Source organism: Dipteris shenzhenensis, chromosome 31 (assembly GCF_047967505.1).
Source record: "Dipteris shenzhenensis isolate YYH24624 ecotype China chromosome 31, Dip_SZ_1.0, whole genome shotgun sequence".
Lineage (NCBI taxonomy): Eukaryota > Viridiplantae > Streptophyta > Polypodiopsida > Gleicheniales > Dipteridaceae > Dipteris > Dipteris shenzhenensis.
In genome coordinates, this window is record NC_141626.1 from 24,823,422 (window position 1) to 24,967,600 (window position 144,179).

At 43.5% G+C, this 144,179-nt stretch overlaps 1 protein-coding gene across 1 annotated transcript; it reads left to right on the top strand.

Moving 5' to 3' along the window:
- Positions 1-29,106: 29,106 nt before the first annotated feature.
- On the top strand, positions 29,107-119,868 carry ADA2B (ADA2 2B). Its single transcript, XM_087369968.1, has 13 exons — positions 29,107-29,261; positions 38,537-38,592; positions 38,739-38,911; positions 56,420-56,485; positions 56,725-56,850; positions 56,971-57,046; positions 57,550-57,625; positions 67,110-67,165; positions 92,777-92,905; positions 93,365-93,599; positions 107,801-108,020; positions 118,631-118,966; positions 119,262-119,868. The coding sequence occupies exons 1-13, from the start codon at positions 29,218-29,220 to the stop codon at positions 119,514-119,516; spliced, it is 1,848 nt and encodes a 615-aa protein (XP_087226094.1). The 5' UTR covers positions 29,107-29,217; the 3' UTR covers positions 119,517-119,868.
- Positions 119,869-144,179: the final 24,311 nt, after the last annotated feature.

Below are 144,179 nucleotides of genomic sequence, written 5' to 3' on the forward strand. Positions count from 1 at the left end.
CACCCTCCCACTCCTGGGGAGTTATACATGATGGGTACTACAAACACACCCCAGGAGTCCGCAGTACAGACTCCAAACCACCCCAATCCCACACCAGCTAAGATTACCCCAGTGGAGTTGAGATAGACCAACCGGCTACAGAGCCGAGCCCCTTCTCCCCCCTATGGTCAGGAGGTCCTTATGCCTCATAGAGCCACTAGTGTACTCCCGTGCCATCGAGAGTCGCTTCTCCAGCTACAAGTGGCTAACGTACTCTCGTGTAGTCGAGAGTCGCTTCTCCAGCTACGAGTGGCTAGGATACTAGCACGACACGACAGGGCAGCAAGCGTAGTAGCAAGGAGAGCGGTGGGGGATGCATGGCACAGTGCTTTGGGGGGGGGTAATGGTGGAGGCGGGGATGATTCAGATGATGTAGATGTGACAGAGGGTGATGGTACGATCTTCTATGACATCACTCAGACAAGATGCATCTTGATGAATGCATGGGGGAAGGACATCATGGCCTTCATGCACTCTATAATTGCTAACAACTATAGAGATTGCTTTATTCACTACAAAGACCATCCAAAAAAGATAGCTGATGAGACCCTCGTTGATGTTCACTCTAGGTATCCCAATCCCCCCAATGTTTAGTTCACATATAAATGGGCCAAGTCAAAGATTGTTAGGATACTTGGCAAGGAAGAGTAGGAAGGGTTGCTTATGCTATGCTAACTCAGGAGATGTAGACGAGTAAGCACACTCACATCCCTATAGGTCTCCACTTGGTCATGAGACCTAGTACCAGTCAGGTCCCTTGCTCTCTCCCACTCGCTCTACTACTCCTCGCTCCATAAGCACTTGCAGTAACACCCCTTGCTCTAGCTCTGCCACTCCCATACTCCTCCTTTCCCACATGAGGACCTATCCTATGAAATCATGGTGGCTGGAGAGATAATAGAAAATAAAAAGGGCTCAACAGTGATGGCCACCATGAGGAGGTTGATGAGCCACCACTTCAAGAGTGGCATAGCTACTAATTGACCATACCGAGATGACCAAAAGAAGCAGGCAGTCATTGATGAATTGAAAAGACGATACCCTAACCCCCCAAATTAGGAGTTCAATGAGAATTGCATGCAAGAGCACATGGGTTTGGTCTTGAAGCATCGTAGGTCCACCTTCCGTACTTCCATCGCAAAGGGGAAGGCTAAACCCAGCTAAGTAGACAAAGTACACTGGAAGTTTTTCAAGAAGTGGTATAGGGACCATCTCAAAAAGTTTGAGGGTTAGAGGAGGGCCACGAGGAGATGGCTAGACTTCGTAGGTACTTCACACTTTGGTGCAGGCAGATGGTTGCCATTCAAGGCAACAGTTGTAAGTCTACTTCTTTTCATTTGATTTATTATTCTATTTTTTTATTACATATTACATGTGCTTTATCTAACTCTCGTAAATTGGGCCCACAACAAGCTACGATGGGTTGCCTTTCCATAGACACAGAGACGAGATGCACGTTTTGCATAGGAACAAAGCCGTGGTTTATTGAGATGGAGGCCATGGGAGCGACGGTCAATTGGGCTGAGGTGGCTACTCGCACGGTATAAGTATACTCCTACTTGTAATCTCACTTTTTAAATTGTTTTATTCTTTAAGTTCCAATCTAATTTCCAATTAATATGGTTTCACTCTTAGAGTGCAACCTCGAACATCCCATCAGTGGAGGTGAGTAGTGATGACGAGGGATTAGGCTTACATGGCTCCAACAAGGGCCAGGGATCAGGCGTAGCTCACGAGGGCCAGGGGTCAGACAGTGCGACCATGACAAGGACGAGGATGACGATTTGGATGAGCAATAGTAGTAGTAACTGTATTAGTAGTAGTTTGTATATACTTCGGCATGTATATGCTTCTGTATGTCGGCTCATTTGAGCGATTTTGTATCACCCTTTCTGAAAGGGTTATTTTGTAACAAACAATGTTGTATATCTTTGGCATGTATATGCTTTTGTCGCTCATCTCGTTTGAGCGATTTTGTATCACCCCTTTCACAAGGGAAATTTTGTAACAAATAACATTCTTTTGTATTACTAAAACAAAAACATTAGTGGGGCAAAACAGGGCCTACTATGGCCCTGTTTAGCCCCACTATTTTTTTTTAAGCTTTTGTTAATCATCGCTATATAGCGATGTTTATCAGTGTCGCTATATAGGGACACTTACTGTGAGATCTAGAGGTACCCCTCATATAAGGCTTCACCTACTTGACTATTCAAACAAATCCATTAGACTTTGCACCGGTGTTGGGGTAGTGGGAGTTTCTCGACAATTAAGAGATAAAGTATAGTCAAGTGGAAAAAGGTGAAAAAGAACATATTGCCAAGTTATAAGTGATGGTTCCAACATTGCACAAAATAGACGTTAAAGTCTCTTCATCTAAATAGATGAATAGACTTTAACCACACAATCTCCCATAAGTAGTAAGGCTACTTAGCCCCATCTCAGTAGTGTTGGTGCAACCATACCTCAATTGAGGAATCAAGAAACGCCAGCATCTACATCATGTAGAACTAGAATTAGTAGTGGGGCATCAAACCATGTCAAAAAAAACTTTTTAGTGTAAAAAAGGTTGGTATTTCCGTCGAAAAATGGCTTGTGCCTTGTAGTGAAACGAAAATTTCTTTTTCTCTTTTTTCCTTTCTTTTGTTTATTGGTGGTTGTGATTTGTGGTTGTGATATTGAGATTGTAGCAAAGGCAATAGGTTGTATGATAATTGCACGTAATTTGTACACTTTGTTTATTATTACTTGCATTTTGTGTTGTATGTTTAGAGAATCTTTTAGGAATAAAGTAGAAATCTCTCTAGTTGGAAGGGTAGGATTTTGCACCACAAGTTGTTGTAGAAGCAAGTCATCATTAGAAGACCATACATTATATGCACGCTTTTCATACAAATGAATCAATGGACTAATTGTGCAAGGATAGAGTGACTCATTTAGGAGCAATGTGTATGTATTTTTCCTCTTGTTCTTGCCAATTGTAATTTTTTTAGAGAGCTTTACTCCATTGTAGATGAATATTTGAGAATGTTTTAAACATTGTGTGGAAACGTTGAAGAATGTCCACTACTAATGCACGAGATGTCGTTGAATTAAGTAATTAATGAATTTCGTATGCTCTCAATTGTCAATCCAATTTCTTTTTGGATTGAAGCAAACATGATCCATGGTGTTTTTTATGTTTCCCCCTTCGACATAATGTTTTCAAACATGGTTTGAAGAAGTTGTTCATATGTAAAATTAGGGAAGAAATGTAAGACACACATGAGAATGTTTGTATTAAATGGATTAAAAAGAGTGAATGTTGGATTCATTGCTAAGTGCTTGTGTTGGAGGAGTTTTGTCACATTCATTTTGAGATTTTTAAAATGACTTGAATATATAAGAGGCTCAAATTTGCTACAAGTGTAAGTATAGAAAAATTAAAGACAAAATAGTAAGAAGCATAGGAAAGTACAACTAATATTTCAATACAATGCAAAGTACATCAAGCATTTGGTTCAAATGCAATTACAAATCCAGAGCTATTTATGGTAAAGCTCCCACTAGGCTTAGTAGTTTTGAGTTTGCTTCATGCCATTATCAAGTCTTGCTCGTACAATTGGATGAATGGAAAAGACAAGGCAAGAATAATGTCGACATATGGCCCTCTAATGTGGACAAGCACTAGCTCACCTCCACATTGTATGATGTCTCCTGTGAGGGAAGGAACTTGTTCAATGTTTTGAGGACCCTGGAGGAGTAGCAAAAAGGTCAAAGCGGATCTCTGCTAACATGTAGTCCTCCACAAGCCTCACAAACATGCTTGATCAAGTCGGTGCATTAACTTTTGTAAAGTGTAGAATGCCAAACACCTGCAATAGGACAAACTTGTGAGCTTCAATTGTGAGTATATTTCATGAGGTGGTAAGGCCAAGGTATCCACCTTCGTTCCATATCCTAATCGTGAAGCTTGGCTGACAAATACTGCTTTCAAGTCATCCTTTGTTGGACCATCTAGAACTTCAGCTAAAATAGTGAAGTCAAAAACACAAACGATACCCTTTGCCTTCAAAAATGAGACATTTTCGAGAACATACATAACCACCCCTTCTTCATTGAATTCTTGGATAAGTTGAGTAAGAGTTGGCTTTCTCTCATTTACAAAGGACAATTGCAATAGACATGCACAAAGTACAAGGAAGTAAAATAAGACAATGTTGACATCAAAAATAAATAAGTAAGTGAAATGAATTGTTGGACTAACTCACTGCAGCTCTATCTTCATCTCGAGGCCCATCTACTACGATAATTTGATCACCCATGCCCTCCTCACTCGCAACTTTAATTATAACAATAGCAATTGTGCCCATAATATTTGACATGGAATATTTGTTGAAGTTCATCATCTCTAATCCCATGGGACATAAGTGCACAATGAATGATTGAGGAATGATAAGGCAACAAGCAAAGGTTGCCATCAAATGGCTCGCCTCTAATGATGCATGTAGTTGCATCAAGTAGCAAGGAGAATTTTTAAGTTCCACCTTCTATTATTCCTCTTAGCACAACGCTTGCCCCCTCTATCCTATAAAACTCTCCAACTTGTAAGAAATTCACAAATTGGTGAATGTAGGCATTTTGGATGAGCAATGTAACCGTGTGGCTCCAACATTTGTCAGTGAGATCTCCTTTCAAATAAGTGGGATAATTAGGATTAATGACTTTTTAGGTGCCATACTTGCATAAAAGCTTTCCTTCGAAAACAAATCTATGGGGTGCACAATCAGATAATTGAGTGATGCTTAAAGAAATCAAGGAATTGCCTCCATCCAGGAAATTTTCTTTTGATGGAATGATTGCTTTTGTAATTGATGGATTGTATGGCAAGGGGACAAAGTTGGTAGCCTCATTACATGCTTTGTAAAAATTTACTTCATCGTTCTCTTCTTTGCATATAAGTTCTTTATTGGCTGTAAATACAATTATGCGTAAAAATGAGATTTTGAACTAACAAAGTACATTTTTAAAACTTATGATACAAATAACTTTACTTTAATGTAAATTTCCATGTATGGATTTTTTTAAACCTAATTACAATACTAATGAAGAAATATAACTACTTTGTTTTTTTTTTGCTTTTTAAACTTTTATCAAAAGAAGCACAATTATAATTACACAAACATAACTAGTAACAATGCTAATTCTTATTCTAATGATCATAATACATCAACAATTTCCAATATAAAGCAAAACAAAATTTCATAATACCATAGAAAATATCAAAAATATTTCATATAACATAAGTTTATAAGCAAACACATAACAACACTTATAAAGGAAGTAAGGAAATTAGAAATCAAATGTTTCTCAATCACAGTTGATGTTTATAACATCATTAAGATTTATTTTAGTTGTGAGTGCCTTCACCTCCAATTGCCTCTCATATTTTACTTTAGATTTTTGATGGACATGAGTGGTGATTATGGATCTAAAACAAACATACTCTGGGTAGTCTCATACTAGTTTTTTCACTGTTAAAAAAGAAAAACAAAACTAATTAAAGAACAATATAAATTGAAATCTTAAGACAAAAAATAAACATAATCTTATACCTTGAGCATATGCTTCTTGAGCAACTTCCTGAAATGGATGCTTCAAATAGCATCGTTGATTTTTCTTGATGGGCGAATGCTTGAACAATTTATTTGTAGGGGGTTTGCTTGGAGAAGCATAAATTGAAGGCATTAACTTTGGAGTGGGTGGTGACATGCCCTTATCCATATAAGAGCATGTTGAAGCTATCGGATGGCCTAACCAAAAAAAAGGAAATTTTAATTTTTTCAAGTGTCGCAATTATGCTTTCTAAATGTTAATTTTGAATTGCAAAAGTAAAAAATAGGCAGAGATTTTATTGTCTTAAAATGTTATGAATAGTATCAATAAAATGGAAATCGTAATATGCAGGCAAGTCTACTCAAAAATTTTGACTAAATGGTTTCCCTATTGACACCTTAAGTCTTGTAGGGAGCAAGGTCATTCACATAAATGGGAAGAACATATAGGCCTACAATATGAGTTTTGCAATTATTGACAAAAAATACAGACAGAGGATAAATATATGACGATGCACTTGCAAATGCGAATACGCCTGCACAAGGGCTGAAATTGTTGAGGAATCAGGATGGGGCTGCAAGTCAATTTTGGTTAGATGAGAGGAGTATGTCCAAGCAGGATAAAAGCGAGCTTGCAGCAAGGCAGTCTATAGACAAGTAATGGGAAGATGCAGAGTGTTGGGGAGTGGGAGCAAGGATTTCATATTCACGTAATCACATGAATTTTCTTGTGATTACATGTCATGATGACGTATTTCACACATTCACGGTTACAATCATGGCTTTGCGCTATTAGGTGGTCTTGACCTAGAAATCGGATACATACCGGTAGTAACAATAATACTACCAGGGGTATCTAGCTACCGGCGGTAGTGGTAATAGTACCATCGATAAAATGACACATTATTACCAACGGTGACTATGGCCATATTGGTGGTACTTTTATTACTGCCAGTGGTTAAAGTATAATTGCCGGTAGTAGTAGTACAATCGATGGTATCCATAATTTTACCACCAGTGGTAGAACTTCTATCGGCAGTTACATTTCAACTACCAAGATGGTAGTACTACCGCTCGAAGATATATGCTAACCGCCAGTGTCATTGTCCACTAACAATGGATTGAGAAGAGGTAAAAATCCTCCTCTCTCCATCTCTTGGCCGAGGGGCCTGGTCCTGGAAGTGTTTCCTGGTCCCGCGTCCTGAATAGGATGGGGGGCTAGTTGGGACCACAACCTAGTACTAGGTTTCCTTGGCCCTCCACGTAAAGGGGGGGGGAGTTTTGCAAATTTTTTACGAAATTATATTGCATTTCTTGCATGCATGCATTGAAATGAATTTTTTTACGAAATTATCTTGCATGCAAGCATTTAAAGCAAATTTTTTACGAAATTATCTTGCATTTCATGCATGCATGCATTGAAAGAATCATTTCTTACATGCGTGCACACTGCATTTCATGTAATTAAAACATTTGCATTGAAATCATTTGCATGAGTGCATTGAAATCATTTGCATGCATGCATTGAAATCATCTACATTTGCATTTCACGCATGCATAGGGTGGGGGTTATTGTTAGATGCATGCCTGCTCACTATTGTGTGGCAACTGCAGCAGCTATTTGCTAGTGTCATGCGAGAAAGCTTTCCGCACACACATAGCAAGATCTAATTGCAAGCATGGCCTCAACCACTAGCACTAAGCGAAAAGTAGGGGAAGAGCTAAGTAAGGGTGAGCAAGAGAGTGATGCGGAGCATTCGCGATGCCTTTTTTATTAGGGTGTGCAACATGGAGGAGAGTGAGACGGAATCAACCGTATCTAGTTTAGAGGGAGTTAGCACTATGAAGAGGAGGATTCTTGGTGATGCTAAGACCATCAGTTTGCAGTCTGAAGGTCAGGATGACCTTGCAAGCTGGGTGCAATGGGAGGCAGATGCCATGCTTTGGGTTGATAGCTTTATTGGGAATGTAGAGACCCACTTCAATGAAGCATGCAATGCAGACCCTACTCTTGCACAAGAGTTTGATGTCTTCAAATTGACACAATGGATGAGTGTATGGGCCAAGCACAAGAGTAAGGTCATTGCATCAGATCGCCATGTCATAGTGGCTCAGAGCTGGGAAAAGAAGGCTATAGCAGCTTATGGGCGAGCTACCTCCTTGGCTGCATGAGAAGAGCAGCCAGCCTCTACACCCTCTCAACCATTGAGAGGTGATGAGGTTCAAAGGGCACAACACCTAGCTAGTAACATAGACAGTGTCATTCTTGGCCTATGTCACAGAGAGGGAGATCCATGTAGGCGAGAAAATCAGCTCAGGATCCTATGGCACTATTTTTAAAGTGCGGTTGGTAGGAGCTGCAGGGTTGCCATATCACTTGGAATATGCCAAAAAGAAGTACAAGGGCAATATTGGGACACATACACGAGAAGCAAGGAGAGAACAAGTCATGCAGATTTTACACCCAGTCCTTGTACGTGTGATTGTAGCAACTCGAGAAGAGCCACTATGGACCATCACACCTTACTTTAATAGCAGTAGCTTGTTGTAGCTTCTTCAGATTCTACCAATGGACCAGGGCAGGTTCACACACTACTTCCACCATGTTCTAAGAGAAGGAGCAAATCTGATGGCCACAACAAGCAAGGAAGTCCCATCTACATTGGAGAAGGAAGATATTGCTCAGATCAATGTCTTTTGTGAGAGTCTCCTCCATATCATCTATGCACTTGTGGATGGTTTGGCAAGCTGAATGCAAGAAGGTGGATGCACACAGACTTGCACCCAGGCAACATCTTATTGGATTTTGTTGGAAAGTCTAGATGCCGAGTGGGCATCATAGATTGGGGGATGGCCATGGACTTCTCGAAGAGTCAAAATGCATTCGAGCATATGAAGAAGCAGTCTTTGGAGATAGATGCTGACTTTGCTAAGAGAGTTCATAGGAAAGAGGAAGAGCATGGGTGAAAAAAGTGGCTTACACCCAAGCTACAAGAAGTAGCCTTAAGAGGAAGATATACATGCCATGCAGATACCTATGCATTGGGATGGATCATTGTTGAGATGATTCAATTTTTTAAAGATGCCTGGGGTTACCTTGAGAATGATCAAAAAATGCCTCCCTCTCATGTTGTTAATGACATTAAACATCATGTGCATGAACAAATGATGCATCGCATTGCTGATCACAGAAAGCCGCCTGCAGAGACCAGTGATTTGTTAAAGAGAGTGGAATGTGAGGGAGAATTGGCTATGAGGCCTATGGAAGAGATGTCTCTTGCCCTTAGGCTTGCAACATATGCCACATTTTTTGCCTTTTAATATTTTTGAGACACCATGTGTCTCTCAAACTTATTGTAATAAACTTCTTGTTCAAAAATAAAATTATTGGCCTTGAAAGCATTTATAAGTCAAAAATCATCTTGATTATATCACATCCAAGCTCATCACTTTTAATATTTTTAGACATCAAGGTCGGGGTAGAGCACCCAATGAAAAGTGATGATCTTCTATATATGTCACTATGAACAAGTACGTACCTTTAGGTAACTCCTTCACCTTGTGAAGACATGATATTGAGTAAGTCTTACCACTTGATATGTGGTAGTGTACATACTCTTACAAAGTAGCATTCAAACATGTTCAATTCAAAATATATCATAAATGCATCATGAGCATTTACCAAAACTGTCAAACCATAGGACAATGCTCAAAAGATAAGACTGAAAAATGCCTCATATCACTTCCAATGGTCAAACATCCAAATTCCCAAAGATAAATGAGATAATAATGAAACTTTCTAGCACTTGACCATCTTCAATGGTTCATATTAGAAGCAAATATCACTGTTACCCCTCTCATTCCCCTCTCCCTCCCTTCTCCCCTCTCTTCCCTTCCCTCATAGAATCACTTGCATACAATCCAGTAGACACAGGTGACACAAGTGGATGGTTTATGCATACAAAGCTCCCACAAGGATTTGTTCAAAGTAGAGGCTTTGATGGCATTCCCCCAAGATCCCCATGACACGTGAGTTACCACCGGAGACTACACATTTTTGGCACAACTACCAAAGAGTTTGAGGTATGCTTTTATATTGCACAAGCTTTCTATTGTTATCCACCCATTGCACAATTCTTCTAGCTTATCTAAAGGTGTTGTTAGTGGATTATAGGCTGGTTTGGAAGGTGTTGTTACTGGAGTATAGGCTAGTTTGGAAGGAGAGAGGTGTGATTTTGGAGTAGGAAAGGTAGAAGTTACCATTTCTATCCATAGAGTGTTTTTTGCTCATTTGAGCTTGTTTTTTTATGTTTTTTGTTGACACGTTGTAAAAGTAGCTAGTAGGGATGATTGCTAAGGTGTGTATAGTGGAGCACATTTCCCTTGCAAACACTAAAAAATGAGTTTGGATCAGTGTAAGTTGACACAAGAGTGTATTTCCAGCTCCAATGTTCAAAAATCTTGCTTTTAAGTGGTTGTTTTTTGTGTTTTTTTAAATTTAAGTGGGTGGAATAGGTAGTGTAACTTCCCTTTGTGCTCAAAAATCTTGAACAAAAACTTTAAAATTATCAAAGAGCACCAAAAACCAATGGGTGATGATTGTGCCAAACTGGGAGTCGCTGCTATAAAATTAATGCGACGACTTAGTTAGTCTCTGGTATATAACACAACGACTAACACGTGGACTTCCAGTTGGCCACCCACCCCCACCTACCTCACTTAACACCACGTGGTAGTTAATGTACTCACAACTATCACTTTAGAGTTCAACACCCACTTTAATGCTAATACAACGATTGGTAACTCGCCACTTTATTGCTAACACAGTGACTTGTGACCCATTGCTATAACCACCCACTATTGTAATCTTGATTGTTGCTGCTATAATCAATTGCTACTATAATTATTAGTCATTGCTTTATTAGTCGTTGCTTTATTCACCTATTGCATTATTTGTTGCTATAATCTGTCGTGCAAGACAGCTCACAAGAAATAACAAGAAGACTCAGTACAAGAGAATGAGAAGAAGAGAAATCTTCTATTCCAATTCTTGAAAGTACACAATGAAGACCAAAGTCAAACTTGTTAGATATCAATGCTCCACTCTTATGTAACTACGTGGGAACTAGCTAACTCTACTTGTAAGCCCCCCATATGAGGAGAAGGCATTTGAGTAGCTCGGTTATCTAGTAGGTCTTGGTTTGGACACCAGATGGGGGCCATGTGTGGCCTGATGGCTAGACGGCTTTAGATAGAGTTGGCACAGTGCCAACTAGGCTACATGCAAGTGCAAGAAGGCATCCCGTGACTATCTGTACTGAGGGTAGACGGAGCATTTCCCAGGGCAGCCCACTCTCATGTTGCGGGGCCCATTTGGAGCCCTAGATGATCCCAGATGGCTCTATTCTGCACCATGGTTTTAACATGTGGTCGGTGGCCTATTTCAGGACCGACCTCCAATTGGCCATTTTGGGCGGACTGGGTCGGTCTCCCAATTGGGTCTAAACCGACTACAACTGGTGGCTACATCAGAGCAAGCCTGTGAAGCCCATAATCATCACTGGCTATAGCAACCCTGATTCCTTAGCATCCAGCCTCCGCCTCTACTGTTTCCAGCATGCCATCGAAGCTTCTCACACAGGAGCACACGGTTGGGAGGCAGTGCCATCTATTGTATCAGTTTTACAGTAATCAAATTTTTTATTCTCCATACTATCAACTTTTCTCTCTTGCATACGAGATCTTGTTATCTGTTGAGCATAGACATTGTATTGTTTTCTTACATGGTATTAGAGCTTGGGATCTAGCAAGAAGATTTGGTAATGTGTTTCTATTTGCGAGCAGATTGTGAGAGATGGCCCAACCCGCAAGACTGCGAATCCCACTGTTCGGCGAAAGCGAAAAGTTGGATGGCTCTAACTATCCACTCTGGAAGTTCAAGATAAAGACCATCCTAAGCACATACGAGCTTTGGGATACTGCTACTGGGGTGGACATGAAGCCCAATTTCGAGACTGAATCCGGCCAATGCAGCACAATAGATAGTACCAACTGCGGATGAGATTCTCGCGTGGACAAGAAGAAATGCAGATGCACTGTGTTCTATTGTCTATAGTGTAAGTGATTCTATCATGGTGTTAATTCAACATGTCACCACAGTGGAGGAGGCATGGATGGTCTTGAAAAATCAGTAGGAGACTAGAATCAGACACGGATTCAGAATCTAGAGACTTAACTCATGAACGAGAAATTGTCTGAGTCTGAAATGGCAGAGAAGTTCATCACTAGGGTGAAGAATCTGCGCGATCAGATGACTGCGATTGGCATCACCATCACCAGTGAGAATCTAGCACAAAGGTGCATACGGATTCTTCCACCAAAGTATGACGGTCTTGTTATGGTGCTAAATACGTAGAATAGAAATCCGCCCCTCAACTTTGAGGATTTCAACGCAATGCTTCTGGAGGAGGAGATGCGTCAAAAGATGAGGACTAGAGAAGATTCGGCTTTCTAGGCTAGATCAAAGAAAGGTAAGGGTAAGGACTCTGGTAACCCATCTTCTTCTGATGATAAAAAGAGAAAGAAGAAGATCAAATGCTTCTATTGCAACAAGGCAGCGCACAAGCAGAATGAGTGCTGAAAGAAGATTGCAGATGAGAAGAACGGAGTAAAGAAAGAGTCCAACAACATCACGCAGGCAGTACTAGTAGAGTTGTTCGTAGCAATTGAGGAGATTTTTACCTACAGATAAACCTTGGATTATTGACAGTGGTGCATCGTACCACATGACCAGTCAGAAGGATTGGTATACCTCTCTACATCCAGTAGGGAATGACATCCTAGTAGCAGTCGGCAATGATGCAAAATGTCCAGCAAAAGGAAAAGGTACGATTGCTCTCAAGTCAGATGGAGTTGTAAAACAGTTGTCCGAAGTTCTTTATGTGCTAGATATCAAGAGGAACTTGTTGTCCGTTTTTGTGATCACGGATCCGGGACCTTAAAGTTCAATTTGATAAGAATGGCACACAGATTTTGGATCTTCAAGGGAGGGTCATTGGTAAAGATACACGGCACAACAACATCTATGAACTCTTAGCTTTCAGTGCTCGAGCTGATGTGAGTAGCACTAAGCTATGGCATGAGAGGTTTGGTCATCTAAACCTTAGTTCTTTAAAGGAGATGCATAAAAGTGGAATGATTGCAGACCTACCAGAAATTACAAATCTGCCCGACATATGTGAAGCTTGCATGATGGGCAAGCAGCATTGACAGCCCTTTCCTAAAGAGGCCAGTAGGGCAAAGCTCCTCTAGAGCTCATTCACATGGACCTCTGCGGAAAGATGGAGATGGAAGCTTTGGGTGGTCCCTACTACTTCATGATGCTGATCGACGACTACAATAGAAGGATATGGATATACTTCCTGAAGACTAAAGATGAGGCTTTTAGTAAGTTCAAAGAATGACATGTAATGGTCGAGAAAGAAACGGGGAGGAAGGTGAAGAAGTTGATATCAGACAGAGGTGGTGAGTTCACATCAAGTGAATTCGAAAGTTACTGCAAAAGTCACGGGATTAAGAGGCAGAAACCCCCCCCACATACACCACAGCAAAATGGAGTAGCAGAGCGCAAGATGCGCGTCATCTGTGAAATGGGCAAGAGTATGATGAAAGAGAAAGATTTTCCAAAGACTTTCTGGGTTGAAGCATGTAACATGGCAGTTTACATTCTAAATCGTAGCTACACGAAGGCTATGAATGGGATGACTCCACTGCAGGCCTTTTCTGGTAAGAAACCTTCAGCTACACATTTCAGAGTTTTTGGATGTGACTATTTTGTGCATGTCCCTGATGCTAATAGGACCATATGGGAACTGAAGAGCCGGAAATGTATTTTCTTGGGCTATAGTGAAGAGGCGAAGGGTTACCATCTCTATAACCCTGTTACCAAGAAGGTAATAGTAAGTCGCGATGTGGTCTTCTCAGAACAGCCGCATCAATTGGAGGAGGATGCTTCCTTCCCAACCAACCAGGACCAAGATATCCATCCAGTACAAGCATAACAGCAAACCGAACTCCCCCAACGGTGCTTGGGAGGATTCAAGATAAAGAAGAGGAAGAAGAGCCTGTAGAACCACAATGGCAACAGCCATTCCCGAAGTGGGTAAAGTAGCTTTTGGACGGCAGACAACATCCTACCATTGAGGAGGAACCATCCGAACACCACTAGTCCAAGAGATTAGAGGAGCAAAGAAGGGCACAAGAACACTTAATCAACTACGCTTTGATGACAGAGGTGATCCGTGCTAAAGAATCCAAGTGTCTTAAAGAGGCACAGGGTAATGATAGGTGGATGGAGGCTATGCAGTCGGAGTATGGCTCCATAATGAAGAACAACACTTGGGACCTTGTGGATCGACTACCAAAACGCAAGGTAATTGGCACCAAGTGGGTGTACAAGACCAAGTACAAGTCCGACGGCACGTTGGATAAGTACAAGGCTGGGCTTGTGGCAAAAGGATTTGCACAAGTACATGGTTTTGATTATCAGGATACCTTTGCTCCCACTGCTCGACTAACCACAATTTGCAGTGTTTTGGCTTTAGCAGCACAGGGAAGTTGGCCCGTGTTTCAGATGGATGTAAAATCTGCCTTTCTGAATGGCGATCTCAAGGAGGAGGTATACATGGAACAACCACCAAGTTTTGTGATCCCCGGCTCTCAGAAGGTAAAGTCTGTAAACTGAAGAAGGCACTTTACAGGCTGAAACAAGCCCCACGAGCGTGGTACCAGTGGATTGATGCCTACTTTCTATAAAACGGGTTCAGGAGGAGCCCATCTGATGCAAATTTGTATATCTACACAGAAGGAGGCAGGTGTATGATCGTGGTACTTTGAACAGTACTATGTAGCAGATTGTCTCCGACTATTGTAATTTAGGACGGAATTTTCTATTGGAGACTAGTCATAAATGTTGTACTATAATTTGCAATAACAATGTGAGTATGTAAGCTAATTCTCACTTTGACACTATGACAAAAGGGACTAAATAGAAATGGATTACTCTCACCTAGATTGTGTTAAAGGGCAATATCTTGTTATTGTATTTGATTTACTTTACCATTGGAAATCGATCCAATAATGTAGTAGGATAGATTTTTGATAGATTTTTGTATCCATTGTAAGAAACCAAAAGTCTTCTAACTAATGGGTATACTTATAAGAGTGCATGCATCGATTACGTGAGCCAACAGGACCTCTCAACCTGTAGCTACCACTTTATAAGGTGCACATGTAGTGCATTGTAGAGCGTGCTCTATTCTCTGCATATACCACCCCTTGCGACTCCTTTTGCCAGTTATTCCTAACGCACTTTCTACTTTCAAATCTCACAACAAGTCAAAATTACTTTGTATGCATTTTATGCTAGAGGGAGTCTCTCAGCATATGCCGAGATAAAACCTTTGTAGAGCTCCCATGCAGTCAGGAAAACCATTGTCTACTACTTTGCTCAGGTTTCTTCGACTCTCTGCCTCAACGCTATTTAACTCTACATGAACGGATTGAGCTTTTGGCTGAGATACTAGAGGAAGCCATAGCGTGGGGAATTCTGAATTGTCGGGAAACATGGTGAGACTCAGAAGGAGCCAACTTCCTATACATGTCTTTGCCTCCTTGGCAAGACTCTATCCTCTCGATCGGGCTATAGTTGATAACATAGGAGATCCCTTTGAAATGGATCGGAACCCACAGGTTCTTGTCAGTGTTTACGAGGTAGCTGCCCTTTGTATCAAAACCCATACGCAGGTTCCAGACTTATTATTCTCCTATGAAATAGTTATACTTTGGATGCTAGGAGTACCTTGCTTTCCTACTCTCTGCCCAGTACACCTTTTCCAATGTGGTGGTAGAAGAAGAAACATTGAGCGCCAAGCAGCTTGTTCCAAGTTTGAACGCTATAGTCATCATCTGGCTCTGTATTTTGGCAATATATGTATCCATTCTCTAGCTCACAACCCACATCTAAATGCATGTTGTGTGCACAAGGATCATTATGCTATTTATAGATTGGATTATAACAAGTTTATGATCGTGGATTCTAGTTATCTCTCCAATAACAATGGGATGGGACAGTCTTGACGAAGTCTACTTTGCATATGGGGAATAATTATGCAAAGAAGCACTTACATAGCAGGGGTACAACACCCAGTCTACACAAGGAGCATATGGTAGATGTTGCTCCATGTACAGGAACATTACAAACATTGATCCTCATTCCTCGAACATGATTAACTGCTACGAGGGAATAGTTGAGATATGTAGGACTGGTTAAAGCTTCCCCATTGTACCTTGTATGTTTTAGAGAGACTTTAATATATGGTTTCAATAGAAATGGCAGTTTGTCTTGTAGGGTTATTTTGACATTTGCTGTACTTTGGCACTTTGGGATGACTCTATGTGAAACCTAATGGTTGGATTATGTATCTGCTTATTACTGTCACATTTTACTAACTCACAAGCTATGCATTACGATGGATTCTTATTAATTAAGAACTATGGACATGACAAGCTATGCATTATACTATAGGTTGTTGATTTCATAAATCATACACTAATCTCTCCACTTTATGATGTTTTAAATTCTTTTGATGGAAATTTACATTTGATTGGAGGTTCATTTTAGACTAAATAAAAATAGATTACTCTCACTTGGATTGTGTTAAAGGGTAATAACTTATGATTGTAATTGATAAACTTTACCAATGGAAATTGATCCAGTAGGGTAGTAGGGTAGATTTTTTATAGTTCGAACACACACACACACACACGTTCTACCCCCCTCTCCCTTTTTGAACCCTAGCTCAACCCTAGCTCCCTTATATTCCCATCTTACCCCCCTCACTTTTTTTTTTAATTCAATTGTTTAAATTTAAATTTAATTTTATTTAATTTTTAATTTTTATCTAATCTTTTAATTGTTATTTTTTGCTTTCATTAAACTCCACTTTCCTTGAGTAGTAATTTTTTCCTTATCCCGTTCAATTTTATTTTTTAAATTTACCTTCCTATTAAATTCCCTCTTTTCCAAATTTCCCATTTCCCCCTATTTTTCCCATTGTCCCTAATTTTTTATATTTTTTCCTAAATTCCTAGCTTTTTTCTAAATATTTCCTTTTTCCTTGAATTTTTTCTTATTTTAGCCTAATTTCATTACAATTATTTTTTCTTTTTTCTCATTTAATTTCTTTTCTAATTTCCTCTACTTTTTATTAATACTTCTCCTTTCTCAAAATTTTACCAAATTTCCTTAAGTTTTTCCTTTTATTTCCTATTTTCCCTAAGTATTTCCTAAATTTTCCTAATTTAATTATTCCCCTATTTATTTCCTAATTATTTCCTATTTCTCCCTCATTTTTTCTAATGTTTTCTAAAACTTTTCCTAAGTATTCCCCTATTTTTCCTATTCCCCCTCTCCTAAAACTTTAATTTTATTCCCCTGTATTATTTTTCGTAAATTTATTCTTTGTTTTTTAAAAAACCCCTTTAACTTTTTCTTTTACTTTGCTCCTTTTATTTCATATTAAATTCTTTTTCCTAAATTTTCCAATAATTATTTTTATAAACCTATTCTATTTGTTCTATTTTGCCTATTCCCTACCCGTCGCCGCCACACATACTAGCCGACTTTCCCCCCACTCCTCGATATCTACATGACCTCATCATTACATGGTGTCTACTACCCCAATTTTCTCGGGCCTCACCCTCCTCTCCTACTCGACCCTCCCAACTTCTCTCACCTCTCCCTATTTAAACCCCCTCTACCAAATACCCCCTCACTTACGCTAAGTTTGCCCGCTACCTAGTGCCCAATGCCCATGTAGCCTTTACTCACACGTGCATTCCTTTCCCCTCTTAGTCCCTGAAATTGCTGCTGCAGTGCTAGCCCACGCCTTACCTCGTTTTGTGCAACCTCCTACGGACAGCCTTTTCCCTCGCAATACGCTCCCATGTTGGATGACAATATAGGTGGTGCCGCTTTGACCATGTGGAGCTCTATTGCTCGTATTGCTCTTCAACCCCCATGGCCCTCGAATTACATTGACGCGCTCCTCTTGTTCCGCTCTACATGACGAGTCGGCGACCATGGCCTCATAGGTTCAAAGACCCCCTCCCCCCTCCCTTTTGCTTCCTTCATTTATTAGACCCCCTCCCTTTTTATAAGTCTTAATTATTAGACCCCCTCTCCCCTCCCTTTTTATATGTCTTAATTATTAGACCGCCCTTCCCTTTTTCTCCCTTTCATTGGTTAGCGACTTAATTAATAAAAACTCTTTTATGCTATTTCCCCTTCTTTTCATTTTATCAGTATTTTCTCTAATTTAAATCCTTTTTTCCCTAGCTTTTTTGGAAAAAAACCTTTCTTCTAACCCTCTTTCTCTGTATAACTATGTCATCTTCTCTCTCTATATATTTTCTTCCCCTCTCTAATCTATAGACGTTTTTCTCCTTTACAATTACAACTCTCAAACTCCTTGGTACCTATCCCTTTCCTAGTTGATGTATTCACTTTCTACTGCACCTTAGCATCCCTACTCCTAATGTGTACCTTATTATTTTGATACTTTTCACCAACCTTTTCTCTTCGTACCTTTTTTCTTAGGTTCTGTCTATTTAACTTTTTTTCCTAATGTTTAACTTTTTTTCTAACATTTAACTTTAAGCCTTCTTTTAAAGATTATGCTTTTTTGCATTTACGCTCATTACTCCCAGATAGTTAATCCCTTCCTAAAGGTTTGTTTCAATTTCTACCTTAACCTAGTACTCCTTCGTATTTCCTGCACCCTTCTCCATGTTTAACTATATTCCCTTATCTCTTTCTACATTTTTGCTCCCTCTCTAACCATAATGCTCCTCTACAAATGCACTCATTTACTCCATATATATGAAACTCTCACCCTCCTCAACATATATGTACTTCTAATTCTCAAAATCCCCTTCTCCCCCCAAAAACCAATTTGCCCCTTACTTATTCCCCTAAGTAAATGTTTCCCACCCTCCACTTTCTTGTTATTTGTAGCCAAGCACTCTTATAAAACCCATCTTTTACACTTCAATTTTTTATATAATGCTGGTTAAGTTTATGGCTAAGCTTCTAATTTATTGTGACCCCGATAACAAGGGAGGAGGGTTTATGACACCTGTCTTACCAATTTAAGTTAATCTGGTTCTTATCATGTTTTCTTGTTGGATGGTGGCAGGTATGAAGATTCTCCTCTTCAACCCATCTTTTACACTTCAATTTTTTATATAATGCTGGTTAAGTTTATGGCTAGGCTTCTAATTTATTGTGACCCCGATAACAAGGGAGGAGGGTTTATGACACCTGTCTTACCAATTTAAGTTAATCTGGTTCTTATCATGTTTTCTTGTTGGATGGTGGCAGGTATGAAGATTCTCCTCTTCAGTAAATAAGATGCTTGTTAGACTTCACCGACATTATTTTTGTTTACACTTTTGTACCCACTTTTGGTTTATGAACAAACATATAATAAATAAATTTTTATCCACTCTTATCTGAGCTTCATGTGCCATGTTGTTTTTTATTTCACACGCACACACACACGTACGCACACACACACACATAGAAACTTGTTTGGTTGATGAGAGGAGACTTGTCGTGAACAAATCTATGTGATATAAATATTTGTTATTCCTTAAATAACCATGGACTACTAGTAGCTAGCCTTAGTGTTAGGGGAGACCTTAGAGGGTGAGGCTATCAGCCTAAGGTAGAAGGCCATAGCAATGACATTAACAAAACCAATGGGAGTAGAGGTCTAAGGGGGAAAAGCATCCAAGCTATATTTAGCCATGGCTAGGCTATGTAATGGCTTGAGGACTTAGGCCATGGGAATTCATTGATTAGTATCAAGATAGTGGATCTTGGCCTTTTCCCCCCCCCTGTATTTTGATAGTTGATCTTGGTCAATTGTATGGCAAGCCAACAAGCTAGTTAAATTACCGCTTATGGTGGGGGCATCCCATGGTATGGGATTTAGATGTCTATTAGATTAGGATTATGCCACGTCCCTTACTTGTGACCTCTATATGCTTGGGTGTGGGTGGTGAGTTCTAGATGGTGATTCATGTAAATCAAGTTTTAGTCTTTATAAACTAACCTTGAGCAAGGTGGGGAAGAGAGGAAGGGAAGGAATTGAAGCTAGAGGGGAGGAAAGGGAAGGACAAGGTGGAGGGATTGAAGCAGAAAGTAGTTGAGTGGGAAAGGAGGCAGATTGGACAAGCAAGAGGAAGGTAACATGGGAAGGGAGTATAAGGTACTCGAAGAGAGAGGAAAAAGGATGAGTGATGGCTTAGCTTTGGGAGGTTAGCAAGAGGGTGGCAAGCTTAGGAAGATTAGATACCTGGAAGAGAGAGGAGGAAGGATGAGTGACAGGTAAGCTTTGGGAGGTTTTCTTAGTGAAATGAGGAGTTGGAATACCAACTGACATTGTATCGGTCACCTTTATCTCCACCCTTGTCTCAAATAATAATGAATGGCTTGGATCGATTGTTTGTGTTTATTTTTAGAGTCAATGGAGGGATGACATGCCCTTGACCTGTTACATTTAGGCTCAAGATGCATAGCCATGGGAACCCATGATAGTGCATGTGGCCACATCTCAGTTTTGATAAGTCATTGCTTCATGTGGCATGTGTGAATGCTTTAAAAAAAGGTGTTGTGGCTGTTAGATATCAATGCTCCACTCTCATGTAACTACGCAGGAACCAGCTAACTCTACTTATAAGCCCCCCATATGAGAAGAAGGCATTTGAGTAGCTCGGTTATCCGGTAGGTCCTGGTTTGGACACCAGATGGGGGCCATGTGTGGCCTGATGGCTGGACGGCTTCATATAGAGTTGGCACACCACCAACTTGGCTACATGCAAGTGCGGGAAGGCATCCCTTGACTGACCGCACTAAGGGTAGATGGAGCATTCCCCGAGGCAGCCCACTCTCGGGTTACGGGGCCCGATTGGAGCCTCAGATGATCTCGGATGGCTGTGGGCCGAACGGAGACTGTAGGTTAGTTACTCTGTTTTACGCACTGGTTCTTTCATATGGTCGGTGGCCTATTTTGGGACCGAACCCCAGTCGACCGTTTTGGGCAGACTGGGTCGACCACCCAATTGAGCCTGACCGACTACGACTGGTGGCTATATAAGAGCAAGCCCGTGAAGCCCATTTCATCACTGGCTACAGCAACCCTGATTCCTTAGCATCCAGCCTCCGTCTTCTACTGTTTTTGGCACACCATCAAAGCTTCTTTCACAGGAGCGCACGGTTGGGAGGCAGCGCCATCTATTGTATCAATTCTACAGTAATCAAATTTTTGATTCTCCATACTATCTTGTTTTCTCTCTTGCGTACGAGATCCTGTTATCTATTGAGCACATACGTTGTATTTTTTTCTTACATGGTATCAGAGCCTGGACTCTAGCAAGAAGATTTGGTAGTGTGTTTCTGTTTGCAAGTAGATTGTGAGAGATGGCCCAACCCGCAAGACTGCGAATCCCACCGTTCGACGAAAGCGGAAAGTTGGACGGCTCTAACTATCCTCTTTGGAAGTTCAAGATAAAGACCATCCTAAGCGCATATGAGCTTTGGGACACTGCTACTGGGGTGGACGTGAAGAAATGCAGATGCGCTGTGTTCTATTGTCTGCAATGTTAGTGATTCCGTCATGGCGTTAATTCAACATGTCACCATAGCAGAGGAGGCAAGGATGGTCTTGAAAAATCAGTACGAGACCACGAATCAGACACAGATTCAAAATCTGGAGACACAACTTGCGAACGAGAAGTCGTCTGAGTCTGAAGCGGCAGAGAAGTTCATCACCAGGGTGAAGAATCTGCATGATTAGATAACTGTGATTGGCATCACCATCACCAGCGAGAATCTAGCACGAAGGTGCATACGGATTCTCCCACTAAAGTACGACAGTCTTGTTATGGCGTTGAATACGCAGAACAGAAATCCGCCCCTCAACTTTGAGGATTTCAGTGCAATACTTCTGGAGGAGGAGATGCGTCAAAAGACGAGGACTGGAGAAGATTCGGCTTTCTGGACTGGATCAAAGAAAGGTAAGGGTAAGGACTCTGGTAACCCATCTTCTTCTGATGATAAAAAGAGAAAGAAGAAGATCAAGTGCTTCTATTGCAACAAGGCAGGGCACAAGCAGAATGAGTGCCGAAAGAAGATTGCAGATGAGAAGAACAGAGTCAAGAAAGAGTCCAGCAACAACAGGCAAGCAATACCAATAGAGCTGTTCATAGCAATTGAGGAGATTTGCACGGAGGCAGTTCATGTACCCGCAGATGAACCTTGGATCATTGATAGTGGTGCATCGCGCCACATGACCAGTTGGAAGGATTGGTATACCTCTCTACAGCCGGTAGGGAATGACATCATGGTAGCAGTCGGCAATGATGCAAAATGTCTAGCAAAAGGAAAAGGTACGATTGCTCTCAAGTCAGATGGAGTTGTAAAACAGTTGTCCGATGTTCTTTATGTGCCAGATATCAAAAGGAACTTGTTGTCCGTTTCTGTGATCACGGATCGGGACCTCAAAGTTCAATTCGATAAGAATGGTGCACAGATCCTGGATCTTCAAGGAAAGGTCGTTGGTAAAGGTACACAGCGCAACAACATTTACGAACTCTCAGCTTTCAGTGCTCGAGCGGATGTGAAGAACACTAAGCTGTGGCATGAGAGGTTTGGTCATCTAAACCTTAGTTCTTTGAAGGAGATGTATAAAAGTGGAATGATTGCAGACCTACTAGAAATTTCAGATCTGCCCGATGTATGTGAAGCTTGCATGATGGGCAAGCAGCATCGGCAGCCCTTTCCTAAAGAGGCCAGCAGGGCAAAGGCTCCTCTAGAGCTCGTTCACATGGACCTCTGCGGAAAGATGGAGACGGAAGCTTTGGGTGGTTCCTACTACTTCATGACACTGATCGACGACTACAGTAGAAGAATATGGATATACTTCCTGAAGACGAAAGATGAGGCTTTCAGTAGGTTCAAGGAATGGCATGTAATGGTCGAGAAAGAATCAGGGAGGAAGGTGAAGAGACAGAGGTGGAGAGTTCACATCGACTGAATTCGAAAGTTACTGCAAAAGTCACGGAATCAAGAGGCAGAAACCCCCGCCACATACATCACAGCAAAATGGAGTAGCAGAACGCAAGATGCGCGTCATCTGCAAAATGGGTCGGAGTATGATGAAAGGGAAAGATTTGCCAAAGATTTTCTGGGCTAAAGCATGTAACACTGCAGTTTACATTCTCAATCGTAGCTACATGAAGGCTGTGAATGGGATGACTCCACTCCAGGCCTTTTCTGGTAAGAAACCTTCAGCTGCACATTTCAGAGTTTTTGGATGTGACTGTTTTGTGCATGTCCCTGATGCTACTAGGACCAAATGGGAACCGAAGAGCCGGAGCTGTATTTTCTTAGGCTACACTGAAGAGGCGAAGGGTTACCGTCTCTATAACCCTGTTACCAAGAAGGTAATTGTAAGTCGCGATGTGGTCTTCTCAAAACAGCCGCATCAATTGGAGGAGGATGCTTCCTTCCCAGACAACCAGGACTAGGATATCCATCCAGTACCGCCACCAACAGCAGAACGAACTCCCCCAATGGTGCTTGGGAGGATTCAAGACAAAGAAGATGAAGAAGAGCCTGTAGAACCACAATGGCAATGGCCATTCCCGAAGTGGGTAAAGTAGCTTTTGGACGGCGGAGAACCTCCAGCCATTGAGGAGGAACCATCTAAACACCGCCGATCCAAGAGATTAGAGGAGCAAAGAAGGGCGTAGGTACACTTGGTCAACTATGCTTTGATGACAGAAGTGATCTGTGCTGATGAACCCAAGTGTCTTGAAGAGGCATAGGGTGATGATAGGTGGATGGAGGCTATGCAGTCGGAGTATGGCTCCATAATGAAGAACAACACTTGGGACCTTATGGATCGACCACCAAAACGCAAGGTAATCGAAACCAAGTGGGTGTACAAGACCAAGTACAAGTCCGACGGCACGTTGGATAAGTACAAGGCTCGGCTCGTGGCAAAAGGATTTGCACAGGTACATGGTTTTGATTATCAAGATACATTTGCTCCCACAGCTCGATTAACCACAATTCGCAGTGTTTTGGCTTTAGCTGCCCAAGGAAGTTGGCCCGTGTTTCAGATGGATGTGAAATCCACCTTTCTAAATGGAGATCTCAAGGAGGAGGTATACGTGGAACAAACACCAGGTTTTGAGATCCCCGGTTCAGATGGTAAAGTCTGCAAACTAAAGAAGGCACTTTACGGGCTGAAACAGGCCCCACGAGCATGGTACCAGTGAATTGATGCCTACTTTTTGCAAAACGGGTTCAGGAGGAGCCCATTTGATGCAAATTTGTATATCTTCAGAGAAGGAGGCAGGTGTATGATCATGGTCCTTTATGTGGACGACCTTGTCATAACAGGGAACCATGAAGAGAAGATCTCGCAGACGAAGCATTTGCTAGGAAGAGAGTTTGAAATGACAGACCTCGGACTGATGAATTTTTGTTTGGGGATTGAAGTTTGGCAGGAGCCGAAACAGATCTTCATTTCATAGCTGAAGTATGCTGGAGAGATACTAAAGGCATTTGGCATGGCTGAGTGCAAGACAGTTGGTACCCCTATGGAGGTTGACGTGAAGCTCTCAAGCAAGGATTCATCACCACTGGTGGATGAAGCGCAGTACAAAAGACTTGTGGGTAGCTTGATCTACTTGTGCAACACACGGGCGGACATCAGCTTTGTGATTGGTGTACTAAGCAGGTTTTCCAATAAGCCTCGGGAGAACCATTGGAGGGTAGGGATGCGGGTGCTGAAATACATCAAAGGCACACTTGATTATGGCATCACCTATACCAAGGGCAACATCTTGACCGGATTCTGTGACTCGGATTGGGCAGGAGACATGGACAGCAGGAGATCAGTGACAGGGTACTATTTCTCACTTGGATCTGGAGTTGTGTCATGGGTCAGTAAGAAGCAACCCACAATTGCTCTTTCTTCTACCGAGGCCGAGTACAAATCTGCATGCTTTGCTTCTTGCAAGGCAGTGTGGTTGAGGAGGATTTTGGGGGACATGGGTGCCATGCAGAACAAGCCTACGCAGTTATCATGTGACAATCAGAGTTGCATGGCGATTGCAAAGAACCTGGTGTTCCACGCTCGCACAAAACACATTGAGATTCAATATCACTTTGTACGCGAGCTGATCATGGATGGAGAGGTCGACTTGGTGTACTGTCCGACTACAGAGAATGCTGCGGACATCTTCACGAAGGCTCTTGGAAGAGACTTGCTAGAGAGGCATCTTCATCGACTTGGCATTGGGCCGAAAAAGTAAGTTCACTTGCGGGTGGGGGGTGTTAGATATCAATGCACCACTCTCGTGTAACTACGCGGGAACCAGCTAACTCTACTTGTAGGCCCCCCATATGAGGAGAAGGCATTTGAGTAGCTTGGTTATCCGGTAGGTCTTGGTTTGGACACTAGATGGGGGCCATGTGTGGCCTGATGGTTGGATGGCTTCAGATAGAGTTGGCACACCACCAACTAAGCTACATGCAAGTGTGGGAAGGCATCCCTTGACTGATCGCACTGAGGGTAGATGGAGCATTTCCAGGGGCAGCCCACTCTCAAGTTGCGGGGCCCGTTTGGAGCCTCAGATGATCCCGGATGGCTGTGGGCCGAACGATGTCCGTAGGAACCCCAGTCGACCGTTTTGGGCGGACTGGGTCGGCCACCCGATTGAGCCTAACCGACTACGACTGGTGGCTATATAAGAGCAAGCCCGTGAAGCCCATTTCATCACTGGCTACAGCAACCCTGATTCCTTAGCATCCAGCCTCCGTCTTCTACTGTTTCTGGCATGCCATCGAAGCTTCTTTCACAGGAGCGCACGGTTGGGAGGCAGTGCCATCTATTGTATCAGTTCTACAGTAATCAAATTTTTGATTCTCCATACTATCTTGTTTTCTCTCTTGCGTACGAGATCCTATTATCTGTTGAGCACAGATGTTGTATTATTTTCGTACAATGGCTGCCAAAAAATTGTGTTAGAATAGGCACCCTCGTGGTTTCAATACCTTTCCTCTATTATACATTTGCAATAAGAATAGCCTCGCAGATGGATTCATCTTTTGGGCTATGTCCATGCTTAACCCTATGGGAGGCTCATCATGAATTAGAGCATTAACCCATGAAAACCTATGCCCGAGAATAGATACTTTCTGTGAGAATACTACAGACTCCTTGGAGCTATAATAGTCAATGTTTTATATGGATTCTTTGGCAGGGAGACAAAGGTTCATAGAGAAATTTCAATCATTGATAGAAATTTGGCCCTATTTGTACACTTAATGTGCACAAAATTTGTGATGCTTGGTGAAATGATAGGGAAGTTTAAGGAAATTAGAGGAAACACCATATTTTATAAAGAACTGAAGCATCCTACTTGTTGGAATATGGCCCAACCCCCTTGTGTCGTGTGAAGAATATGAAGGGCTTTGGGCTCTGGATGACAAGTGTCATTGGACTAATCCCATAAGCAATATGGTATTCTTGAGTTCCTTGGATATAATAAGGGTCATAACCCCTATCCCTTGTCATGCGGGCCTTTTTGGGAGTGGGAGAGGGCATGCATGGCTATGGAGTGAGGGTGTGGGACCCCTCGTACCTGGTGCAGACACGTGGTGCTCTACGGCCCTACACTACTAGCCTCCTTAGATTGCATGAGGGTGCATGCTTTGATAAAGGGCCTTGAGAACTCCTTTCCTATTTACAAAATAGTAAGTGGTGGGAGCCACTGCATGACATTTTCAAATATCTTTACCCAATGCCATAGTAAAGGGAGGTCGCCATGAAAGTAAGAAGTAAAGTGATGGAAATTGTCCATGTCAGATTTCAACACTTGATGTCGATAACCAAGGGTCATATTTTAAAACATGTCATTTGGGTGCTATTAAATGAGATTATGACCTTGTGTCGACCCTTGCTTATGACTTTTGCATAAGATGGGGTGAGCTAACCATGCCTAATTGTAAGGTAGGCTAAGGGTGGCACCCCTGTCACCCTAGTACACACATCATTAGGTAGATAGTCCGAATAGGTTTGTGCTCTTGCAATGTAAGTGTCACAACTTGCAACGCTTGTGCTAAGTCAATTCAGTTTCTTAGTTTGACATTACACTATGTCAAGCCTATGGGTAAGGTAGGAAAGGGGCCATTGAAGTTGAGAGAGAGGCCATAAGAGATCTTGCTTGGATGCTAGTGACGATTTTCTTGTAATCCAATACTTTAATTACCATCATTAACAATTTGGCTTGTTTTGTTTTGGAAGGCAATGCACCTTTGGTTTTGCTTGTGTGGGAAGCTGTCAAAGTGGGTGGTGATGAACCCAACCCACCCGCATTGTGGTTGGGAAATAGAGGTGGTTAAGCATTTGTTTTGGTCGTGCCTTGGTGTTTGGTTGAAGGTGGAAGCTGCACCGATGAGGCAATATGGGTTGATGTTTCGGTTTTATATCACATCAAGGTTTAGGATGATCTTGATGGGGGATCTCCCATTGTCTTTAGTCTCTTGTTGGCCAATAGGGACCCCTAGTTGGTGAAAAACACCATTATAAGGGGGGGGGAGAGAGTGGTGGATTGAGGGCCAATTAACCTAAGCTTATTGGTGCCCGAATTAAGGTGGTGAGCAGAGTAGTTTCTAGAACAGAGTGAGGCAGCAAGTCCCTAAAAAAGGGGAGAAGGAGAAGAAGGCAAAATTTCAGCCCACGGAAGCCAGCTTTCTCAACTTCCCCTCTTCACATCTCCTCGCCATGGTCTTCTCCCTCCTCTTCGCACTTCTCAAGGCCTCTGTCTTGTGCAAGTCTGAGAGCTAATTTGCTTGATAGTGTAAGGTTGTGCTTTTGCTAGTCTTAAGCATTAGCATCAACATCACTATCAATTCCAAAGCGCAACAAAATCATGCAAGAAGAAAAACCGGAAAAGTAGCAAGCACTCCACACGGTAGACACACTCTCTTGCGTTGTGTGGCTCACTTAAAGGATCCACACTGATTGCATCCGAGTTGAAGAACAACTCTCTTATTGTTTACTCGCTTCTTGCTCCGCCTCTTCGCTTCTGTCGACATTTTGTTTGTGTGTTGATCCAATGCCAATCCAAAATGCGTAGTTGATTAGATCTCAAAATTACAAACCCGATGCAAAAAATTTGATGCAAATCAAATGCTCGAGCACAAAGATTTGATTTTTTCATATTAGTGGCCATATATGTGAGCGATGGTGGGGTTGGCAGTGTGGAGTGTTCGTAACCATAAAGTTTTCATGGTATTTTGTGGTGGTGGATTGGTCGAGCGAGAAATTGTGGTTGGTGTTTGTGTTTTTCTTCAAAATTTTGTAGCTATGCTGATGAGAAATGATGATCTGGTGGGGAATTACCTAATGGATGGGGGGACTTATCTCCTTAACCTGCACGCCCTGGGCTATTGCCTGCTCTTCAGCCAATTTTTGTCAGGGGTCTTGACCCCCTCATTTTGATGCAATTAATAAAAGCTGACAATTTGCCCCCCCAAACAAAAAAACACTTTGGTTTGCCATCAACTTCAAAGCATTTCCACTTTCCACCCACATATATCGCAGTCTGGACTTATTTCCTAGAAAAACTATTTGCTAAAGCAGAAACTTCACATAGGTCATCACCCAACTCTTTCTTTTTTCTATATCATTGGTAAACCAAGTCACCTAATAGGTCACCCTGATGGGAAAAATATCAAACATTGTTGTTGTCATGCCACAAAACCGATGTTAACTTGAGCATTTCCCTCCATATACTATTGTGGGGTGCATTATCCGCATCTAATGATGCATGGTTGTGTGCGGATGCATGTCTTCCCATGGCGTTGAGGGGCCTGAGGATAATTAGCTCAAGCAAGGGGTTTAGAGAGGGTGATTCCTAGAGGGGGAGAAGGGGAGTTTAATTTCAAGGGACAAGATGTTCATTGTTTTATTTGTAAAACCTGGTATATATATGAAATTTGGGAAATTTTAAGATCCAATCTTTAGGATTGCCCTTAAAAAAAGTTAAAAAGGTGATAAAATAAATGTAATAACCTACCCCCAACCCCATCCCACTTTGCTCACCACGCGCTCACTCACTAGGGGATGCTGCACTTGGATCGGCCTATAATCTACCAGGGTCGAACACATGCACACCCCCAAAACACTTGACCACGAGGCGAGGACACCACACGCCTTTCATATTAAGAGGTTAAAAAACGAATGGGGAAAGGGTTGGAGTCTCAAGACGTGGCAAAGGTTGTGGTTTGACTGCATGACGTGGCAAGGGCAAATGCTGACTAGTAGGGGACACGTCAGCAAGTTTTTCACAATTGATGTTTTCGTAGACTTCTGGGGACCTCTACACCCCCGTGTGTTGGAATTCTTCTGCTCCAAGGATCCTTATTTCGAATTTCGCACTCATGGGTCGCTATCGCGCTCCCGCCGCAGCTTCAGAAGATAACAGGTATCAGTTTTCTGTTTTCTCCGTTTCTAGCTTCGATTCTGCGCGTTTTTTAAGATGTAGAACAGGCAATCGTAAGCCTTTTGTCCTCCTATCTTATATATTGCCTCTTCAAGTTTAGTTCTTTAGTGTAAGTCTTAAGTAGATTGAATAAATTTACGTATTTACTATTATAGCTGGTGCATCTTAAAAATGCTGTGAATTTTCTTGCAAAAAAAAATTGCTGTGAATTTTGTTTGGGCATTGCTGCTCTCGAAAAAACGTAGGGAACTAGCTGGCTCAGTATGTTCTCACAAGCATACAGTCGTCCGCTATATTTATTTGAACTTAGGAAAGGATCAGAGTGCTGAGAGTCTGTGTCAGAGTGCCAATAAATGCACGAGCTGCAAACTTTTCTATCTAATTACCCCTGGATCATCTGCTTGATTTCTTCACAGACAAGATTCACACCGACGAGTCTCAGAGAGATTTAAAAACCATAGCCTGGTTTAGAGAAGCATAAGTTTACACTCTATACCAGGACCTGTTAGCTATGGTGAGGACTAGTCTGCTATGTTGAGGACTATTTGCAGCAGGGTAATACAGTGCCAATGAATGGCCTAGAATATTGTATTCTTCACAGACAAGATTCACACCGACGAGTCTCAGGGAGATTTAAAAACCATAGCCTGGTTTAGAGAAGCATAAGTTTACACTCTATACCAGGACCTGTTAGCTATGGTGAGGACTATTTGCAGCAGGGTAATACAGTGCCAATGAATGGCCTAGAATATTGTATTCTCTTCGTGCCCCTTTTTTGTCTATTCTGAGCTGCTGTCTCTGCCCCTTATACAAAAGGGCCACCTAAGTCCACTCAAGCTCACTGAGGGAGGGAGTGCAGGGGAAAACTTAGTCTTCCACTGATCAGACTTCATTGCAAAGGCATGCGGCACTTGAGACTTCATTGTAAAGGCATGTGGCACTTGGTACACGACAGTTGTGATGGTTGGTGATGAGGTCTTCATAGAGGCTGACGGAGGCAACTGCTGAAAAGGCCATTCCATCGAGGCCCAATTGCAATACAGCAGACAATGCAGTTGCAAACTGCAGGTGTGTGGGACTTTGTGGGAGCTTATGTGTATGAGGTTTTGACCTTTATTTGAGGAAGATACGTTCACATAGGAGTTTCTTGACCTAACCTTAGTTATTCTGGGACTTACCACATATGGCTGCTCCACATAGATCCCAGGATTCCACTCGGAAACTCTGAATCTGCATCTAGCTGTCTAGAGAACCAAGCTCTTGATGAGCTCACCCCCGGATTAAACCCTGTGTCATCAGAGGTCGCTAGAGTATTCTCCTCTGCTAGTAGTCCCCACTGTTTGTCGAGGTCTTCAACCTGCATTCTTGAGTCTGAGAACACCAGGAGAAACAACATGCCAAAAAACAATCCACTGAATTCAACAATAAAGTATTGAGAGAATACACACCTTGGGTTTATTTTTCCACCTTTGTCGGAGTCCTCCAACTCTTGTGGGATCATGACTAGCTGTCTAGCCTACGTTGAGACTTGGTCTTGATGTTGCCTCCAGCATAAGTCCATCCACTGCATTGCATCTGTGTGACTCTGAACTCATAGTACAGCCTTTGTTTCATGCCTCCAATCTATGTGTCCTGCCTCATTATCTCTAATGGTAACGCCTGCAACTTCTTGAGTCCTGGTAATTGAGAAAGAAGAAAGAAAGATGCATTAACGTCTTCGAAAGGCCTTGCGGGCCTTTGTCTCTATTAACATCTTTGAAAGGCCTCACGGGCCTATGAGACAAAGTACAAAATCAAAAGTGACACATGCTCATACAAGCCACAAGGGGCTGAGGCAAAGGGCGAGTACTATGCTAGACTAAAATCAGAGATACAAAACATGTAAACTCCAACTCTAAAACTAGTGACTAGTAGCTAGACTCAGTCTCAGATAAGGAGTCAGCAGGCATATCTAGGTGCCATGGTGGCCCTCTCGTGAGCTGCAAAGATGTCTCATATCAGTGTCTGTCTGGTTGTCTCGCACTGTGGTGGAGGGTGTGGTCTCCGAGCTCTTTGTATCCGGTGGGCCATATCAATAGTAACACCTCTAATTGGGCGGTCTCCTCCCAATAGAACTGTAAGAGGCTGAAGATCCATCATGCATGCTCTAGTCCATCACCGCATCATGGGTGGCTCGTCGTCATCTCATTTCACTAGTCCATACGGCTCTCATGTCGTCGATCTCCTCCTCCTCTATCTCGACATGTCAAGGAGTAGACTTAAATGTGTAGAAGTCTGTGACGTGTTGTTGAGCTCGATCCACCACAATCCCCTGCTCAGTAGCTCTCTCTTGCTCTGTGATCTGACGCAGATGACGTCTCATCTCCATCGGGTAGAGACTAATGTAGACCTGGTCTTGGAAGTGGATCAATCTGGAGAGAGGCCCAAATCCAAGCCCCTCTTGGAAAAGGCAGTGGTAGCGTCCTCGGATCTCATAGTAAACGGGGCAGATACATAATAAGTGCTCCTCTGTCTCTACCTCACCTATTGTGCATAATCTGCAGATCCGCTGTTTAGGTGTGCGTGCAGCTTTTCCTGCCTCAATCCTCAGTTGATGGGATGAGACTCGCATCTGCCCAATGGCAATCCTAAGGGCATGTGAGACTCGCGTGTCCTCCAAATACTAGGGCCTGATGATCACTCCGCCCTCTGACACTCTCCAGAAGTGGTCGCAATAGAATCTGGTCTGGGTGGGGAAATCCTGGTCCCCTCCCCATGTCCGCGGACCGCAACATATAGAGCTGAAGCAGGTCTAACTGTATGATACGGTTGATCTCATCCTGCAGGACAAGAGGATCATGAACATCTAAGCTATACTGGAAGGGGGGGAGACGATTCATCTGAATGCCATGTCTGTCAAATTGTTTTGAGATGCGTGCATACCAGGCCATGCTGGCATCACTCTCAGCCAGTCGCATAGATGACTCTAGTGCCACTCTCAATAGCCTCTCTCTAGGTAAGGCCCAGACCCGTGGACATAGGTAAGTGCCTAGAAGATGGCATCGATCTTGAGCGGTGTCATGGTGGCGAACTCTGCCTGTAAGATTTGGCGAGGGATTGAGGGCTTGCTCCAAATCATCCTGGATCGCATGGTCATTCGTAGTCTCTCAAAGCGTCGCCACTCAATCACACTGTCAAATCACATCTCCAGAAGGGTGCCATGTACATGGTTGTAGGCCTTACTAATGTGCTTAGTAATGTGTCGAATAGCCATCCCTTTTTTGGGGGGTCCTAAAATGCACTTGAAAACACTGTCGCTCCAGTCGGGCCAAGCTTCCTGCCCTCGTGTAAGGTGTGCTCTGGCTGCATGAATCATCATGAAGACTGGTCCTGTAAAGATTGCCCCTAGATATGTGTAAGGCGGTACAATCTCCATTGGCTCTCCTCTGTAGGTGAAGCTATGTCGATGAAGTGCTGGTTGGGAGGTATTGAAGATCATAACCTTGGTTTTACCAAGGTTAACTGCCAGACCCCTCTCTCTAAAGAACACCTCCAGTGCTCTAGGTGTTTCTGTAACCTTGCTGCTGAAGAGGATAGGAGGACTATATCATCTGCATACAATCAGCCAGCCACAATCCTTGCCGCCCAGGCGGTCAATGAAGGTCGTGATCTCATCAATATATAGCCCAAATAAAGTTGGTGAGAGGGGGCATCCCTGCTTCACCCCCTCGTACTCTTGATCCAGTCTAACAGGCCTCCAGGGGCATGTACTCTGTCTCTGACTGACTCATACATGCTAATCACCCCCCATATTATAACAGCTGGGATCTACATCTCCTATAGTCGTCTGATCATGCGAGCTCGTGGAACGGTATCAAAGGCCTTCTGAAAGTCTACAAAACATGCGTAGACTTTCTAGGATCGCGAGCGTGCCTCCTCAATGATTACCCGTAAGGTGAAAATATGATCCAAAAAGGAGTGCTGTCTCCTAAAACGAGCCTGCCCCAATGCTATCTGCCCATGCATCTCTGTGTAGGAGCTGATCTCTCTCTTTAGTACCGATCCATAGATCTTGGCCAGCGTGTGACCAATCATGAGAGTGCGATAATTCCCTATGTCCATGGATCTCTTGCTTTGTGTATCGGCACAATACTAGTGGTACTCCAAGCAGAAGGGAAGCCATGACATACAACATGATTGAACATTTGTGCTAAGATTGGGGCAGCCAAGACCTCCTCTCTGTGTGCAAAATGCTTAGTCCGTAAGCCCTCACGGTCCTACGCTCTTTAATTATGGAGCCAACGTAATGCAGCTCTCACGTTTTGTGGGGTGAAGAAGATGCAGGTGGTGGGCCAAGGAAGAGCGGACGTGTCAAAGTGGGGACATCGTAGGGGATGTTGTATAGGTGTGCCACACCTCTGGATCTGCAATAGGGATAGGTGGTTTCCTCTGTGATAAAAGCCCCCATGCAAAAGTGGGTCCGCTCCACGAAACGATTGGATCATCTGATCATCTCATCCATCCTATGTGAGAGGAAAGCTCGCCTCTTACGCCACGCCAAGCGTCATGAGATCTGGTGTGCCTCAGATCTTGTCAAGTGTTCCAATACCTACTTTCGTATAAGGTGAGATCTCATCTTCCGGCACTCATCATCATACAAAGAATTATGTGGCATCTTCCCAACTGGGGAGCGAGCTGTAGATTTGGTCGTGGGGAAGGATCTAGTGGTAGCATCATGTATAGCAGATACCAATGCATCTGAAGCCAGGACGAGGTTTGCATCATCTCTCAGGGGAGTCGCTAGCCTGCGAGACAAGTGGCACATATAAATTGGATCCAGAGCATGATCAAAGTGCACCCGAACGTGGGTGGGAGTTAGGTATATTTTTAGCTATATCGGGCAATGTAGTCAGAATGGTGAAAGACAGGTATGGGTGATTGGCGCCAAGGGGCAGAGGCGGGTTTATGAAGTCTTGTACTCGTGTCACAAAGGTTGGGGGACACATCAAGTAATCCACAGTGCTGCTGCCCCCTCCATGTGGGAAAGATGTAAGTCCTCAAGACCTCGGCCATCACTAGAGACCAAGTCATGTATAGCCCCCATATCTTATAAATGTCTCCCATATCCTGTTACATGTGACGCATCCTCTGAGTGTCTATCTTGAACTTTGCTGGGTCTACCTCTGGCACTTAGAGGGATCTGACTCAAAGTCAAGCAGCTCTACTTGTATATTTCCCGTACACTCATTGAAATCACCAAGGAGGAGTATGTCTCTTTGCCGGGAAAACTCCACAATGTGTCTCATAAGTGCTATGACCATCTGTAGTAACCTCACGTGCATAGGATGATGTGTCTGGAGCGAAGTAGCACACTGAGATAAAGAGCGGCGGTGTGTAAGGTGTGGAATCGTACCCACATGTGTCTTGCATGCTCCTCCCTTCGTATCACAACTATAAGTGGCCTCAGATGCAATTTAAACAAGCTCTCGTATCCCATGGTCCCTTCTCGTCTCCTGCCTAAAGGCTGATTCCCAGGTATATCCTGTGATTGTGGGTAATCCTCTTCAGGATTCTCATGTGTTTCAGTGTAGAATATCATCTCCCTACCATTGTAGGTCTCTGAGAACCCCCCTGGATCTGCTGACCATAGGGTGCCGTTACAGTTCCATATTCTATTTTCAGCTCATGCTGTCCTCTCACCCCATGGCCTAGGGCACCTTCATGCACTATCTCCACCTGCACCCTCTTCTTTGTCTTTCCTTTCACGGATTATAACTTTACCATCCCTATAGACAGCCCATTTGCCCTCCTCTCTGGTTGCCATAGCACATATCATTCCTTCCTTCCGATGTTCCTGCTTCAATAATGTAAGATCATCATCAAGGTATATCTTAGCCCCTTTCAAGGTGGCTCTCATGCTCATAAAAGTGGATCCATCCATGGCAGTCTTGAACTTGTATTAGAGTGGCCTCGTGGGTACATCATCCCTTCCTACTCGCCATGCAGCCTCAAAGGTGAGATTGATGCTGATCTTAGTCATGAGCGCCTTTGCATCCACCATCGGGGTATCACCCACTGCCAAGCCTCTTACTAGCACATTAAGGGTTACTAGCACATCAAGGGCTTTATTACTTCGTCTTTTTTCCTCTTCTAATGCATCAGAAATGAAAGCGTTCTTCGGGGCTGCTGCACCTTTTTTGACCTCGCTTGCTCGCCCTGCATATTAGCTTGAATTACAGCCGTCTCCTTCCTGAAGGTTTCATTTGCAGATTTCAGCTCTTCCAATGCTTTCTGTGTTTTCTCTTCTTCTAGTGCCTTGAGGGAGTTGACCTACTCCTTGATGGTATTCAGCTCCTCATTGAGAGGTGGCTGGAATTCACCCTCCTCTGGTTGCATGCATGCTTTTAGTGCTTCATTCTCAGCCTTGAGTGTAGCAACTTGATCTTCTAAATACTTTATAAGTGAGGCATATTGGCTGGCTTTTTCTTCAATCATTCGCCTGCATTTGTTTCAGCTTTGCATTTCCTCCTTCCATTTGTTGAAATCCTTCTGCATAGAGTCTCTTACCTTGTGCATAGTCCCATCTCCCTTGGTTTCTTCGACCCTTTTCTGTAGTGACTCAATCCTGACATCTTGTATCTTGATGATATCCTTAGCTGCTGCCCCAATGGCACTATATTTTTGTTGCTTTCCCCTACATGTCTTCTTATCCGGTGAGTTATCCATTTTCCAAATTTCCAAATCTGAATCCCCCAATTATAAATGTTGTATATGAGAAAACCCTGCTGAAAATGAATCTGAAGCTGAAGCTCGATAGACCTCATTGGACTTACATTTTGAGAGAGCTCTATCTTGCAATAAATTTCTGCTCTGGCTGTCTTGATTTAACCAGCTTCACTGTATCCCCCTTGGGCAAGTTGAGCCTCCAAGTTGACGGTGAGTTTTCCCTTTGAGATTATGGGCTGAGAAATAGAGGCGGAGCAGGTGGGTGGGGTGATGAACGACGTGGCGGGAATATGAGGGTGTGGCAACGGGCTGCTGAAGGCATTGTGAGCTACAGAGAGCGTGGCGGGTGTTTGGAGGTGTGGCGGCTGCTGAGAGCGGGGCTATAGGCAGGTAGCTGTAGGCAGCCTTCACAGGTGGAGGCAGGGGCTTATGTAGCCCCTTGTATTTATGGGGTGTGGGGAGCAGCCCTGCATTGATGCAAGGAGAGACGAGTGATGCCCATGACGCTTGACACAGAGGCGGAGACCCCTGCAAGGCCTTGACAGCAAGGAGCGACTCTGGCTGTCCACCTTACGAAGAAACTTTGGATCTGTAGGATCCTTGGATCACTTCTGTGTGTCTGACATGAACATGGTCAATCGATCAAACGATGTACACGAATCATATGGCAATGCTTCTACCAAAACTGTCTCCAAGGAGATGCAGACCACTTGTTACCAGTGTGTAGCTGCCCTCTTCCTCCGTTGCTTTTGCTCTCCTCCAAGCTTCTCCTTGTCACCATAGCTGGGCTGAATCGCAGCCATGGCTACCACCACTGCTACAGAGACCCTTCCCTTCCTCGAGCTCCGATCTAAGGCTATATTACTGCCCAGCAGATCGAAGATGACCTAGAGAGGGCAAGGCTACACACCTTTGAAGAGATGGGGGCTATGTTTGTGCAGGAGGAGGTTAGAGACAAGGCGTTGGTGCAGGAGGAGGTTAGAGAGAAGGTGTTCGATTGAGATGTGGATGAAGTCAAGGCCCTAGTTGCTTTGGGAAAGGGTAAGCCACAAAGGCAATCCCGTGGCACTATCTTCCCATAGCATCCACTGAGTTTGAAATGCATGATCTTGGTTTCTTACATTAATCTTGTTCCAAACCTTCCATGCCATTAGGAGGCTCCAAATCTCACCTTCCACAACAGGTAGTTGCTTTTGTCGAAATTCGCTCCCTCCATGTAGCCATGGATCTGAAGGAATTGGAAGTAATAAACTGAAATGACACAATGCCCTGCAATCAAATTTGACAATGGCACACCTGACTGAATCAGAGTCTCCTTCCTTCTTGCAAAGGGCCTTCCTTTCTTCAGTTGTCGGAGTAGATCCTTTGGGCTCAGATACCATGTCAGAGACACAAGGTTAGCACACATTAGCACCACACCCGCAGCAGGAACCATGGGTTCACACTACTCTAAGATCTCCCACATAGCTTAATGAAGACACGTAAAAGTCTTGAGACGAACTCTGCAATGTTGGCAGAATATGCTCCACAATATATGGACATGGCTGATAGCAAAGGTAAGCGTCAAACTCCACATGGACAGGCTGGGGCTTGACCTCACTACAGCCAAAAGTGCTGTACCAATAGAGTTCCAACTGAGCACCAAGCGTGGACAAAGGTCCAGCTCCTACAACTACTCTGCTCCCTCTCCTTGCCGCATGCCCCTTGAGGGCTTCAGTGGCTGAATGGTGGATGGAATGAATGAGGCAAACGGTCCCAGGGTGGGTTGCGTGCCCCCTCCCCTCCCAGCAATAAATAAACACAAATCTGACCGACTGGCCCTACAGGGCCAACCAGGCCTCTAAAAGGGGTGACCAGCTGAATGGGCAAACCCTTATATATGAGCCGACTCCTGGCCGCATAAGCCGGCCTTCCTGCTCCCCGAGGCCAACCTGGAAATTGCCGCCTGACCCCAGTCGGCTCTTCCACCCCTGGTCAATATTTAAGCCCTTACATCTAGGAGACAAGGCTGGGCTGTATTGCTGCCCATTTGAAAGCGAAGCTGTGACAGATCTGCTGCCCACATAGCAGCTTGTGATCCTGCACATATGGCAGCCAACATGCCACCCAAGCGCATAGCATGGCATTCTATGCTTGCAAGGGAGAAATGCTAACTTTAAGCCTCTAGCATGGCATTCTACGCATGCAAGGGAGAAATGCCAACTTTTGATGGAAAATGATTGTCCAACAGTTTGCATTCTTCGTAGGAGTTAATTGATATCATCCTTAGAAGCACCAATGTTCAGCTCCTCCCCTTCTCACAGCCATGGTAGTTGCAGCTGGCTTAAAAAGGTTCTCTGCGTAGGTGACTTGTATTGTGTTTTTGGGAATATCCATGTACCTATCGAGAGAAGGAATCTGTTGGATCTCCTTTACTTTGTGCAATAGGGGAGTATTGGCCATGCTGATGTGCAGTTTTGTTCCAGAATGTTCATACACGATTTTCTGTTTCGTTAGTTTTACAAGGGCTTTCTGGTAAATAAGGATCACAGAGATTTGTTTGTCCTAATTAGGTCGAAAAGGCGACGTCTTGCACTGGGTGGAGACAACTTGGAGGCTGGGGCAACAGGTCAGTTACTTCAGAGATATCCTGATCGCATGAGCTTAAGAAAATGCTATCAGTAGGGGAGAGAAAATAGTCTGCGCTTGCTTATTCTCTTGTTAAAGCTGTGGCTCTGTTTTGTATTACAACTGCTTAGGAATTGATACTTACAGGTAGTCAAGATGGGAAAAAAGCATTGTATCACTGCAACTATTGCAACAAGGATATTTCTAGCACCATTCGTATCAAATGTGCCAAATGTACAGATTTTGATCTATGCTTGGAGTGCTTCTCTGTTGGGGCAGAAGTTACTCCTCACAAATCCAATCACTCTTACAGAGTAATTGTAAGTTGAGTTTTGCCTGAAGAGAATTGGTACAGATAATCCTTCTTTAGGAGGGTGAAGTCATGAACCTTTTGTTATCTTCTGTACCTTCATTCAATTTGTCTTCTATTTTGATCTGATACGTTTTTGCACTGACTAGCTTGTGCTCAATTTCATGAAATATGTTCATTGGTTGGATGTAGTAGTATATCATTCAAGAAGACTGTTCTGCTGGCCTGCTTTGTAGTGTGCCATCTTTTGCTTATGTTGTCTTAAAGATATACTTGAGCTTCCTTTTTTTTTTGAAGACATCATCTTTTAAACTTTATCGCAATACACAATCTCTGTCTAAATAGACATAGAGCAATTTTAGTTTTCTAGATGGATACATTCTACTTATTTAGTGATTTTCTTGCTAAGTGATGCTATTCTTAGAGTTGCGTAAACTGTAGCACTTCAACAAGCATTTGGAACAAGAAAGACTTGTAAACATTACTTTATGATTTCTATTTGTGTGTTCAATGAGACAATGAGACATTTGATTGTGCCGTTTTTCAATAATGCCCTCACTTAGCAGAACATTTAGTGTTTCCATCTTAGGGCTTAGCTAGGTCTAGGTCATAGTCTAGGTTAGGAGGCCCAAAGGGGCCCCAAAAGGCTGACCAGGAAGACCCAGGGCAAGCAGGAAAGGCAGCCTGCAAAGGCTGCCCAAAAAGTCCCCTGGCAAATGAGCCAGGGGAGGCTATTTATAGGCTGGAACCAAGCCAACCAGTCTGTAAATCAGCCGACTGAGTCAGCTGTTTACAGCTTGCTGGTTGGCCCAGCCAGCCCTAGAAAAGAGGCCCTTGGCTGCCGTCTTTCCTCATTCAGAAGCCCTCCAATCTTCAGCACTTCCTCAGCCATCCTTCAGCCCTCGAGGCAGCCTCTGTGCCTTCCATCTTCTGGCCCTGATCAGCCTCAGTTCCTTGGCCATCAGTCAGCCATCTGTGGGAGAAGTACATGCGCAGGGTGTTGGACCAGCAAATGGAGTAAGGTTTGGGTAACTGCTTGAGCAGCTCTTTACATATTTCTTTACAATTTTGCACAGCTCACTTCTCAGCTCTATATTTCAGTCATCTCTTAGCTCTCTTTAGAATCTATTACTCCTAGCTTTCACTCTCTCACTCATGTAGTAACCCTACATCCCGGTGGACAGCACAAGCCTCTTCCTTGCCTTGTAGAAGTGCCTACATTGTTAGTGGGGACAGCATCAAGGTCTCGGTATTGGTCGGCGTTGCCTCTTAGGTCTTTGGGTTTGCAATACGTGTACACAGTGTACTCTTCAGAAGCGCTTTCTGTGCTCTCTTTAAGAGCGCTATTCGTATTTCTCAGTTCTTCAAGTATAAAGCAAATTCTCCCCTTATTGGGGGAGGGGGCCCTCAGTGGGTACAAGGACCCAATCGGTTGTCGACTCCATTCTCTCTCTACCCTTATCTCCTTTCTCTCTCTATGGTGCATAACACTAATTCCTCGCTAAATGTTTAAAGAAGGTCTTGCTGTGATTACACGATCATATTACCGTTGCATGTTACATTGGTATCAGAGCTTAGGTCTATATCTAGCTTGATTACCGCGAGTGTATGGTTGTGTTGAGATCTAGAAAGGACACACAATCAAGCGCCATGGAAGGGCCGGGAGAAGAAGTCAACATTGAAGACTATGAAGAGGAGAAAGACTACCAAAAAGATACGCTTCCGCCGAGTACTCAAGAAGTGATGGCAAATTTTTTGGAGCAAAATTGGGTCCTCCTATAGCAACTCGAAGAACATTCATCCCAACTAGAAGAAAGCAAAAGATAGCTGGACCATACAAAACAATGTGTGGAGGAAAAAGAAGCAAAAAAGCCGTTGGAAGAAAGACGAACCATAGATTTTGAAAAATTGCTGTTAGTGATGCGTGAGGTATGCAGGAATGAGGAGGCACTACGACGTGCAGAGCTCGCCCAGGCAAAGAGGCAACAAAAGCTAGATTGAGAGGTGATGCTTCTCCAACACAAATAGATGTTAGCCACTATACAGGCAAGTTTGAGTGCAGCAGCAGTCACCGCCATAGCCTCGTCATCGACAAAGGTAACACCACCCACCCGGTCCACTCCAAAATTTGTCTAATTTTGTTAAGTATGATGGTAGGTGTGAACATTCAGCTATTCTTCAATTCATTCATCAGTTCGTAGCTCATTTTTCGTTAGCGCGGATTCAAGATGAGCAAAGACAAAGTCCACCTAGCAGTCCCTGGCAACATTGGGCTAGTAAGTATACAAACCCAACAACTTTCGAATTTCGTTTGGGCAATGTTTGTTACCGACTTCAAAGCCCGTTTTCTACCGTGACAGTATATGCTTAACTTGGAGGATGAGTGTTCTCGTCTCTCCCTAAATGATTTGCTTGTGTTGACGTACAATAATAAGGTATTCACTCTGGTGCAACAGTTGGGCATGTCGGAGAGCGATAAGATGAAGCAATTCGTTCGAGGATTTGACACTAACATCCGTTTTACCATCTAGAACTTCGACCCGCCCGATTACGAGTGGGCGCTGACTCTTGCCTAGAATCAAGAGATGATGCTGAACGAGGGAAAGCTCAAGCAGGTCCAGAAGGATTCCAAAGCCCTGCAACAGTCAAACAACATAGCGGGTAAGGATCAACAGAAGGACAACCAGTACCAAAAGAAAGACAGCCAGGCTTCTGGTCAAAAGGAGTTCAAGCCAAAGATTACTCCAGATGAGAAGGCTACAACGGCGTTACGGGAGGCTATCTATAGCCCGATGAACAGGAGCGGTACCACCAAGAACATCACTGCTTTCATTGCCACCACATCGCTGGGTATTGCAAGAAGGACTATCCTAAGTGGCTTGCTGAAAAGGCTGTGAAAGCACCTAATTCCGTCGCCAATATACTGGCTCTTCGAGCCCTGCCACCAGCCTCAGCTATAAATGTCGTCTTCCCTGCTTTGAACGTCGTTCCCACGGTGGTCTTTCAAGGTAAGGAGGGCAACCTCTCAGACCAAAAGAAGGCGCTCATTCGAGCGTATGACGGGGAGTTTAGAAGATGCAATCTCCCCTCAGCTTGCCAAGATAGTGGGGTGCACTTTGGTGCCTCACGAGCTTGCAGTGGATGGGTTCACACCTGGCTTGCACACACATATCACTCATAAGGCCATCCATTTTATGTTTTCAGTTCAGAAGGCCATTTTTACGCGGGATTTCATTCTGACACCTTTGATAGGGTGCGATCCTTGGGATTCAGTGGTTCCACGAGCATGTACCGATGCCTGATTGGCGGTAGGACACCTTCACTTTTGTGGAAGGTTTATCGGAGCTCGTCGTGATATGCGGTGATCAGAGCATACCAGGGATTCCGTTGATATCCCATATTCAAGCAGGTTGTGCCGTCCGCAAGGGTGCCATGTGTGCACTTGTTTATGTTTAGTGTCAGATCACTGTAATTCAAGCTGCTCCTTCGATGGGGCACGTGGTGGATCTACTCCAAGAGTTCCAAGACATCATGCTTCAAGATGATTCGCCATCCCAGCTACCTTCCAACAGATCGGAAGACCATCGCATCGATTTGATTTTGGACTCCACACCTCCAAGTAAATTTCCTTACCGACTCTCCAAGTCTATTGAAGGGGAGTTAGAGCAGCAGTGGTCTTAGTTATTGCGCGCAGGGTTTATTAGACCGTCATATTCGCCTTTCGGTGCACCCATTCTATTTGTGGCAAAGAAGGATAAGTCCACACGATTATGTGTACACTACAAAGCACTCAACAAGCTTACAGTAAGTAACAAGTTCCCTATGCTCCGCATTGAGTATATCTTGGAAAGACTCAATGGTGCAATTTTTGTTCTCAAAAATCGATCTCAAGAGTGGCTACCTCCAAGTCTGGATTTTTGAAGTTGACATCCCAAAGACGGCTTTCCGGACAGAGCGAGCTCATTACGAGTTCTTCGTCATGCCATTTGGTCTGAAGAATGCACCACCGACGTTTAACAAGATGATGTCTCGAGTATTTGTAGATTATATTGGGAAGTGCCTGCTCATCTTTCTCGATGATATCCTTATCTTTTCCGCTATAGCAGAGGAGCATATTAAGGATGTGGGATATGTCCTACAGTTGTTGCGTGAGAACCAGCTATACCTCAACGCAAAGAAAGTGAGTTTGGGTTGCTGGAAATTCAGTATCTGGGATACATAATTAGTGCTCAAGGGATTCGGTAAGATCCAAAGAAGATTCAAGCTATCACCAGTTGGACTGTCCCCACGACGGCTCAAGAGATCCGATCCTTTGTGGGTTTGTGTCAAGCCTACAGCTCGCATATGGATGCATTCTCGACATACGCAGTCCCTCTTACATATTTACTAAAGGGATTAAAGACACACAGACATAAAATTCAAGTTACAGGCAAAGCTTTGCAGGTCTTCCATGACTTACAACGGTGGCCACAATAGCACCAGTTATGAAGATCGCCTCTTGGGGTGATCCATTTCTGGTAATTGTAGACACTAGCAATGTCACCATTAGGGCAGTTTTACAACAAGAGGATAGGCCCGCGGCATATTACAACAGAAAGCTCAACGATACCAAAAAGAACTACTTAGTTTACGATAGAGAGCTACTCGGTGTCATCTAGGCATTAAAACATTGGAAGCCTTTCCTCTACGGACGGACTTTCATGGTCAAGACAGATCACCAAGCCCTTAAGTGTGTTCAGACAATGCCTAGTTCACAATGGAGTGATCGGCAACAATGGTGGAGCAAGATATTCCAGCAGTTTGGGGAAATGATCGACGAACGCTCTCAGTCAGAAAGGCTCAATCCAGACCGTTGAGAAGGCTACTGTGCTTGAAATGTGGGGAAAGGATCTTGATAGTATGAAGACACAATACGTGGATTCAGCAAAGTTTGGCACCAAGTTCTAGTTAGCCATGAATCTTGCTCTGGGCCCTTACTCAGTAGAGGATGGTTGGCTTTTCTATAAGAAAAAATTATGTGTACTTAAAGACAAATGGCAGTTACTTCTTCATGATGCCCATGACGCCCTCACCGGTGGCCATCGGGGTATCAATGGTACTTTGGAGAAGTTAGAGCGCTATTTCTATTGGCCAAAGATGCGGAAGGACGTATATGGCTATGTTCAGAATTGTCAGATATGCCAAAAGGTTAAGGCTTTCCACAAGAAAGCGGTTGGCTTACTTATGCCATTGCCAATACCTGACGGTCCTTTCCACGACATAGGTATGGACTTCGTCGGACCACTTCCAGCATCCGTAGATACGCGTAACACTCAACGTCTTACTATTGTTTGTCGCATTAGTAAATATTGTATGCTTATTCCGTATGCTTATTCCTTGCAAACAGACGGCCAGCGCTGAAGATGTAGCTTGTTTGTTCATAAAGTATTACTATCCCATTGGAGGGTTGCCAAGGACCATCACATCTGATAGGGACTCCAAATTAATGTCAAATTTTTAGCGAGCCTTGTTTGATAATTTTGGTACTAAGCTGCAGATGTTTAGCGCTTTCCATCCGCAATCAAATGGAAAATAATGGTATGGCGTTTGATATTTAAAAATCATATTGTCATGATGCTCATGGAAAGTGGGAGCAGTTTCTTCCGCTTGTGCAGGCCATTTTGAACGATACATATTTCTCAAGCATTGGTCACACACCCTATGAAGCGGCGTTTGGCGACAGTTTACATCACTCCTCACCTGGATGGTGTCTCCATCTCTTGAACCCAACAAAACCACCAAATCGATGGTAGAGATTACGAAGTCCGTGAAAACCCGCATCGCGAAAGCTCAAGCATCGTACACACCCCAGGCTAACAAGTCCAAACGAGATGTCCAGTATAAAGAGGGTCAATGGGTGTATTTACGAATTATCAAGCAAAGATTGAAATAGGTGGGCAAGCGATGCCCTAAGCTATCTTTTAGGAGCTTTGGACGATTCCCTATCGTTCAAAAGATCAATGATGTCTCAATGAAGTTACGTCTCCCGGAGAGTTGGACTATGCACAATGTGTTCCATGTAGCTTGGTTGAAGCCGTATTTTGGACCTCCTCTTACCGAGATTTCCGACAAGCAGCAAGTTTTGCAGCTAGAGCAGATCCTTCTTTATTAATTCAAGCATGGGCCAGGTTGCAGGATCCGCGAGTTTTACACCAAGTTCCAAGATTGAGGTACCCATGAAGCAGTGTGGTTGGACGAAGATTTTTTCCAAGAGTTTCCACAAATTTTGGCGGATTACTTGGAAGCAATGAACCTACCGCCGAGTTAAGCAGGAGGAAATGCCACATGCACCTCTGCACTTGGGTGCAATGTGACACATTGGCTACATCGACAAGAGCATAATAGTTTCCTAATAGGAGATTTTGTCGGATGCTGTGACCCCTTTGTGAGCCCTTGTCTAGGGAGAGTGAGGCACAAGCTACGTAAGTCAGTTTCTAAGCCTTAGGTCAAGTCAGATAGTCAATCTTGTTCACTGGTACCCACTGGAGAACAGTAGGTTAGTGTTTCCATCTTAGGGTTTAGTTAGGTCTAGGTCATAGCCTAGGTTAGAAGCCCCAGAGGGCCCCCCAAAGGCTGGCCAGGAAGACCCAGGGCAAACAGGAAAGACAGCCTGCAAGGCTGCCCAAAAAGTCCCCTGGCAAATGAGCTAGGGGGGGTTTATTTATAGGCTCGACCCAAGTCAACCAGCCGTATAAAAGGGGCCCTTGGCTGCCCTCTTTCATTCAAAAGATTTCCAATCTTCAGCACTTCCTCAGCCATGCTTCACCCTCGGAGCAGCTTGTGTGCCTTCCATCTTCTGGCCCTGATCAGCCTCAGCTCCTTGGTCATCAGTCAGTTATCTGTGGGAGAAGTACATGCAGCCCTTCAGCAGGGTGTTGGAGCAGCAAACGGAGCAAGGTTTGGGTAACTGTTGCAGCAGCTCTTTACAGCTTTCTTTACAGTTTTGCACAGCTCACTTCTCAGCTCTATATTTCAGTCATCTCTCAGCTCTCTTTAGAACCTATTACTCCTAGCTTTCACTCTCTCACTCACGCAGTAACCCTGCATCCCGGTGGACAGCATAAGCCTCCTCCTTGCCTTGCAAAAGTGCCCTACATTGTTAGTGGGGACAGCATCAAGGTCTAGGTATTGGTTGGCATTGCCTCTCAGGTGTTTGGGTCTGCAATACGTGTACACAGTGTACTCTTCAGAAGCACGTTTCCGTGCTCTCTTGAAGAGTGTTATTTGTATATCTCAGTTCTGCTAGTATAAAGCAAATTCCCCCCTGATTGGGAGAGGGGGCCCTTAGTGGGTACAGGGACTAAATCATTTGTCGACCCCATTCTCTCATCTCCTTTCTCTCTCTATGGTGCATAACACTAATTCCTCGCTAAAGGGTTAAAGGAGGTTGGCTGTTATTACACGATCAGATTACCGTTGCATGTTACAGAGGCGTTGCCATATATAGACCTATAGCCAAACATCATGGATTTCTCGAGCTGCGGGGACTTCAATGCTAGGACTGCAGATCGTCCAGTTTCGGTCATTGACTTTTAGCATGACTTGATCATATAGCCTGAAATTTATGTAGGTGGAGCAGGTATTTCTTGAGTTTCTACCTCATACAAGCTCGCTTTCATAGATATGGGCAGATGCATGACTTCATTATCTACAATGGTCTAGAGAGATGCATGACCTGATTATCTACAATGGTCTAGAGAGATGGCCTTCTTCTGGCAGGCTCACTTGTTTTCTGCATGGAAGAGGTTGCTGCGTAGTTGACTACCTCATGGGATCCCTTGCCTTGGCCTCTCACATCACAGATTTCTACATCCCACTGCCCCAACCTAGAGCCGACCATACCTACTTGCTTTTTAGCTAGTGCATCCCACTTTTTGCATCCCACTTTTGTCACTGAGCACATTCCACTACACATATACCACCTATCAGGAGATTCACTTTGATAAAAAATTAGCTTTTGCATACATTGCCGCCTCTTTGCTATGCTTGTTGATATTGATGATACCCTTCTACTAGAGTATAGAAGCGCTCTGATCATTTGCGCTCTCTAGTCCCACACCACTAGATCCACAAGCACGCCATCCATTAGATCAGTCCCCTTCAATAGAAGGTGCCTGCTCAGGTCGGCAAAGAGGAGCTACCAACAGTCGGCAGCAGTCAGGTTGTACTCGGCTAGAAGTTAGGAGGATGCACTTGGTCAAGCCGGCGGATTCAGACTTGTATAGGGTGCCCATCCAAGGAGTTCCACTCGTCCTTTGAGTGCCTAGCTTGCAGATCATTGTGGAGCAGTGAAGAGCAGTCAGAGCTTCTTTAGAGATTTTTTTTAAATTTTAAAGAAAGGACTTCTATCAAGTATGAAAGAAACTCCGAGAGCAAAGGTCAAGGGAGAAGTACATCATGTGAGGCATGAAAAACCCTATACTCTAATAGGGAAAAATCAAACTCCTGTAAAAAAGCTCGAGAAAATCCAAGGTTGAGGCTGAAAGTGCCACTTGAACCCTGTGGGGGACTTTGAGAAGAACGAGAGCCTCTCCACTCCTTGAAGAAAACAGTCCTTCTGGTGGAGGCTGCCCTTGTCCCTGCATGCTCCCGACACTTCCTAGAGAGTGTCATTCCAGCAGTTCAGAAATTACCTTGCAGGAGCAGAAGTCCCTGACTTTTGCAGCAGACCTACACCTGTAGGAGAGTACAATGACTTCTTAAATGGGAGCTTTGTCTGCAGTACACATCAGCACATATGTTGCAGAAGTGCTGAGCCTTGAGCAGCTATTGAAGCCCACTTGGTGGCATGTGGCAGAAGGGGAGGAGTTACCTTCAGAGGGTGCAGCAAATAGAGCCTTATTTTGGTACCTTATCTCAGGTATTTTCTAGATGTGTTGGTACATGGCTTTTTACCTATATATCTATTCTGTCTCGGCTGTACATCTGAGTTCTCTTTCAGTTCTGAGGTGCCCTCTTTACTTTCAAGTAAGCGCATATATTTGCTGTGTTCTATTAAGCATCTTGTGATCTCAGGGTGAATCTTCTATTGTGTAGGAGAGTTGGCCTTTAGCGAGCAACCTCCCTCTATTTTTCTACATGGTATCAGAGCCAAAGTATAATCTCGAAATAGCCTTGCTTGTGACTAAAAGCCCATGAGATTGGAGATCAGGAAACTTCTCCAAACTAGAGTGTGGAGTCCTTGCTGCGGAGGAAGGAGCTCTCACATCAAGGTGTGTTTTTGTGGCTTGTAGCTAGTGCAGATTAGGTCAAAAGACTTCAAGTCATCTACACCCTGCCATGGGTTCCAACTCACTCATTCCAAGTTCCGATGAACCTGGGAAGTTGTACGGAACCATCTATCCTATATGGAAATTGAAGGTTCGTAGCCATCTATAGTGCCAGGGCGATGTAGGAGGTGACATAAGGCATGGAGCTCAAACTTGTTGACATGCTGGACTCCTCAGGGAAGATTACAATTCTGGCAGATTCAGATAAAGTGAAGGAGTGGAACTTTGACGGATTGAGCTCCCGAGCTTGATAACTGTTACCACAACTGTCGCTAACGGAAGGTAATTCACTTGTCCTTTGTTTAGAAGGTCCTTACATTCCTCCTTATACTTACAAATGCTTGTTGTCGGACATCGGATTGACCATAACGGCTCGCATCATTCGATCCTAGTTGAAGGATCAAAAACTAGGGTGAAATCAGCCGTCCCTCCATCATTACGAGTGTTCCTACTGCATACAGAGAAGTTGAGGAATGAGTCGCTCTTTCCGTGATCATCGGGTAAATAGGGATACACAGCTTGTGGGACTATCAATGCTTTGTCTATTGCTCTCTGGAATGGGAACGGGACCATATGGTCCTCACCAAACAACTTAACCTAGACTTTCCAAGGGAATATCTCGTAGCTAAGACACACAAGAGCCTTGACAGAGGGCTACCCATACTACATGGTAACACGTGGTAGTCCACCTGCCAATCGGAGACTCATAGTTAATTCCAAATATCAAAGTTAAGTGGAACGATAAGTTTGAGAAAGACTCAACTTGGGAGTCAGTTGCTAGTTTGAGAAAGACTCAACTTGGGAGTCAATTGGAACGATAAGTTTGAGAAAGACTCAACTTGGGAGTCAATTGCTAGCTTGCAAACAACTTTCCCAATTTCGTTTAAGAGTAAATGCTTGAAGAACCTTGATGCTAATTCTTGAATTAGTTGACTCAATCTCGCAGTGTTAGGGGGCCTTGGGATTAAGGGAAGTAGGCTACCATGGGTGTCGAGGACATGGGCAATAATAAAGGGCCCGTTGGCTATGTTTAGCAAAGGACGCTTCTTATGGAGTGGGATGCTCTATTGTGAAGTCATTCAGTGTGATGCCATTGGATGGTTTGGACTGGATTGAGAGCCTAGACTCCTGCCATCTACATGGTGCATCACGAAATGATGTGCCGAATGTTTCTTGGTAAAAGGTTCTAGTGGTATGGGATGCTAGAGATATAGGCATGGGCTTGTAGGACTCTTATCTCTAGCTCGTGTGCTTGGGGGTGGCTAGGAGGTGAGTCATGTGCTGATCATCTTACTTATTGTTTTGTTGATTGCTATTTTAAACTGTATTGAGCGTTAGATCCTAGAGGGGACGCTCCAATTGGCATTAGAGCAACATTGGTGGAGTTTTAACCGAGATTGGACCTATCCTTTATGATTCCTTGAGAGAGCTATGTAGGATTGATAATCATTTTGGTCAGTATCGGCAGCAGGTCCAGATAGGCAGCTCCACATAGATAGACCAAGACTCGAGGATTATACCACCTAAACATGCAGGTGGTCAATGCTACTACAAGAACTCATAAGTTTATTAAAGTCTGCTAAAGACCGATGGGTCTATGAGACTAAAGAAAAACCTGATACAGTGAGCAAAAGGGTGGAGCTACTAAGCGAGCATCCAAACCCATGCTAGAAAAATGTGTAGACATAGTCAGTGATATCATAGTACATGTCCACCAAAAACCTAAGCAACCATCTTGGCATCATCATCTTCATGTGGAGACACAGTCTGATCCAATAGAATACAATAGGCATATAGAACATGAAGGTTTACCCACGGCGGACTAGGCAGTGCAGGCAAGAAGTGAGTAATGGATCGTTGTTTGCTATTTGGATGAGTAACCTGTCGTGTCCTCCTGGCTGCTACTCGGCGTCTGATGAGCGCCATTGTAACCTCGGTCGGTTTCATCCTAGGCGTGAAGAGAGAGGAGATGTCAGTGAGTGATCTGTGCATCTGTCCTTTGCCTGGTGTGTCGCGTCTCGGTCTCAGGGTCTGTGCCTCTCCTGCTAACCGTGACAACAACCTGCTCTGCCTGGAAGAACTCTGAGATCGTACTCTGGGATGGGCCGGGCATGGTCGTCTGCTCCTGTCTCCTTGATCTGATGAGACGATCTCTATGCCGGACCGCCTTGTGAATAAAAGCTGCTTGGCATCTCTGGTCTGGGTATAGGAGGAGTCTGGAGAGGGCCTCGAACCCGTCTCTGAAAAGGCAATGGTATCGTCCAACGAATCTCATAGTAGACTGGGCAACGGCAGCAAGGGTCTTGTCAACATGGGATTTTTCAGCCAATAAGGCCACATTTGTGGCCTCTAGGCTGTCTATTTTTTCAATTAGCATGAGACATATTTTGTTGAGCATGTGAGCACTTCAGTGGTACCTTTGTGGGCTGTCCCATTCGAGAGGGCTATCAGAGCAGATTCCAAGGCTTGTTTTCCCCAAATGTCCTCCACACACCCTCGTGTAGGCATAGTGCAAAGTAGAAAAACCCTTGCAGAGAAATAGTGATCTTACATTCTTGCACAGGATCCCTCCTCTTTTCCCCTTGATTCTGGGCCTTTCTTGATGTTGGTGTGTTGCAGGTCGCCTGTGGCTGATGCAGAGCTGTGGAGCTAGGCCATGAGGGCCTGTTGGAGCCTCGAGTAGGGCCAATGGGCTGCGGGGATACCCAGCACTAGCCCAAGGCTAGCAGCAGGCTTGAGGGCAGCTGAGCAGCAGGCGCAGCTGCTCGCCACTGCTGGGACAGCTGGCGCAGCTGCTCGTGGCCTAAGGCAGCAGCTCAGCTGCTGTATGGCCAAGCCTAGAGGCCTGCGGCAGGCCTAGAGTCCGGCCCACATGAAAGCAGCTGGTGCGGCAGCAGCGACAGCAGGGGAGATGACGGGCAGCAGAGGATGGCGGATAGGGGAGATGACAGGCAGCTGAGGATGGCGGACAGCAAAGGAGGTGCAACAGCAGGGGGGGGGTTTTGGGTGCGACAGCAGGGAGGGTTGCGGCGCGACAACAGAGAGGGCTGAGGGAGGGGGAGGGGCTAGGGAGGCAGAGGGGCTGAGAGGCTAGGGAGGTGGAGGGGCTAGGGAGGCGGAGGGGCTGAGGGGCTAGGGAGGCGGAGGGGCGGAGGGGCTAAGGAGGCGGAGAGGCTAGAGAGGCTAGAGAGAGAGAGAGAGAGAGAGAGAGAGAGAGATTACTCTCTTCGAGAGGCCTTGCAGGCCTATGAGACAAAGTACAATCAAAAGAGTGACTCATACAAGCCCCTATGGGCTGAGGCAAAGGGTGCGATAAGGCCCTTACTGGATGCTATGCTAATAATATCAGAAACTCAAATACACAAAAATAGTGCTAAAAAAAATACATATGCAGGTGCCATGGTGGCTCTCCGTTGGGATGCGAAATATCTTGTATCTGTGTCATCTCTCGCTGTGGTGGGGGGAGTGGTTTCCGTGATCTCTGTATCCGGAGTGCCAGATCAAGAGTGACACCTCGACTTGGATGGTCCCTCTTTGAGGAGGGCTGAGACGAAGTACATACCCAAAAAGGGTAGCCATTACATCTATGAGTGACAGAGAGTCGAGGAGTGTACAAGGCATGTCAGCTCGAGATTATTATTGTCCATTACTATATTCTACTTCTATCATGAAGTGGCCTTCATTGCATCATTTTAAGACTCTGAGTCTTTGGGTCTAGATTTGAAGTCTCTGATTAGCAGTATCCCATCTCGGTAAACAACCCACGTTCCTTACTTTCGAGCTTCTTTACTTTAGTCAATTCTGTGTTTCTTGTCTTGCGCTGAGTCAGGGTGAGCTCCTCTGAAATCCACGTCCTGGTAGCTCTCAGCTTGTTAGTTTGTTTGAGAACCTTGCTCCTTGCTGTCTTGTCCTGAAATGCTACTTTTGCTGGTGCCCCCTTTTGGAGGACATAAGCTGTCTTTCCTGAATTTGGGGGATTGTCTTCTTGAGATGGTCAATCTTTGTTTCCGTGCTTCCATCTCCCACAGTCCAACCTTCGGGCAGCCCTCCTATGCGTAGAACACGATTATTAGCAGCCCTAGTTTTTTGCACTTTTACCTCCTCGTAGGCATCACATTTATTAATCTTGTTATTCACAGTTGCTGTGAATTCGTGCTTCGTAGATTTGAGCTGGGCGGTAACTATTTCCTATACCTTAGTCACACATTGTGGTACAGTTGCTGTTTTGTGGAAAATCAAGACTATACATTAGCTTTGTAATGCCATTCTAACAATAGGTTTAGAAGGCAATACTTCTTCAGCACATAACACGTGTCTGTCAGAAGTAGGAGGGAGCAGATTTGTGCAGCTAAGTCACCCTGGAATAGGCTTCAATCAACCTAGGACCTTGCAGAACTGCTGTGACACGTGGCGCCTGTGTACGGGTTGCTGCAGACAGCTGTATGGAAGCTTTTGAGGCTTGCGCTGATCAGGAGCAGGTCCCGATTCCGGTGGAACTGGAGGGGCAGCAGAGGCGACTGTTTGGCAGAGGCTTTGGCCAGGATTGGGCAGGAAAAGATCCCGATTAGGGCAGTACAACAGCCTGGTCCAGTGGCTGTGTGCCATGGGGCAAGGCTGAACCAGCAGAGCAGTCAAAGGGCTGCATGTGGGGCTGAACCCACAGACCAGCAGGTCGGCTCACAGACTGGGTGAGTCGGCCAGTCTGGTCAGTCATTTTTGGGGGCCTTCTACATAGTCATGTCAGAATGATGAGTGCTAAGTGCTACATAGTCATGTCAGAATGATGATCGCTTACACAACACTAACATCCTCATCATCAGAGCGTCGAGGGGGATGAGGTAGTGAGGGCATAAAGTCAGAGATAGAGTGTTGGCGGCTGCCCGCGGACTTGGTCTTATGTCGTCTCCTGGCCGTAGCTCTGCGTCTGACAAGGGCTATAGTGACCCTTGTCGGTGGAGCTCCAACTCTGGACAGAGAAGAAATATATCCAAGTGTAACCTGTGCATCAACCCTCTGTCTGAGATGTCGTGTCGTTGGCTCTGTGTCACGATCATGGCGGGGCCTCGTGGTGTGGGAGCCCGCATGGTCTTGCTTGAAAAACTTAGTGTGATCGAGCTCTGAGAAGAGGCTATCAAGGAGGTCTGCTCCTGTCTCCCTGATCGAAGTAGATGCTCGCAATGCCTGACTGCCTTGTGAATGAAGGCGGCTAAGCATCTTTGGTCTGGAAAGGAGAGAAAGCGGGACAATATCCTAGAACTGTCTCTGAAGAGGCAATAGAAGCGTCCTCGGATCTCATAATGTACTGGGCATCTGAAAATGAAATGCTTCTCTAACTCAATCTCGTGGATGTCACATAATGTGCATATGCGCTTCCCTAGGCAAACCCTTAGCCTTGCCACTCTCGATGTGAAGTTGACCAGAAACTGCCCAATAGAGATCCTCAGTAAGTGGGGTAGGTGGATTTGCGTATATCCTGTGGGTCGATAAAACCCTGCGCTGTGATACATAAACAATGATCCCTGTAGAAGATGAGCTTCACTGGAAGCTCGCTTGGTCCCAACTAGGTCCTGAATGTGTGTAGCTGCAAAAGATCCTCACGAATGACCTGGTTGACCTCGTGAGATAGGAGAGGGAAAAAAGGCGCGTCAATGCTATATTGGAAGGGGGGGGAGTCTATCCATGTGGAGTCCTAGTCACTCAAACCATCTCTGTCTGTGTGCAAACCGGCATCTCTGATCACCTGCAGCAGTTGATAGTGCCATAGAGCGGGACAATACTAGCCACGGTAATGTGTTGCACCTAGAAGTGCAATCTCCGTACCCCCTGACCCGATATAGGTAGGTGATAACCTGAAATGTTGCATCAAGCTGTAGTGGAGATGACCCAAACTTAGCCAGAATGATTTGGTGAGGAACCGTGCGCTTACTGTGAATCATCCGTGAAAGCATGAGAACCTGTAGGTGCTCCACTCGAGCCCACTCTATATTTGACAGATCCGGCCCCCAACTAGGGCTGCCATACATCCCCGCTGGGCGGACTAAGGAGTCAAAGAGCAAGTCCTTGGTCTGCGGGAAGCACTGCCTCTCTAAGCTGGCCAATGAAGCATATCCTTTGCTCAGCCGGGCCTACATCGCCGGTCTCATAGTAAAGATAGGTCCAAAGAAGAGAACCCCTAGATATGTATATGACGAAACAACCTCAACCGGCGACCTGTCGAAAGTTGAATTGCTCCCGATGCATAGCAGCTTGGGATGTGTTGAAGATCATGCCCTTGGTTTTACCAAGGTTGACCTTCAAATCATGGGAATCGCAAAAGAATTGTAGTGCATCTAGGTGTCTTTGGAGACCCTCTGTTGAGGAAGATAAGAGTGCCACGTCATTTGCGTATAACAAGAACTAAATCAGAGTGCCAACGAGACCCCCCAGGGTCTGGATAACTATCTCAAGCTCATCAATGTATAGGCCAAACAGGGTTGGTGATAAAGAATACCCTTGTTTAACCCCAATAGTACTCATGATCTCATCTGTCCATCCAGACGCTATCTGAACTTTGCCTAAGACCCTCTCGTAAAGTGCCATGACAGCCCAAATAATCTCTTGGTCCTAACCCAAGTCTTGTAGACGCCTGATGAGGTGGGCTCTTGAAACCATATCAAAGGCTTTGCGGAAGTAAACAAAGCAACAATAAATCCTCTATTTCCGTGCCCTCGCCTCCTCAATGATACACCTAAGTGTGAGAATGTGATCCATGGTCCCATGATCACATCGGAATCCAACCTGTCCATTTGCTCTAAGTCCCTGCATCTCTGCAAATCGACTAACTACCCACCTGCCATGCCCTCTCAATCTTGTGCTTAGCTACCCCAAGAGTAGTGGTCACAAATGCAGTCGCATCGCTCATCGGTGTAGCCTCGGTGCGTGGAATGCCACAGATTCTGATGTTGAGAGCCTTACTGGCTCTCTACTACTGCTCCATGAGAGTGGCTGAAACGTTTGCCTTCGCAGATTCGCGTTTGGCCACATCTACCCATCTGGATGTCTCCTCGATTTCCTATCCCTCGAGGACACCTCCTTTTGAATCTGAAAACACCCTTTAAAGACACCACATCTTCCTTGACACCCGAACTGACCACACTTCTGCACACTCCTCTTTGAAGAACACCTCTAAATAATAGAAGCCCTAATCTCCACAGAGTTTGCTGGCTACAAACTCCCTCCATAGGTCCTGATAGCATGTGAGAGCTGCAGTGGAAATTGAACAGAAAGGAGAGAGCAAACCAAACCAACAAACTGAATTGAAAAGGAGAGACTGCAAGGGATCTCAGGAAAACCCTCTAAACTGCTGGGAAAACCTCCATTGTGAGATGCTACACTGAGATACAAGTCAAGGGTGGGCCTATATATAGGCACTCCATCCCCCCAGTTGGCTGGATATATAGGCAGACCAGTTGCCATAGATGGCCGACTGGCATGCCTCTAGGGGCAGCCCCTCTCCTGCCATAAAATGGGCTCCCACGCAGTCATATAGGGGCTGACCCCCCTGCCTATAGGGCCGACTAGGCAGCCTAGGTGGCCGACCTGCAGGTTGGCCCACATCTGCCTATAAACAGCCTGCTAGGGGTGGGTCTGCACCACCAAAGGGTGGCCTAACTGACCCTCCATGCAGGCCTACAAAAGGCACAGCAAAGGGCTGCCATAGTGTATACCCACAGGCCCTTTGCCAGCCCTGAACACCGCGAGCTGGCCTGCAACCCCTCCTGGGTACACCCGCCAACGTTGGCCTTTGCTACGATTTTCTGCATCGACGATTTAAGATCGACCCTGCCTACTAAAATGAAGTTAAGAGCTGGCTTGATGAAGTGCATGATCGTTATGTTCAAATAGAAGACCTAATCTATCAGCAATGAAATGAAACAAAAACTGGTATGATGAAGTGTATGATCAGTAGTGTAAATAAAAGCTATGACCTCAAGAAAAAAGCTTTTACTATGAAGTTAAAGGGGTGATCTTACCACAAAAGCTAGTACAAACGACAGCAATATCTGATAGTGAAGCAATGAAAAAGTCTAGCTAAAGATGGATGCATATACGGGGCAATGATGTCCTATGTGAAAGGTAATCGTGTCAAACTAGGCAGATAGAATAATAAGACTTTGGTGCCAGTTGTGTATCCTGCAAGCATTGTCTAATAATGTGCTTGATTTTCACAGGATAATTTGTGTTTTCCTCTTATCCATCCAGACTGGAATGCAGATGAGGAAATCTTGTTGCTGGAGGTAGCCGTTTTTTAACTTTCCAAATGTACATGGTGCATCCTAGTAAGGGAATAGCATATTTGAAAACATGAAGAGTGCTGGTCTTGTACATCGGATTTCTGTTTTAGGCACATTGACGAGTCTCATTTACAAAACAACCCCCCCCCCCCCCCCCGTGCCTCATTACCCTGTTTTTTGGGTGTGTGTCCTAAGTCCTTGAGGTTTGCTTACATTTCATTCTCTCCTTAAATTATTGCTAGGGGGTGGAGATGTATGGTTTAGGAAACTGGGCAGAGGTTGCAGAACATGTGGCTACAAAGACAAAAGCTCAATGTTATGATCACTACATGGCTTCGTACATGAACTCTCCCTGTTCACCTCTACCGGTACTTTGCTGGATGCACACTTATTGTGATTTTATATATCAATTATTTTGTAGTGCATTCTGCTGGACCTGTATCATCTTCTAGATCCACAGTTGATTTGTTTGACGGGTTTGGCTGCAGGACATGGTGCATGTTCATGGAAAAACGAAGGCAGAGCTTTTAGCCATGGCTAAGACACATCCAGAGGGAAAGAAAGGTGAATAATGAATTGGGCTTGATTTTGAATTTTCTGCAATTTTCAATTTCTCTGCATGAAATTAAGGGTAACGATGGTTCTTGATCAATCATGACCAAGTTTTTCCACATCCAGAGGGAAAGAAATGTGAAGAATGAATTGGACTTGATTTTGAATTTTCTGCAATTTTCAATTTCTCTGCATGAAATTAAGTGTAACGATGGTTCTTGATCAATCATGACCAATTGCTTACCCCCAAGATATTTAGTTCAATATTTTAGGGACTTCATTTAAAAATGGCCTCAAAGCTTGATGAGAGAGTTCATTGATAGTGCACAAATTCTGACTTTCTGTTTTATTCATTTGACTTTGGCACACAACAACATGCTGGTGTCTTTTTTGTGTAGGCCGCGGCTTCGTTTCTGATATTTTTTGGAATTGTTTAATTTGTAAAATTGGTATGTAAGCTTGTATGTTCAAGTTATTCATGCTTCAATCATGACTGACTTGAATAGCCCTGCTAGGTTTCAGCACAGCAGGGGAGGGAATATTATTGAAGCTCCCAAAGCAAGAGCCATCTGTTTCCCCTGCTAGAATCAAGTAAGGCATCTGGATTAAGTATTTTAATAATGCATTATCAATCTTGGGGTTTGCTACAAATTTCTCTTCTATCTTGGATTTTATGTGTCAGGTTTTTTAGTGGTCTATTGTTTTTCTTAGGTTTCTTGGTTTTGCTTGCAATTTTTGAAATTTATGGTTATTGGAAAGTATGGAAAAGGAAAGATAGTGGAGAAGCAAGAGATAATAAGGTATGCATTCTGCAATGAACCCTTGATAATTGAACAACAAAGAAAGTTACCTTACACATCTTGAAAAGTCAAACCTACTGTTGATGAACCTAAATTACCATACCATTTTAAATTGTACCTTCTCAATGGTATGGCTGAATCGCTCATGGAGATCTGTCCTCTACCATAGTTTATCCCATGGTTATATTGCGGACTATTAGAGTCAAAACTCTAATAGTACAAATCAAAAATATCTATTTACTACCCCCTTGATATTCTTCTAAGATCTCTCATCCCTAGTTGTAAACCAAATGAGAGTGCTCAAGATAAAGGATGCTCGCAAGGGAGAGGGAGAGATGTAGATGGAGGGCCACACAAATGGAGCCAATCAAATGGATAAGTTTAGCTATCACCTTCTAAATGGAAGGCTAGAGTGATCCACACAATACAAGGGGATGACCACTCATTAAGTCCCAATTCAAATCCTATCCAATATCTTATCCACCAATCATATGGATGTATAACATTGTAGATTTAACACTCCTATCACTCTAATGTACAAACTGAACACCCCCCGTTAACACAAAACGGGTACAGCGTTGCACTAACATCAAGTGATATAAAACGGGAGAAGCCTTTATCAGTTACAGAACAAAGGTTTTGGATATGATCGAAGACATGGTGATATTGACAACACACTATATTAGGAGAGTGGTGTATTGATTAATGTGACCTTCTCGAACTCCGTATGCGTTATATCTTAGTCATCCTCACACAATGACCAAATTGATATGCCCATGGATATGATCGGCTTCCCCAAACGTGCATGGGTTTTCTCCACATACGGTACCTCCACGAATCAAAAAGGATAGCAACACCTCCTCCGAATGGAAATGGGGACATTCCTTTGAAATGACGGCTGAAATATGAAGGAAGGAGAGTCTTATCGCTTGCCTTTTGCGAAAGTTAAGGGCAGTGTCTACTAGTTAACAAAAAAATGTAGGAATATAAAAGGAAGAACTAGAAACTAGAAAACTAGAAGTAAAATAAGAACAAGATTGAAAGACAGACAAAGAGTTACCTTGTAGATGAGTGTAGACAAGACACAAGCTAGATAGATAGATTGCAATGATGTGACCCATGAATATATGGGCCAAAGTACAAGACATAAAGCAAGAGTGCTTATGGGATAATTGTAGAGGTGCCACATGGCACACACTCAAGACACAAAGAATAGACTAGACTTAGACAAATGTAGACTAGGGAAATAGTACACTTAGTGTGCACTTATCTCCAACACCCTCCTTAAGTGGACACTAGGAGTAAGACAGAAAGACAAGACTAGAAGACAGACATAAAGACTGATAGACTTAGATAGTGGTGCTTCAAAGCACATCACTTCCAAGAAGAGTCTTTTTGCATCTCTGCATCCTCCACCTACCGAAAAAGAAGGTGACTTGTGCAAATAATTCTTCTTATTTAGTGTGTGGAGTGGGGGACATTATTCTCACATCCACTGATGGCACAGATTTCAGAATTTCAGATGTTCTCTATGTGCCAGGCATAAAGAAGAATTTGCTTTCAGTGTCCTCTCTTAATAGAGGAGGATTTCATGTTGTATTTGATGATGCTAAGTGTGCAGTCAGAGACAAAGAGAATGACTATGCTTTGATGTTGTCTGGCACTTTATATCGGGGTCTTTTTTAGCTTGATTTATATGAGAAGATCCGATCATGCATTTTCAGTAAGTACTCCCAGTGCTGCAATGCAGAATGCGGAGTTATGGCATGCCAGGTATGGGCACATGAGCTATGGCAGCTTAATGACACTACAAAAGCATGATATGGTTGTTGCATTGCCTCCGTTAGAGTCACCTCCTCATGCATGTGAGGGTTGCATCCTTGGCAAGATGCATCGATTTCCTTTCAAGAAGGATGCTGCAGTGAAAGCTACATGCGAATTACAGCTTATTCACTTTGATGTTTGCAGTTCCATGAGGACACTTGCTTTTGGGGGTTATCTTTATTATGTTACATTCATAGATGACTTCACAAACTACACTTGGGTCTATGGTCTCAAGGCAAAATCAGAAGTGTTTATGCATTTCAAACACTTTGTCGCTATCTGAACTCTGTCACACACATCCAGTGGATCCAACAAGGGGGTTAAGCAGAGTGAATATGTAAGTTGAGAATGAGACAGGACTCAAGGTGTAGACACTTTGCACAGATCGAGGGGGGGAGTATATGTCTCATGAGTTTGAGACATTGAGAGGCATCACACATCAGCTTACAGTGAGGCTTACACCTCAATAGAATGGTAAAGCTGAGCGGAAGAATCGCACTCTTATGGAGATGGATAGATCATAGATGCATGCTTACCATTAAAAAGTTGCCTCACAGGTTTTGGCTTGAAGGCCTCATGTGTGCCAACTATGTTTTGAATCGAGCTCCCACAAAGGATTTGGAGGCAATTACTCCTTATGAGGCATGGCATGGCATGGGAGAAAGCCTTCAGTGGACCATTTCAGAGTTTTTGGTTGTGTTGCATATGCCCATGTGCATGTGGAGTTTTGACACAAGTTGTCAGATAAGGCACTTAAATGCATTTTTTTGGGGTATAGTTCACAAAGCAAAGGCTATCGTCTCTACAATCCTGCTTCACACAAGATTTTTGTTAGTAGAGATGTTATTTTCTTTGAAAATTCAGCACATACACATGCTGAATTTCAGATTCCAGCTTCTTCAGATGATGTTTTTGAGGGGATGCTTCCTATAGCATCTGGTACCCCTGTTGAGGTTCATGCTGAAAATCAGAATTGACGGCAATGTCCTCTTGATCCACATGCCCCGATTCAGCCACCGGCTGATTTTGTACCTCCACGGGGTGTGGATGAAGTTGTTAGGCAAGAGATTCAAGAGATACACGCAGCCAAAACAGTCCCGAACTGGTTGCTACAGACTCTTAGGGAGAGATGGCTTGAGGCCCCATTGCGTGGCAGGACTCGTAGTGCAGTAAGGCAGGCAGGGGGGGCTTTTTCAGTTGAGACAGCTTATGTAGGGACTCTTCTTGATGAAGAGGAGCCTAAATCTTTTGAAGAAGCAAAGGATAATGTGCATTGGATGCACAATGAGTTGCAGTCCATAGAGAAAAATCAGACTTGGGATGTTGTGGATTTGCCACCAGGTAAGCATGCCATTGGTACCAAGTGGGTTTTCAAGGTCAAAAGGAAGCCAGATGGGTCTATTGACAGCCTACAGGTACAAGGCAAGGCTAGTTGCCAAAGGCTATGCACAGAAGAAGGGCATAGATTATGAGGAGACTTTTGCTCCTACATCCCGAATGACCACCATACGGTCAGTTATTGCAATGGCTGCAATTTTTGTTTGGAATGTCTACCATCAATTGGACATAAAAACAGCTTTCCTTAATGGGGACTTGCAGTAAGAGGCTTATGTCAAGCAACCTCCTGGATTTGAACTTTCTCGCAATGCACTTCAGGTTTGCAAGCTTAACAAAGCTTTGGGCTGAAACAAGTCCCACGTGCATGATATGCCAAGACTGATGCCTTCTTGGCAAGTAAGGGGTTACATAATAGTCCCACGGAAAGCACCCTCTACATCAAGAAGGATGGGGGGGATATTTTGGTCAGCATTCTTTATGTAGATGACATGCTGCTCACAGGGTCTAATGAGGATATAATGCAAATTTCAAGGCTGAGTGAAAGCTGAATTTGACATGATAGATTTGGGCATGTTAAATTTCTATTTGGGGATCTAGTTTATACAAGACAAGCGTGGCATGGTTATGTCTCAATCCAAGTATGTGCAGAAGCTCTTGGATAGGTTCAACATGCATGATTATAAGCCTATAGCCACTCCCATGGAGCCGGGGCTGAAGCTTACTATGTATGATGCAGGTGAATCAGTGGATGTCACACTTTACAGCGAGGCTATTGGATGCCTCATATACTTGTGCAATACACGGCCCGATATTCAGTATGCAGTATTTCAGGTGAGCAGATATATGCACAGCCCAAAGACAACACATTGGCAGGCTGTAAAACGCATCTTCCATTATTTGCAAGGCACAAAGTCTTTTGGCTTGATGTTTCCTAGGGGGTTGACTTGCAGATGCATGCTTACAGTGATTCAGATTGGGTTGGAGACTATGATACCAGGCAGTCCACTGGTGGTAATTGTTTCTTTTTGGGCAAAGCTTGCATTTCTTGGCTGAGCAAGAAGCAATCTACAGTGGCTACTTCCTCATGTGAAGCTGAGTACAGGACAGCTTTCACATCGACGTTTGAGTGTGTTTGGCTGCGATGTTTGTTCGTTGATCTTCGTCTCTTATTGGAGGGTCCTTCTCCAATTCTCTCTGATAGTCAGAGTGCTATAGTAGTGGCAAAGAATCCCGTGTTTCATTCTCTCACGAAGAACATTGAGGTTCATTATCATTATGTCAGAGAGAAGTTGCATGCAGGCGATATCAGTATGATCTATGTGTCAACACATGACAATGTTGCAGATATCTTCACCAAAGCACTTCCACGTGAGAAGTTTGAGGCATTTCGCAGTGCCCTAAACTTATCTCCTATTGGTGATTGATCACTACCTTGTACACCACATTGGCAATGCAGGGGTGTTAGAATTATTATTACATTCTAGGCAGTGGCCAATGTAATAAGCGGGTTAGGGGCACTTTTTCCTCTTAGAGGTTTTTCCCCTTGACCACAGTCTAATCTCTAACTACGGTTAGTGATTAGATAGGGTTTTGTCACTTAGACAAAACCCTCATCTCTTTCATTGTACTTCACTTCATTTAGTATACTTTCGGGAGTGACCTACGTTCAGCTCACTCTCCATTTTGCTCACTCTTGCTCTTGCTTCCTGTTTTCTCACATGAAGTACTTCTTTAAGATTGATTTCGTACGGGTTATCACCAAATCCGTATCTATGCTAAACAAATAGATAGAACCGCTCTCCGAACTAGGTATGGGCCATGGCCACTACTCGTTTCTCGTATTATCTCACACGAGCTTGAGAGTATTCTTGAATTTCGTGAAAGAAAGATTCATAATAGAACTATCACCGAATACAAGATCAAGTGGAAGGATCGTGTTGAGAAGGATGCAATATGGGAGACATTACCAAACCTCTAGCGGACATTTCTCGGTTTTTTAGCGAACTCAGGAGTGAGTTCTTAGAGGAGGGGAAGTATGTCATGTGCATGGAATGGTATCTGACTTGTACTGGGGTACATGAGACTAGCCCAGGTAGCCTGGGGAGGCTTAGGGTTAGGCAGGCTTGATTCTTGGTTTGAGTGGCAAGGGTACGAACCAGTTAGAGGTCTTCGCTATTTTTGGCACATTGGGCACGAGTCTATATAAGGGGCCTAGAGGTTCAGTTCTCAGAGAGCCGATGGGAGCAAGTCTCGTTCCCAGGTGCTAGGTCTAATCGTAGATTGAGTCGCGGACGCGTGCCTGCATCTTAGCATAGCCCAAGGCCAGTAGCAGATCCCAGGTCTCTAGGTCCCACCTGGTGGTATGGGACACTAGGTTGGTTAGGATCTGGTTGGGAGTTCGTGCCAGTAGCTCAGCTCGTGGCTCGGAGGGGACATCTCCTGATTCGGGATTGTATCCTGTAGATGTCATGGCTGGGTGGTGAGCAGCCTACTTAGATTCCTCATGTTTGGTGTGTTCTTGTGTTTGCTTGCAGAGCAGAGGTTTCAGGAGTGCTGGGGTTGTGTCACATGCATACCCTCTGTGCTTGGGTATCTTCTAATAGCCTATAGGGCCCAGAAAGAGCTACAAACAACAAAATGCAAAGCAACAAGCTTCCAAAATAGCAAATGGAAATAAAAAAGGAAACCAAACTTCCGTATCTGGCGTCCGTGGGAGAGGGGCGAGCTCTGATCTCGTGCCTTTCCCCTATCCAAGCTCCCAACAATATACGGGTGGCTTCCAGTCACAGATAGAGAAGAGAGAGAATGAGAGAAATGAAGAGAACTGGAAGCGGGAAAAGAAAGAAGGGGGAGGTTTAGGGGTGAAGAGGCCAGGGCAAGAGAAGAAGGGCTAATCTTCCATGGGAAAATCCACCTGCAGCTTGGAGCTGACCCGTGCAGCTTCAAGTAACAGCCCTGCTTCGGAATGTGTGCAACAGCAATTCAGCGATCAAAATCCACGTCGGGATGTGGGCAGCTGCCTTAGGGGTGCGTGCAGCTGACTTGGGAGGCATGCAATCAGCAAGACAGCAGCAAAGACCACCTTGGATAGTGTCAATCAATGGGCAGCGAAGGGAGAGCTCTGGACACTTGCATTCAGTGAGCCGTACTGCTGGAAAAAGTCCGTATGGCAGGCTTCTCAGGCTCCGTACAGTCCGTACGGAGGCAATGTGCCGCTGCTGCAGTCCATACAGCCGTACGGACTGCCTCGAGATTTGTGCATGACAGAAATGCATGGAGTGGGACCTTGGAAGGCGTGCCAAAACAACCTTAGACCTTAAAAAACGTGAGAGAGTTCATCCCGTAACGTTGGAAGAGGAGAAAGGAAAGGGGAGGCGGTAGTAGTGCATGAGGGGCTGCCGCGTGGGACCCCCCATTAAAGCTCTAACCCTCCTCACCAATGGAACATTTGGTTTCTCCCCCACATTAAAGTCCTAACCTTCCTAACCAATGAAACGTTGGCTTCCCTTGGGTCTAACCTTTAGAACCCTCACTTTCCTAGTATTTGGGCCTAGTGGGTGTACTGAGAATTGGACTAGGGACTTCTAGGAAGTGGGTGCTTCTTCTAGGCCAGTCCCCTCAGCCAAAGTAACCATGGAAGTAGCCACAGGGTTAGCTACACGTGAAATTCATGTCCCCTTGACACACCCCTTAACCCAATACTTGCCACTGGGATCCATATAGGGGTCATGTATCTATTTTTAACCTTTAGTACCTTCATGCCCTCTTTGGGCCTTCTTGTGCACCTCTTGCCTTTTGCCTAGGCCTAGGATTAGCCGCACCACAATAAATGAGCATGCCCATTATGTCCCATTTATGCAAACACTATCAAGGCCTCATGGTTTCCCACCTTTATAGCGACTTTATTCCTTGGCGCGTTATTGCAATTGACATAACATCCCCTTACCCTTAAGAAATGTTTGCATCCTATAAAACAATTGAGAAACCTCCTTTGGAGTTCGCTTATCTTCTCCCTTTTTGAAATCTATTTTGGTCTATCTTTCCCCTTCTCTAAACATTCTTGATGCATTGTGTCTTGTTCTCTTATCCAGTTTACCTAGGATACTTTCTAGTTTATGTGGCAAAGATGGTGGCTTAATAAGTTCAACCAAGACATCTTCACCTATCAAGCTATCATCATCACCCACTGTTCATTTTAGTCTACTTAGATGGAAAGTTGGATGTACTCTACATACTTCCAGTAGAGCTAGTTTTTAAGCAAGCTCTTCAATTCTCGTAAGTATTAGGAATGGTCCACAATATTTAGGATAGAAATTTGGGCATTTATTTGTCTTTAGTGTTTTTGAAGATTTTGGCACTTTAAGATGAATTTCTCGCCTTTTGCAAATTCCACCTTTCCATTGTGTGGATCTGCGTATATTCTTACTCTATCATGAGCCCTTGTAATTCTGTCTTAAGCATTTGATTCATGGCTTTGTGAAAATCCCTAGTTGGTTAAACCCTCTCCTTTTCGAGCCCCATTGTAATGGGTGCTCGTGGTTGAAATCCACACATTACCAGAAATGGACCGTCGGAGAGTGTTTGGCAGTGTACATTCTGATATCAGTAGACGTTTGGCAGTGCTGTATGCTTATTCTGATATTGGTAGATCTCTCTTTCCAATTAGTTTATTGTTTACTTAGATATGCTCTAAGTATATTCTCTATGATTAGATTGACCCATTTAGTTTTGACCAATACTATGTAGGTGGTCAATATAGTAATACTTGAGCTGTGTGCCTATGTTGTTGATAAAAGTGAAGGTTGATATACAGTGTAGATTGAAGGTCAAAGGACCTATCCTAAACTCAGGCGGGAACAGTCACACACAACGAATCCTAAAAAACACATGAAGCATTTGGTGTGTTACCAATGCCGTAAATGATAACTCAGCAGATAATTTATTCCAATGAACAGAAAAATATATAATGTATATTAATCCATAAAAAACTTAATCAGTAAACTGCATACCTTCACCTCTATGCTGCCATCTTGATTCCACCACATTCTTTTCTTGCCAAACATATATAAAATGCACAAGATCTGAGCAAATATACATAAACACTTTGGTGATAAAATGCACTACCTCACTAAGAATTTAGTCTTTGATGTAACCACCACCCTTTTTTCTTGGAACGATATCCCAAAGACTAAAGACAACAAATTTTTTTGAAGAAACAAAAATTTCCATCTTCACTAGAGAAGAGAATATACTTGAGCAAATATACATAAAAATTTTGGTGATAAAATGCAGTACCTCAGTAAGAATCTAGTCTTTGATGTAACCACAACCCTTTTTCTTGGAAGAATATCCCAAAGACTAAATACAACAAATTTTTTTGAAGAAACAAAAATTTCCATCTTCACTATAGAAGAGAATATACTTAGAGATGTCTTGAATAATTTCCTTTATAAGTGAAAAGACCTCCATTGCTTAGGGAATGCTCCACTAGACTCTACTAGGGGTAACCTCTTCAATGTGGAGTGTTAAAAACTAGTTGGCGCTTGGTGGATATAGTTTTCTTGATTCAGTGTTCAATTAATGTAACACACATGGACACAATATGATTGAGTTCCATGTTTACCCGGAGGAAACTTGCACAAACTAAATAAAAAATGTATGTTGAAAGAAGGAAAGAGAACGATAGTACAATGACCCACTATTTGGTTGCGAGAGGCCCCACCCCAAAGAGTTTTTCTATGTTTCTTTGCACAAATTTGAAAGTTCAAAAGCTGAATGGAGGTTCAAATACCAAAAGGCTCTATGTGGATTCACCTTATTGAGCACGCTCCATAATTGCTAACACTGCCTACATTCTCCTTCTCCTCGTGAAGTGTTCTTCCCAAGGCTCAAGTCCCGAGAGCTAGATTGGCGAAGAATGAGGGTAGTGGAGGACTGTCTTTATAGACTTCCCTCCTCCCTAAATTCACGGCTGTTAGGTGGGCTGACCTACTGTAGGGAGGGAAAGCTGCTATGTAAAGGTGCTCTTGAGTGTTTTGTTTAGGGCTGCATAACATGATATGTTCTATTTCTACGATTCGTTACATCTACTAATTGAAGAACTTGGCTTGCAGGATAGAAGAAAAGGATGTCCCACGGGATGGAAGGTCTCCACCAAGTTTCACAACAGGTGTGATGATGCTTTTGCCCTTTAAGGTAGTGTTTTTTAACGATTGCATAATTCTAGGTTTAAGATACTTCTGCTCAAGCAATATAGGAAATTCAAACATAGAGGACTTGGCTTTTGTTCATTCACTTTGTCATCTGTGCCTAAGAACTATATCTATTAAAGAACTATATCTGTCTTTAACTTGGGAGTTTGAAGACATCTCTTGAAGTCGTTATTGTCAATAGATAAGAAACGCTTATGTTTACGCTCCGTTTATGAGGTTAAAACCTTGTAATTAGGGATGGATGCCAAATGTAATCTATCTAGGCTGGTAACATGGAGTAGTTCTTGGCCCGTGGGTAACATGCCTCTCAAGCGTATGAACCTGAGTTTGATGATTCCATTGCAGCCCTAATGGATATATTCTAATCTTATGAAGGTATATATAGGAGAGAAGGTTGATGTCAGGAGGGCGTGAGTTCCCCCCCCCTCTATGAAAGAGACTTCTATTAAGTATGAAAAAAAAACCCCGTGTGAGCAAGCTTGATGCAGAAATACATCATGCTGGGCATGAGAAAAAACACTCTAGAAGAGTAAAAACTCAAAACGAGCTAGAAAGAAAACAAGGTTGAGGCTGAAAACGCTACCTCCTGACACCGGAGCAAACTGCTGTGAAGAAGAGATACACATACCGACCTGGCATCCTAAGTATCTGACTAACACACCCCTTTGAGTCCAAGTGAAGCCCAAATCGGCCCCCCAGTCCGGAGTGTCATCATCACTGATCCAGAAGCCATTGGACTGTTCCAATGAATGTGAGCACCGGCTGTAATACAAAACAAGTCTAAGGTCGGAGTGTCATCATCACTGATCCAGAAGCCATTGGACTGTTCCAATGAATGTGAGCACCGGCTGCAATACAAAACAAGTCCAAGGTTGTCCTGAAAGAAGTGAGTTTGAGGGGAGGCCTCCAAGAAAATAGCACTGTCATCTGCCAGCTCACAATCGACGAGGTCCTCCTCCTGTCTGAGCGGTAGTCTGAGCCTAAGAATGTCAGCTCAAGAAAAATGCTCGTAGCCTCAGCCACAAATAGGAAGAGAAAAGGGGCAATATGGCATCCCTAGCAGACTGATCTAGAGATCTCCTCTGCATAAAAGGCATCGGGAATCCTAATATTGGTGGATTGACCTCTCAAGTATGGCTTAGAAACCATCAGGACCACCGCAAAGTGATCAGAAGTGGAAACCCCAAGGGCAATGCTCCTCTATCCAAGGCCCGATCATCAACATAATAATGGTCAATCCGTGCATGGATAGGCGTCTGCGGGATCTTGTTCGACCAGGAAAACAAGAGTGACTGTGGTTGAGTGTGAAGGCATCATCCAATCAAGCATCTCTGCCACTGAAACTGAAGAGGAAGGCATACCCAAGCTGCCCTCTCCAAAGAGTGGATGCCACCCTCTCTGCCTCGTTTTTTATCTGAGGGTAGCTCCACCATGTTGAAATCTCCTCCAATGACCCAAGAATCTGCAATGGGGGCCCAGGAGAGCAACTCCTTCTAGAATAGGACACGATCCCCTCTGTTATTGGGGGCGTAGAGGTTGAGGAACCCAACCTTACGTCCCCCAATTAAAAAGACAATCCACTAGGATCTAGAGGGAAGATAACTCCGTGTCCAACAACCAAGGGGAGAAAAGAGTCAGAAATTGAGATGCATGTACCTCCCCTAGTGTCCAAAGTAGGTGACCAAAAAGTGTGGCCTGGAAGTAATTTACCTAACTTTGCGCAATCTCTATCATCCAGCTTGTGCTCGTGAATGAATAAGACATCAATGGAACCATCAGTAACACCTGGATGAAGCTGATTCTTGATTGGCTGTCTACGGCGGCGATGAGGGACGCTGCCAAGTCCCTGTAAGTTCCAACTAATAATCCTCTTCGACAAGAGAAGTAGCATGGAACATCTTACCCGACCTAGTGGCAGAAACAAACCCCTCAATGGGAGAAGACCTCTTGCTCAATGAGCGAGGGAGGGAGCCGAGTGGAGGAAAATCCACAGGGGAAAGAACTCATCCACCTGAGGAAGAAGACACCCTGTCAACAAGAACCCCAACCACTGTCTCACCACAAGTGGAAGGCACAAAGTCCTGCTCCGGGAAGTCTGTGAGATCTACTAGGGTTGCAAAAGAGTTCTTGTGAACCAAATCTGTCATAGGGGTGCGAAGAATCCCTTCACAGGGAAGCGGATCAATAGTGTACACAACCCCTTTCCCTCTATTTCTAGAGGGGAGCTGCGGGAAGGACTTGATCTAAAATGCCATGATCTTGGAAAGTTGCGGGGGCCTCTCTAGCCAGAGAAATATCATGAAGTGCGTGGCCAAGGGGAGGGGCTACCGCTGAGTCAATGGGAGAAGCTGCAGCTAGGGCTGCAACTGGAGCACTAACGTGCTAAACCGAGTGATTTTCAACATCAGTGGGAGTAACCAGAACGGGAATATCCAAAGCTTCAGAGGGGATGGTATAATGGATGGTGGCCTCCTGATTTGCAGGGTGTGAAGGCTGCACACGAACTGGAACCCATCTGGGGACAGCAGGTGCCATGGAAGCAGGTGGAGGTACCGAGGGAGGAATTTGTCGAGGAAGAGTGCTCTAACATGGAGGAGCTGCACCAACATCCTCTTGAGGTCGAGGAGGAGGTTATGGAACTGTACCAACACCTTGTCGAGGTCGAGGAGGAGGTGCTAGAACTGTACCACCCCCCTATCGAGTTCTAGGGGCAGCTGCTGTTTTAGAAGGTTTTTTGGGCCTCTTCTTCTTTTTAGGGTATTTCCTGGCGAAATGCCCAACGGTCTTGCAGATCCTGCACTGGTTCTGTCTGCCCACGATCTCCACTCTTTGTCGAAAGAAAGAACCATCGGGACTCTGAAGCATGACATGATCATATGATAAATTAGGGTCCGGCAAAAGGACCCTAACTCTAGGAACCTCGTCATACCTGATCGCCTCTGCAGGTGTTGAGGGCAAATCAGGGAGGGGGGGATCTCATTGACAATACCAAAGTACTCCCCAATCACCGGGAGTAAGCAATGGTAAACCAATGGGAGATAGGGAAATCGGACAAAGAACGAAAACCCGTGCTTGGCCTCCTCCACAGCATCAAAGTCCAGCATGTCCCAAGTGCAAGTACCCGGCTTTAAGCACAGTTCTCACAGCCTCCAGTGAATCAAAAACAACCTGGAAGAAATCATGCCCTAGTAAGTGAACATCTTTGAGTCAAGGGGTGAGGTCTGAGGGTAGCGCCGCGAGCATCCGGTCTATGGCTTCTGATCTGGAAGGGTGAGACCAATCGATGCTTGCGATCAAAGTGATAGAACTTTCAAGTTCTACATCTCTCTTGAGCTGCCGCAACTCGTCTTTTGAGAATGTAACTGTTTCCGCGGTTGGCGGAAGCGGGTTAGGATTGGTTGATTTCAAATCCATCGCCAATCGAGGTGGGAAGGCCGATTCAAGCATGGATGAAAGTTTCGGTCGGCAACCCTACTGCGAGGAAAGACAAGAAACAGAGGGGGCTGGAAGGACACGAGCGGGTGAGGGAGAGGGCTAAGAAGTGAGAGGGGAAGGGGAAAGAGGGGGCGGGGAGGGGCTGAGGGGGGAGGAGGAGGGGAAGAGGTTGAGAAGAGGGGCTGAGAGGGGACTTTGAGGAGGAAGCTGAGAGGGATAGGAGGCGGGGAGGTGCGGAAAGGGGGGCGGGGAGGAGCTGATGGGGAGGAAGCAGGGATAGGCTTAAAGGGGGGTGGGGAGGGGCAGAAAGGGGGCGGGGAAGGGTTGAGGGGTGAGGAGGCGGGGGAGGGGCTAAGAGGGGACGCGGAGGGGAGAGAGGGGGGGAGGAGGCGGGTGAGTGGGGCGGAGAGGAGGGGGGGGGAGGAGGCGGGGAGGGGGTTGAGAGGGGGCGAGGAGGGGGCAAGAGGCAGGGAGAGGTTGAGAGGGGGTAGTGGGAGGAGGCGGGGAGAGCTAGTTGAGAAAGAAAGAAAGAAAGTTTATTAAAGTCTTCGGAAGACCAATGGGTCTATGAGACTGCGAGAATCATGATACAAACAAACTGTGAGGGTGGAGCTGTAAACGAGCATCCACACCAATGCAGAATGCAAAAAGCTAGTGCTAAGTATTGCATAGTCATGTCAGAGTGATCGACTACACATCAGTATCATCATCATCATCATCAGCATCAGATCATCCAGGTGGATGAGACGGCGGGAGCATGAAGTCGGCGATAGAGTGCTGTCGGTTGCTCAAGGGCGCGGTCCTGTGTTGTCTCCTGGTCATAGCTATGTGCCTAACAAGGGCTACAGTGACCCCTGTTGGTCGAGCTTCGGACTCTGAACAGAGAGGGGATATCCCCAAGTGTAATCTGTGCGTCAATCCTCTGTCTGAGTTGTCGTGTCGCTGGCTCTGGATCTCGATCATGTCGAGGCCTCGTAGTATGGGGGTCCACCTACTCTAGCTAGAAGAACTCTGTGATCGAGCTCTGAGAAGGGTTCACCAAGGAGGAGGTTTGCTCCTGTCTCCGAGATCGAAGTAGACGCTTGCGGTGCTTGACTGCCTCATGGATGAAAGCCGCCAAGCATCTCTGGTTTGGATAAAAGAGAAACCGGGACGACACCTCAGAACTGTTTCTAAAGACGTAGTAAAAGCGTCCTCGGATCTCAAAGTAAACTAGGCACCTGAAAATGAAAGACTCCTCAAGCTCGACCTCCTGTGTGTCACATAATGCGCATGTACGCCTGTCCCGGATTAGACCATTTGCCCTGCCACTCTCAATGCGCAGTCTATGTAAAGAGACCCAAAACTTCCCAGTAGAGATCCTCAGTGAGTGGCGTAAGTGGATTTGCGTATATCCTGGTGGGTCAATGAAACCCTTGTCTGCGATGTGTAAACAATGATCCCTACAGAAGCTAAGCTTCACCGGAAGCTCGCTCGGTCCCAACCAGGTCCGAAATGTGTGTAGTTGTAAAAGATCCTCGCGGATGATCTAGTTGACCATGGTGCGTCAATGCTATACTGGAAGGGAGGGAGTCTGTCCATGTGGAGTCCCAATCGCTCAAACCATCTCTCTGTGTGTGCATACCAGAATCTCTGGTCACTTGCTGCTGATAGTGCTATAGAAGAGGACAATGCTAGCCATGGTAATCTGTTGCGCCCAGAAGTGCAATCCCCATACCCCCTGACCCGATATGGGTAGGTGATAACATGAAATGCTGCATCCAGATGTAGTGGGGATAACCCAAACTCACCTGAATAATCTGGTGAGGGACGGACGGCTTACCACGGATCATCCGCGATAGCATGAGAACCTGTAGCCACTCCACATGAGCCCACTCTATATCTGATAGATCCGGCCCCCAACAAGGGCTGCCGTACATCTCTGCTGAACGGACCAAGGAGTCAAACATCAATCCCTTGGTCCACGAATCCTGAAAGTGTGAGCGGAAGCATTGCCTTTCTAATCTGGCCAATGAAGCGTATCCCCTGCTCAGGCGGGCCTGCATCATGGGTCTCATGGTGAAGATAGGTCCGGAGAAGATAACACCAACGCATGTATATGACGAAACAATCTCAACAGGTGACCCGCCAAACGTGAACTGCTCCTTGCACATAACGGCTCGAGATGTATTGAAGATCATGACCTTGGTTTTACCAAGGTTGACCTTCAAATCATGGGACTCACAAGAGAGGGGGCTGAGGAAGGGATGGGAGGGGGAGGCTATGGGCAGGGAGGCAGCCGGTCTGAGGAGAGCAGGGAGGCTATGGGCAGGGAGGTAGCCGGTCTGAGGAGAGCAGCACAAGGGCATGAGTTTGAAATTGCATGTGGGCAGAATTCTGAAATTGCATGTTGGGGCCATTGGTATGGTCCACAAAGATGCCCACTAGAGGGGGCATGGGGGCAACTGAAATGTAGGCGCCACATGGCATCTACTAAAACCTCAAAGGTTATGTGCATGGTTACAAGCTGTTGGAAGCACCCTGAAGAAGAACGTATGTGCGTTGACGGAAGAGAGGGATCAAGGTTCTCCGTACGACGAACGGGGTGAGGGAAAAAGGACCACGCGGGAGCTGACAGGAGTAGTGATGAAATGCTGGTTGGAATTCCATGCTGTGGGTTGGAGACTGCATGTCTATCGTACGTACGACTGTACAGACTAAAGAAGTGTACGGACTGTACAGATACATAGGCTGTGTAGGGGTGCTGATGCACGGGCTGTACGCTGTTGTACGGGTCCACTGAGTTGTTGTACGGTAAGGTATACAGATTCACGGGCAGGCTAACATGGATTGTAGGGTCTGTGGCTAGCGTGACAGCCTGGAGAAGAGGTGTATGCATTAGCTCGTGAAGGAGCTTGGTTGGAGGTTCCAGACTGGTTATGCCTCTTAGTGATGGTTGTTGGCTGTGAGCTGTTTTGAAGAGCCACTACTGGTAGTACCAGAGAGATGCAAGTTCTCAAGGTTGCAGGATGGTTTTGAATGCCTTCATTGTTAGAATCATAGATATAATTCAGTGACCAATGTAATATAATAAGCTAGTTAGGGGCACTTTTCCCTCTTTAAGAGGTTTTTCCCCCTAACCGTAGTTAGTTCACTAACTATGGTTAGTGACTACTAAGGTTTTGTCACTAGGACAAAACCTTATCTTTCTCTCATTGAGTTGTACTCACACTCTTCTATTGCAACTCAGCTTTCAGCTTCCAAGCTTCCAGCTCTCACTCTCTCTTGCTCTCTCTCACTCACCATCTCCTCACATTTGGTATCAGAGCGGGTTCAAGAGCTCCGTGCTCCCTGCTCCTTTCAGCTCCTGCTCTTTGCCTTCAGCTCCAACCTCCCCGTTCAGCTCCAGCTACAGTCTGCGACACCTCGTCCGTACAGTCCGTATGTCTGTACGGAATCCTGCCGTACCTACGTACCTGCCTTACCTGCTCGCGGTATCGCTCACCTGCCGTACAGTTCTGCGTACTGCTTACCTGCTCGCCGTACTGCTCACCGATCTGCGCCAAAGAGCATCGTACAGTTCTGCGCCAAACTGCACCGTATAGATCTGCGCCGTACAGCGCCGTGCAGATCTGCTCGTCGTACCTCGACGTCCATACTCCGTACAACACCGTGCAGATTCGCTCGTCGTACCTTGTCGTCCATACGCCGTCCGTACGCCGCACTCCGCACTCCGCATGCCGTCCGTACTCCGTACAACGTACGAATTCCGTACCTGACAGTTCCGTACTGTCAGCACACTGTCCGTACACTTTTGCTGTAGGCATTCTGTGCAGAGTTTTACTTCTGCAGGTACTCGAGCAGTTAGTCTTTTGGGCAGGCTTTGTTTGCAGATAGCCATTGTTTGGCTGTATTTTTGGAAATACACTTGGAGCTTTCACTTTACAGATTTGGGGCTTTGCCAGACAGATCTGCAGATCTAGTCTAAAATTTGGGGCTTTTGTACAGAAATTGCAAATTTGGGGCTTTTAGTAAATTTGCCCCTTTCTAGTTGCAATTTCAAGCCACAAATTGGGGCTTTTGTGTTGGGAGAGCAATTTTTGGAGTATTCAGTGCATACTGCCTTTCTTGGAGTGTTTGAAGCACTTTTGGCAGATTTTGGAGAGTTTTTTGATGCTTGGACAGATTTCTGACAGTGCAAGTACAGAAATCTAAGTTGCATTTACAGCCCGTGCTTGGCTGTGTTTTTTGGGAGTTGTGCATTTCATTCCCAGTAAGGGAATTCAGTTTTGTATTTGCTTCAATCTCTTTCTCAAATATGGCCCATCAAAATCAGAATGAGTTCCAGTTCGGTGGTCTTTCACAGGAAGACAAGTTGGATGGTACCAACTACTCCCTCTGGAGTTTCATGGTACGCAATATTCTGATTTCTCGCAATTTATGGGATTATGTCAATGGGGATGAGATCCGACCAGCAGATATTGCACCTGCTACCCCTCCCCAGCAAGGAGGTGGAAGAGGTCGTGCACAGGGTGCAGCTGCAGGACAAGTTGTTGGTGCAGCTACAGTCACTACTCCAGAGCAGAAGAGATGGGATTCACGGGATGCCTTAGCTTTGTCATGCATCTCTCTTTCAGTGAAAAGATTTATCATTCCGCATATCCGGTCGTGTAAGACCTCCAGGGCAGCGTGGGATATTTTGGAAAGCATGTATGCAGCTCGGAATGATGCAAGGGTATCTTTCTTGAAAAGAGAGTTGAGTAATACACATATGGAAGAGGGTGACTCCATGTCAGTCCAAAATAAAAAACAAGGGACAGGCAAAGACATCAGTAAATCAGCCTTCCAGTGGGTCAGGACAGCCTTCACAAAAGGCTAAAAATGATGCAAGTAAGCCCAAGAAGAAGGTTTTTTGTCACTACTGCAAAAAGCCAGGTCATCACATAGCAGAATGCAGGAAAAGGCTTGCAAAAGAAAAGAAAAACAGCTCAGGTATGGCTGTTTCAGATTCAGCTCCTCATGCATCTGACAGTGGGGATGCTGCAGCCAACTTCGTTGGACAGGATTATGCCTTTTTATCTTGCATTTCAGATTCTAGGTTGGCTGTTCCAGATGCTCGGGATAGTACAGCCACTTGCAGTGATGATACATCTGCATTTTTGACTTGCAGTTATGACTCTTCTACAGATGCATCCGCTTTCAGTGTTAATGAAACACTGAACACTTGGTATTTTGACAGCGGTGCATCCAAGCACATCACTTCTAGGAAGTGTCTTTTTACTTCCTTGCATCCACCTCCCGTTGGTAAGAAAGTCACTTGTGCCAACAACTCATCATATTCAGTACGTGGCACAGGAGATGTTGAGTTGGATGCTTTGCTTATGCTCATGTGCCAGTTGAATTTAGGCACAAGTTGTCAGATAAAGCAATCAAATGCATATTTGTTGGTTACAGTGCAGAAAGCAAGGGGTACCGTCTCTACAATCCTGCTACACGCAAGATCATAGTAAGTAGAGATGTGATATTTTCTGAAAATTCAGCTCACACTCAGGCTGAATTTCAATGCCTTCGTCTTCAGAGGATGTCTTTGAGGGGTTGCTACCCATTGCCTTGGGTTCCCCTGCTGATTTTTCTGATGCAAATCAGAATTTACAGCAACCTACAAATGCTTCAGTTCCGCCACAGGATGTCTTGCCCCCTCCACAGGCAGTGGAACAGGTGGTGCAGCAAGAAATTGCAGACATACATGCAGCAAAAACAGTCCCAAACTGGCTGTTACATACTCTCAGGGAAATTAAAATTGATGCTCCGTTATCTGGCAGGACTCGCAGTGCAACAAGGCACATGGAAGGTGCTAATTCAGTGGAATCAGCATATGCAGGTACTCTCCTTGATGAGGAGGAGCTTGCCACATTCGAAGAGGCAAAGGATAATGTGCATTGGATGAATGCCATGCACGATGAGTTGCAGTCCATTGCAAAAAATCAGACTTGGGATGTTGTAGACTTGCCACAGGGTAAACATGCCATTGGCACACGATGGGTCTTCAAGGTCAAACGGAAGCCAGATGGCTCCATTGACAGATATAAGGCAAGGCTGGTTGCTAAAGGCTATGCTCAGAAAAAGGGCATAGATTATGAGGAGACATTTGCTCCTACATCCCGGATGACCACCATCCGATCAGTTATTGCAATGGCTGCACATTTTGAATGGAATGTTCATCGGTTGGACATAAAAACAGCCTTCTTAAATGGGGACTTGCTGGAAGAGGTGTATGTCAAACAACCTCCGGGCTTTGAAATTATAGCAAATGCACTTCAAGTATGCAGGCTCAACAAAGCTTTATATGGGCTGAAACAGGCCCCTCGTGCATGGTATGCCAAGATCCATGCCTTTTTGACCAGCAAGGGGCTGCACAATAGTCCTACTGAGAGCACCCTCTACATCAAGATGGATGGGGGGGAAATTTTAGTCATCCTTCTTTATGTTGATGACTTACTGCTCACAGGGTCCAATGAAGACAAAATTGCAGATTTCAAAGCTGATTTGCAGACCAACTTTGACCTGTCAGATTTGGGGCTGCTTCACTTTTATTTGGGGATCCAGTTCTCTCATGAGAGATGTGGCACTGTTATGTCTCAGTCCGAGTATGTTCAGAAACTCTTGGACAGATTTAACATGCATGAGTGTAAGCCCATAGCCACTCCCATGGAGCCGGGGCTGAAACTCACAATGCATGATGCAGGAGAATCAGTTGATGCCACACTTTACAGTCAGGCTGTTGGATGCCTCATATATCTCTACAACACTAGACCTGATATTCAGTTTGCAGTATCTCAGGTGAGCAGGTACATGCACAGCCCAAAAACTATGCATTGGCAGGCAGTTAAGCGCATCTTCCGTTATTTGCAGGGCACAAAGTCTTTTGGCTTGCTATTTCCCAGGGGGGGTGACTTGCAGATGCATGCCTACGGTGATTCAGATTGGGCTGGTGATTATGACACTAGGCAGTCCATTAGTGGCAATTGTTTCTTTTTGGGTAAATCTTGCATTTCCTGGCTGAGCAAGAAACAATCTACAGTGGCTACCTCATCATGTGAAGCTGAGTACAGGGCAGCTTTCACAGCAACAGTTGAATGTGTCTGGCTGCGACGTCTATTTGCTGATCTTCATCTATCTTGCTAGGACATTACCCATGAGCGAGCCTCTGAGGATGATCAGAATGTTGAGGTGTAAATCCTTTCGATGTGAGTGCCTCTTAGTCTAAAGGGAAGCTGAGCGCCGATGCTTTGTTTAAAGCACAGTTGATGAGTGCAGCGGGAACACTCACGCAGGTCACGAAAGACCCATGGTTTCTTGAGTTTATGGAGGCTTCTTTGAGGTCTAAGGAGAGAAAGAGGAGAGCCGAGTGGGGTCCAAAAACAGTCACTTGGTTTGATGCCATTGAATGGATAGGCCTTAGATGCCAAATGCACAAGGTTCTCCATTGCAACAATCTTTTCATGGTCTTTGTAAGGATATGCATAGCCAAGGGAATAATTTTTTGAATGCAAATCAGGGACATCAAGATTTTCCTCAAGCCATCTATGGTATTTTGGTGGCGGTTTCGGTGTTCTAGGTTATGGCTGGTCAAGCTGTAGATAATCTTGGAATGCTTGGAAAGTTCCCAATGGGTTCTCAGCCTGCTATGCAAGGGAATATTTGGGGGTATGCAGCCGGGAATGCCTAACATAATATATGGTAATATTGGCATGCAGCCAGGAATGCAAGGTAATTTTGGAGCTCCCACGGGTATCCTTGGAATGCATGGGGCTGGTTTGGTAAACCCTCCAATGCGTAGTGCCAGTGTAGGATAGGATGGAGGTAATGCTATGCATCCTTGATGCATTATGCCTAAGGTAGGATTAATGCGTGACGTTATCAGTGAGCAGCCCAATGGGGATGCTACGGAGCTATATAGGGCAGGGGGGAGATTAAGAGATCAGATGTCGTTGATATTCTTTGACCCATGGGATCGTGCAAACTTTCTCTCTCTGGAGTTGGCAGGAAAACTTGGAACGTCTTCTCCTCCGGGATATCCTTTTTTTTGAATGAATCGATTTGATTCCGAGTCGTTGCAAGTAAAAGGAATCCGTGTAGTGGAGATGGGACCTATGGGCGAGGCTGGCTTGTCTTGTCTTGGGTTGAGCACTTCGGTGTTGGAAACTCCGCTTGCACATTCAGAGCTTTGTGGACAGCGATGAATTTTATATTATGCCTCTTGAGGGGTGTGATGTTTTGCTTGGTATGCCTTGGTGTCACAGAGTTCATGCTTTGGTGGATACGTATAATTGGAAGATTACTCTAGAGCATAGAGGAAAGACACATTTGTTGGATGTCAAACTTAAGGGAGAATCAGTCCCTATTGTATCTGTTTCAGCTATTTGCTCAGTAATGAAACATCGAATTTCTGCACATTTAGTTTTTGCAAAGGATACTAAGTGTGACGATCCACAATTTGTTATTCTCTAAGTTGGATAAAGAGCGGACAGATTTTCTTAATCAGTTTGGAGAGTGTTTTTCTGACTCATTGCCAAGGGAACTTCCACTTGAGAGGCCTGAAGATCATGGGATGAATATAGTGTCAAGTAGTAGTCCACCAAATAGAGCACCATATAGGGTGAGTGCACCCCAGTAGGAAGAGATCAAGAGCCAGATGAGGGATCTTTTAGAGAAGGGGCTGATCCATCCTAGTTCATCTCCCTACTGTTCACCAGTGCTGTTAGTGTAGAAAAAGGATGGTTCATGGAGAATGTGCATTGACTATTATGCACTGAATAAAATAACCATAAAAAACAGATTCCACATTCCAAGAATAGATGATATCTTGGGTAGGTTGGAGGGATCAGCTATTTTCAGCCGCATAGATCTTGCATTTGTCTAGATGGTGTGTCCAAAACAGCTTTTAGGACCAGCTTTGGGTTGGTTATGCTATTTGGGCTTACGATTGCTATTGCCACCTTTAACCGGATGATGGACAGAATCTTCCGGGAGGACCGATCTTTTGTGGGCACTTTCTTTGATGATATGATAGTGTACTCAAAGGTGAGGCAGAGCATAAGAAGCATTTGGCGATAGTATTTGTAGAACTTAGCAAACACAGGCTGGTCATAAATACAAAGAAGAGTGAATTCGTTACGCCTGAGATTCACATTGTGGGACACATGCGCATGGACCCTGCTAAGATTGAAGCAATCCGCAGTTGGCCACTGTTGAAAAACTCACATGAAGTATGAAGCTTTTTGGGGTTATGCTCATGCTACAGGTGGCTCATACGCCACTTTGTTGAAATTGCTTCACCCCTCTATGCGATGCAGAAGAAGGGAGTGTCTTTTATATGGGCTGAAAATCAAATTGCAGCATTTGAGATGCTAAAGGAAAAGCTTACTTTGGATCCAGTACTGATCTTGCCAAATCTCCGAAAAGCTTTTTGCTGTCCAAGCAGATCCATGTGGGAGAATGGCCTTGGAGCGGTCATTATGTAGGATGGACGGGTGGTGGCCTATGAGAGTAGGATTTTGCAAGATGATGAAAGACATCTGGGAATTTATGAGAAGGAATTGTGGCTGTAATTAATGCCCTTGCTACATGGAAGCACTATTTACTTAGGGCTGATTTCATAGTGCAGATAGATCATCAGTCTTTGAGATATTTCCTCACTGAGAGAAAGCTATCTGGGAAGCATATGCTTGGGCCAATTTCTTATCCATATTCCACTTTCAGATAGTGCATGTGGAGAGTAAAAAGAATGTAGTGGCTGATGCATTCTCAAGGAAACCTTAGGTCTCAGTAGTAACCATTGCTTACCACATGAGTTCGATGCAATGAAGGACTAGTTGGATGCAATTTCTTATCTATATTCCACTTTCAGATAGTGCATGTGGAGGGTAAAAAGAATGTACTGGCTGATGCATTGTCAAGGAAACCTTAGGTTTCAGCAGTAACCATTGCTTACCACATTGAGTTGGATGCAATGAAGGACCAGTTTGCTTAGGATGAGGATCACTCAAGGATTTATGACTAGATGTCTAATAATCAACGTCATGAGCATTATACTCTCGGAATGGCTTTCTTATGATGCATGGTTGCCTTTCTGTCACAAAGCAACTGAGGTCAAAGGTTATGATAGAAAGTCATGCCGTATGTAGGCATAGAGGCATTGATGCCACGGTGAAGGCAGTGGAGCACTTTTTCTATTGGCTAGCTTTGAAATGCCTTTGTTAGAACATGCATCGTCTGTCCGAAGGTCAAGTTTGACCGACAAAAAGCACCTAGATTGTTACAACCATTGCCAATCCCTCTTGAAACATGGCAAGCGACCTCGATTGCATTTGGATGTTACAAGGATATGCAATAAGTGAATTACAGGTGAATATACCATCATAAAAGCATGTATTACAAAACTGACATAGCATGTATGATTGTTCAAAGCCTAGTATAGCAATCCATATACACTACAAAAACAATCTCATAGTGACTAGTACACTTATCATAGAAGTCCCAAGGCAGATATACTGTCAACAAGCAGTACTTCGGGTGAACATACAACGTCACCAAGCGACCTCTAGATATTTGAGCCTGTTTGTATCAAAGCAATGGAGGTAATGCCCCTTTCTTGTCTGTTGAGCTTGAAGGAGCCACAATTTATGTTGGCTCAACTTGAAATGCTTTCAGGTAGAGCTGCAACAATTGAGGTCTATTTGCCATATCATCCCCTTCCAGCCACTTTGCATGCAATGGTGAATAGTTCCGAAATTTTACAGGAAACTCTACCTCTAATTTTCATTTCCTTATGTGACAAAATATGCTCTGGAACTAGAATCTCATCCAACTCCTCAACCTCTGGTTGCATCTCAAAAGGCATAACCTCTGGCACATCCCCCTGGAAAGGCTTAAGAAGACCCACATGGAAGGCATTGTGAATCCTCCAATGATCTGGTAGCTTCAACCAGTAAGCTACATCGCTCATCTTTTCTGAAATTTGAAGCCCATAGTATCTCATACTTTGCTTGGGAAACAACCGGTATTTTGTTGCGATATCTCAAGGTGTATGCCTCAGGCACACCTTATGTTTCTATGTGTGAGTGCTAGAGGCACAGTTAGGTGCCCACAAGCACAGTTAGGTGGTGGAGAGCCACATAGGATGATTGAGAGAATCTAGGAGCAGATTGAGGAGATGATTGTGGAGCTTTGAGGTCATCAGTGATGTCAGTGACCTTGTATGAGGTGCCTACTTAAGGACCTCTTTCTTCTTCATTCTATAAGCAAGTATTCTGAGTTTGTGTCCACTCTACTCTTTCTTTTCAGTATTCCAACATGGTATCAGAGCCCTTTGATCCCCCTTGAGCCCATTTCTGCCACATCATCATCTTCTTCTTCATCTTCTTCTTCTCCATTTTCCTCTTTCTTCCCAAAATCTTTGAGAGCTTGGTTCTCCATCTACAAACAGCCATTGCCCAAACCCTCTGAGCTGGAAACTCCTCTAGTATGGGCGAACTTCCACCTGCAAGCAATTGAAGAAAAAACGTCTGTGGTGGCTGCCATTCTCCAAACAGCGAATTTCTTCTGTTGCTCAATACTCCCTGCATACTCCGCCATTGCCTGAGCCCTCTTAGGAGTAGATGGACGACCTCAAGACGAAGATTTTGAGCCATTTTTCAAGTCATTTGGTTCAGTAACGAGGGAGAAATCGTCAAAACTCAGTTTCAGCCTGTAGCAACTCTCCCGGGCAAAAGTGCACACCATTTCGTCCAACCTCTGTGCTGGACCCTCTCTGGTATATGAGCTTTCTTTTGCTTCAGAAAGCCCTCTTTTCTTTGCTTTGAAGAGTGAGCTACAAGCCCTCCAAGTTCAGCTCTCTAGTTTTGACAGTTTTGACATACTTTTGAAAATGATGCTACATAAAATGCTACTCTAGCATTTCTGGTCTTTTGAAGTTTTCAATAACTTCACTACAAGTGTTGCTTCAGTTTTGTTTTGACTTGCTAGACCTGGTTGTGATTGGAAAGTGTTTATTTCATTCACTTCTATGAAGCATGCAAAAAGTAGCATCATTGTTTGAAAAACTAGTCACTACTATTTGCTACATCAAGTGCCTATACTTTGGAAGTATTCTTTTTGCCTTGTAAGAGAGATAGACACTGCCCAATATCTGGGTTAGACCCTCTCATGGCTACTTTATATAATCTTGAGAAGTTCAATGGAAAGGGCTTCCATACATGGCAAATGAAGGTAAAATTTGCATTGATGCGGGAGAACTTATGGGGACTTGTCAAACCTACTCCTACCGCTTCTTCTACAGCCTCAAATGCTGGAGAATCTTCAGCTCCGACACGACCGGCAAGGGATCCAGCAAGAGAAGAAAAAGCATATGGTATAATTGCTTTAGCTTTGGGTGATGATTACATACATCATATATCTGACTTGGAGTCTCCATCGGAAGCATGGCAGAAGCTAGATTTGATTTTTGGTGCAAGCTCTCACATATCTAAACTATCACTTAAAATCTCTTTCTTTGAATTAAAGATGGCAAGTGATACTACTTTAGCTGCTCATGTCAACTATATGCGGAGTCTTATGACTCAGTTAGCTTCTATCAACTCTCCTATCACCCCTGATGATGCTATGGCAGTACTACTTAAGAGTATGCCTGAAAGCTTTGATCACATTGTAAGCACTTTGAAGAATCTTCCCAATCCAAACCTTGAAGGCATTATCTCAGCTCTCCAAGAAGAAGAAAGACATATGGAGTTAAGGAAAGGCAATGACACTGCTTATGTTATGAAATTCCAGAAGGGCAAGTATTCTCCTTGCAATCACTGTGGAAAGACAAATCACCTTTCAAAGGACTGCTTCAAAGTTAATCCATGCAAGCACTGTGGCAAAAACAACCATAGTGAGAAGTTTTGCAGAGACAAAGCAAAGACAGAAAATGCAAATCTACTTACAGTGAATTTGCCTCCACAAGATGAGGCATCCCATGAAGATTATGCATTTTAAATCATCTCTATGTATGCTCCAGATCTCTCTTTTATGTCAAGGTACTCAGCCTGGATAGTCCTCCAAAATGAATGCAAATAAACTATTGTGTTTTGTGTGTTTTGTAAACACCTCTGGTCACCTTATGATGTAGGCCATGTGTATGTTTTGTTCCATGGTACCTCCTGCAGACATTGTGTGCATGTACATGCAGGGGAGATAACCATTGGAAGGTCTTTATGTATCCCTTTCTGTTAACCTTACACCCAAGGGAACCCTTGCTAGCATGAGAACCTAGCCATAGATTTATCCTTGACCACCATGAGATGGCATGAGAAACTATGAGACTAGATGTATCCTTGACATAGCCTGAGGCATTTCCTTGAGGGGGGGTTTGTTGCGATATCTCAAGGTGTATGCCTCAGGCACACCTTATGTTTCTATGTGTGAGTGCTAGAGGCACAGTTAGGTGCCCACAAGCACAGTTAGGTGGTGGAGAGCCACATAGGATGATTGAGAGAATCTAGGAGCAGATTGAGGAGATGATTGTGGAGCTTTGAGGTCATCAGTGATGTCAGTGACCTTGTATGAGGTGCCTACTTAAGGACCTCTTTCTTCTTCATTCTATAAGCAAGTATTCTGAGTTTGTGTCCACTCTACTCTTTCTTTTCAGTATTCCAACATATTTGCCAATTCTTCTTTTTCAGCCTTGCCTTTTCAAAACACAAAAGAACCCAATCACCTTCTTTAAATACTAGTGCACGGCAGTGACGATCAGCTGCCTTCTTTGGCTTTGCCTCAGTCTTTTGGAGAGCTTGCTTCACCTTCTGATATGCCACATCCATGGTCTCAACATACTTATGAGTCTCAAAAATCATACCTTTAGTATGCAAGACAGGCGGGACTTTCCTTCTTCCACTATTTCAAATGGAGCTTTCCCGGTGGAAGTATGCACAGTATTGTTGTAACCAAACTCCACTAGGGCAAAAAAACTGCTCCCATTGTGTCTTATGCTCAAACACATAACATTTCAGCAAATCAAGTAAAATGGAATTAACCTCTTCGGACTGCCCATCTGTTTGAGAATGAAAAGAAGATGAAAAGGTCAATGTAGTGCACATATTCTTAAAGAGCCCTCTCCAAAACAGACTCATCATGCGTGGATCTCTGTCATTCATGATAGACTAAGGCATCCCATGATATTTAAAGATGTTTTACATGACCAATCTTGCCATGCGATCCGCTGTAATTTTCTTGGTTGCTGAACTGGGATATAATAGTCCAAAGGCCATCATTCCTTGTTGGTGTCCCAAGAAGGTCAAAATATAAAATCCATGGCAATTGTCTCCCACAGTCTATCTAGGGGTATGTCACGAGGGCGTGAGTTTGAACTTGCATGTGGGCAGGACCTTGGAAAACTGAGTGGGCAAGGCCATAGGATGTGGGTATGCAAAGTTCTCCCCTAGGGATTGGTGCCTTGGGGGTGAATTTGGGGATTGGTCCAAAGAAGGGGCAAAGGACTCGAATTAAGTTGGGCTGTTGGTATGGTCCCAAAAAGTGCCCCACTAGAGGGGGGGCATGGGGGCAACTGAAATGTAGGTGCCACCTGGCACCCCTACTAAAACCTCAAAGCTTACGTGCATGGTTATGGGCTGTTGGAAGCAACCAGAGAAGAATGGATGTGGGCCAACGGAAGAGAGGGATCAAGGTTTCCCATATGATGAACGAGGTGAGGGAAAAAAGGATCACGCAGGGGATTGACGGTAGTTGACAGCTGGTCAGGTTGGATGCTGGTCCTTTGGATAGCAGCCTTGGAGTATGGACTGCTGTATGACAAAATCCATCGGGCGATGAAGTCTGTACGTTGCACGCAGGGCCACGAACCTTTTGCTGGTCAAGGTCGGCATACGGGAGCATGGGCTGGCCATGAGAGCTTGAATGCTGGTCGGAATTCCATGCTGTGGGTTGGAGATTGCGTGGCCATCGTATGTACGACTGTAGGGACTGAAGAAGTGTACGGACTGTACAAATACACAGGCTTTGTAGGGGTGCTGATGCACGGGCTGTACGGTCCAGCTGGGTTGGTGTACGGTAGGGTACACAGATTTATGGCAGGCTGACGTGGATTGTAGGGTCTGTGGCCAGTGTGGCAGCCTGGAGAAGAGGTGCTTCTGCAAGGTATGCATTAGCTCGTGAAGGAGCGTGGTTGGAGGTTCCGGACTGGTTAAGAGTTCACACATGCCTCTTGTTCTTGTCTGTGAGCTATTTTGAAGAGCCACTACCGGTGGAGAGATGGAGTTCTCGAGGTTGCAGGCTGGTTTTGAATGCTTTCATTTATTCTTTTGGGCACATCAGTTGTCCAGTGGGCATGAAGGTTGGCAAGGGAGTTGTGTGATCCCGTTTGGATTACTAGTAACAGCTTCGGGCTTCCTGCTAGTACTGGGAACTGATTTGGATGCCCATTAGAATGTATGGTGTGAGTAGAGCCTAGCAGGGGTGGTTGCTTGGGACATTGATGCCTACTAAAAGTAGAATGTGTATTGAATGCAAGTGTGGGCAAGTCCACCGTGTATCTTATCTGCAAGGTTCTCCAAATAATAAAGAAATACCGAAACGGGCGCCAAGGTTTGGGGCTAGTCCGTGTTTTTCTTTTTGAGCAGGAGCATTCTAGCACCCAATCTATTCTGCTGTTTATTTGTTGAGTATTTTAATGTGAAAGCATTTGTTGGTTAGTTGTCTATCACCGCCGTCTTGTTGGCCTTGAGGCCGGTTTCAATCAAAGAAGTAAACAAATAACACTAGTTTGAGGCTTCTAGTCAACAATTTAAAAGGATGACTTTTGAAACTGATGTTTGGCAGTAAATGCAAGCAGAGACTTTCATTCATATATTGTCTCAAGGCATGGTGAAATGAAATGCTAGAATTATCATTGATGAGTGAGGCAGAAAGAAGATTTAAGAAAGGCAAGGTGAATTTTGTGAGAGGTGGCTTTGAATCAATAAAAATGAACCAATGATACTTGAGAAAGGATTTTGTAGCCATGTGGTGGAGACTCTATTTTTTATGAATTGGATCGTGAATGTATCTTCATGCATGTTTGTGCAAACTGTCTTAGGAATTTAGGAGTTTTGCAATTTCATGAGCTCTAAAGAGCATGTTCTTCAAATATTTTTCTATCAACTGCGATAATTCTTTTGCCAAGCTCTCTTTCTCAACAAGCTCATTGGAGAGAGTCGCTTCGCTAGTTGCTCGGGTTATGTTCTTTAAAGAAATAAAAAAAGAAAAGAGATATTCAAATGCAGAAAGGCCAAAGATTGCCTAGGCTTAAGAATAGATACTGACTCTCAGAAGTTTTGGCGTGTGTTAGTGAGATATAGCAGGTTGTTCCTTTGTAATACAATACACTTCCTTTGTAATACAATACACCCGTTTATGATTGACCACCTTTGCAGTACCACCTCCAATTGTTGAGGGGATTGTTGGGAATTTATTGGGAACTTATATTGTGGTCATAATTGAAGAACTTTCAAAGATTTAGTAGGCATTAGCTTTTTATAGATTTGTGAGTTAGTGATATGGATGCCATTGCGGTGATGGAGGGGTGAATTGAGGGGGTTATGAGATATATTAGCTTGATTTGCAACGATCTTGGAGGTTTTCTCTATGATATTGATTGACCGATTTAGTTTGACCAACACTCTGTAGATGATGCATATGGATGACCCATATAGTATTGGGTGAATTGAGGGAGTTATGTTTGATGTATTAGCTCGCTTTGCAATGATCTTGGAAGTTTTCTCTATGATTTAATTGACCCATTTAGTTTGACCAACACTATATAGATGATCCCACTGGTGTGATAAAATGCATTAAAATGTGGGAATTTGAGCCCTCTTCAAGTACCTGCCACAAATAAAAATACCACCAAGCACATTTCACCTGTTAAAGGTTAGCCAATGCATGCATTCAAATTCTTTGGACTAATCCTAGTCCTTTGTGGGCATCATGCAACTAAGCAAACACGATAAAAAAGATAGAAACTTTTCTAGCTGACAGAAGTCAACTCACTTTGACCGAAGGCAACGCTGTTGGACTGGAGTCGAATAAAATATTTTCACTTTATTTTTGGGGATAAATAGGGCTTTGTAAGTCTCTCATCAGTAGAGAACCAGTAGATGCATCAAAATGTTCAATCTTTATTTGGCTCCTCTGAGGTGACTAACAATCTGAAATCTGTGTTCATATGGAAGGTTTTGGAAAGCCATCCATGAGCCCATGGATGAAGTGGGCCCTCTCTCCCACATGGACAATTGCATGTAACTAGAAGCGCCTAGGGTTCTACCATGCACATTCCTGAAGCTGCCCCAAGCTTTCAGGATGGCAGCCATAAGGTGGGGGAGGAAGGCATCCTGAGGTGTACAGGAGTAAAATCCATCTACTGCTGTCCATCCAATCACAACCTAGGAAAAGGTTATAGGACCTGTCACCTAATGCATCAAATAAATAAGTCTTCCAAGGCTCTTGTCTTGGGGTAAGTCCCTGACCAGCACAAAGCCCTACACTGCAGATCTAGATCAATGATATTAAGGCCACCTTCTTGTGGGGGGAGAATCAGTGTCTCCCAAGCCACCATGCATTGAAAATGTGGGTGATCTCTCTAATTCCTTATCTTTCCTCTCTGCTGGTCTTGGTTTCGAGTGTAGATGCTTAGCTTTGACCCTGGAGTCCACTGTTTGCAAATGGGAAGGAGAAAGAACATTAGCTTTTACCATTGAAGGATGTTTACTTATTTCGCTGGCAAGTCTGAGAGTTATTCATATGAATCCTTGTATAGCGTGTTATAAATTATTCTTTGCATAAGCTTGGCTTGCATGCTTAATGGATTTTCCACGAGTTAGCTCCTATAGTCGAGTGCGGCTTTTCATGCAGCTGCTACTCCTGCATTTGTGAAGCTATTGGGCATCTTTGCTGATAGATGTCATGTGCAATATTAGATCGGCTTGTATCTAGATACAATCACTTGACATATCTTTCTAGCTGATCTGATTGACGAGTCCATATAGCTATCCATATTTGATGCACAAAAATTATTTGCACATGCAATTGTTCTCCCTGATTGGGTAGGAAATTATGTTGTTGCTTTCTTGCTGTAAAATAGTTGCAGGTCAGGGGAACCAGTTTAAGTATTTATATGTGTAGAGGTGCTTTCAGTGATAGACCTGTTTATTGGTACCTATCATCCCTTTTCATAATTAATTTTTTCACATTTATTTTTAAAAGGGAGCTCTCAATGTCATGCACACAGCAGATTCTAGTTTCTTTTGGTTGTTTATGGAGAAAATGTTTTGTAAAGCTGTTTGCTTGATTGATAGACATTGCCTATTCTAGTCCAATGCATTCTAGGATCTTTGCTCAAAGTGGTCATTAAAAGATGTCTTCCCATGGATCGTTTTTTATTCTTGCACAAAGAAGATTACTGGTTTCAATCCTTATACTAGGAAAATTATGCCTTCTATCCTGATCAATGTGACTAATGATATAGAACAAAGATGGACGCTGTTGAGTATAGATGACCAACAGCATATGTTTGAACTTTACCGTTAGGCTACTAGTTCTAATGTCAAAAGTACCTCAGACTATGTAGTTTGTAGAGGACCCTTTCCTTTGGGATGGATTTCCCTCCTGCATGCCATATTGAGATGGGAGAGGGTGTACCCTGTTTCATATTTGATAGGTTACTTATAATTTAAGGTAGTTGATGATGTTTTAACTAATGTTTAATTGGGAGTTGGGGGCATGTGCTCTGATTGGGATGCCTGGATGCTCTATGCTTCCCGATTACAGTGTTGGCGATATAGGGTTGCTGACTTTGATAGAGGATGAGATTGCCAAGGTGTGGTCTGCTTTACCTATGATAAGTCCATCCCAGTTTGTTCTAGAAATGCATAATGATAAGTCCGTCCCTGTTGTTCTAGAAATGCTACACTCAAGATGTACTGTTTAACCCCGTGCAAAAATACTACTTGCTGATTTTTTTGGACTGTCTTTTTAGTTTGCATCTTCCAAGATGGTTTTGTTGTTCTAAAAATAGTTTTGCAAATATCTGTTGGAATAGTTTTGTAAATATATGTTGGACAGTTCAATCAATATAAACACTTCATGACACGTAGACAGGGTTTGTGCATGGCAGAAGTATTTTTGATAATATTTTCTCATTTTGGGAGGCCTCAGAATGGGCCATGCAGAGCCGCTAGAGATTGGCCATTCTACTCTTGGACTTTCAGAAAGCTTACGACAGAGTAGACTGGGATTTTTTAGAGGGTACTCTATCTCGCTTTGGTTTTTCAGATGCATGGATTAGAGGAGTATCCTCTCTTTACAGATCAGCCCATAGCCAGGTGCTCATTGGGGAGGTAAGAGGGGACAGGTTTCAGATTTTCAGATCAGTCTGCCAGGGATGTCCTCTTGCCCCTTTTCTTTTTCTGTTTGTGGCGGAAGCTATGAGTATCTACATTAGATCTCAAGCTGATATTTATGGGCTGAGGCTTCCTATCCGCCGGGAAGAAGAGCTCCTGGATAGTGAGTTGGCAGATGACATGGCTGTTTTTTTGGATGCCTCCCCCAGGACGCTCACTTCCTTTCGGACAGCCTTGGATTTATTTTGCACAGCTGTAGGTGCACACATTAATTGGCATAAATCCAATGGTTTTTGGATTTGCGATGATGACACCCCGGAGCAAACTGTTGTGAAGGAGAGATGCCCACCCCAACCTGGCAGCCCAAATATCATCGACCCGGATCTACAGTGCAGAGCTTTACTCTGCAAGGTCGTTGTGAGAGGACTTATGCCAAGGCAAGAGCCTTGGAAGGATTTCTTTATCAGATGCATACAGTCTCGCACGCCCACTTCAGGAGAGGATTGGACACAAAGTACGAGATGGGTTTTTACCACAGCCCACCTCAGATCTCCCTCTTCCCCTCTTATGGTTGCTATCCTGAAAGCATGGGCCAGCTTCAGGAGTACTCTTCGTAGGATTCCCCCATCCACCCGTGAAGAGATTGAAAGGCAGCCTATCATGTGGAATGATAGGATTTTGGATGAGCATGGCAGACTACTTGGAGCTTCTCCTTACATGCAGTGGCCAAGATGGGAGAGGGGCCCTGCATCTACTGTGGGAGCATGGAAAGCCTTCAGGAAGCTTCCTGCAGACTGACAGGCCCAGATGGTTCTTAATCTCAGAGGGAGTGCAGGGAGAGTCCGACAGATTGATGCAGCCTTGTCCTTGGATTGGGTGGACACAGATGACATACCTATTACTTGCTCCACCTGGATGGGGGCATTTTCCAGACTGGGAGTTCCTTTATAGGTGATTGCTTTTCATGACACACATGAGGATGCCTTAGTCTTTGATGTTTCTTTGGGGGGTAGGCTGTCCAGATCCACAGATGATATCTTGTTGGAGGTACCGTTTCAGCTAGTCAGGATAGTGGGCTTCATGGAGCATGGCTCTCTTTCACAGTGGTACTTGGATCCTGACCTGCTTCTCATCGCCCTGGGCTCATGGAGACTGTGGCTTTATGGAGGTGTCCCAATTAAGTTTTTGCAGTGGGACCCTGGGGAATGGGAATGGATAGATGAAGGGCACCGAGAGAAGGGCATCCCCTTCTTTCGTTACACGGTTAGTAATGCCAGAAAATTCCAGCTCAGCTGTAAGGGTTGGAGGCCTACCAGAGCTCATCATTGGGAGAACTTTTAGATTTCGGCTGACTTGCAGCAATTTTTTTGGCAGAGGCTCTGGAAATCCCACCGGAATAGAAAAATCACTCTCTTCTTTTGGCTTTCTATTCATGGTGGGATAGCAGTAAACCATTGGAGATCTAGGTTTGGAGTTGACCCTTCTTGCCCTCGTTGCCTTTCTGCTTTGGAGACAATACAGCATTGCCTTTGGGATTGCAGACAGGCGAGAATCATATGGAAGGGGATTGCAAGACTTTTCAGTACTTTTGTTTGCCTACCTTTCTATATGACCTGGGGATCAGTGGCTTGGCTTACTCTTTCAGGGCCCCTGGTCTTTTTTGAGAGACTTGACTCCTCTTCGGCTCTTCACATCCGACGACACCTTGTGGAGTCGTGCTCTCTAGAGGATGTTCCGGCCACTCTCTTCAGGGCTGCTCATTCCTCGGTTGACTCTCCATGGGAGGTCTTAGCTGGCATTGCAGCATGGCACATTTGGAGAGTCAGATGCACTGAGGCTTTGGAGGGTTCTCAGGTTCACCCTTCTCAGATCTTGGCCAGTACTTGGACAGATACGGTACACTCTGATGGCCAGTTGGGCGACCATGCAGGGATCATCTCGAGCAGCCTCCTCCAGGAGAGTTACTTTTCTCAAAGATTGGAGAGACTCTCCCTTCTTTGCTGAAACTTCTACAGGGTTGAGTTGGCATTTTCAGCCTCAGCCTTGGTTTCTTTTTACCTCATTCCTCTGAGGTGTTTTTTATTACATGCTTAGCATGTTGTATTTCCGCACAGAGCTTGCTCTAGCGAGTTTCTTTCTTACTTAATAGAGGTCTCTTTTTTGCCAAAAATAAAATAAAATTAAACACTTCACATTTGTAGGCGGAAGGATAACACAGGCTAGACATGTAAGTGTTATTTATTTGCTTGCTTCTTTTTCTTCTCCATTCCTGTGCCCTTTGCAAGCCAAACTGTGCATCTGATTAATTGCATGAATATTTTTGTTTACATGAAGGTCTGTAAAACATCCACTTGTCTTGCAGATCATGGGAAGGTATCTGATAGGTAACAATAAATGATGAGTGTATGTTGTGAAGATTTGTAAGTATGCTGTAGTCAGTTAAATTGTTGATCCTGAGCCACCAGGATGAACTTGTGGACCAAGTTTTGAAGGTCCTCTCCTAAAAAAATAGCTCAGAACCTAGAATCTCACACTATTTGGAATAAGATTACTATATCATTGATGATGAGGTTGAGGAGACCGCTGTTTGTTTTGCTTCTAGATTACAAGTCTGGGCATCAAGGCAAACAAAAAATGCCATGGTCCATTTTTTATATTATGTAAGCTACCTGTAAAATGTTTAGCTACTTCCCTTTGATGCAATAAAGCTATAATTTCCAGGCTCTGGTACTGAAGGGGAGAAGGGAGAAGGAAGAGCATTTGGAGGCAAAACTATGACTGCAACAAATGCTGACAAGAAGCCTACTGTAGCTGGACAGGATTCTGAGAATGCAGCAGTGGGAGCTGAAGGTACTATGACTCCTGTTATCAATATGGTTCCTTTTTTTATTAAAAACTGTCACATGGTGAGTGCCTATGTGCAGGTAAAATTTTCATTAGAGTGTTTAGCCAAAGTGGATGCTTTTAGGTGCTTTGCAAGTGTGCGAAAAGTCTATGGTGCCAGTACTGTGCATCATACGGAACATGCCCGGGATCTTCACATATTTTAAACTTCTGCACATATTTAGAACTTGGGATCTGTAGGTTTTTAAGTAAAACCTTTTCTAGAGTTTATGCATTTGTTGAGGCAGCATGGCATGACGGTTTGATACAAAAATGTGCACTGCTAAATGCCACATATATGAATCATGATTGTAAAAAAAATTGACGGTAACATATATCTGAAGTATTGTAGAATAATAAGGTTATCAATGCTTGAAAATGTGAGTTTCTTAGAGTGTTCTGAAAGTTGATTATATATGCTTGCAGAAGGAGGCCAGGTCAATCGGAGCATTGGTGGGAAAAAACCTAAGCCGCTACCTGAAGACAATAAGGCAGGTACCACTATATTAGACCAAAGCGGTTACAATCCAAAAAGGCAGGAGTTTGATCCGGAGTATGATAATGATGCTGAACTTCCTCTAGCGGAGATGGAGTTCAAAGACAATGACACAGATACAGATCGTGAACTCAAGCTACGCATGCTACATATTTATCTGTCTAGGTTGGTTGTCTAAGCTGGTTTGCAGCAGTTTCAAGGTTAAGCATAGTGAACACAGGCTCATCTTGAGAAGTAATATTCTGATCTGTACATGTCCTGCTTGAACCTGCATTGATACCCACTTGCACAAGCACTTTTTTGGTATTAGAACTCACGACATATTTATTGGCATGTCACACTTGTGTGCACACATGTGTACACATAAGTGTGCCCAACACCCTTGCACATACAAAGCGACACAGGCATGTGTGCGCATCCACCGCACATGGTATGTGCACACACAACTGTACACGCGTGGCATTCTTTTACACATCAAAACTAAATATGTGCATATTGCATGCGATGTTATCCCATATTTCCAACACCTGTACTCTGGTACAGGTACCGAAAGTACTAAATGGGTTCCACTAAAACCAAGTTTTCAAAAATTTCTGTACCACAAAATCAGAGGATCCTGCGTGTCCATTTAATGCCAATGGCATGCTTTCCTTATGGTAACTTACACAACCCAGAAGTGTTGTTCCTCATTAAATACATATACTCACACACCATTGCTTTTTGCCAATCTTTGCTTTTGATACATTAACTGAGCTGAAATCTTATCTACAGATAGCAAATTCAAGTATCCGATAGGCACATAGTACACATCTGTGATGTATCTCTTTTCACCATCAAAGAGGCATATTGAAATGTCTTTGATTCCCTCTATTGGCAATTCTATCCATTGGATTGTGTCACCTCTAGATTACCCATGTGGATATCCACATCCAAGCGACTTTCTCGGAGTAGGTGGCATGAAACACTTGAATCATCAAGCCAGCAACCAATGTAGAAAGATTGAAAAAGTATGATGCATTGGCATGTTTATGTGGAGTGGAAGCTTCTATTTTTTGAAGTAAAACTTTCATCTTAACTTAAAATCACTTTCCGTTTGCATGGTCCCTTAATGAGAGCTGTGCAGGTACTATGGCCCCTTTCCTGTTCTTTGCCCTTTGCATTGCTGCTTTTATGGCCACCGAATGGTCCACCGTCGAGTGCTTGGGACGAAACCTTGCCTGCGATGGTGCCCTGACTCCTTGGGCTTCCGCCCACCTGCTGATTTTTTGCTCAAGGATGGTTCCATATAATTGGCCATTAGGATACTCACATGATGGTTCTCTAATTTTTAACCACCTTGTTGCCCTCGAATTGGTACAATTTTACTAAGTTGCCATTTTAAAGGAAAGCCCTCCTTTAAAGCCTTATTCATGATCTCAGTAAGCATCCCCTCAAAATAGTATCTTATACAAGCACTATTGGTTGATGCAAGCAGCAAGGGTGCTCTAGGGCTCTTGTTGAGTGTGTGTGTATAGAGAGAGAGAGAGAGAGAGAGAGAGAGAGAGAGAGAGAGAGAGTCTATTAATATCCGCGGGAGACCATGTGAAGAACTAGCCTTCCCAAGAATGCAAATGTGTGTAATGCATGTAGAATTTGAATGCCGATTGGCCCTCCAATGGAAAAGAGCGCCCTCGTGAGAGTACTTGTTTCTATTTTCGACCTACATGCAAGGTGTGTGTGAGATGGCGGATGAATGCAATGTGAATGAAGAATGTGAATGAAGAATGCTACGTGAGATTCACAATGAAAGGGTGATACCCTTTCATTAATGTCCCTTGACATCACTCAAGTTCCATCTTCCCATTTACACCTACCCTTAGCCTATGACCCATGCATCTACCATTCAATGCACCTTAATGCACCCTTCCCTTCCTATTGCCCCTAGGACCTAGACACGCGTGTGCACATTTTTATTAATAGAATAAGTATCACATTCCCAAATTCGATGCTGTCTGAAGCAGTGGCTCCAGCTCGACTAGTCCTATCTACTCAGATGATAATTGGTCGGTGTCCATCATAAATACATATACATGTTACACCATTGGCGTATAATGTATAATAATGTTTTAATGTCTACTAATCACAGATTAGTGATTTCTCTTGTGTCATGACACTCCCTCCTGTTTGAATGGGCAGAAGTCCTCTTCTGGATCCTCTCTTGTTTCTTTCTCTTGCGTACGCTTTTCGCTTTTACTTCTGCATTTGCATCTCCTCTTCATAATCTGCAAATAATCTTCTCTTGGTAGTACACTATCTCTTATGAATGAGAACTTAAATCCCATCTTCAAGTTCTGATTCCTCTTGATGCTGAATATTCAAAATGTAGAAGTACCACTGCAGTGCCTCTTCAGTATCTCTTCATGCTCAGAATCCTCTTTTGAATACTTAGCTGCTGAAATCTCTTTACAGTAACCTGCTCGATAGCTGAAACACATTCCCAACAAATTGGTCAGTATTAAAACGATTCTTTCACCCAAATGTTTCATTGAACTAGGTATACCTTGGCTATGGATGATTTTGCGATGGAGAGCTACTTAGTCTATAGAAACTATGGACCTTCAATCTCTTTTTCCAACTCTTCTATTTCAGCCCTATTTATCTTATCAGACGCTCTACAGGGAGGAGAAAAATATTTATTCTCTGTCCATACTCTACAATGAATATGCCTACTTTCTATTCAGTTCACACATCCATACACCAATGGATAGCATTTACTCTTGGCTCTATGTTCATCGTAGAGTCCTGGAATGAGGAGGTAGAAGCCTCACCCTCTAAGGCTTCACGTCAACGACGGAAATTCAAACTGTCCACCGCTCTCCCTTATCCACAACTCTCCCTCTCTCTCTCTCTCTGATCATACATTAGGGCCCAGGACAAATTGTCGGGCTGGACCCCCCCGAAGGTCTTTATTACTTTCAGAAAAAAAAAAACTGTTACAAAAGTTCAGCAGGAAGCTGTCTCGTAAGTCTCTCTCTTTTCTCTCTCTTACGTGAAAAGAAATCCTTCTTTACAAGGGCTTCAAACCCCATTCAAATTGGCAACATGCCACTTGTCTACAATCTAGACTAACTCTTATTACAAGCCACTTAGGGCCATTCTGGAGTCTTCAAAGCTCTCGGTCACACGAACCGTTTCCTGAATGCTTGTCAGGCTCCCATTTCGCTTAGGAAAAAAATAATCCTTCTAGTACCTGCAACAATCAATTAAAGCGCACCACCATGGTACCCATTAATTGTTAGCGCTTTGCATGCAAATAACACACTGTGGACTAATCCTAGTCACGGTGGGCGTCCCCACTGAACACATGTGCACATCTAAACAAATATATATATATATATATATATATATAAATATATATATATTTTCTCTGGTTGACTGGAGTCAACACTCTTGATTATAATTAAAGAGCTTCGACCCAAGGTCAGGGCGCCTTAATTATAGCCAAGTCTCTCCAACCGAGGTTGGCACATCTTGGTTAACCGGGGTTAACCCCTCTTGGCGCATGCCAAGTCTTGTTGACCGAAGTCAACGCTCTATGACCATAGTCAGGTTTACTTGACTAGAGTCAAGTATCTCTGACCGTAGTCAATCCTTTGACCATTAAAATAACTCTTTGACCGTAATTAACACATATAAAACTCTTTAATTATGATCAAATAAATGGTCAACTGTACTTTGACTTAGGATATTTACATTTGGTGACATCCCCTCGGCTTCTATTCAGTTGACCTCAACTGAAAAGCTTCCTTGTAAACATCCAAAAGCTGTGGATGATCAGATAACATGTCTTCGTCTATCCACTTGGCATCTAATGCCGTATAATTCTTGAATTTTACAAGATATCTGTAAAATTCTTTACCCTGAGGGCCTTTACGTACAATATGGTACACAATTTGCTCTGGCTGAAGGACTTCCTCTAGCTCATCCACTTCTGGTGGATCTTCTGATACTGGTTCTGTAGGCTCTGGTCCCTGAAATTTCTTTAGAAGACTCACATGGAATGCATTGTGAATCCTCCAATGCTCTGGCAATGCTAATCTGTATGCAACCTCATTTATTCTTTCTGTAACCCTGAAAGGGCCATAGTATCTGGGAGATAACTTTGCATACACTTTCTGTTTGCCTTTAAACTTGCGGAGCCTAGCTTTTTCAAACTTTAAAAGTACCCAGTCCCCTTCCTTGAGATCCAACTGTCTCCTATGTTTATCTGCAGCCCTTTTATGTTTCTCTTGAGACCTTTCAATTGCTGTCCGGACTTGGCTGTAAGCTGTCTGGAGGTCTCTTACAAACTGATCAGCTGCAAATATTTCATCTTTAGTCCTCAATATAGGTGGCAAAATCACCTTCCCATATATGACTTCAAAAGGGGCTTTCCCTGTAGAGCTATGTACTGTATTATTGTAAGCAAACTCTACTAACGGTAGGTACTTTTCCCAGTCTGAACTTTGGTCACCCACGTAGCATTTCAGCATATCCAAAATGGTAGAATTTGCTACTTCACTTTGACCATCTGTCTGGGGATGGAAAGAAGAAGAAAAATTCAGATTCGTCCCCATGTTATCAAATAAAGCTCTCCAGAATAGACTGGTCATTCTGGGATCTCGATCACTAACAATGGACTTAGGCATACCATGATGTTCAAAGATCTGTGCCATGAACAGCTTAGCCATATGATCTGCCTTTATGGTTTTGCGAACCGGAAGGAAATGAGCTTGCTTGCTGAATCTATCAATGATAGTCCAAATCCCATCATTTCCTGACTTTGATCTCGGCAAATCAAAAATAAAGTCCATTGTAATATTTTCCCATGGTGCCTGAGGCACGGGTAGAGGCATAAGTAGGCCAGGTGCCTTCTGTCTATCATACTTCATTTTCTGACACGTAAGGCATTCAGTAACAAACTGATGTATATCTTTGCGCATTCCTGGCCAAAAGAAATACCTCTCTAGTGCTAGAGTTGTTGCTGTAATTCCTCTATGTCCAGCATAGGGAGGTGCATGGCATTCTCCCAAAATCTTTTTCCTCATCTCCTGGGTGATGCATAGGCAATCATCTTTCATTAAATACCCATCTTTCAGGGAATAGTGACTGGTGGATTGCCCTTCTTGCATCTGCTGTAAAATTTCACCAAAATCAGAATCATGAGCATATTGTTCCCTCATGCCTTCCAGGTCCTGATGATATGCAATAGTTACATTATTGACCTGGGGTCTTCGGGACAAGGCATCTGCCACTCTGTTCCGAATTCCTGGGGTATGGACAATCTGAAAATGATACATTGACAGCATGTTTGCCCATTTCATATGCTTCTCTGAAAGCTTGGTCTGAGTCAAAAAGTATTTCAGACTTTGGTGATCTGTTTTGACAGTGAAATCTGCACCCAAAAGATAATGTTTCCATGTATGGATAGCATGAATTACAGCCAATAACTCTTTCTCATAGATTCCTAAATATCTTTCCGCATCCCGAAGTCGCCTGCTTTCATAGGCTACTACATGACCATTCTGATGCAATGCAGCCCCAACACATTCTCCACAAGCATCGCAATCCACATCAAAAGACTGATACAGATCCGGAACTACCAGAATAGGCTCTGTAGTCAACTTTTCCTTGAGTGTATTGAATGCTTTCTTCTGTGATAATCCCCATGTGAAAGCTGCATTTTTCTTAGTGAGGTCATGTAATGGAGCTGCGATATCAGCAAAATGTCTGATAAATCTTCTGTAGTAAGAACACAAGCCTAAAAAGCTTCGAACTTCATGCACAGTTTTCAGCTCTGGCCATTCCTGAATGGCACGGATCTTCGCTGGATCCATTTGTATCCCATTCTTGGATATTATATGCCCCAGATAGTGGATTTCTTCCAGGAAGAATTCACTTTTCTTGCTGTTTGCATAGAGCTGATGATTTCTCAGCTCTTGAAACACTATAGCAAGATGTTCTCTATGCTCTTCCTCTGTCTTAGAAAAAACTAAGATATCATCAAAGAAAGTACCCGTAAAATGCCTGTACTTCCGGAAGATGCGATCCATCATTCTATTGAATGTGGCTGGAGCATTTGTCAATCCAAAAGGCATCACTAAGTATTCATACAACCCGAATGTTGTGCGGAATGCTGTCTTATGCACATCCTGAGGCTGTATCCTTACTTGGTGGTAGCCACTCTTCAAGTCTATCCTGCTGAAAACTGAAGCTCCATTTAACTGATCCAAGACATCATCAATACGCGGAATAGGGAATCTATTCTTGATGGTCATTTTGTTCAGTGCGCGATAATCCACACACATCCGGAATGAACCATCTTTCTTCTGTACTAATAGTACAGGGGAACAAAAAGGAGACGAGCTGGGCTGAATCAAGCCTTTGGACAGCAAGTCCTGTACCTGAGCCATAATCTCCTCTCTCTGAGTCGCACTGACTCTATAAGGGGGTCTGTTTGGTGGCTCACTATCAGGCATTAACTCTATCTGATGATCTTCTGGTCTCTCTGGGGGTAACTCCCCTGGCAAGACATCAGAAAAGCAATCTTTAAAGTTTACAAGAAACTGAAACTTGTCTTTGTCTGCATCATTCATTTCAGCATGCATATCATTCTCTTTTTCTTTTACAAAAACCATGTACGCAGAAATTGCAGACTTTATTGCTTTACCGCATGAAACATCAGATACAATGGGGATAGTGTCCCCTTTATTCCTGGCAATTACACGCTGATTTTTCCCCCTATGCACAAATTCCAGCACTCTTTCAGGAAGAGTCAACTTCACTGCCTTGCGGTGAAACCAAGGCATCCCCAAAACTACATCATAATGTTTCAGTGGAGAAATGAAGAAGTCTTCCTGATCCACATAACTCTGAATATGTAGACGGAGCTTCCCTATCAAGGGAGTAACTGGCACAGGATTCCCACAAAACATTTGATCAGCATCCAAAGCCCTGCCTAGCTCTTCCGTCTTTATTCCCAGCCTCAGGGCTAGATCCTCTGATATGAAATTATCAGTAGCCCCTGGATCAAATAAAATTAGCACTTGCTGGTCTCTAACTTTGCCCCATGATAGCAGCAATTCTCGTTCTTCTGGGTTCAGAGCATGACCCAGTATATCAGGAATTCCCCCTGCCATTGGCTTTTGCGGTCCTCGTGGCTTCTCTGCCTCTTTTCCCTTCGATGATGAAGGCTTTTCTGGGCACTGGGCAGCCACATGCCCCTCTTTACCGCACCTGAAGCATTTCCCATCTCTACGGAATTCCGCTATCTGTTCAGGGGTAAATAGAGATTTGCCCTTATAGGTCTTCGAGAACTGAGTACCCCTCGGCTTCTGAGGCTGAAACCCTTTCTTTTCAGCCTTAGGGGACTCTTTCTTTTCTGATTTTTGAAAATCAGTTTTCTTTTTATCAGCACGTCCTGCATGCAAGGATGGCACTGTAGATGGATCTTGTAGCGGCACAAGACTCGCTACTGAGGCTGAATGCATAAGATCTTGAATATTCTTTGCCCCCAAAGCATTTACTACTGCCTGAATTCTTGGAGTGAGACCTGCTCTGTACTTCCTCATCTGGGTACCTTTGGAGATCTTTTTGAACGGTGCAACCTGCAAATAAGCATCCCAGAACTTTTGGTTGTACCCATCCACTGTATCTCCTGCATCCATGTGCAAGCTGTCCCAGTCTTGAAGAACATGGTCTCTAAACTGTTTAGGCATGAACTGCTGGTAGAAGGCTTTCTTGAAGCCCTTCCACTTCCTTGGGGCTGACCCATCTGTAGTCAGTGCACTCCACCATGCACTAGCCGTTGCTGTCAAGTGTAGACTGACCATTCTTAGCTTGGAGGATTCTGAAAATCTCTCTGTACCGAATGCAGCATCAAACTGTCTGATAAACTGCAATGCTTTGTCTGTATGACCATACTGTCCATTGTAGGTCATAAACTTAACAGATTTTCCTCCCTCTTTAAATTCCCTGGTCGCTTTGGAAGATTTTCTCTTCCCAGACTTCTCGTGTTTCCTTCTTTTCCTGGATGGTTTATCTGATAAGGAAGAAGAAGACATAGAAGTCGAACTCGAGGTAGACGGTGATGGACTAGGAGATCGGTGACGATGCCTCGATCTCTTTTTACTATGGGACCGTCTCCTATGAGATCTATGAGATCTCTCTCTCTCAGACTGTACACGAGAATGTGCCTCTGGCATTGGCACGTCATATACTGGATTAGGCATAGCCTCTGCTGGAAACAAATGCTGAGCCCTGGGATCCCTTTTTAGATTTTCCAGCTCTTGTATACGAGTGCGTACCATTTGTTCAAATTCTTGTTGAGTTTGTGGCACATTCCTCTGTCTTGGATGCACATCCCTATCTTGAGAATCCCACTGGATAGGTGATTGATCCATATTCTGAGATCTGCAGATTTTTCTCACACTGTGCAAGTAACTAATGCACACTACCTTTGCTTTTCCAACAGAAAAGGTACCTCAACAAGAGGTGTTTTGCATTCACAATCTACGCCAGTACGGGCTGTCAGTTCAAGGCATGTACCCATACAACTGTCAAAGCATTATCAACTATGTTGCCCTTTTCTGGCTGCTGCAGATGGCTTCAAAAGGCATCTGTTTTTCCCTCTTTTTACTGCTCAAAGGCATGCATACTCCTTTTTCTGCAAAGCTCTGTTTTCCCTGCTTTTCTCTGGTTTTCTGCTACTTTTCTGACAGTAAAAGTCTGACAGGCAGGAGAAAATTGATAGCCAAAACTGTCTCTGCAACTGTCTCTTTTTTTTTTTTTTTTTTTTTTTTGGTGAAAACAGTAACCAGATGAAGTAACTGCTAGTTAGTCTAACCAGACTAACTGGTTCTGGTTACACCAACCAAACTGATCTGGTTAGGCCAGATTAACTGGACCAGAGTTGAACTAGCTAGATACTGGTTCAGCTAACCAGAGTTAACTGACTGCGATTAACTTAACCAGGGTTTAACTGTACCCGGGTTAACTTAACCACGGGTCTGCCAGGCTGGCTGCCACGTCAGCATCTTGCAAGACCTCTGCCACGTGTCCTGCACCACATGTCCTGCGCCACGTCAGCGCCACGTCAGCTCTGAGCTGGAGGCCACGTGTACTGCCACGTCATCACCATGCATATGCTGCCACGTCAGCACCCACGCGTGTCTGCCACGTCAGCTCTGTGTATGCCACATGTCTGCCTAGGTGGCACCCTGGCCACGTCAGCACAGCCAAAGGTTTCAAACCTTGGCTATGCAGGAAATCATCGCGCGTCGCGCCTGCGCCTTGATGACCATCGATCTAAGCCTTCACGAAGATTCGCTGAAGGTCTTCGTCAGCATCTCTGTTAGACAGCGGAATAGCTCACCGCGCATTGCCTTCACAAAGTCTTCAAGGATCTGCACGAATTCCTTTGGGCATACCATCCAGCGACCTCCCTGATACTCCTTCGCCAATTTAGAGACCAAGAATCACCAGAATCGCTCCCATCTGCGCTTACTCTCCGTCAGGGGTATCACGCAGCCGTCTGCTCATTGATTCGTGGTCACGGAACCTCTTTCATTGCTATTGGCAATTCAGCAGTTGCTTAGCCTATGAGCGCTGGCGTCGAGCACACGCACTGCGCCTTGTGTGCCAGCGTGACGGTGTCACCAGCCCAGTCAGCGTGACGGTGCACTTCCGACACCCCTTTGCTCCTGCTCACAATAGCTTCGCTGCCCATGCGATGGCCTGCGGTTCTTTTCTCTTGATCGCTCCCACCATGGAAGGTAGGGAGATCCTAACGCTCTGATACCAATAAAACCGACTGGAGGGGAAAATAAAACAACTAAGGCTTCACGTCAACGACGGAAATTCAAACTGTCCACCGCTCTCCCTTATCCACAACTCTCCCTCTCTCTCTCTCTCTGATCATACATTAGGGCCCAGGACAAATTGTCGGGCTGGACCCCCCCGAAGGTCTTTATTACTTTCAGAAAAAAAAAAACTGTTACAAAAGTTCAGCAGGAAGCTGTCTCGTAAGTCTCTCTCTCTTCTCTCTCTTACGTGAAAAGAAATCCTTCTTTACAAGGGCTTCAAACCCCATTCAAATTGGCAACATGCCACTTGTCTACAATCTAGACTAACTCTTATTACAAGCCACTTAGGGCCATTCTGGAGTCTTCAAAGCTCTCGGTCACACGAACCGTTTCCTGAATGCTTGTCAGGCTCCCATTTCGCTTAGGAAAAAAATAATCCTTCTAGTACCTGCAACAATCAATTAAAGCGCACCACCATGGTACCCATTAATTGTTAGCGCTTTGCATGCAAATAACACACTGTGGACTAATCCTAGTCACGGTGGGCGTCCCCACTGAACACATGTGCACATCTAAACAAATATATATATATATATATATATATATATATATAAATATATATATATTTTCTCTGGTTGACCGGAGTCAACACTCTTGATTATAATTAAAGAGCTTCGACCCAAGGTCAGGGCGCCTTAATTATAGCCAAGTCTCTCCAACCGAGGTTGGCACATCTTGGTTAACCGGGGTTAACCCCTCTTGGCGCATGCCAAGTCTTGTTGACCGAAGTCAACGCTCTCTGACCATAGTCAGGTTTACTTGACTAGAGTCAAGTATCTCTGACCGTAGTCAATCCTTTGACCATTAAAATAACTCTTTGACCGTAATTAACACATATAAAACTCTTTAATTATGATCAAATAAATGGTCAACTGTACTTTGACTTAGGATATTTACATTTGGTGACACCCTCCTGTTTGGATGCTTTGCCTTTTCCTTTTACAAAATTGGTTTTGACAATTTTGGCTAATAGAGTAGGACATTTATGCCATGGATGCCCTGGCTTATGTTTCTTACATCCGAAACATTTTCCATCGTTAATTAGCTTTTTCTTCTCATCGTCCTTCATGGAAGGAAATGGTATCCATCCAAGACGTGATTGGCCGTTAACATTTTGTACAATAGCTTTCTCCTTTCCTTTGTTGAAGGGTTTACGCAGATTCAATTTCCTCTCAGCAATCTCAGCCAATCAAGGTGGTTGGGTTGAACATTTCAACCTCATACCTCACTTTCGGGGTTAGGGCTGCTAAATACTTCTTCCTTCTATCATCTTTGCTCTTCTCAGGTAACTCTAAAGAGAGTTTCGAGAACCTAGTTGTAAATTCAGCGTTACTCTCGTTTTCGAATTGCCTGAACCTTTCCCAACGGAAGGTCTCCTTCTATCATCTTTGCTCTTCTTAGGTAACTCTAAAGAGAGTTTCCAGAACCTAGCTGTAAATTCAGCGTTACTCTCGTTTTCGAATTGCCTGAACCTTTCCCAGCGGAAGGTCAATTCTTCTTCATGCCTCGGAGGCATGAAAGTGGCCTTAAGCTGCTCTACAAATTTGTATCATTGAAGAATAGGCTGTTTTCCCGTTTGTGATAAAGACCACCACATCGAAGCATCCTTCTATAGATGTAGTGTGGCAAGAGCAAGCTTCTCGTGGTTGGTCTTATCTTGATGGGCAAAATATAGCTTAAAATGGCGAATCCAATTGAGGATTTTATATGCCTCTCTTGCTCCATCATACTCTGGGATATTCTCTCTTGGGGTTGGAATTTAGCTCACTTTGAGGGGGTACTTAAATCGTCATCCCCAAAATTCAGCACTCTCTTAGTTCCTAATTTTGTCATAATGGACTGTTCAATCATATGGCTAAGCTGAGAAACCAGCTTATCACGGGAGACTCCTCTCTCCCTCTTGCACTTGGATTATAATCCATTTGTATGGGATTTTGAGTTAAAGGCGTAAACTCAGCGCCTTGCTCTTAGATGAACTCGTTTCTCCCTACATTTATGAAGGAAAACTCCCTATCAAGAGATTCTTGAAGGAGAGATGAAGGTAATTCTATACGTGGGTTATCATACTCAATATGTGTAAAACTCTCATCTACATCATCCTCTTCAGGAGGAGGTGATGGTGTTCTCTCCCTATCTCCTTCTGGTAGTGGAGGAAAAAGGACAAGTTCTTTATTAAATATCCCTTCCCCTTCCATTCTTTCCTTTTAGTAATACAAGAGAGAAAATGACTTGCTGTAATTTCAAAAAAGGGTTTATTTTATAGCAAAAGTCAAGTGTTGTAGAGTTGGTGGTACTTATTCGACTCCCGCTTCATTTGTGTCAAGAAAACACTTACTCTAATCTTTAGTGAATTGTTGCGTCTGGACACATGTCACTTTTGTTTGTCTTTGTGTCAACCTCCACAGTCACTTATTTATTAATTGTTTTTAATTCAGAGTGCATAAGATCTTTAACTGTAGAGACTAGCTAAGGGATAGAGGGAGAAGCCTTGCAAGCTTTCACTACCTCATCTATTATTTCTTGCTTGCCAGGTCCTTAGGACCTGAAGTTTAGCTATTACAGCTACCAATTGCATCTTTAACTCTTTGACCTCCTGCTATAGTAAAAAAATTCTGCTCATGCATACTCATGATGGGATAATTCATACCTCCTCGGTAGAATGTATGCGCATATGGAGAGGGCGTCTTAGCTGCAATTGGGGATAACCAAATCCTTCTGGTTGAAGTTGCTAGGGTAAAGGGGGATTTTGAGGAGAGGCTAGGCCACTTTGCCCATGTCAGATGAACCCCAGGCTGAAGCTGATTCCCGGGCTAGGGGTTTCAGCTTGAAGCTGAAGGGCGGGCCGAATTGAGCTAAGAGGCGAAGTATAGACTTTGTGAAATGGGATGGGACTCCTTGGCGGCGCAGCACCTGTGAAATGAATTGAAGCCAGGCGATTAGACGAACCGAGGTGACGTGCGACTTGTAGTTCTGTACACTACGACTTGTGTGTTGAGGCAGCACCTGTTAGGTGGGAGGTGCTGAGGCGGAAGCTACTAGGTGAGAGAGAAGGTGTTGAGGCGGAAGGTGCTAAGTGGGAGGTGCTGTGGCAAAAGGTGCAGAAGGTGTTGAGCGGAAGGAGCTGAGAGAGTGAGTGAGAGAGAGAGAGAGAGAGAGAAGAGAGAGAGAGAGAGAGAGAGAGAGAGAGAGAGAGAGATGATGTGATATGATTCTATTAAAGTCCGCGTGAGACCCTTTAGGATCTATAGCATTGGTGATCAATATTAACTAATAGTGATCAGTTAACATGTGAAAGTAGATATTACAAATCTTGCTATGTAGTGAGTACCTCTTGAGCTAGCTTGTGGCCTAACTTTAGTACCTTGTTACGGTGTTCTAAGACTTCTTTTATGTAACTCCCTAGTATTTTTTCTGGCCGCTCTGGCACAGAGAGAGAGAGAGAAAAGAAAGAAAGATGTATTAACGTCTGCGAGAGGCCTCGCAGGCCTATGAGACAAAGTACATGCCAAAAAGGTAACTCATACAAGCCACTGAGGGCTAGAAGTTCACTAAGACCCTTGCTGAAAACTAAAAAGATAAAGTGCTAAAACTAATGAATCAAGTGTCGAAATGCTAGAGTAGCGAAAGCCAAATAACAGAGGAGTGTCAGGTGCTCAGAGCTAGCACTCCTAGGTTCCGTATATCCAGGTAACCTAGTGGCTCTCTGATGAGATGTGAGGAGCGCTCATATCTATGTCTATCAAGCTGTCTCGTGGCGTGGGGGAGGGCGTGGTCTCCTCGATCTGTGGATCTGGTCGCCTTTGGCGGTCACCTCTAAGAAGGGCTGAGATAGATCAAACCTCGATCATGCGTGCTCTGGTCCCTATTCGTGTCGCACGTGGAGTGTGTCTCTTGTCTGGCAGCATCGTGGTGGACTCTCCTATTGCTAATCGATGGTGCTCTCATCTCCTCAAGCTCCTCTCCCTCAGCCTCACCAGCAGCTGACTCAGATGCATAAAAGTCTGTGACCTGTCGATATCGGTGACCTGTGGAATTAGTCTGTGCTGCTCTGTGATTTGTCGCATCAATGCGTCTCTTCGTCGGTGCATCTCAATCAGGTAGAGCCCAATATAGATGTGATGGTGAAAATGGATCAGCTGTGTAAGTGGACCAAAGCCATGCTTCTCCTGAAAGAGGCAGTGGTATCGTCCTCGTATCTCATAATAGACTGGATAGACACAGAAAATGCTCCTCCCTCTCAATCTCCTCCATCTGGCATAGTGTGCAAGTCCTCTGCTCTCTGGGTATGCTTGCAGCTCTCCTTGCCTCCATTCGCAGCTGATGTGATAAGACTCGCAATTGACCGATGGCGACGAGAGAGAGAGAGAGATTTGCATCACAAAATAAAGGAACCATAATCTTTAGTGGCACTCAAAATGACATTTCTCTGGTTATTTTTTTCTTGTTGAGGCTTTCATAATCGATGCTTGTGTGTTACGTTGACAGATTGGATGAGAGAAAACGGCGCAAAGAATTTATTCTAGAAAGAGGTTTGCTTGATGTGAAACGACAGCAAGAATTAGATAATAAAAGATCCAAGGAAGAGCGGGAGCTTTATCAACGAGCACGGGTGTTTATGCGGTATCATACTTCAGAGGAGCATGAAGCTTTACTTGCAGGGTTGAATGCAGAGCGGAGGATTAGACAACGCATTGCAGATTTGCAGGTAACGTCCCTGAATTTATGGTGAATTATGTCGCTAGCTTTCTATATCATCTTAGAGAAGAGCTCTCCACTAGCTTGCATTAACTAGGATCTGTGTGTTGTGGGTAGTTCCATTGTTTAATGTAAGTAATCAATTTTGAATTGTAGTGGACTTGCACAGCTATACAAGACAATTTAAAGACATTTCCTTATTGTATGAATTCATATTAATGTTTCTCATATAATTGACCTATCAGAGAAGTGCACCACTTACAGTTTCTTTTAGGGAGGGAGAAAATCATGTAGCATAATTTTATAACTTGCTATAGGAGGCTTTTTCTTCCAAGACGAGCAAGAGAAGATTGACACAAAGAGGCTACTAGAGGGGTTGGTAAATGTTGAAAAGTTGACAGAGACATGTCACTGGGTTGACCATGCCATGGTGTCCAAAAATTACATAAGGCATGCTTTTCTTGCAACCTAAAACACACAGATTCGAGGAAAAAGAGATCGTGCTGCATTTTTTAAAAAACTCGGATTAACCCCTCGTTTGGTCCCCTCTAGGATCAACTCAGATACACCTCTCCGTGTCTCGTTACCTCCTTTGTTTTGGCTTACCTTCGGCAAAAACGCCTAAGGCATCAAACTGACCGAACCAGTCGAACTGACTCTCAACCAAACTGCCTCGGTCCGCCAATCCCTCACGGACACGACTGTCGGATAGTCCTTACGCTAATCAAACCGAACTTGCCATGATCTCGTGGGCCTAATTAGCAAAAGGTTCATCGGGCAAAAGGTTAGCATTGCCGCCGTGAATATTCCCTGGGCACAGACCCTCCGTCGGACTAGAACCCGCGACTTGCTCATCGTAGAGTTGTTCGCCTAACCACCCTCGCATAGTCACGTTCTATTGACGTCTCCGACGGAATATGTCCGGAATCAAGAGGATCCTCCGCCAATGGCATCAACGGAATCCTCGCCGAACATTCGACTGTTTTGCATGCATCCGTGAGATTTGAACCCGGGTCATTCCTTCCATAACCGAATCACTTAACCATCCTTCCAGCTCCCTGGAAGCTTGAGGGTGAAGGAGAAGCACATAGTTTTTAAAGAAACCCTGGAGTCCCTAGACCAGACGAACGGCGGACTTAGCCAGACGTCGTTGATGAACTAGGGCAAATGGACTTCGCCTTAGGACGAATCCATGTCGTTTCTTCATATACGAAAGACAGACGAACAGACCTGTCGTTTCGTCGCCTTGTGGAACCAAACAACCTTAAGTGCTCGATTAAATGCTGGCGACCCACTGAAAAATCCACTCAGCAACCTCTCGCCAAAGATCCGACCTCTGGCGATCGACTACATGGTTCACATAGTTTATACGCAGACTGTCAGAACGATTCGACCATACATTTCAGATGTCGAAACTCACAGATGACCGACTAACACATGCGCTTATGAATCCACCAACTCCAGAACGAATAGAAGACTAGAAGACAGAAGTGAGAGAAGGAAGTTCATAGACGGTAGAGTCTCACTCTCGGTCGATGAGCCTTCGACCAACAGAGAGATTACAGACACGTCAGAGCGCCACACTACACACCCACTACGTCTCCCTTCACCCTCCAGAGCCCTTAGTTTCAACACCTACGTGTGCTTCAACTGAGCAGAGCCTCAACCTCCTTGCTTCCGAACTCCATCTCTATGAACAGAACCTCACTCGCTTTGTCAAAACTTTGGAATGCTTCAAGCGCTGAATGCGTCTGCGCTTTCATCGCCTTCTGGCCAGAACCCACATCTCCCTCATCTTTTGTAGGCATGCAGCCATCCCTTTAACAATCCTTGCTAGGTCTAGTCAACCCTAGACCTTGGTGGGATATCCATGTTAGCTCCATAACTAGAAACAGTAAGAGAACACTGGCCAAGCCCACATGTAACCCATCCGCCATAGACACAACCCATAAGGGTTGGAGCTAGATGTCTAAACCACTTGGATACGAGAGCGAGCCATCCTAAGACTCCAGATTTGTGTCCCATACCACAAGCCCTTCACCCTAGTTGCTACCCTCTGGCCCGCAGGTCCTGGTCACTAAGGAACTCATCCTCTGGACACCATCAATTGAGCCCCTAGCCTATACTTATAGGCTAGGCGTCCTGCTTTATGTGGCTTTAGCCATCTATAGCCAGTAACTCCTACTATAGGGCTACCTACGCTATATTTGGCTCTGCCCTAGCTTGGGGAACACTCCACCTAAGTCTAGCCATGCCTGAAGCTAGGCCAGCTCTTCTAGACCTCTTCTACTAGTTAGGTCTTAGCCCTAGGTTAGTCCTAACCCTTAGCTAGACCCCACGCTGATTGCCCATGTCTAGTCCAAGACCATGCCAGTCTCGCACGTTCAAATCGATTGTCCACTTAAGGCCAACCAAGCATGGCTTGTGGAATCGATGATGGCTCTACTCCCCATGCCTGTTGAGGAACTGGCACGCATCATAGTTCCCGGGCTCCCATGTGGTCCAAATCTCCTTGTGAGTCCTCGATGCGCCATGTGGCTTTAGGGTCTAGCGGATCCCTTGGTTACAGTGTGCGACAGCATGTTCAATTGGTTGCTAGGCTCTGGCGATTGTCTTGGGGATCCCTCTCAGGTTATCAAGTGGTTGAGTGTTGCATGGCCTGGTGACTTGCCCGCCTTCGTGGCCACGCCTATTCCGGATAGGACCACATGTCCCACCTGCTGTCCGCACCCATCCGACGTGTCCTCTGAGCACTTGCCCGGTGTTGCGTTGTGTTGCCACGCGTTTGAGCGACCTCGCGCCACCTTGTCGACGTGATGACTAGACTGCTGCCTCATAGCTAGTGATTGCCATGTGTTGAAGGGCTGAGCCTTTCCATTGGTCGACGACCCTTCTATCGGTTCTACCTGCATGTTTAGGCCTTGAGCCTACGTGCCTCCTAGGCCCGCCATGTGGCCATAAGAAATGCTAACGTGGGGTTTTTAGGCCGGAGCTCGGGTTCACGCGTCTTGGGATCCCTTGTCAACAGGGAACGGACCACATTTCAACCCCACTTGATTTTTGGCCCCTCCTTGTTTTAGGGAATAGGCCGTGAATTACGTGTAGTCAATCACATGCGCTTGAAACCGCCAATGCGATGCCTCGCCTCGCCAAGAGTCGGAGCTAGGAGGCTACGCCCTCCACGGGCACATGTAGATCTGATTTGCGCCAAATTGGTTTGGCTGGTCACGATGCGTGAGAATTTGGTCAAGTTCTTCCTACTCGCCTCGATCGATAACTAGCGCAGGTCCCCGAACCCTCTGAATTCTGGCCGCGGATCAGAGTCTTTGTTCACCTCCTTTAGCATAGAGACGTGAAATATTGGATGAACATGGTAATGTGAAGGTAGTTGCAGCTCGTAGGCTAGAGCATCGATTTTCTTCGCAGTCTTGAATGGTCCATCATATCTACATGACATGCGATCGGTGATCTTATGGGCGGATACGTAAGCTACTCAGCGTAGATCTTAAGATAGGCCTCATCATCTTCTTGGAATTCTGCGCAGCATCTCTTGGCATCATAGTACTTTTTCATCCGATGCTGGGCCTTCTCTAGACGCTTACGAGCCAGGGTGAGCTGCACCGCCCATTCCTCATGGAATACACCTCCGGTAGGAGCTATGCCTCCTGATGTGGCCAATGCTGCTGCTCCGCCTGGGGCAAGTGGCTGGAATTCGTGCCAGCTCAAATGAAGAGAAATTGGTCGCCGAATGCTGCCATGCATTGTAGCATAATTCTGCAATGTCTATAAAGACGATCCAATCACCCTAATCACCTCTGACAAAGTGCTTTAGGTGGTCTTCTAGAATCTGGTTGATCCGGGTGAGTCCGTTTGTTTGGGGATGATAGGAACTGCTGAACAATAGCACGGCTCCACAGATTGCAAATAGGGTTTGCTAGAAGGAACTGGTAAAATGCCCATCTCGATCAAACACTATCTCCCTCGGCAAGCCATGCAGCTTGACTACGTGCTTGAAAACCAATGGGGCGGTGGTCGGGGCATCGCATGATGCAACATATGGTATGAAGTGGGCGTATTTCGTCAATCGACAAACGACCACTAAGACCCCTGTGTGGCCGTTTGACAAGGATAGGGCACCGATATATGCTTTCCCATGGTTTGCTAGGAATGGTAGCAGTTGCAACAACCCTTCTGGTTTCTTCCTCTCTACCTTGTTCTGAGCGCAGACAACACATGTCCGCACGAATGCGTCAGAATCTTGTTCCAAAAGCGGCCATCAGAAGCTTCAAGCGAGCAACCCTATAGTCTTTTCTTGTCCTGGATGACCCGTCCACTGCGTTCTCTTACAATTCTCGGCAAGAACATAGACACGTCTTTGCTTAGATGATTCCTTTGCAAACATCTACATGGGCTCTCTTGCACTCGGGTTGAAGAATCCGCTCAGCCAATGTGTCCTCAGCATTACCTTTCTTGATTTCTTCAAGTAGGTTAGATCCCTGAAGCATCTAGATGGCCGAGAGATAAGGTCAGTTTGACAAAGCATCCGCGACTGTGTTCTCCTTGTCTGACATGTATTTGATATCAAAATCAAAGCAAGGAAATCTTGCCATCGTGCTTGCTTTGGTGAGAGCTTGGGCTGCGTCACAAAATATGACGTAGTCACGTTGTCGGTGAACATAGTGAAGTGTCTCCCCATGAGGTAATGTTTCCAGGTTCACAAGCAATGGACCATGACAGTCATCTCCTTGGTTGCGTATCTTGTCTTTCGATCGATTAGTTTGTGGCTCTCAAAGGCCACGGGGTGCCCGTCCTGCAGCAAAACACCTTTGATGGCAAAATCCGAAGTGTCACTTTGTTCAAATGGTTGTTTAAAATCTGGAATAGCTAGAACAAGAGCGCTACTAATCATGCATTTAACTCGGCAAACGCCTTTGCATGTTTTTCTGTCCATCTCTACTTGACATCTTTTCGAGTCAAGTGAGTAAGGGGTGGTGTGATTTTAGAGTACATGTCGACAAAGGTTTTGTAAAAGGAAGCCAAGCCGCTGAATGCGCGGACATTATGAACCCCGTCTATGGAGTTGGCCACTCCACAATTGCCTTCACCTTGCTTTCGTCGATCATCAGTCGTCCGTGAGCGACCTTGAATCCCAAGAACGTCACACAATCCCTAGCAAATTCACACTTGCTCTCCTCAAGTACAATTTGTTAGCTCTGAGTTTTTGAAAATCTGAGTGCAGATGCTCTACGTGCTCTTCTAGAGTTGGGAAATAAATTAGAATATCATCTAGGTATAGCATGATTATTTGTCTGATGCATCCCTGAAAATTTCAGTCATAAGTGTAGAAAACGTTGCAGGTGCATTAGTTAAGCCGAATGTGAGAATGAGCCCGTCATAGGCCCCATCCTTGTTCTCATCGTTGTCTTCCCAATGTCTTCTTTTGCGACCCGAATCTGGTGATAGAGCATAGGTCGATGTTCGAGAAGTATCTCCCTTTTGGACCTAGTGACTTTGCTAGAGCCTTGGCTTGAGTAGTCCCTCCCTTGGACTGATGGAGCTTCTCCTGCCAGTTGGTTAGACAGCCGGTAGCCTCATACGACTCTACGACAATTTTAATCTGTTGGCACATCAACTCATCATGCACCCATGGCTTTAGCCTCTTTAGGAAGTAATATAGTATGTCTGCTTCATACATTTCTTTGATTTAAAGCATAAGGGCGAAATGCTTAATGAATTCCCTTAGTGTGCCTGTGTGTCTGAGATTAGTGAATGCATCCTTGGCCTTCCATTCGATATGTGCCGGAAGAAATTGTAGGCACAAACGTTGTTGTAGATCATCCCAAGTGTTAATTGTGAAGGTATTCATCTTAAGACGTTCGTCTTCTTTGTACTTATGCCACCATTGTTTCGCATAATTGGCCAAATAGGTCGATGTATGCAAAAGTTGCTCTTGAGGATCCATAATCTTAGCGAGGACTAGATACTGGGTCATGTTGTATACGAGATAATTCTCTAGAACCTTGACCTCCCGCGATCCTTTGTAAGGGCCCGGCTCCGTGGGTTTCACCTTGACCTTGGAGGCAATTGAGTCCTCGCGTTTCTCCGTGAGGTTGGCCACTTGGATTTTCACGTCAGTAAGCTGCATCTTTCGAGCAACTCCTTGTGATGCTGCAGAGCATGCACGACCTCCTCCAGAGCAAAAAGACGGGCCTCAACTTCTCTGAACTTTTACTTGGTGCGACTCTCATGAGCTGGAGCAGCTCCTGCTTCTTGTCCGGCAACACCTTTGGCTGGAACTCCGTCAACCTCCATAGAATCTTCGGTCTCATGCATGTCGACGCATCCCGTATTAGACTTCGACGCTCTGATGCTAGCACTTGTCATGAATGTCATCTTATAAATGGAATACTCCTCAAAGGTTCCTATAGTTCTAATGGTAGGGAGCTCCATTTGCATGTGTTGGCCTCTAGGTGTGTCAATCATGGCTTGGTCATGGAGAGTGAACCAAGGGATATGAGGCCCGCGAGGCCAAAGGGATCGACCCTGAGGAGCTCAATGAAGTCCTGCAGAGAGGGACTACTGAGGTCTGCTAAAGTTAAACAAATTCACTAGCCTAGGATGCATGGAGGCATAAGTTCAGCATTCTTTTAACTTTATCCAAAATGTTTTACAGTGTGCGTATGCGATTATTGACATGACAGTTGTGCAAGCTGTAGCTGATAGAACTTTCAGATTAAAGGTGAATAAACCATTTTAAAGTCTACTGTTGCTAGTTTGTGGTTAGGTTTCAGGGGTTTGTCTCAAAAGGACCAATATTAAAACTACTTCCCTCAAGAGCAATGTGTAAAATGGCCTAAAGGGAGGACCCCTTGCCAATTCGACACATCAACAAGCCTACTTCATGGATAGACATGCCTATTTTTCTAATTTTTAGATAATTTGTACACGTGTTTACTGATACCATGAGTGAACGTTTTATGTGTGTTCTATTACAGGGATTTGCACATTGGACGGTTATCAACATCGATTCTACTGCATTATATGGTTTAGATAGCTTGAGATTACATCATTCTAGTATAATGGGTATCACCTATCATAAAGATCGCCACAACTGACACTTCATACATTGGACAACGTTCACATTCCGGTGACAAGATTTTGGGAGGTAGGCACAGGGTGGACTTTGCATCATATGGAGTTATTGAATGACCCAAAGGGTTGTCCAAGTCGGTAGAACTTGGTATTATTTCTACTTACTGGATCTCCATCTAGTTGTTAGTATGCCTCATCAGATTAGGATGCTCTGCACATCCGCCGAGGTTTGCACACCCAATCATAGGGCTTATAACACCATGTAGTTCCTAGCGCTGTCAAACTAGGCATGGGGGGTGAGCCTTTGGCATACCAAGCAATATGCTGGATTTTTAAGAGGATAGAATGAGACCACATACCACATAGGCTAAACTTGAGAGATGGATGTAATCTTCAGTATGTTGAACTTTTAACCTGACCACTCCTATGCACTTAAATAGTACACATGAAGCAGTTAAATCCTAACAAGCTTATGATGTATTTAATGTAATTAATTGTGACTGAGAATTCTTTCTCATAGTTGGTGCGTAGCACCCTAGATTGTGTTTGTATGTGTGTGTGTGTGAGAGAGAGAGAGAGAAAGAGAGAGAGAGAGAGAGAGAGAGAGAGAGAGGGAGAGATCTATTAACATTTGCAGAAGACCTCACGGGTCTATGAGACAACATACAAACACCTAAAAGTGACTTACTACTTCTGGATAGCCAGAGAATTGGGGGATTGCACAAGGTGAGCTCTTCTCGAGTTATTATAGGGCATAGCTACATTCTAATACTATCATAAGGTGGCCTTTGTAAGATGAGTTTAAGACTGAGAGTCTTTGGTTTTGTTTGAAGTCCCTAATCAAAGCTTGCCCATCTCGATAAACCACCCATTTGCCTGCCTTGTGTGCTTCCTTTACTTTCACTGTTTCTTTGTTTGAGCTGGATCAGAGGGAACTCCTTAGATATCCAAATATTTGTACGCTTCAGCTTATGTGCTTGTCTGAGGATCTAACTCTTGCCATCGTCCCTCATATTCTTGTGTGCTTTTTGGCTGATACTGCATATATATCATTTTCATCCCATTCAACTTGTGGTACTTCCTTCTTAAGACATATGATTGTCATCTATGTCTTTCTCCTCATCATCATGAAGGTAGCCATCTTTCAGTCCCAAAAATGCGCAAGATTGTCTTATTGCATGCTCTAGTTTCCTACTCTCTCACTTCCATATAGAGACCTGCTCTATTGACTTTGTTGCTGGCATCAGCAACCATTTCCTGTTTGATTGAGATCACTTGATTGGTGATCATATCCTTAACCATGGAGACAAGTGTTAGTGTTGGTGGAGATGCATTACATTGTGTATGACCTTTGCAATAATTTCCTGCTTTCCATTACTCTCCATACACTGCACTTTCTGTATGTCTTTGCATAGGGGGTGGGCGTCAATAGGGCTGCAATGGCTGAGTACGAGGGCTTGCTTAAAGTTGTCGAGAAAGCATTTTGGGGAGCTCCATAGGGGCCTGCATAGATCTGAGTGCCCCTCAGATGAACTAACCTCCAAGTAGGGCCAAGGGCTCAGCCCAACCTGGAGTGATCTAACTAGACTGAAATTGGATGAAACTGAAACTGAATGAAAAGGGCCTGCAAACTGGACTGAGAAAAGTGAGCTGACTGAACTGTGACGAACTGCGACAGAGAGAAGATGAACTGAACTGGAGTGTGGCAGCAACCTGTGAAGTTGTCTGTCTGCAGCGAACTTTGGACTTTGGACTTTGGAGCTGGCACAGTGAACTGTGGCGGCTTGCTGAGTACCCACGACGTGGCAAGTGAGGAGGGAGGGAGAGAGAGAAAGGGAGGCTCTGAGAGAGAGAGGGGGGGGGGGATATATGATATGATATGCTTGTATAAAGTCCATGGGAGACCCCCAAGTACAAAATACAAGGTCCAATGTTCTAGACGTAACTCTATTGGACAAGAAAAACGACAACAATCTGCACTCTTTAGTAAACCTACCCAACTCACTCTAAAGTTACTGAGACAATGAAACAAAATTATAAACTAAAGATGAGAAAACAACTAGTAACAAAGCAAGCGGGAGAGAGAAGAAAGAAAGGAAGGTATATTAAATGTCTACAAGAGGCCAAAGTGGCCTATGAGACCAAAACCAATACATCTGTAACTGATTAAGTCTCATCAGTGAAAGAGAAAAAGACAATACTGAAATCAACTCTATTCTAACTAGGGTTAGAAATGAAATGAAGAGAAAAACTCTATAGATACAAATTATCTGGGATACTGCTCTCTCCCTCTCATCCCTGGGAGCTGCCATCCCTAAAGCAGATGTACTAGATGGTTTTTTGCTGTCCCATAGACCTGTTGGTCTCCCATGGACATTAATAGACTTTCTTTCTTTCTTTCTTTCTATGTAGGCCAGAGAGATCAGCATGTCTCGGCAGACGCCTCCGTTGTCGCGATGGCTTGAATCTGTCCATGGAAAGGGGAGAGAGAGAGAGAGAAAGAAAGAAAGAAATATTAACATCTGCAGAAAGCCTCACGGGCTTATGGGACAAAGTACAAAGTACAAAACAAAATCCTTACATCATCTGGATAAACCAGAGAGGGTCAAGGAGTGCACATGGCAACTCAGCTCGAGCTTATTTTAGCACACATCTAAGTTGTAGTCCTATACCAAAAAGGCCTTCATTACATCAGTTGAAGACTGAGGGTCTTTAGATTAAGATTGAGAGAAAGAGAGAGAGAGAGAGAGAGAGAGAGAGAGAGAGAGAGAGATGTATGTGCATGCCATGCACACACGGATGATGATTGCATGTTCTCACTTTGTTATTATTGCTTCAGCAAGTTAAGGGGGCATGCATTTTGCTGCCGTCTATTACTTTCTGACAATCTTTTCTCGTAACCTCTTTGCTGTCTCCTCAAGAGGATAATGTACCTCTCAGATGTTTCATTGTTAAAAATTCAAGTCAAGAGCATGAGTGTACTGGAGTTGGGCCACTCATTGTTTGCCATTAAGGAGCAGCTTAAGTATAGAATTTGTAAATGTATATAATTCCAAAATTTACAGCAAATGGATAGTTTTCGGGACCACTTCATGTAGACTCTATGTATTCTGTTTTCTAAGATGTCATGAAGATGTCCTCTGTCGGACATAAGATATCTTATGTCAGGGCAGTTCAAAGCATGAAGTGCCATTAACATGGGGCTCCATGGCCGAGAGAATGCGGTAATGTGCTAAATGTAATCTTAAGTGGAGAGGATCACAATGCCCGAGGCTGGTTTGGATGTAGCTGTAATCCTAATTCTCTTTCTCTGTTTAGAGCCCTTCAAATGCATTGGGAGGATAAGCTTTTAAGAAGGTGTTTTTAATATCCAACTATGCTCAACATGATGCGTAGATTCTGGAAAATACATTTACTAAAACATGTTTTGGGGAAAGCCATTTACCACAATGACCTCACCATAGAGCAGTCTGGTGCACGGATTAAAAAGACTACTGGGATGACTATTGATGGATCTTTTATTTTCAGGAATGTCGATCTGCTGGGTGCCGTACACTAGCAGAAGCAGAGCAGTATAAACTAGAGAAGAAAAAGCGAGAGGAGGCAGCTTTAAGGAAAGCTAAGGAGAGTCCAGGATACGTCCCAGCTGGAAAAACCTTGCAACGCTCAAATAGAAATCCCTCCAAAGAGAGGAATGATGGAGAGCTTGATCCTTCAGGCAATCTTCCGGACAGCCAGAAAGTTAAAGTGGGTTCAAACATGGTACCATCACCAGGTCTTATTGGAAGTTGCAGTAGAGATTCAAGCAAATCCACCACCTGGGATCTTACTGGACAGCCTGGATCCGAATTGTTATCCTCAAGGGTAAGATTCTAATTCTCATGCAACCTCTGTGTCTGTATGTCTGTCTGTCTGTCTGTCTGTCTGTCTCTCTCTCTCTCATATGCTTGCATGAACACATGCACGTGCACATGCTCCCAAACTGTATTGGAGATTTAAAAGGACACGTGTGTTTTTGTTCCTGCCCAACATATAGATCTTGTTTCATAGTTGTCCCTTGATCACCTCTCACGTCCTCCATTACCACATGAAGTTGCTCCTGATTTCACCCACCTTGCTCACTTCAATATCATTCTCTATATCTCTACCATGCGTGCAGGAACAACTACTTTGCTGTCAAAACAGGATGCTTCCTCCAGCTTATCTCAGATGGAAAGAAGTTCTAATGCTGGAGAGTTTGAAAAGTGGTCAAGTTAAACGATCAGATGCTCATCGTTTGCTTAAATCAGCAGATCAGAACAAAGTGGATAGTGTCTTTGACCTACTTCTTCAAATGGGTTGGATTCAAAGTGACGAAGTTTCGGCTACCCCAACAGAAAAGTCTAGAGATTCTACCCAGAGAGAGAAATTTTGACTACAGATGCTTGAAGGGCGTAGTGAATGATACACAGTCAGGTGTGCAAGACTCGAAGACCGCCGTTGCAAGATATCATTCAGGGGTGACACATAACAAGTGAGCTGGAGGGGAAGCATAAGACGAGATATCATCCTTTCAGTGTACAAAGATCACCATTATATGATAACAGCCTTGCAAAACATGGAGGACTGTAATACAAATTCTTCCTCCCATTTTTTAGTTTGAACGTCACCTGAAGCTGTATATTGTCTGTATAGGGAAACTTGGCTCACTCTATCAATCTTTGCCAAAATCAGGAAGCTACAGAGCGAGACATCATTAATGCATGATTATTTGATATTTTTGTGTAGATCTAGTCTCTCTCTCTCTCTCTCTCTCTCTCTCTCTCAGCTTTAAAACTTCCCACAGCTTTTTCTTGTGGCTTTGAAGACTCTCATGGTTTTGTGGACTTACAGAGACAGCCATGGTGCTTGCATCATCTGCATGAATTTGTCAACTTTTAAGACCCATAGATCTAAACCATCTTAAATAATATAACGAAAAGAAGGATTGTTAAATCCAATATCATGACAATAAGAAGGAATAGACTCCAAGAGTACGAGGAAAATTGATCCTAATAAATGATCTACTATGGGAGGAAAGTAGAGATGTCTATTTTCAACATACACTTCGGAGCCAAGTTGTGTCAGATGGGAGAAAGAACACGATACTGTTAACACTCAGCAGCCAAGAAGGATGGCTTTAAAAATTAATACAACAACATTTTAATGGGTAGAAGTTAAATTTCGTCTACACATTGATTCAAAGCCTCAAGAGTGACTCGATCTAGATGTAAGAGTTTTAAAACAGAATGTCTATATTGTTTCTTTTCATCTAACAAAGAAGTAAACTATCAACAAAAAATAATTATTTCAGTAGGCTGGTTGAAATAAGCTCCCAAGTGAGATGATTGTGTGGTAGATCCTTTGTCTCCTAGTTGTTCCTTGCATAGCTGTGAGAGATAATGGCTTCTTAATAGTAAGCAAGTTCTTATACTACATTTTAATTCTGTTTGCTTTGCTCCCACTACATGGGAGTAAAGCACATAGTTGTATCTTGAGTTAAAATCATAAATCCTATTACTACCACCCAACAAGTCTTGACATTCCCCCCCCCCCCCCGTCTCTCTCTCTCTCTCTCTCTCTTCAAAGAGAGAAGGGAGGGGGTTGACCTTGGTCAACCAGAGAATTGTTGGATCTTGCAGTGGAAACCCTACTTTGCCAAGCAATCTCTCTCTCTCTCTCTCTCTCTCTCTATCTCTCTCTCTCTCTCTCTCTCTCTCTCTCAACAAAGTGGATGTATGCAAGAGGAATGACGGAAGGAGAAGAATAGAGAGTGGGAGAAGGAAAGAACACTATGGGAGTCAAAAAAGACCAGCATCAAGGACCAAATGCAAACTATGGGAATTGAGCTACAACAATTGAGAGATGCACAAGGAGCTTCAGAAAGCACACACTAAGCAATGGAGGAGCTGACATCTGAGAACGGAAAACTCAGAAAAGACTTGGCATCTTTAGAGGCCACCTTGCAAGGTAACACATTGAATTGACATAAAAAATCATGAAAGGAGAGGTTGCAATGCTAGAATGAAAAGATGTCAAGAAATGCACAGCTATCCCTAAGAAAGAGATTATTTTAGATGCTTTGGAGGATTAAAGGAGGAACAACAAGACTCTAAATATTCTCACTCGAGGTCTCATAGTGGGAGACATTCCTATGGCAAACGTAAAGGCCTTGTTCACTAAAATGGGTGTGAACCTTACATGCGAGACGGCTTGGAGAGTGGGCAAGCTTGATGCACCTACAGGGCCACTAGTGATGAAGCTCCAGACAACTATGGCATAAAGACTCTCATGAGCATGAGGGTGGTCTTGAAAGGAACCCCAATCTACTTAGATGACGATCTCACCCTCCTTTAGTAGGAACACTGCAGGGAGGGTATGGTACGCTTAATGGTTGCAAGAGAAGGGAAATGGGTTGCATACATAGATGGTAAGGTGATCATTTGAGAGAGGAGACAAGGAAGAGAAGGAAGATGGGGAGGTATGACGGTGTCGAGCCCATGCGATGAGTGCTAGTTCGATCAAGGAGTGTTCTTGGAGACATACGCTAACAAAGATATGATCTTCTATATCGAGACGCATGAGAGTCCAGAGAGAGGGTTGCCCATTGTGACATGATACACATGGGCGTCAGCTCATAGAAATGAATTGAGGAGAGAGTGCGGTATGAGGTTCTAGGGGCGTGGATGTCCTTTTTAGATCACACCTGAGACCACTCATATCTATGGTACGGAAAGAGGAGCATGCACGACATATGTGGATTCGAGTCCAGCTAGTAGATGCATGATAGGTCTTCATCGCGGTGTGCTACTTCCCCCCAGATACATCATCTTATGCGTGTGAGGTTACTACAAAGGGACACAGACCATACGAGATGATACATGATGACATTACAGAGTTCTCCAGAAAGGGAGATATTCTCCTTTTGGGTGACTTAAATGCAAGCACAGGGGATAGACAAGTGGGATTGCTTGACTTTGCATTTGATTCCCTCATAGTACCAGAGTTAGATGCAACAGAGCTTGGGATAGTGAGACACTCAACAGATGCATCACATGTGACAGAATAAGGACGACACCTACTTGAGTTGGGAGCAGTTTATGATCTGATCATATATAATGGTCACCAAAGATGGCCATTTTTTGGACTCACTTGTTTCCACAATGTGGGGGGACAAGCAATACCTAATGGGTCCCTTAGCTTTCACATCACGGATACATGAATTTATTGTGCCCCCTCCCCTACTCGGTAATGACCACTCATACCTGGCATTCTGTATCTCTACTATTATGTCAGCCACCACAGGGAGTCACCTTAAGGGATATCATTGAGGAGGTGAAGGCAAGACATCAAAAGGTCTACACTTGCTTTGTAGAATTTTGGAAGGCCTTCAACACTCTTCCACGTTCCCACTTGATCAAGAGATTATAGGAATTGCAGCTCCTAGAGGTCATGATTTGGGGGATGATGGGCATATATGAGTCCATCATAGGGAGAGTATGTGTTTCAGTAGGTCTATCATTTTCATACATGTTTGATCTTTTGAGAGAATAAAAGTATGAGAGCATGTACATCAAGCCTTTGAAGCTCATATATTCATGTCCAAGCTTGAGATGAAAAAAATCAATGAAGAGCATTTACATCAACTGTTTCATCTTGAGCCAAGTCTAATGCACCAAACAAATCTATCTCTAACTCTATAATGAGTTGATCTCCTATATCATCATCGTACTCTAGCATCGTACGTTCACCTAAAAGTACTGGATCATCTTCTTCAGTAAAGTGTGGTGATTCTTGATGATCGTTGTCTTCCTCCTCAATATCGTGATCTCCATCTTCCTCCCGTGCAATGTCATTATGCACATCTTCCTCTTGGCTCATATTGTGATCTTCATCTTCTTCGCTAGATTCAATCTTCATCAGTCTCAATGCTTTCACAGTAGTTTTTGTCCTCCATAACAGCTCCATATAACAGCTCCATAGCTTGAGACATAAAGGCTGAAATATCTCTGGAGGACCAATGTAGCAAAGGCAAAAAGAACTGAACATAAGACATTACAATGGACTGTACTATTCTGAGCCTGACATGAAGTGGCCAAGTGGAAATTTTCCAATATTCCAGTTTATGTTGAAGTCTTTGGAAGATCCATTTGAACTGCTGCTTCCTGGTGATATGCCATCCTATAGGATATCCCAAATGCCTGACTACATCTTTAGAATGCACTACCTGACCTGGCCAGAGAATAGAATGCCAGTCACATTGTTTCAGGGGAAGCAATTTAGATTTGTCAAAATTGACATGCAATCCCGCTGCTAATCCATACAATGATAGTGTACACACACACACACACACACACACACACACACGCACGCACGCACGCACAAGATAGCTAGTTGCTGAGTAGATTTGGGTTAGCTCGAAATAGGCCTTATTTTTTATGAGCCCCTTCAGGTTAGGTCCCCTTGGGACACATGCATTAAGAAGTGCAATTGACATGTTCCAGCATTGTTTACCTAGATACTTGTAAAAATTGCCAGGCAGGTCTATAGTGCATCAAATCTATAATCGTTCTCTATAAGATGTTGCAATCACACACCTCGTGTGAGGCCAATTATTGTGCACATGTTTGCAGCCTCGATCTTTCTTAGTCCCTCTTTCTTTTCTTGGTCTTGAAGGCACTTGCCCATATTTTTGGGTATGCAGTAATCTTGCTGATCTTGCATTGGCTCCAAGTTGAGCAAGTTCTGCCAGATGTGAATAAATCAATCATGTTCATGCTTCACTGTAACTCACGTTACAAGTTCCAACCATATGACTCGATGCTCCCTGCTCTGTAAATCGTGGTGCAGCATGCAAACTCTTCGTCCGCTCGTCGTCGACACTGTTCACGAATGTCGCGATACATCCTCTCAGAAATGAGCTCTATCATCGCAGCTACTACTGCGCATTGGAGAATCCCGAGGGCTTAATGACATGGAATCCATGGGGTGTCGGCTAGTGGTGCTGTGCGTCCAGAAGGGGAGTGTTGCTCATCACATCACCTGCTGATCATGGAGAGCTTGGTGATGACTTTGATGAGCTATCGAATTTCTCGAGTGACTGTCACTTCCAACCATGGAATCTATGCCATGAGTATAAATTAATCAAATTAACATGGTTCTGTTCTACACTAAAAGAGCTTCAAATATGGCCCAAGGGGGTGCATTAAGGCAGAGAAGGAGATGGATTTTTGCCAGACAGGTGACACCACATGCCCATTTGTTGCCGAAATTCCACAGTGGAGATGATTGCATCTACCAACGAGATTTTAAGGCCTTCTCAATTCCTGCTTAGTAGTGGGAGGTGAGCTGGGCAGAGGTGATGGAGAGGAGGGGCTTGAGCCGGTGAGCTCTAAGCTCTATGTGTCAAAAAGAAGATGGTGATGAAGATTAAGATGAAGAAGATGGTCACTGTGGAGTTTTCATAAATTGTGTGTATAAATAATAACATTGAACCCTATACTTAGAGATCTAATACAAAAAAAGAACTCAGACTACTCTGTTCTGCTCGCCTAAACTACAATCGCTTGCCTAGGTCCGCTTGCCTAAACTGTGGTTGCTCGCCTAAATTTCTTATTCATAATTTGGCATGATCATCTGAAATAAAACAAAAGCGTTTGTGTCTGGAGATATCTGCACTTAATCTCTAGTGTTCAAGGTTGTAAGCACTAATAAAGAAGTCAAGTCTCCTTTTTTCTTGTCCCACCATGTAGCAAACATAGCATCAGTACAAATACATTTTTGATTAGATTGAAATTTATTTCTAGAGACCCAGATGAACCAGAGAGCATGGGCCCTGATGAGAAACCAAGGCTCATGCCTTATTTTGCAAGCATCTCCTAGCAGAATAGCTTTCCAGTTAACAGGCTCCCCACACTCCATCTGTTTGAATTTCCATACTTTTCTAGCATGAGGGCAAGCAACAAAAAGATGGAAGGCATCTTCAACAGAGTTTAAGCATCTCATACACTTGCCATCACCTTTACCAATGTTGAGTCCTCTTGAGTTAGACCATACTTCCTTATGTAGAATTAGCCAAGCAAGACATGACATTTTCTCAGGCACACTTCTAGTCCAAATTCTATGGAATCTAAAGTACCATTTGGATCTGTCATCATTCAGTTTCCACTTGATGTTGAGAGTTATAAATAGATCCTCCATATCAGCAGTAGGACTTGGGATAGGTAATAAAGAGGAGCACCCCACCCAACTAAACTCCTTGTGCATGCATAGTACTGAGCCTCCCTTCCAAATCACATCTCCTTGCCATAATTCTAGTCTTCCCATAATTAGTCTCTGATGTTGATTAGTTAAGGAGAACTCTCTTTTGATTTCAAGCTAGGATTTCCATCTGATATGCTCTCTATTCTAAAGCCGATCCCAAGACTGAAGACCTTTCTTGAATAAGTTGGCTGCAATTGTGAACTGCTCATTTGGCAGAGCAGATCTAAATATTGATGACACCCAAATAGAATCAATAGCCATAAAGGTGCCTTTGCCAGAGAAAAGGAGATAAGCTTTTATCTCTTCAAAAGGCCCCCTGATAGACTTCCATAGGGGACTTCTCTTGGATTTACAAGGTTTAGGGTTAAGCAGAGCAGAGATAAAAGGATAACTTTTCTAGTTAGGTGCCTTGCAAGGTCTAATATATCTCATGTTTCTCAACAGCAGCTGTGACCAATCCTCCTTTGGATGAAGAGCATCTTTGATAATCTAGGTGGCAGAAAGTTTTTTGGCACAGTAGAGGAAATGCCAATCACCCCTAGACCCCGTTCTTCTTTGGATTTAATATAGTATTCCCATCTTAGCTTGGAGATTTTGTTAGAACCTCCCCATAAAAAGGATCTACATAGTATGATGAATCTATCTAAACTAGTTTTGGATGGAGACCAACAAGAGAGATAGAAAATAACAATAGGATAGAGGCAATGGTTGAGGACCAATTTCCTACCAACCAGGTTGGATTGAAAGCTTCTCCATTTGTCCAACTTTTTCTAGAATTTGTCCAAGACCGAGTCCCACCACCTCTGTTTTATTGTGACATCAAACCCCATTGGGATCCCCAAAAGTTTGAAAACTGACCCTTTTTGTATCTTAATGCAACCTAACTATTGAAGAACCCCCTGATCTTTCCCACTGAGAGTATCATAGCCTATTTGGAGTGGTTAGTGCATGAGCCTGAGGCTTGATAGAAAACTTCCGGGCAGTCCATGACACACCTAACATTTTGATCATTGTTTCTAGGAGTCAAAGTAGTGCCATCAGCAAACTATTGGCATACTAGTTGTTTACCATTACTCAATTCTATCCCCTTCAAAGATCCCTCTTGTATTTGGTTTTTGAGAAGCCAACCTAGAGAATCTGCAGCTATGGCAAATAGCAAAAGAGCTAGAGGGCAGCCTTGTCTGATTGATATCTTAAGAAAGAAGGGGTCACTCATGATACCATTTACATTGACCCTAGCTATAGCATTAGTGAGCAGAAGCTTGACACTGGAAACAAAAAAGGGGCCCATTCCCATGTCCTACAAAGGATTATAAAGTCCCACTCTAGCCTGCTGTCATAAGCTTTATCAAAATCAACCTTAAGAAAACAAATACCCTGCTGGGTTTCCTTGGCATACTCACATCCTTCCCAAATATTGATGATTGCTTCCAAAAGGTGACGTCCTTTGATAAAACCCTTTTGCTCTGAGAGAATCCAATCCTTCATTTTGCCTTGAATCCTTAGGGCTAAAGCTTTGGCGAATATTTTGTAGCTACTGTTCAACATTGTAAGAGGTCTCCAATTTTTTATCTCATCCTTAGGTCCGTCCTTAAGAATCAGTTTTATAATGCCTCCATTAATGTGAAGAGAAAGAAAGCCTTTCATAACACTTTCCTGCCATAGTAGTAAAAGGTATGGTCCAATTAGCTCCCAAAAACATTTGTAGAACCCAATGGGTAGACCATCTTCCCCTGGAGTCTTCCCATCTGCCATGATAGCCACAACTTCTTTCAACTCCTCTAGACTGAAGGGTCTCTCTAGGTAAGGGAGGTCAAAAGACTTAACAGCTTTATCCCTTATTATTTGACAGAGCTGCCTTGCTCTTTGAGTGTCCTCATTTAGAGGACAAGTGTTGGAGAGTAGATCCTTGAAGTGGTTCTAGAAGTATTCAATATTCTCCTTAGAGTTGTTTAGGTGGGGGCCATTTGGTCTTTTGAGGAGGAAAATCTCTTCTTGACACCTTTTTCTCCTAATTATTATGAAGGTTTCCTTAGTGGGCCTATCAAGATTTCCATCCCACCAATCTCTATAGTAAACTTTAGAATCATTTAGTATGAGTTGTTCTTGCTTCCTGAGCTTTTTTTTTGCCTTGTTCAGGTCTGCATGCGCCTCTTCATCCCCCTCTATGCCATCCATCCTTTGGGCTTTGATCTGTGCCATTTTCTTTATGGCTGCTCTTAAAATATTTTGAGTATCCTTGATAGCCAGTTCCCAAGCATGTGAGGCTGAGGTGTGTTTTGAAAAAGCACTATTCTAGGCCATCTTTATTAATTTTTGCACACTCTTAAACTGGAAAAGTTTGGGGTCAGCTTTAAACTAGGAGGGACTCCTCTCACTAGATCCAAAATCACATCTGAAAAAAATAGGCTTGTGATCTAACAAGCTCAAGGAAGAGTATGTCACCACCCTTAAAGATAGATTCCTATTCAACAAGCTTTGGGAAACATAGAATTTGTCTAGTCTAATCTCTCTTATGTTTTCCCCTAATTGACTGTTGCACCAAGTAAACTCTATGTTGTTTACTGGCATCAACTAGCTGCTAATGTTCTTTACACTCTTCCTAAGAAAGTAGTTCAGACCCTCTGATGCATGTTCCCTTTCCCTTCCATTTGTCTGTTTTGTTCTCTACCATATTGAAGTCACCCATAATGATGCAATTACCATCTGAACACTATCAAGAATCCAATAAACCCCTCCTTTCTGAAGCTGAGTTGGGAGCATAAACAGAAATGACAGAGATATCAATTCCTTTCACACAACATTGCAGCATTAACCATCTGTTATGGACATCTGTAATAACTTGAGTAATACTATCCTTATAATGGGACAAGATTCCTAAAGGTGTGCCTCCTTTGCCATCCTCATGAGCAGTGTAGTACCAACTTCTTCTATCTTTTACTTTTAGTCTATCCTCAAGGGTAGACCTACTTGCCTTGACCTCTTGCAATGCTAAGAAGAGAGGTGATAGAGAATTAGCTCTTAGCCAAAAGGCTAATTCTTCACTTCTGTCAGGGTCCATAAGTCCTCTAACATTGAGAGTCAAGAAGGTCATTATTTTATCTAACATTCATTTTTCGCCCCTTTTTAGCCCTGGGGTTGGGGCTGTTTACTGGCACTTTGGTTGCTTTGGATTGTCTTCTCTTATGTTGAAATACTATGAATGCCTTGCCTTGACTAGTATCTTCTTGAGAAGGTAAAGAAGCCTTTCCTTGATCATCCTCTCACTCCTCCTCACTAGCTTCAGCATCTTGCATTGCATCTTCCCTATTGACATCCTCCCCAAATTCTTTGGACCAACTAGCCTCTATAACTATGTTGTCATATTGATTGACATTGTCCCTCTTCTCCAGAATCCCTCTTGATCCTTAAGAGGATAAAAAAATTTCTTATTGATTGTTTCTATCTGTTTGATATCCTTTTCACTACATCTAGTGGGATTCTGACTAGTGGGTTGGCTTTTAGTAGGAGGGTTCTGGGTTTTAGGTACCCACTTTTCAGTGGGAGAGAGCTGTTTGGCAGCATTGGCTTCTGGCTCCTAGCTTCTGGCTCCTTGGCTTTGGATCTCTTGAGAGGACAGCTTTCAACCACATGAGTGGAAAGTCCACACAGAAAACAGGAATGAGGGAGATTTTTATAAGGGGTTGTTCCCTAAAAATACTACCATTTTTGTTTAGAATGGTAAGAGTCTTAGGCATCTCCTCAGTACGTCCATTTTGATGCAAATCTAAGGATTGCCTCTGGGATTGATAAAATTTTCCTATTCTACTCCAAGGAATTCTAACACTACATAAAAAGGGAAGTTGGTTGCATAAATAAAGAGGTAAGTCAGGGAGTTCCACCCACACAGGGATCTTGGTTGACCTAGGGGTATCAGGGGAGAATTCTTTGGACCACCACTCTAGATACAAGGGTTGATTCCTAATAGTCCAGAGACCATATTGCATGGCTCTAGAGGCCATCTCTGGTTTTTCAAATAGAAAGACAAAAAAGCCTTTCTTGAGGAATCTTACATTCAAGACATTTATACCTTTCTCGATCGATTTAGGACTCAATGAAAGTGAGAGGAGGCCAGGCAGAAAGCCTACTAAGGCATGAGTCCTTAGCTAGACTAGAGAGTCTTGAAGCAAGTTGTCATCCAAAAAAGCCTTTACTATCTTACCTTTTCCATCTGCTTGATTCACTCCAATAGGGTGTTGTGCTCCACTCGCATCTGGTTGTGCAACATATTGGGGTTCTATGATGCCCGATGGCAGGAGGTCCTCTGCTTCTTCCTTGCCAGTTGAGGGTAGCTTCGACTCTCCCAGAGTCTTCTGCCTAGAATCTCTTCTATCTCCTCTTGGGTCTTTGTTGGAAGAGCCTCCATTGGTTAAGGGAGGAATGTCACTGGTTGCTGATGGTCTATCTCCATTGCCTCTTGTTTTATCACTTCACATGGCTCCTCCTTCACAGCTTTGAATGAGTGGATGCATGGAGGCAAGGCTAGGACCGGCGGTACCTGAAGCTCTTCCTTCACTGTTGTTGGCTGTGTCCTTGCCCTGGAGAGACTGAGTAATGTGGGCTTTGTGTAAGTCTCTGGCCACCATGGTCCCATCTGCACTGGGAGAGCTAATAAAAGGACGCGATCCTGGGGGGGGACTGAAGAAGCCACCCTGTGGCTTTTGAGCTGCATGCACATAAGAGGGGCGCACAGCTCCTCCTCCTCTTCCTCCTCTTCCACCATGTGAAACTAGGTAAGCTCCATACCAAAAAGGTGGCGCTTCACGTTCCTCAACCAGGTTGGACACAAGAGCAGGAAAATGATGTTCATCAGAGATGCTAAGGTGGTCTGGAAGCTTGGGAAAGCGCGCATCGATGTCACAGGAGAACTCCGATAAGAAGTTAGGCTAAAAAAGACGCTGAGGTAAGTCAAAGGAGATGTGTACTGGGTTGATGGGAGTGGCTGAGTATGGGTGTAGGGATCTAACATCACCCTCAAAACATCCTCTGTTGTTGTCTCCATCATCCTCCATCTCCATCTCCACCTTGTTTTTGCAGTCGGTTGGGAATGACCTTTTAGCAACAAAGGGGAAGAGATTTGAGAGGCTACAAGAAACAATGGGATCTAGGATGATTCAGAGTAAGCCCTCAATTCCCCATCAGATTATACAGGTAGAGTTCACCATGACCTCTCTCTGGGTTGATGCCATCTTTCAGATATTGACATTCCTCCACAGAGTTTGAGCCTTACCCCTATGGAGATTACCTAGGCTAGCACTAGATTCATCCAAACAACTAGTAGAGAGCGGTATTGATACAACATGGTATGCATGGGTGTCCACATGGTTTGATAGCCATGTCATTTAGATGGACAAACTTCCCCTCTTTCATCAGTATAGCACGGATGACTCACATTCCATGCCCAAGCAAGAGAATTAGACAAGGGTTGGGAGAAAAAAGCATCAATGTGTAGTGTGACACAATTAATTGATAGATTGTTACATGGATGATTTTTCCATGTTAGTTTCATTAAGAACAAAATCTTTTATATTGGCATTGAAAGTTTATATGCCCTAATAAAAATTAATGTTTGAAACATTCCAACAAAAATATATATAAGCATACCATGTTCTAACAGCATTGCGAAACTAAAAAAATTAGCTCAATAAACTTTTGCCAGGATTTTATATTAATATATAAGTATAGGTTTGATAAAAACATCCTTGGATCCTTGTGTAACATATAAGCATCCTATCCATCCAATAGTAACTCCAAATAATTTTGGATGAAGCTCTTGTAAAATAGATCACCATGTAGAATCATGATCCTAGTCGTTGAAGGACCTATGTTCACACCTGAACAAGGACCCTTATCTTCCTTATGTCCAATTTTCCATCTATAGAAAATTACCTATGTTGGTATAATGTGAAAAAGAAGAATCCCTCTCCAACAAGATCCTCCACTTCTACCTTGCACATAGCGTAGTCATCTAGCCACAAAACATCCCGAAATCAGCCATGTTGCTAAGGGTCAAAACGACATAAAAGATTCCTTTGAACCCTAATAATATATTGAATAAGATTTATGATTTTCTTGCACTAGAGTGCTCCTATAGCTAATGTAATGTGTCTAATTACAAATATACCAAAAAATACCCTCAAAATAATCAAGTCTACAACAAAGCATCATGTGCCTACTTTTTCACTATTTGAAGTTTCATTGTTTGAGGGCAAGTTTTTTATCAATGTACGATATCATCTTTAGAAGGAATCCAGTGCAAAATAACACAAAAGAAGATTATCAAGTCCAAAATAAGGGTTTTTAGATTTGACCAAATTTTGAAGGACTTTGGTATATATTGTCACCAAAGCATTCTCTGAGGTGAGTGTATATTGTACATGAAATTTTAGGCATGAAAGCCTCCAACCCTATATTTTTTCAAGAAACTCAAGCCTAGTTATTTGCACGGTACTTTTGGTAGGCCTCAATAAATCCTTAAATTCAAAAAATAATGTACACTATCCTAAGACATGAACTATTCTAATTGCTGCACCTTCAAGCATTTACTCAATCATGAACATTTTCTGGATGAAGCAATGGGGATGCTAAGGGCCTTTCAAAGTTTTGACTAAGAATGTGGAATGGTGGAGGTATAGATTTATTAAAATAGTATTTAGGTAACACACATCATTGCAAGTTTGTTTAGATTTCAAAGGTCCTAACTTGGAAAATTTGCATGCTTCTCCCATAGGTCAGTTCTTGGTTGGACGACCTTGCTAGACTTGGCTATGAGGATCCATTATCAACCCCCTCACTGGTATGCTAGGCTATCATGATGATATTCAATGAAAAAGTCCATGGAACCATAATAAAAATGGGTACACAAAAAATCTAGGACCATCCAAAGTTATTTTTACTCATGGCCTCGATCGACAGGTTTTAAAAGCTTCACTTGATACACTCTATGGATGGCCTAGAATAATTGGTCGAATGGGCTCTCACATGATTTTGAAAGCTTTGCTACCCTCTGCTAATAGGTTGGACAAGCTTATTACTTTTACTTACCTTACAAACATTGATTATTATACACTACCACGTGTAATGGGACCTTTGAGAAATCATGATCTTACTCAAATGGTACTTCTAGGACCCATTCATATTTATCATGTCAATGTTAATGAGATATGGATTTCATTAGTAAGTCACCTTTATTTTTAATATAATTGATTTGATTTTATCTAGGTCAATAGTCCGGACCCAAGCCATTGTGATAGGCGGACCTCACGTAATTGCATGTTGAACCTGCGAGAATGCAGTCCTTATGACACACACACACATGTGTGTGCATGCATGCGTGCGCACGCACATAGACACATGCATGCATGCATGCACACACAATAATTTTGATTAGCAAATGTATCTCACACACATGGACACTGATTTCTTCACACACACACACACACACACATGAATACTTCCCAAACTATGAATTATTCTTTTTGTACCCTCGTGAAATATCCCCTTCACACTCTCTTTTTAACTGCCCCACACACAAAGCACATTAATTATCCCATATCTCCTCTGATCCCTTCTCATCCCATGCAGTCATTCGCTCCTTACTCCTCTAAGCAATAACAAGTTGGGGAAAACAGTTATACTTGTCTGCCCAAAAGTAACTATGTTGTTTTAACACCTAGTTTGTTTGGATGGTGGTAGGTAAGTGGACCTTGACTTCAGAACTTGTACTACATCTTTTTTCAATATTGTGTTTGTTAAACACAATAATATTAAGAATTCTTAATTTTGGTGGAAAATTTTGCAAACTCTAGTTGTTGCATTTTTCAACTTAGATGTCTCAAACATTTCTCCCTTATATGTTCCCCTTTTTTAACCTTATATCCTATTGATGGAATTAATTGTATGGCTCAATTATTGATGGGATTGTTTAATCTAAACACACACTTTGATTTCCCAACTAGCCTTTGGTTGGGCTAGTGCCATAAAGTTAATTCACATCCATTGGATAATTCTTTAGTATAAATTATCCCGTCATTTTGCGACTCATCTTATTTTTTACTAAATTTTATATCGATTTGTAGAAGTGGTTTATGCATTTACTATTGGCATTTTTTTCATTTTGACACTCCTCATATGGATCCACTTTTTTTCACTTATTATTAGTAGGTGGCATGGATGATTTTTTCATGTTAGTTTTGTTAAGAAGTGAAACTTTTATACTAGTATCAAAAGTTTGTATGCTGTAATAAAAATAATTGTTTGAAACATTCACCAGGATTTGAAACTTTTATGCAAAAAAATATAAAGTTTCGCCAGGATTTACATCTTTTGCTTCAAAATTATGAAGAAAATACATAAAATCATACTATAGTCTATAAATATTGTGAAACTAAAGAAATTAGCCCAATAAACTTTCGCCAGGATTTTATATTACTATATAATTATAGATTCGATAAAAACATCCATGGTAGTTGGGGAGTTGGTTCCACATGGTGGGCTTACTCCTCGGGGGTGGGCCACCCACACACACAGGCACACACACACATACAAAATAATTTTGATTAGTAAATGTATCTCACACATACAAACACTTATTTCTTTACACACACACACACACACCATGGATGATGTTTTCAAATTAGTTTCATTAAGAAGCTAAACTTTTATATTGGTGTCGAAAGTCTATATGCCATAATAAAAATAAATGTTTGAAACATTCGCCACCAGGATTTAAAACTTTTATGCAAAAAAAATTAAAGTCTCACCAGGATTTACATTTTTCCTTCAAAATTCAAAAGAAAATATATTAAAAGGTACTACATTCTACCAAGATTGTGAAACTAAAAAATTGAGCTTGGAAACTTTTGCCAAGATTTTGTATTAATATATAAGCATCGCTTCAATAAAAACATCCTGCACACACACACACACACACGTGTATACTTCCCCAACTATGAATTATTCTTTTATGTACCCCTGTGAAATCTCCCCTTTACAATGTCTTTTTAACCACCCCACACACCAAGCACACTAATCCTTCCATACCTCCTCTAATTCCTTCTCAACCCATGCACTCATTCATTCCTTACTCCAATTATGACGTATTAAAAAAAAAATTTATCTAAGAATATTCCTAGGTAAAGCGATAACAAGACGAGGAAAATAGGCATTACCTGCCTACCCAAATGTAACTATGATGTTTTGACACCTTGTTTATTTGGATGGTGGCAAGTATGAAGACCCTAACCTTGAAACCTGGGCTGCCGGAGGATTCCACATCTTTTTTCAAGATTGTGTTTGTCAAACTCAATATTGTAAAAATTCTTAAATTTGGCAATTTTTTTAGCAAACTCTAGTTGTTGCATTTTTCAACTTAGATGTCTCAAACATTTTTTTCCTTATATGTTCCCCTTTTAAAACTTTTTATCCAATTGATGGAATTAATTGTATGGCTCAATTATTGATGGGACTTTTAATCTACACACACACACTTTTTTTGGGGGGATGAAATTATGAACATCATATTATGAAACAATCATTTTACAAAACAATAGGACTCGAGAAAAGAGCCAATGCCCTATCCATCAAAAATAGTAAAAGGAAAGATCAATGTAAGAGACATCCAGATCCTCCTCATGCAAGGCATCACACGCATGCACACACACACACATGCACGTGCACACACACACACACACACACACACACACACACACACACACACACACACATGTTGGGTGCACAAGGTTCAGATGCTATGGTCCCCCCATTGGCCTAGGAGAGGAGTTCTTAGACTTGATAAGAATATCTGCTAGCCTAAGTCACTAGTAGGCTTGGTTTGGGCATGCAATAAGAGTTCAAAGAGTCGTAACTCGACTCAAAATCATGAATTTGAGTTCAAATTTTATAGATCTGGCTCTCATTTTGGGTACAATCAAGCAGGCCAATGGTCTTTAATGGTAGCCATTAGCATAGGTGAGCCTTTAGTTTGGTTTCACGCTTCAGTAGGTGGCATTTTTTGAAGCCTTCACTTGAATTCAAGTACATGTAACTTGAGCTCAATTGTTCACAACTGGACTTCAAATATTGTGAAAATTTCCCTATTTTTGTACAAAAATGCACATTTAGATTCTTGATACTCTCACTAAGTCTTGCATGGTCTTGAGTGGCATTGTTTGAAAAAGTTGCCTTTTTCAACATGTTGACTATCGAAGTTCAAAATTGAGTTCACATTGAACTTGAGTTCAAATATGCAAAAATTCTAGGGTCGGAGGAGAGAGATTATGTTGTGAACATGTGAGTGGCATGCATGCATTTGTGAATGGACTCGATGTCTAGCATGCTTAACCTCTATATATCTAAATGAATCTAGGAACATGCCCAAACTCATCACCCTCTAAAAACACAACACGTAGTGCAATTTCAATCTCATGATAGTCACTCATAAGGTTGAAAACCATAAACTCCATCATGCATAGCATCAACTAGCTACTATGCATCCCCACCAACATCATTCGTACCCACCAATCGATGTAGACCATATACCTAGATGAATCCAGGAACATTTCAAAACTCATCCTCTAAAAACACAACATAGTGTAGTTTCAATCTCTTGATAGTCACTCCTAAATGGTTTTGTTATGATTATTCATGTGTTACTATATGAATTGGAATTGGGCTAAGGACAAAAAGAATGCATTCCTTGATTAATATCCACTGGAAGGGATTGGGCTAAGGACAGGGCTAAGGACAAAGATAGTGCATTAGTCTCACTTTATTGGGGCACAACATTCCTTGATGGAGTTCCATAGCATTCCCTGATGGATTTCCACTAGGAGGGGACTTCCATAGCATTCCCTGATGGATTCCACTGGGAGGGGACTTCAAAAGAGGGTCTATCAAATTTCCACTATGGTACAACATACTCCGATGGATTTCTAGTGATGGAGGGAATTCAATAGGGGCTCTATGAGATTTCCACTAGGGCACAACATTCCATAATGGATTTCCACTGATGGACAGGGATTCAAAAGGGGGTCTATGAGATTTCCATTGGGGCACAACATTACCTGATGGATTTCCAATAGAAGGGGAATTCAAAAGGGGGTCTATCAAATTTTGGAAAAAAAGGGGGCTTTTGAGGGGAATTCCGATGGGATTAGTGAGGGGATAGAGGGGGATTTGGCGAAGGACTAAAATAGTGAGGGGGATAGAGGGGGATGAGGCTAAGGACTAAAATAGAGGGGGATTCGCGGCTAGGGATCCGAGCACAACATTCTCCACTGGGAGGGGAATTCAAAAGGGGGCCTACGAGGGGAGTTCTGATGGGATCACTAATAGGAATTCTAGGACGTAGTGTAAGGAGATGTCTCAAATGATTTCCTAGGAGGATTATGAGAGGGGATGGCACGAGATTTTCTATGAGAACTATGAGGGGATGGCTCATAGGATTTGCTAGTAGAAATGTGAGGGCATGGGTGAAAGGAGCCCTCTAGGGTGATAAGGGCATCCTGAGGATGACATGGTGCTAGAAAAAGAAGCCTCCGCTCATGATGTTATTTATCAATTGTTTCCTTTATGGGTGTACGCATGGTTAGGTCGACGTGATACTCATGTCTTGGACACCAATAGCACTTTGAAGTATATGTGTGCATGCATTTGAAGTATTCATTATATGGGGTTGTCCAAGAGGTTCCATGGGAGTGTGCATGCATTTGAAGTACCTCCCCACACTATTAGTTTTTTAAATTTCTCTTTCTTGTGGATTTCAAAATGGTGGCTATCACCTTGAAACTAGTGCAAAAAGTGGTAGCTAGTGTACCACCTTATCATGCTTTCACCCTAATGGTGCCCTTTTGTCAAGTGCTAGCCTTAGGGCTTGTTAGGCATGCACTTGCACGTGCATGCATGCACTTCCTCTTTCTCACACACACACACACACACACACACACACACACACACACACACACACACACACACACACACACACACACACACACACACACACACACACACACACACACACACACACACACACACACATATTAGTGAAATCTTATATTTCTTTGTGGGAAACCTCAAAAGAGGTAAAAACCACTACTACAAAAGTAGGTAGAAATGGCACACAATTCCAATTTTGCCATTTCTTATATATGAAATGGCAACAACTTCTCAAATTGCCATATTTTTTGCAAAAATGATAGTTAGAAATGGCAACTAGTTCTTGAATTGCCCTTTCTTTGGAAGAAATGGAAACAAAAAATGGCAACCTTTTATTGTCTGCCATTTCTTAGCAATAATTGGTAGCACCAAATGGCAACCAATTCTTGACTGCCATTTCTTACGAAGAAATGGAAGCAAATTCTTGATTGCCATTTCTTATGAGGAAATGGCAACAAATTCTTGATTGCCATTTCTTATGAAGAAATGGTAGCCAATTCTTGATTGCCATTTCTTGGTAAGAAATGGCAACCATTTCTTGACTGCCACTTTGTTCAAAGAAATGGCGAGCATTTCTTGATTGCCATTTTATAAGAAGAAATGGTAGCACAAAATGGCAACTATCTCTTGACTGCCATTTCTTACGAAGAAATGGCAACCATTTTTTAAGTGCCATTCTTACCAAGAAATGGCAGCACAAAATGCATATGTGGAGTAAAATTACACAATGGTTGACCATTCGGTTGCTGCAAAGTATCTTATTGTTGCCAAAGATTCAATACTACCATTCACAACATTGATATTACTGTCACTATTTTTGCATTGTCTAAGTGTGAAAGATTAATCAAAATTCTTAAGTGCATCAGTACTCATAGTACACAGTGTGAAGAAGTCATCTAAAATTCTAAGGAATAACTTTTACCTTTTATAACACACACATTTCACTTGATAACAAATATTATTCAATAGTTGATTGAGAAATAAATAATACAAAATTTACATAGAAAAATAAAATATAAAATTATAAAGACATTACATGAAGAATTTTCCAAGAAACATTCAAGCCTATGGTTTGACCCAATGTCTGAATCTCATAATTTTCTTTAAATATACAAGCATCCTTAATGATTGCATCATCAACGCTCCCAGTGTGTATGATACTTTGTATAGGCCTTAATGAAAGTAATAGAATTGTTCTTACAAAAGTTTTATGTGGATCAGGTATCTTTTTCATGGCCGGGAATGTGTATTTTTACAATTCTTACCATGCAACGTGGATGAGTGTTAAAAATATGCATCGGTGTACTTCTAGCATATTTGTGTGGGTTTGATGGATATGATACTTTATAAAAGCCTTAATACTAATAATACCCTTATCCTTGCAAATTTTTGAGTTGATAGGATATTGTTTGCATGGTTGGGCTCGCGTATTTTCACAATTCTTAAACATGCATCATGCATGAGTGCTTCTAGGATATCTATGTGTGTCTGATAGGCATGATACTTTACATAGCTTCAATGAGAAAAAAACCCTTGTGCTTTCAAAGTTTGATGGGGATCATGCATCAATTTCATGGTTGGGCATGTGTATTTTCAAATTTCTTACCATGCATTATTCATGAGTGGTAAAAATTATGCTAGAAATCAAGCAATGAGTAAAAAGCAACAATGTCAAGCAACAAAGTAATTAAAAAAAACAAGAGAAATGAAAGAAGATAAACAAGATATCAAGATACAAAGAAAGCAATGAAATCAAGCAAGCAAGCAAGCAACAAGATGCAATCATATCAAGCAAGCAAGTAATGGGGAAATTTTGGTAGCATCTCCCCTGGGCCGTAGAAAAATCTCATATTTGCCTTTTGTGCAACCACAAAGGCATAAGAAACGTGTAAACACACAATGCAGATTCCAAAGATTATTTTAATGCAAATGAAAGGGTTGGGAAGCTTACCTAGAAGAAGAAATTTGAAGACAAACCACTCTAAATATCATCCACTTCTTTAGTTCCCAAAATAGAAATCTTTTGCTTCAAGCTTAGAGTGGAGGGGAGTGGGCCAACAGTGGCATGGGTGGTGTAGGGATGGCAGGGGAGGGTACGGAGATGGTGTGAAGGTCATGTGAGGAAGAGGCAAAAAGTTGGCAAGATCTCAAATAAGAGAGGTGTGGCAAAAAAAGAGGCATTTGGGTTTGCTTTTTGAAAGTTTATCTGAGTCGGTGTAGGCATCGGTATATACCAGCATCTATACCAATGAAATAGTAGGGTGAGCAGATACTGGTAAAGGTCTTGAGACACATTCCCATCATTGCAAGAATACAGCACATGTTTCGATGCAAATCCATAGCGGAGTTGATGACATGGCATGAATCTCATCGGTCACAGATGACACATTGAGGATTCCCGTAGATTGTGCAGCTTGGAAGCACAAAGACAATCAGTGGCTGGACTTTGTGAGGGAGCCACGCAACTTACATCTTGGGCTCGCCATGGATGGCATTAATCCTTTTGGGTTACGCTCGACATCTTGGTCGACATAGCCCATAGTCGTGGTGAATTACAATATCCCACCATGGCTAACAATAAAAAAGGGACACCTCATGCTTGCACTACTTGTGCCAGGGAAGTACTAGGCAAAAAATATGGATGTGTAGATGGCACCTTTGATAGAGGAGTTACAGATATTATGGAGAGGAGTGCGATTCTTTGATATTTCCAGAGCTCCTAGACATACCAATTGTATTTTGGTTAGGGGTATCTTGATGTGGACCATGCATGACTACCCAGGATATGGAGAGTGCGTAGGTACGTGGTTGTGTCTTTACATGTATGATATAGGATTATGCTTTTATGACTCTCTTTTGCATGCATGCCTTATACTAACACATTCATGCACGCGTGCAGGACTTGTTACAAGTGGGTACCATGCTTGTCTTGTTTGTGGACCGGGTTTGAAATTGCTTGCATGATACTCCAAACATATGAGGAAAAATGTTTATGAAGGTCATGCTCGATACCTTTCGCTAGACCATCTTGTGCAAGGAGGTCAGCTTGATCCACCACCATCATATTTGAAGGCAAGTGACTAGATTCAGGCTTGGAGGGCGAATGGAGAGGAACCTCCTCCTAGTATGAAGAGGCTATCGATCTTTCACGAGCTTCCTTATTGGGGTCAGTTACAAATCAATCATCTCTTGGATCCCATGCATATCTTCAAGAATGTGGGGGCTACTATTTGGGCACACTTGGTTGGCTCTAAAGACACGAGAGGAGTGCGAGAAGACTTGCATGCTATGAATAGGATGTCTCATTTGTGGCTCCAAGTGCATGCTTCGGGAAAAATTATCCTCCCGAAAGCAACATGGATCCTCTCTACGAGGGAGGAGGCAGCGGTCAAGGTAGACATTGCCTCTTTTCAAACATCCACAGGGTACATGCATTGCTTGAAAGGAGCATTTTCAAAGGATAATAAGCTTAGTGGGCTCAAGTCCCATGATTGGCACAAGGTCTTACAGGTATTCTAAGGTGTAGGATTAGTGTACCGATAATCATGATGTGTTAGTGTAATTATGATTATGTTATATTGTTGACATGACTTCTTTGTTGCTTTGATAGTTCATCCTCCCAATTACAATAAAAGGGTGCTTACAAGAAGATGTTAGAAATGCTATATTCAAGATCAATGGTATTGTGAGGTATGCTTACTATCAAATTGCATTGATTGCATTTTCTTCAATTTAAGCTGAATAATCTGCTGACTGATTATGAATATATCTTACATGGGCATGTGAAATAGGTGGATATCTCAAAAAGAGATCTCCATATCGATCATCAAGAAGGCTAGGGTGGAATCCATTGAAGCCGTATGCTTGCTTGAGAAGCACTTTCCCTCAAGCATTCTGATAACTCAAGTACACTTGCTTGTGCACATAGTTGATGAGGTGGCTATTGCAGGTACCGTTCATAGTCGGTGGATGTTTTTTCTTGAGCGGTTTATGAAAACTTTGAAGGGATTTGTAAGACAAAGAGCAAGACCAAAAGCAAGCATGGTAGAGGGATGGCTTGTGCAAGAGTCATTAGTATATATCACGGAGTTTCTTGCATCCATGGATCCCGATATACCGCAAGCTTGGCATAACAAGGATGATGATCGCATCGTTGGCGAGGTTCCCCAAGGAAAAGGGATTGAAAGAAAGATGAGCGAAGAGCAAATTTTGAAATTCAATAAGTTTTGTATCCTCAATAGCAAGGAGATGCAGAAGTGGATTGAGAGATATGAAGCGGCCAAAGCATAAAGTCTAATAAATGCAAGGACAAGATTCAGAGTAATGTACAGGCAATCGCAACCATATCCACGGGATCTAGCTCTTCTCCCCACTCACATGTCACTTGATTGGCTACAACTGGCTCTACGTAAAGCCGAACGTGATGGAGAGACAATAAATGAGCACGAGTGAGAGTTATCATCTGGATGTATGATGCATGTAAGTTTCTTACCTCTTGACATAATTAATAATTATTTGTTGCGATATACGCTATAAAATAGATGCATCTTCATTGTTTTAATGATGCTCTTTTACAGTACAAAAAGTACAGTGCATTATGGTCATATGGGTGACATTTTTGCGTGGAATGCATCGATTCAAAGAGAGTCACATATCATTGTGGAGTCATGGCTAACTTCACACAAGATAGCCGAGCAAGTGCTTCGGATACCAATCTTCTCTCCTCACAATTGGATTATTGTGGAACCATACGTGAAATCTATGAAGTTGATTTTAGACGATTTAGTATTTTCATTCTTGATGTAAAATGGTTTAGAACTATTTACAATGGTTCCCATGCGATAGTAAGAAAAGATAGTAGCGGTTTCTTTGCAATAGACTCCACCAAACTTTGGATCGATGAAAGTGATACTTTTGTTCTTCCCGAGCACTGTGAGCAGGTGCATACTAATGATATAATTAATCGAAGCTTTCATTTTTAAAGATCCATTGATACGTGTACTTAAGCATAATTTCATATATATAATTGATGACATTCGGCACCCATCTTCAATATAGGTGGTTTTTTATCCGGATCGTTCTGATCCAAGATGGTGGTATGTGATCCAAGTTGCACCACAAAGTAAGCAAATTTTTGAAGATAGAGATGTGGATATGGAGATGCCACTAGCAATGCTAGATCCAATTGATCCAGATGAATCTAGCGAAGAAGATGAAGATCACAATATGAGCCAAGAGGAAGATGGGCATAATGACATCACATGGGAGGAAGATGGAGATCACGATATTGAGGAAGAAGATGACGATCATCAAGAATCACCACACTTTATTGAAGAAGATGATCAAGTACTCTTAGGTGAATGTACGATGCTAGAGTACGATGATGATATAGGAGATCAACTCGGTATAGAGTTAGAGATGGATTTGTTTGGCACATTAGACTTGGCTTGAGATGAAACCATTATGTAAATGCTCTTCATTGATTTTTTTCATCTCAAACTTGAACATGAATATATGAGCTTCAAAGTCTTGATGTACATGCTCTCGTACTTTTATTCTCTCAAAAGATCAAACATGTATGAAAATTAAAAAAAAATTGCCATTGGAGAAAACTAACTTTTAAGGTCGATATGAGAAAAAAAACTCTCTGTAAAATGTCTCTATAAAAAAGTATCTTAGTGTCGCTATATAACAACACCTACAATTCTGATAAAGTCAGTATATAGCGATACTTAACAAGGCATGCTTCCAATACCGATGATTAGTGCCCCACGCATGCTAAACGTCAGTACTTAAACGTCACAATAGTATCCATATGTAGTAGTGTTGGTGAAAAATGGGGTTTGTAGCAACTTTGACCATCTAAACTATATCTGATGGCTATATCTGAGGGGCACAATGCTCTTCTTGCACCTCAAAATATGTGGTATTGATTCTTGTGCAAAGCACTGTGACCATCGAGTATGTGTGTGCGTTGGAATAACATACCTTAGAGAGTGTGATTTTTGCTAGTTGTGCATAACACTTGGTAAAAAATGAGGTTTGGGGTAACTTTGAGCATCCAAAGCATATCTGATGGGAATCATACTTTGCACGTGCCTCCACATAGTTGTATTGATACACATTTAAAGTAACATGCCCACCGGGTATGTGTGCATTTGAATAACACACCTCATCTACTTTTTGTCGAATGTGCATAACACATGTTGAAAAACGGTGTTTTTGGTGACTTGAACATGATAATTTGCATGTCCCTCAAAATATGAGGGATTACTGCCCATGCAAAGTATTGTTCCCTTAGGTGTGTTCTCAAATAACACACCTCAGATACTATTTTTTGCCAAATGTGCATAACGCTTGTTGGAAAACGGGGTTTGTGAGAAGTAAACAAGATGGTCTCTAAACAAGAGATCTAGGCAAACAATTTGGCCCTTAGAGGCAAATGAAGAGGCATCCTCAAGCAGTCAGGCGAGGAGACATAGAATCTAACAGAGGGAGATGGAAGCACCCCAACCCAAGCCAACATGAGAGGTGGAAGATAGCCAATTGCCAAGACAAATAGATTTGGCAAAATGCCAGGCAAATCTACATCGACGGTATATGGAAGGCCCCCATACCATAATGAAGTGGTGATGTACTTCGCCAAATTCTTGTATGCACACTTTATTAAGGGTATATAGGTGGACTTCTCCTCTTACAAGGACAACCGTATGCATGGTCGTACAAAAGTGACGATCACCCAATCACAATTGTCCAAGGCATTGGAGGGTGCACGTGGCCCACTGAAGCAACAAGTGGCACAACTTCACGAAGAGAACGTGGC

Coding starts and splice junctions, on each gene's coding strand:
- ADA2B (XM_087369968.1), top strand. CDS start 29,218: ATGGGTCGCTATCGCGCTCCCGCCGCAGCTTCAGAAGATAACAG. Junction 38,912..56,419: donor ATCACTCTTACAGAGTAATT/GTAAGTTGAGTT, acceptor TGATTTTCACAG/GATAATTTGTGTTTTCCTCT. Junction 56,486..56,724: donor AGGAAATCTTGTTGCTGGAG/GTAGCCGTTTTT, acceptor AATTATTGCTAG/GGGGTGGAGATGTATGGTTT.